Source organism: Urocitellus parryii, chromosome 6, assembly GCF_045843805.1.
Source record: "Urocitellus parryii isolate mUroPar1 chromosome 6, mUroPar1.hap1, whole genome shotgun sequence".
Lineage (NCBI taxonomy): Eukaryota > Metazoa > Chordata > Mammalia > Rodentia > Sciuridae > Urocitellus > Urocitellus parryii.
Window position 1 is genome coordinate 133493345 of NC_135536.1, and position 120067 is coordinate 133613411.

A 120067-nucleotide genomic window follows, 5' to 3' on the forward strand; every position below is an offset into this window, starting at 1 on the left:
CAACTCAGTGAGACCCTGTCTCTAAATAAAATACAAAATAGGGCTGGGGATGTGGCTCAGTGGTCGAGTGCCCCTGAGTTCAATCCCTGGTACCAAAAAAATAAAATAAAAATAATAATGTTGGAAGAGAGGATATGGAGGAAAAGGAACACTTTTACACTGTTGATGGGACTGTAAATTAGTACAACTGCTATGGAAACCAGTATGGAGTTTCCCCAAATGATGGAACCACCATATGACCTAGCTATACCACTCCTTGGTATTTATCCTAAAGAATTAATACTAATATTAATCATCATACTATACTGATACATGCATAACTACATTTATAGCAGCACAGTTCACAACAGCCAAACTATGGAACCAGCCTAGGTGGCCATCAACAGACGAATGGATAAAGAAAATGTGAAATTTTATTCAGCTATAAAGAAAAACGCAATTATGTCATTTGCAGGAAAATTGATGAAACTAGAGACCATTATGTTGAGCAAAATAAGCCAAACTCAGAAGGTCAAATGTTGTATATTGTGTTTTCTCTCATATATGGAAGCTAGCGATGAAAAAGGAAAAGAAGTGGGGTGGTGCCTTGGGGATCTCATGAAAATCAAAGGGACCAAGTGGAGGAAGGAAGGGAGGAGTGGGGGAAGTGCCGGGAGTGATATTAACCAAATTATATTGTTATATTGGGCACAGGTACAAACATGTAATGGCAAATCCCATCATTATGTACAACTATAATGCACCAATAAAAATGTGGAAAATTAATAAGAGTTTTGCAAAAAAATGAAAAAAAGAAAAGAAAGAAAGAAAGAAAAGATTAATGTTTAAAAAAAATCACTGATGTATTTTCTGTATCAGTGAGTGTATTTCTGCAACAAGATTTTTAAGTCATGATTGGTACTCCACAGTACAATGGCAATGGTTTACTTAACAAAAGGCATATACTGAAATTCCTTAGTTTTCCATATAGGTTCATCCTTATATGTATATTTCAAAGTCATTTTTATTTATTTTTAGGAAATTTTCTTCTTTAACAAAAGTTTCCAAACTCATTAAAAAAAGAAAGAAAGACAAAGAAAAAAGTTGGGAAGTGCATTGTCAGCTTTCCATTGCTTAAAAAATTATTTTTTTAATTTTTTTTTTTTTTAGTTTTAGGTGGACACAATATATTTTACACTATGTGGTGCTGAGGATTGAACCCAGTGCCTCGTGCATGCTAGGTGAGCACTCTACCACTGAGCCATAACTCCAGCCCCTGAAAAAATATTTTTAAACTGCTTATTAACAATACATGAATACAGTCTCCTTGTGAAAAATGTAAACCTAACAGATAAAAGTCTCTCTTTCCAATCCCCAGCATCAATATGCTATTGTTTAAAGATGTGAGGAGGGGGTGATCTTTGTTGGAAGGGGCTCCCCTGGGAGCTCTGGAGTGGGGGGCTTGGCTAGGGCTAATGGGAAGGAGGTACAGATAGGAGAGCCAAATGACAAAGTTTTGGCCAACAAGGGGGAGTGCATATAAGTCCCTGAAGGTTACATCACCAGTGTGAGCTTCATCCCTTTCCCAGGGTTCTCTAGCCTGTCCAGGGACACCTCTCACAAAAGATCCACAGGCACACACTGCTGGCTCTTCTTCCCCTAGGTCCTGCCCACACATTACAGTTCAATCGTACAAATCTTCACTCTGCATTTTATGGGATTTAATGTCAGGTACCTTTGTTCTGGGGACAGAGGACCTGCAGCTGGCTGAGGGCCTAAGCTACCCCACCAACTTTGTGTGGAATCCCAGGCCAGGAACCCAGCCCTGTGTGCACTTCCCCCTGCCAGGCAGACCACTCTCCTGGCACCTCACGGTGCTGTAGTGAGCAGTATGTGAGAGAAGGGGTAGGGAAAGAGTAGGCTTGAGACCCAGGCTTCCTGCCTGGATATAGCTCCATCCATGCTTTTCTGGAGGAACTGGTGTGGGAGGGAGAGGAGAATCAAACAGGCTGGAAACTGATCCAATTTGGCAGCTGAGGTGGCCCTGCAATTCCTCATGCAGCAGTTGGCAGGGCACAGAGCCCAGGGCAGCCCCCCACCTAGAGTTTCAGTTGGCTTGGGTTCTGACCTTTTCTACATTAACTGCACCCAGAGCAGTAGGTCAGGGGGGTGCTAAACTCTGCTTGGCCCCTACCCTCTTGAACCTGTCTCGCTTCTTCTCATTCTTTTCCTCTGGGCTCCCTCTCTGTACACAAATGCATGTTTTTCTTGGTGGATAGATGAAATGAGTAAATAGATTCAGAGAGGGCCAGTGGCCTATTTGGGGGTCACAGTCCAACATTCCTGCACCAATCCAAGCTGCACCCATTTTTTTTTTTTGTGCTGAGGATTTAACCCAGGGGTGCTTTACCACTGAGCCACATCCCCAGCCCTTATTACTTTAAGACAGGGTATTGCTAAGTTGCTTAGAGCCTCCCTACATTGCTAAGGCTGGCCTCAAACATGTGATTTTCCTGCCTGCACCTCCAGACTTGCTGGGATTACAGGTGTGCGCCACTGTGCCCAGCTGCACTCACCTCCGAAGCCAGCCCCAGCATTCCCCCGGTCATCTACACAGTTACCAGTGTCCTGATGCCTTTATTCTCTGGTAGGGCCAAGCCTCTGTTATGGCCCTAGCTCCAGAAAAAAGTCCTGACTAGTAGAGGAAGGTCTGTCCTGTGCAGGTTCAAAGCTCCCAGGCGGCTGGGCAGCGCCATCTGCTGGCTTTGTCTGGGAATGCAAGAACCTTGGAAAGTCTAGGGTCAACCTTTGGGCTGTTTTCCTCCAAGAAATACAGGAGTCTCTGCTCCATTTTACAGTTAGAGAAACTGAGGTGTGAGTGATAAAGGTTTCCCCACTTTACATGTCTGCATCTTTGTTTTGGGTTACTTCAGTCCTTAATCCCTTTATGCCTCAGTTTCTCCACTTTTCACTCTAAGGCTCAGATCACTCCCACTTACCTAGAGGAAGTGTAGAAACTCACATGTGGTGCTCTATTGAGAGAGGTGCTACCTATTTACTGGGCATTATCAGAGCCCCCAAACCCACAGGGCTTCTGGCACTTCCTCTTGAGCCTTTCAGGGAATCTGCCAAATCTCTCCTCCCTTCCCACCTCCTCCCTCCTATCACCCCTCTGATGCCTGTGACTGCCACATCCACTGCTGAGCATCCAACTGCTCCATGGCCAGATAATCAGATTATCATGGATCCAGAATAATCTATTCCATATGGCTTGCCAGCTCAGTGGCTCCAAGAGCTAAAGGTGTGAGGAGGGGGGTGATCTTTGTTGGAAGGGACTCCCCTGGGAGCACTGGGGTGGAGGGCTTGGCTAGGGCTAATGGGAAGGAGGTACAGGCAGGAGAGAAGAAGGTGGGCCTCTGTCGCTGGGCCTTAGGACCATTCTGGGTTCTGTTTTATCTATCCATGACGAGGGCTTAGGATCTGTTAGGGGCTGCTGGGTACTCCCTAGTGCCATTTCTGCTATTCTTCCATAATTCTGGGGAGATTTTATTTTTATTTTATTTTTTATTTTTTCAAAGAGAGAGAATTTTTTAATATTTATTTTTTAGTTTTCGGTGGATACAACATCTTTATTTTATTTTATTTTTATGTGGTGCTGAGGATCGAACCCAGCGCCCCGCACATGCCAGGCGAGATCGCTACCGCTTGAGCCACATCCCCAGCCTGAGAATTTATTTTTTATACCCAGATGGTTAAGCTTTATCTTCCAGGGGTTCTGGATCATCAAGTCCAGGCTGAGCCTGGAAAATTTTCTTCTTATATCCCACGGGCCTCTGTGCTCTTGGGGGCTTGAAGGTTCCAGGGCCCCTTCAACCTCACAGCATCCCTCCAGGATGAAAGGAGCCACTTATGTCCTCCAAAGGAGATGGGGAGGACATGGGCTTCTGCCAAATGGACCCCAGCTCTTCCCCTCTACTATGTGACATGGGACATACTCTCTGAGCATCTATCTCTTTTATTTATTCATTCATTCTAATTTGTTATACCTGGCAGCAGAATATATTTTGATTCATAGTACACAAATGGAGCACAATTTTTCATTTCTCTGGTTGTATACAAAGCAGAGTCACACCATTCGTGTCTTCATACATGAGCATCTATATCTTTAACTGCCAAGTAAGACAACAACACCTACATCACAGCATGTTGTGAGTGTGAGCAGTGACCTGGCCAAGCCCCAGCAGAGTGCTAGGCTCAGAGGACAAGAGTGTACATGCATATTCTGTTCAGTATGATTTGACCCTCACCCCAGGGCACAGAAGATAGGGACTCTAACCCACATTGGCCTCCACTGCTCATGGGTGGAGACTTGGTAAATGACAACCTTCTCTGAAAAGAGTGGTGTGGAGTGATGACAGGAAGATCTCTGGCTATTTAGGACACCCAAATTAGGGGCTTCCTCTGGTGCTAAGCAGGCTGGCAGTAGGAGTAGTGCTGCTTCCTTCTCCTGGGGTCTCTGGCTCCAGTGGGGTCTGGGATTAGGTCTGCAAGGGGAGTATTTACATAGCACCTTTGATTAGCACTCCAATGTCAGAAGGGCTGGCTGGGAAATGAGGGCATGGAGGTTGGGCGCAGGTTGGGATGCAGTGTCCAGGACCTAGGCTGGGTGTGAAAGAGCAGGCTGGCTGCAACCTGAGCTAAGAGGGGGCCAACCTGTCCTGCCTGCCCCACCCCCCAAGGCTTGAACTCTCACCTCTTCTCCAGTGGCACTGCCCAGGGGCCTCATTTCCCAGCCTTACACGTTGGCAGGCAAGGGTAGGCTGGGTCCAGGGGAGCAGGAGCTCGGCACTTGTCAAAACACAGCCTCCAGAAGTGTGAAGGCCCCATCCCAGTGGGAGGGCGTGTGGGCCTTGCTGCCTGGAGAACTCATTAACTGGGGCAGCTCCCAAATGAACCAACCGGAGAGGCTGGCCAAGATAAGGAGATCAAAGGGGAGAGGGACAGGCGTGGGGACAGTGAAGAGTGAAGAGGGAGGGCGGCTGATGGCTACACTGTTGGGGTCCCTGTCCCCCCCACGTGGCTCCAGCAGGCCTGGAGACCACAGCCTACACCAGCTGGGCCCCTGTGGGGGCTTCCCAGAGACCAGGGGAAACAGGTAAGGGAGGGGCTCCACGTGGCATTTCCAATTTGTCAGCCTCAAGGCTGAAGATCCGGGGATGGGGTTGGGGCTGGAGCCCTCCCATCTGCCTGCCTTTCCCAACCTGCTGTCCCACCGCCTCTCCAGCCATCTTGGTAGGTTGTTTCCTTCATCCTTGTCCCTTGTCTTTTTAATCCTCCTCAGCCTTGACACCAGAGGTCTTCTCATGTTCCACTCATGGTGTCCTCTCCTGCTTTAAATCTCTCCATGGCTCCATGTCCAGGATTAATGTTAACTATTAGGTTTCAGATGAGGAATCTTAAGTATTATGTTTTCAACATAAAAAAATGCACCTCCCACACATATGGTCTCTTTTCCAAATATGTACAATTGATTTTGTGCTTAATAAAATACAAATTCATGTAAAAGCATTGCTGACAAAAAGCTAGTTAAGACAGTTTCCTCTGGGGCAGGCCATTGGAAGCTGCAAAGGCAGTCTAGTAAAGAGACTTGTTATGCCCTCTGTACCTAGTGATATGACTATGTACACTTATTATATTCTCACATAAACAAAGATAAGACAATAAAACATGAGTGCTAGGCCACTCTGAATTTTCTCAATTATTGGCCATAATAATTGAGGGGGGTACATTCAGAAGATTGGCAGTCCTTGAATAACAGGGTGCTCAGAGCCTAAGGAGATCTCACCTCTCAAGCCCACGTGGTCTTTTCTCTGCACCCCTTCCCACCCCGGCATACCACACACTGCCAATTCCCAGCTGCCTATTCCCTCTGCCTAGTGTCATCCAAGAGGCCCAATCTCTGGGTTCCAGAGCCAGGTTTTGATCAGAGCCCCAGGAAGACATCCATCTGCCAGGATCCATAAAGGGTAGACCCTGCTGACAGCTGCAAGCTGAAGAGGGGCCTCCTGGACCAGGCACTCCCAGGAAGTGGATGGGCCTCAGAACTGTGCAGAGGGAGTGGACTCTTGCCCTCTTCCTCCCCAAAGGAGGTTGATACTATTTCTCCTCCATGTGGTTGTGGGCCTGAGTATTCTGTGGCTGCTGTGACAGACTGCCGGGGAGGGATGTAGAAGATACCAAGGGTAACAGGAGACAGAGAGACAAGGGGAGGGGATGGTGTCCACAGAGATGCCCAGGAAATAGACATCAAGCCACTTGACCTTCATTGCTACAGTCTAGTTTGCCCATCTGTCTCATGGAACTGGAAGCCATAGAGGATCCAAAGCATCAGACCCTAGATACCATTCCTCTTAAAGGAACAGGCAAAGACATATTGTCAGACACCAGGTACTAGGTGGAGAGTAGATAGCCATGCATGAAGTACTGTAGGACAAGTGTGCAAACTCAACCCATGGGGACAGATGGGCAAGGTAGATCCTTGGAGAATTTTATGTGGACAATCATTCTTACTATATGTAAATACGGACGTTTTATTTTTTCCTCTCCAATCTAAATTTATTTTTCTTTCCTTCTAGACTCTCCATTCCACCAAAACAATGTTGAAGTGGTGTTGTAAGAGCAGACACTGTTCCCCATATTAGGGAGAAAGCTTCAATCTTTCACTATTTAGTACAGTGCTATGTGTAGGTTCTTTGTAGATGCCTTTTTTTAAAACATGTTTTTTTTTTTTTTAGTTGTTGACAGACCTTTATTTATTTATATGTGGTACTGAGACTCAAACCCAGTGCCTCACACATGCCAGGCAAGTGCACTGCTGAGAAGCCACAGCTCTAGCCCCTTGTAGATGCCTTTTATCAGGCTGCGGAAGTTCCTCTCCATCCCTAGTTTGCTGGAATGTTTTATTACAAAGGTGTAGTGAATTTTGTCAAATGCTTTTTCTGCACCATTTCCATTCGTGTTTCATTGGCACACCTATCATACCTCCTCCAAAGTGTCAGAACATCAGCAATAGGACAGCGGTGGCGCTGTGGCAATGGCCAAGCTCCTGATCCTGCCAGGCTGGGGTGTCCTGGGGGAAGGGGCAGCAGGCCCACCCCTTCTCTACTCAAATGGTCCTGCCACCTCCCCTGATTCTGCCAGCTTGCTGGGTTTGCTTGCAGTTGTTTCTTCAAAGTGCCCCTGTGAAGGGACAGCCACCTAGGGACAGCCACCACCAAGGGACAGTCACCCAGGTCCAGCCTGTCTCTGAGGAGGAAGAGAGTACAGTTATCCCCACCTCCGGAGGAAATCAGGGCCCCACTTCTCTTGGTCCCTACTTTATTCCACAGTCCGCTGGTGCATCCTGAGGGATCCCATTATACAAACTGGAATCAAAAATGCAAGAAAATTAAGAATTTGCACAAGGTCCCCAATAGATGAAGGTGGGCCTCAAACCTAGGAACTGGACTTTCAGTTCTCTGATTCTTCCCCATCTCCTTTCCTTTAATCCACAGAGAAGGGTTATAGAAGACAACAAGGGCAGCAGGCATAGAGAGACAAGGGGAGGGGATGGTGTCTGCGGAGATGCCCAGGGAGTGGGCATCAAGCCTATTCAACGCCTCCACCAGCCACGGGGCATGTCACAGGCAGGAGGCCCAAGTCAGAGCCCAGGTGGGGTGAACGAGGCACAGTTAAGGGGCAAGCACCTTGGCCCCACTCTCTGCTGGTTCAAAGAGCCGGCCCCGCCCCCTCCAGACCCCAAGCCAGCTTTGATGTGCAGATGCGCTGGAAGGGGCCGCTTCACACCTCAGGCTTGGGATAAAGCTGCCGCCAGCCTCAGACGCGCCTCCGCCGTCATGGCCCATTCCCTGTGCCCGTCCCTCTCGCTCTCCGAAACCTGGTTACGGTCCACAGACTGCGCCCCTGCCCGGCCGCTGCCGCCTTCTGACAGGGGCAGCGGCTGTTCCCCTGCCTCGTCCCCGGACTCGTGGGGCAGCGCCCGGGCGGGCAGTCCCGTGCCAAGCCCAGCCCGCCCGTGCGTCCGCTCGGCCCCGCGCGCCCCGACGGCCGGTAGGCGCCTGGGCAGCTGGCAGAGGCGGAGCGCCAGCGAGCGCGAGAAGCTGCGCATGCGCACCCTCGCCCGCGCCCTGCACGAGCTGCGCCGCTTTCTGCCGCCGTCCATGGCGCCGGCGGGTCAGACCCTGACCAAGATCGAGACCCTGCGCCTGGCTATTCGCTACATCGACCACCTGTCTGCCATCCTGGGCCTCAGCGAGGACAGCTTGCAGTGCCGGCTCCAGCGGTGCGTGGGCGCGGCGTCTCCTCGGGGCTGTGTGCTCTGTCCGGACGGCAGCTCCATGCAGGCGCAGACGCGGGATCCTGGACCTCACCCGGACCCTGCCTCCAGCAAGGGACCGTGCTGGGGGTCCCCGCCTGCGTGCCCAGCACCCGGGGCCGCTCCGGAACCGCGCTCCCCGCCAGTTATGTGCGTCGAGGCGACCAGCCGGCCAGGGCAGACAGTGGAGCCGAACCCATCTTCTCCGGTTAGTATCACTTTTCTCGCGAACCCCACCCGACCCGACTGTCCGTGCCACCTGCTCACGCCACCACAGGGACCAGCCACCCTGTCGCACCCTCGAGACAGCCAGGCCCCATCTGCTCGTTCTCAAGAGCAACATCGCGTGTCCTGCGTGTCCAGGCGGCAAGGGGAGGGAGAGGCCAGGCAGGGGACAGGGATCTGTTCCTCGCCAGAAGTTCCCTGACAGTGGACCCCTGAGCGTGGACGCTGTGTCCCACGGCAGGTAATGAGGGCTACATTGTTCTCTCTCTCTCCCTGCAGCTCTTTCCCAGCGAAGTGCTGACCCTGCTGGAGAACTGGATGCCCCTCTCAATCCTGGAGTGGCCGCCGGCCTGAGCCTGAGGAGTACGATGACAACGGCCTTCTGAGCACCCAGTCTTTTTTTGGCCTCAGGACCTTTAAAGAGGACTGTCTCTCCTGGAAGAGGGACCAGCAAATCTGGCATGGCATTCTTGGGGTGAGAGCCTGTCTTCATCTAGGATGAGCCTTCCCAACCCCTCCCTCGAAGGAAGGACTCATAGGGTAGATGATCTAAAGCAAGCAGGAGCTCTGCCTAGCATGTATTTATTTATTTGTGAATAAACTGTGTTGGTGTCATTTGGCAGTTCTTCTTATGGGTGGACACAAGACTCCCTCCCTGCCCTCCAAAGAATGATAGGGGAGAGTTGTGAAGTTTTCTTGTTATCTTCTGCCCCTCAAATACACAGGCCCAGACCCCTTCCTCCTTGTGGCCACGCTGGCGCACATCTACTCTGCATGGATCAGCCTGGAAGGGGTGGAGTGGGGAGCTTCCTACAAGAAAGTGGAAGGAAGTTGGGAACTAGATAAAACCAAAATGCCTCTGGAAAAATACAACTCCAGTCTTATGTATGATGCACCAGTTACTTTACACACATATGCCTCAACTGTAATTTTGTAGAAGAATCAATACTCCAACCGAGATAGGACTTGGGAGTTGGAGCTGTCACCCTGGTCGGATTTTGCCAGCTCCATTCATTGCTGCTCTGAGGAGTTATTTCATTGTGCCTGAGTCTTTGTGCTGGAGCTTCCTGGTGTGGGATCTAGGATTTTCCCTTTTCCCTTTCATGTGGCTTGGGGAAGCAAAATCAATGGGCCAACCCCAAATTTATATAACCATGGTTCCTGGAAGCCTAGCTAGGATGAGAGGAGAGGCCCACAGGGTTGCTGATCAGCCACCAGACTCAGTGGGATTCAGATTAGGGAAGCACTGTGGGGGAGAGGAGACCCTGTGGGTGGGTCCAGAGAGCAATCAAGCTTGGGGGGTTTCAATGCAATGTAGCCTTTGCCACTATGAACACCCAGTCTCCCCTCCTCCCCTTCAAGAGTCTGAAATGCAAACCTTAATGTTTCTTTATGGGCACATTATTGAGATATAATTCACATCCACAAAATTCACCATTAAAGTACAAGATTATAGTTATGGTATATCCATAGAGCTGTGCAACTATCACCACTAATTTTAGAATATTTTCATCACTTCCAAAAAGAAACTACCCATTAGCCCCATTCCCCATTCATTATCAATCTACACCACCACCACCCCCTCCCGGCCACCACCAGTCATCCCCTTTCTGTGTGGATTTGCCTATTCTGAACATTTCATATGAAAAAGGTTATAGAATGCTGCCTTTTGTGTCAGGCTTATTTTTGAGCATGGTTTATCCATGTTGTCACTGTACCAGAACTTCATTCCTAGCTGATGCCCTGGGTTTGATCCCCAGTTGCCCCAAAACAAAACAAAACAATACTAAAAAACAAACAAACAAACAAAAAACAAAACAAAGCACTGTTGATTGCCTAATAATATCCATTGTACAGCATGTAATATCCATTGTGCATTCAATCATTGTTGGGTTTGCTTTTAAACCAGCTCAGAAACCATTCCTAGCTCTCCAGACTAGGCCAGGAGGGCCAGAAATGCATCTGCTCTGTAGTTCAGGGGTCCCGGCCTAGGTGGGGCTTACTTTGGCTGTAGAGAGTGGGATCCAAAGCTGAACCCTACGGAGGTAGGGGGACCTCACACCTCTACTGGTCACCCCCTTTCCTACATCTCCACCCCCCTATCCTGTACTCCTCTCCCAGCACCCTAACTAGGGTAGAGTGGGAAATCTTCCTTTCCCCAGGAGTCCACCCAGTTTAGAAAATCTATTTGCATGGCAAAGGCCCAGCGGTTTAGGATAGGGAATTAAAGTTATTAGCAAGTCTTTTCACAGATAAGTGGAGCTCATTGGCCAGCCCCCTTCCCTGCAGAGGGCCTCTCGCCTGACTCTGAGCCTGGGAGCAGCCCACTGTTTATTAGCGCCTGGGTGCTAATTTTCATTAACACATCCCTGTTAATAGTGGCCTAGACGGAGGATTGGAGATAAGAAGGGGTCACTTCCCACTGCTCTGGTGGCCTCATTCCCCCCTTCCTGGCCCAGCCCTATCTGCACCTGGAGGAAACCTGTTAAGTGAGGACAAGAGTGGCCCGCACCCAGGAAGGTGAGATACCCCAGTTCCAGGGCCATTTTAAGGCTGAGCAACTTAAGAAAGACCTACCTGGCCCCTATAGATACCAAGTAGCATCCCTGGGATTGGGACCCAGGTGTGACTACACCGCCCCTGTGTGCTCAACCCCTGCATGCACTGCCTCTGCTGAGTGCCAACTTGTCTCTAGGTAGTGGTTTACCATGAGGGGTATTCCCGGGAAACTGAGGCAGCACAAGGCTCCTCCTTCACCTTAGGTTCTTGCAAACAGTTCAGAAAAATTTCAGACACGTCCTTCAGAGTTATAGGCATAAGTTTATTGGAAGAGATGGAAAAGAAGAAAGGGGACACTCTGGAGAGAATGGGTCCTCTCTAGTTTTATGGGGATCCCAGGGAAGTTTCCAGAGAGTCCTGCCCAGGTCCACCTCTTGATTTTTGACTGACAGCAGGATGACCTCAGACTTTCAAATCCCTACTGCCATGACAACTTGAAGTCACTTTGGCCTATGCTGACTGGTTCTAATTGGAACTTGTTCCTACAGATATTATGGTTGGGAGGAATTATCCTTATCTCCTTGAGTTGTGGGATCTGGTCTGTGTAAGGGTCACAAAAGTCACCCACTTCAGGGTAACTTGTGTTCCTCTTATCAGCATGATTCCAGGGCCTGCATTTCTCCTTCAGATAATAGGTACTTTCCTGAGGAACTTAATAAATTCAATAAACGTAAACCAGTAGGGCTGCAGATAAATTACTTTTTAAAGGTGAAAGCATGGGCTGGGGTTGTGGCTCAGCGGTAGAGCACTTGCCTCACACGTGCTGGGTTTGATCCTCAGCACCACATAGAAATGAATAAGTGAAATAAAGGTATTGTATCCAACTACAACTAAAAATTAAATATTAAAAAAAAAAGTGGGAAAGCATGTGGAGGGTCAGCACAGTGGGCCTATTTTATAGAATTATCCCCTTCACCTCATGTTCCCACCACTCATGTCTGCCTGTCTCCTATCAGTGAGTGGCATCCCAACTCATCGGAATCCCTGGCATCGGGCCCCAATCTGGAACTGTTTGGGTGTAGGCCCATTGGGAGGCAGGCAGGCAAATGAGAGCATGGCCATGAGGGTGCCTGGCAGGGGCCAGTGGCTCTCTTCTCACTGCTGACTGACGCCACCTCCTTCCTCCAGAGAGAACTGCTTACACAATCAGAAACAGCAGAAAAACATACAGAGCAACTGTGGGAGCCAGGCTGTGCATGTAATCCAGCCCCGATTTCAAGTCACTTCAGCTACTGAACCTCCGGTGAAGATGGTAATGTGTGCTTATCCCAGTCGTGCAGATCAGGAAACAGAAGTACACAAAGTTAGTATTTGGCCATTGGGGTGGGGGACCAACCTAGTCTTTGGAATGGCCCGGAAGGCAACTATGTGCCTCAGGACAGGTGGATGGTACACCCAGAAGGTGGCCAAGCTCACATCCTGTTGCCCTTGGAACAGACCTTGGATCTCTGGTCACATGAAGTCCATGCTAGGGGGCTCTGGAATGGGCTGGAATTCTGAAATGCTCTCACCTGGAGAACTAGAGAGGCACAGGGCTGCAGAAGGAAGGTAGCCCAATGTAACTGCAAAGTCCCAGGGCCAGGCCAGAGACCACTTTGTCCACCCTTCTCAGATTCTGACCCTGCATTTGCATAGTGCCAAGAGTGAGTGTCTCCTTAAATTTTGCTCCTGGGCACTTGTCTCACGCTAGCCTGGCTCCCCTGAGTTGTTTGGGTTTGTTTTGTTGTGTTTTGTTTGGTACTGAGGAGTAAACTCAGGGGCACTTAACCACTGAGCCACATCCCCAGCCCTTTTTTCATATTTTATCTAGAGACAGGGTCTCACTGAGTTACTTAGTGCCTAGCTAAGTTGCTGAGGCTGTCCTTGAATTTTCGATCCTCCTGCCTCAGCCTCCTGAGCCGCTGGGATTACAGGTGTGCACCACCATACCCGGCATAGGTTTTTGACATTTCTGAGGGGATTTATCACCCAGGAGGCTAGGCTGTCCTTTGGGATCACCGGCATGGCCTACTTAATCTGATGGTGCTCTGCCCTGAGAATGGCTAGAGCCCCAGCAGCCCAGTCTCCCAGTTGGGGATCCCCAGCAGAGAGTAGGCTTGGTCAGACCCTGGTTCTTTCTCCCTCATCCCTCTGTGGGATCTGGTACATAAGGTTTCTTGTGAATGCCTCAGTTCTCCCTTCTTCTTCTCTCCCACACACACTAGGGAAAGAAGAGGTGGCTTGGTGTCACAGCAGGTGACCCCAGAGAGGGTAGAGCTGAATTCCCCCAGTCTGACTCTGCTGGGGCAGGGCACCTCTGCCATCTTTGCTCAGTATCCCTCTGGCCTTCTTCCCTCACACTCTGTCATTTCCCTTTTATCAGACAGCTGTCCCCTATGTCAGTCCTTAATTGGGGTGGGGGTGGGGAACCTCACTCTCCAGGGATGAACATAGGTCATGGTTCAGGAATGTGACCACAGTGGGGAGCAGGCTCAGGACTTTGCTGGAACCATGGAGAAAGGAACATGCACTATGGGTGCCATGGGTGCTCACCCAGGCAGAAGGCCCAGCTTGCAAGGGGATTAGAGCCAAGAGAAAGAGGGAGATTCTTAATGCCCAGATCCAGGATATGGAGAGTGATGACAAATGTCTCAGGTCAGAGAGTAGAAAGAGGGCATGACTCTCCTGCCCTCTTGTTTCACTGGGAGTCCCAGGGAAGTTTTCAGTGTGGTCTGTTGTCTGTGTTCAGAATTGGAGGAAATGCTAAATTGTGATTAGAGGCAGTAAAAATTAAAATGTAATAATTTATTATGCAAGGTCTTGATCCCTTACATTTTATTCAATAGACCTCGAGTTAAAAGCTCGTGATCTTGGAGTTGGAGATGTAGCTTAGTGGTGGAGTGTCTGCCACAGTGTTGGAAGGCAAGGGTCAGGGTCTTCGGGGTAGTTGAGGCTGCCAGCAGTCCTTTCTCACTGGTTTTTGTGATCACACCAGAAAGATTTCTGACACATTCCTCAGAGTGGCAAGCATGAGTTTACTAGAAGGGATAAGAAAAGGGAAAAGGGGACACTCAAGAAAGCGGGGTGGCCCTGTCAGAGAAGAGAAAGATGGCATGCCTCTCCTGCCCCTAGTTTCATTGGGAACCCCAGGGAAGTTTCCAGAGAGTCATGCCCACCTCTTGACTTTTGACTGACAGCAGGATGGACCTCAGACTTTCAAGTCCCCACTGTCGGGGCAACTCTAGGTCACTTTGGCCCATGCTGACTGGTTCCAATTGGAACCTGTTCCTACAGATTTTATGGTTAGGGAGAAATTATCCTTATCTCCCTGAGTTGTGGGATCTGGTTTGTGTGAGGGTCACAAAAATCTCCACTTTCAAAGTAACCTGTGTTCTCCTTGTCTGCTTTCAGACCTGTGATTCTCTTGTAGATAACAGGTAGTTTGTTAAGGAATATAACAGATCCTGTTAAATTAACCCAGGCAGGGCTGCAGGTAAATCGCTTTTTAAAAATGAAAGCATGTGGGGGGTGCTGGGGTTGTGGCTCAGAGGTAGAGCGTTTGCCTGGCATGTGCGAATCCCTGGACTCGATCCTCAGCACCACATAAAAATAAATAAAACAAAGGTATTGTCTCCAACTACATCTAAAAAATAAACATTAAAAAAAGTGAAAACATGTGGGGATCAGCACGATAAATCCAGTTTATAGGATTATCCCCTTAACCTCCTGTTCTCACCTCTCATGTCTGTGTGTTCCCTATCACCCAACACTGAAAAAAAAATAATAAAAACAAAACACCTGAATCCAAAAAAATTACTCTTAACATTTAAGTTATTTTAGCCAACAAACTCCTTTTTGTTGAAGGTGATTTGAGTTGAGTTTCTGGACTTCCTGTTGGAAAAAATCCATCAGGACTTGTTTCAGGCTGATCCCAGTCATGCAACCTGAGTCTCCATTTCCCTCTCTGTAAAATGGGGATTATGGTAATATCCACATTTTTCAAGGTTACTTAAGGTTTATGTGTAAACTCACACACACCAAGTAAGTGTCAGTTCCTCATCACCTTTGGGTGCTGGGTAAGGCCAAGAACATCCTCTTAAATTCTGCTCCTTCATTCTAAAGAGCTTCCGCAGCACCTGATGTGAGGAGGAAAGAATTATTGGAAAGAGCTGCTTCTGCCTTTGTGTTTTCATTCCCTTAGTGGGAAGGCGAGAGAGGGCAGATTGTCCCAGGTGGGGACCCCTTCACACAGGGGACATTAAACCAATCAATGTTGGCGCCATAAGAGATGTTGTGCCAGTGAGGGGCATGAAGCGTGATCCAGGGGAGGAGCGAATGGGAGCACAAAGGAAGAGGTTGTCACAAACCCTGCAGGCAGCCAACTTCCAGGGCAGTTTATCAACCACAGCGAGGCTGGGTGAGCCTCTAGGGCCGGCTGAAACAACCTCTGCAGTGCTCTAAGGAATCACATGGTGTCCTCAGAGAGGTAGACATTTCCTTACCACAGGGCCAGAACTCAGCCCTTCAAAGGTTCTGAAAAGGTTAGGAGTCCACAGGACAGAGAAGGGGTGGAAAGGGCCACATAGTAGCTGCTTGGCGTTTTGATCATTTGAGAAAATTGGCTCTCCAGGCCAGGGAGGGCCACCAGCTGGGCCCTGCTGGAGTCTAGTCGGGGTAGAAATGATGGGACACACACTACAGCAACTTAGAGGCTGGAAACACTATCACTGTTTATTTGGGTGACACATCTGCCCACTGGAGGGCACTGACAAGGGGCTTAGTGTTCAAAGGTTCCAGAATATACCTTTCCCCTGGCCAGCTCTGGAGAGGTCCCAGACCCCAAGTCCAGAACCCTCGAGTTGTGTCTTTTTGTCACTGTGTCCTTTTATTTCAGGGCATGCTGGAGAGACCCTGCCTATTTGAAGCCTCTTCAGAGAGTCCCTGGAGTGAATTTCTTGGGGTTCTCTTTCTGGAGAATCAAGGAGTACTTCCGAAGTCGGGCCCAGTGATCATGTCCTTTCATCTGGTTCTTCTTCAGTGTCTGGAAGCTGAGGACCACACAACCAGAGATGAGAGGCCTCCCAAGGCTCCCAGCTTCCCAGCCCCAGGGCAGGGCCTGGTCACACTGGGCTCAACAGAGAGGCCCTGGGGGCTGGTACACTGCTTCATTACAGTGGCCCCAGGAACCAGAAAGCCTTTACCCAGGAGACCAATGACAGGTCTGGTGCTCTAGGCCATTTGTGGCCAGGGGAGGTGGTACACACCTGTAATCCCAGTGGCTCCTGCAGCTGAGGTAGAAGGGATGCAAGTTCAAAGCCAGCCTCAGCAACTTAGCAAGTGTCTAAGCAACTTGGTGAGATCCTCTCTCAAAATAAAAAATAAAAAAGACTGGGGATGTGCTCTGTGGTTAGGCACCCCTAGGTTCAATCCCTGTACCAAAACACAAACACACTAACCAGAAAGTCCACTTGAAAATGAAACAGGGTCGACATGCACAATGGAGTATTATTCAATCTTAAAAGGAAAGGAAATTCCGACACATGCTACATATTTTAATGAACCTGTAGGACATTATACTGAGTGAGTCACAAAGGACAAACACTGTATGGCTCACTAATCTGAAGACATTGGGTTTAGTTTTTTTAAAGAATAAAAGTTTAAAAATCAAATCAACGCATGGTCACCACAGCACAAACTCCTCATTGTGTGTGAGGGGTGGACCTTTTCACCCAGTGCAGGGGCTATATGTACACCTGTGGCGGGTGACAGACTCTGGCCAGGTTTCTGTCCCGGGTGCTGGGATGAAGTTAGGCAAATAGGAAGAGGGATACTTTTGAGAGGAAAGACAATGACTGTGTCTTTGGAGTTGTTTTAGGTTCCACATGGGAAACATCTACATGGAGATAAGCTAGTTCTAACTTTAAAAAGTAATCCATAATTACGTCTTCTTTGTACATTGCTTCCTCTTTTTTTAATTTTTTTTTTTTTTAGTTTTAGGTGGACACAATGTCTTTATTTTATTTTTATGTGGTGTTGAGAATCGAACCCAGTGCCTCACACACGCTAGGCAAGCACACTATCACTTGAGCCACATCCCCAGCTCCACATTGCTTCTTTTAAAGAAATAAAAATCATCCATATGTGGTGGCACACAACTGTAATCCCAGCAAGTTTGGAGGCTGAGGTCAGAAGATTGTAAGTTCAAGGCCAGCCTCAGAAACTTAGCAAGGCTTTAAGCAACTGGCAAGACCCTGTCTCAAAATAAAAAGGCTGGGGATGTGACTCAGTGGTAGAGCACCCCTGGCCTCAATCCTCAGTACCAGAAAAGAAGTAAAATAAAAAAACGTAAGTGGAAGTGTGTAACCCAAGGTTATGCACCTGCTTTTTACACTTCAGATCTTATCCCAGAAGTCATTTCTGGGTGGCAGATCACAGATCTGCCTTATTTCTTTTCTCTATTTGTGACACATAGGACAGTCACTCTTCTACTAGGACCATCAGAGCTACAATGCACATACTGGTACTGAAGCATCTTTGCCCATGTGTGGGAGAAAATGGGCCAAATAGAAACTCAGGTTTTGGACTCAAATGGCTTGGATTCAAACCCCATTCCTTTCCTTACAAGCTGGTGGCCTTGAACAGGTGAGTTGACCTCTAAAAGCCTCAGCTTTCTCTCTGTAAGTGGGGATAATGATGACGACATCAATGATGATGAATAAGTTATACCCATAAAGCACTTAGCCTGGGACCTGGCATAGAGTAAATGCTCAATAAAAGTTAATTATAATAATACATATGCTGCAGATAATAAATAGGTGGAACTGAATTTGCTGGTTTGAAGAAATCAGAAAAACAAAGCATTGATGAGTGACATGCAGGAGACATGAACAAATGGAACTGGAACCAGGATTTTGTTTGTTTTTCCAGTGCTGGGGGTTAAACCCAAGTCCTCATGCATGCTAAGGCAAGTATTTACCACTGAGCTATATCCTCAGCCCTTTTAAATTTTGAGACAGAGTCTTGCCAAGGTTCAGAGGCTGGCATTGAACTCGTGAACTTCCTGTCTCAGGCTTCTAAGTTGAAGAGATTCAAGGCATGCACTGCCTCACCCCACTTTAGAACAAGTTTTAAAAGGCGGATCAGCAGGGCCAGTTGGACAGTGGCACATGCTTGTAATCCTGGAGACTCAGGAGCCTGAGGCAGGAGGATCATAAGTTCAAGGCTAGGCTCAGTAACTTAGTGAGACCTTCAGCAACTTAGGGAGAACTCATCTCCAAAATGAAAAATAAAAAGGACTGGGGATATAGATCAGTGGTAAAGCATCCCTGGATTTAATTTCCAGTACCAAATAAATAAGTAAATAATAAGGAAGACCAAAATAAAAACCATTAATGTGAACATGGGTGATTTTTAAAATATAATGATGGTGTGTGGAAGGGATTTCTCTATGGATCTAGCAATAAATAGTGGCTAATCTTTACTGAGTACTGGAAATATACTGAGACACAGGACACTGTTTTCATCAAAGGTAAACAAGATTTGCCCTGGTCACACCGCTAGAGGGCACCAGAGTCAGGACTCCATCCTCACACCTCCCCTCTCCTCCCAACAGCCCAGAGCTTGCCCTGGGATTCTGATGCTCTAGACCACCAACCTCCACCAAACCTAAGGGAGATGACAGACAGTTCACATTTACAACTTCTGTTTGGCTAAACAAGCAATAAAATAACTTCACTCCAAAGACAAACTAGGATAAATTTCTTTTTTTTTTTTTTTAAAGAAAGAGTGAGAGAGGGAGAGAGAGAGAAAAAGAGAGAGAGAATTTTAATATTTATTTTATAGTTCTCGGCGGACACAACATCTTTCTTTGTATGTGGTGCTGAGGATGGAACCCGGGCCACACGCATACCAGGCCAGCGCGCTACCGCTTGAGCCACATCTCCAGCCCCATAGGATAAATTTCTTGCAGCATCAACAATGAAATCTTGGGCTGGGGATGTGGCTCAAGTGGTAGTGCGCTCCTCTGGCATGCGTGTGGCCCAGGTTCCATCCTCAGCACCACATACAAACAAAGATGTTGTGTCTGCCGAAAACTAAAAAATAAATATTAAAAAAATTCTCTCTCTTTAAAAAAAATTAAAAAAAACAATGAAATCTTAAAATTCAAAGAAAATGAACACATCTATAGAAAAGAGACAGAGGGCAAATTGCAGAGAAGAAAGAGAAATTTACAATACTGGACATGTAACTGAAAGGCTAAATTTTAACTCTTACTTTCCAAATTAAAATAATACAAAGCTATTGATTTTCTGCTTCCATAGCCAGTGTGGGAAGTGTTGAGAGACACGAGGGCGAGTTAGGAAACCATCATCATTCCAGCGTGCCTACTCAACCTCAAAGTCACCTCTGAGAATTTGCCCTACAGGAATTAGGGAAATCTCACCAACATGGTGAAGTGGTGTGAGGGCTGCTTCCCAGCAGCCCCTGGGGCTCTGGCTCTAGACCTAGGAAAGTGCTTGTTTGTTTGCTGACATGGGAACTTGGTGACATTAGCCCATGATTAGGAAAAGCTGGTGGAGGGGAGGAGACTGCCAACCAGATGGAAGAGAGCATGGCGGAGGAAGCAAGATCTGGGTGTCATGGGGAACTGGGTGGCTGGGACTCCAAATACTGGGGTATGAGCAGCGTGCCTCTGTCTCTGAGTCAGGAGGCAGGTGAAGTATAGGGGGACAGGAGGACAAGAAGGAGAGGGCAGCCAAGGGACCAAAGCCAAGGCAGAGATGGGGGCAGAAGGCTGCTGGGAGAGTGAGCAGAGACGCAGGGCTGAGCCCTGGGTGGTACCAACTCGTATCCACAGTGGGATTTCCTCTGCTCAGCAGTGAGGAAGGAGAGGGAGGCAGCCTGGTTCATCTGATGCTGAGCATTAACTGACCAAGGGGGTATGGAAGCCCCCTGAAAAAGGCCTTTAGGGAGGCATGACACCCTCTCTCCATCATCAGATCAAAGTGAGTACTTTCTATTGTTTCAGGAAACATACTGACAAGGGGTGTGTGTGTGTGTGTGTGTGTGTGTGTATGTGTGTGTTTATTCCACAAAGACCAGTTGCCTATTTGAAAAGTGGGAGAGAAGCTGGAACAACTTCAAGTCCCTGCACAAAGCTTTTGAACTCAACAGCCTGGTCTGAGCTCTCTGACTGTACAAATAACTCTGGAAGAGGTTCAGCCCTTTCTCAAGAAAGGCAAAGGACTGCCAGGTGAAATCCTAGCAACTCAGGGGCCTGAGGCAGGAGGATCACCAGTTCAGAGCCAGCCTCAGCAACTTAGTGACCCCCTCAGTCTCAAAATAAAAGATAAAAAGGGCTGGTGATGGAGCTCAGTGGAAAAGTGCTCTGGGTTAAATCCCCAGTACCAGAAAAAAAGAAAAAGAAAAAAAGGATTGTTAGGGGAGGTCCATAATGTTGGCCTTCAAGGATAAAGGGAGCCATTCCTCACCTTCCTCCTCCCACCTTGATGACCATGTCACCTGGCCTCACCCAGCACTTGCTGCCTCCACCCCCTCCCCCCAGTGAGAGAGCTGTGTGCTGTGTGAATTAGGGACTGTTAGGTCATTCAGGAGCCCAGTTTATGGCAGAAAGCTAGTGTGAGAGTCTGGACCTTGCAGGGCCTTGTATACTGAAGAATATGAGGTGACACTAATTTTGTCTGTCCCCTGGTGTCCTCAAAGTTCTGTCCTCTTGTGAACAGCCAGAGATGGTAGACACTAAAACAGAGTATCCAGGCTGATGGAAAGGGTGCCCAGGAGGACCTGAGTTGGAAGGAGCAGAGGTCTATAGGGCAGGTGGCACATTTGGTGCCAACTGGCCTCCTTTCAAAGCCCTAAGGCAGGCTCTGTTTCACACTGGTTGTTAAGTCCCAGTGCGATTTTGTGAAGACCAGTTGGACAGACTAGAGCAAGTTTGAAACTTTGAGTCTATTGCCACACGAATCCTTGCAGTTTCACCTAGTTTTAAGGCCAAGGGAAACTAGAAACAAGGAGTAAACAGCAGAGAGAGAGAGAGAATATGCAAGCCAGCACATGCCTGTAATCTCAGTGACTTGGGAAACTGAGGCAGGAGGCCTACAAGTTCCAGGTCAGCCTGGGCAACTTAGAAAGACCTTGTCTCAAAATATATAAAAACAAAAAGAGCTGGAAACGTATCGAAGTGGTAAAGTGATCCTGGGTTCAATTCCCAGTACCAAAAAAAAAAAAAAAGAGGGCATGGTCCCAAACCTTGGGGCCTGTATGGGATAAAGTGAGGCGAGTGGAGCATTAGTGACGGCATCTGGATGGTGTGTGTGGAAATGTATCTCAAAGCTCCTGCAGGTTTGAGAAATCACACAATGAAATTCTAGGCTGTGCTCCTTGGGAAAGCCCTGGACATCAGGCCTCAGAGCAGGTAGAATGGGGAGAAACTTCTTGAAGTCAAGTGTTTCTCAATTAATCTGTGGGCCCAAACTAGAAGATGAGTTGCCTGGAGGCATGTGGTTCACCAAGCAAATGCCTCAAGTCTGATTCCTGAGGCAACCAGGAACTAGGCCTGCCACCTGCTGCTATGTCCCCTCCAGCTTCCCCTCGGCTCACACTACTGCCAATCCCAATCCCTGCCCCTGACCACCCCATTGGTCAGCTCTTCCCTATAGAAGGTTCCAGAGGATCCAGTCCTCTGCATCCTACCCAGCTGTTGTGGGCCTTCCTGGGGAGGAGCTGGGACTGGGACCCAGTAGCTAGTGTGGACAGAGAGAGAGGCAGTTGTGAGGAGGGAAGTGGAAGAGTCCCTCCCATTCCTTGTTGGGGGACCAGGATGAGCTTCAATATTCCAGTGATGGGGAAAGTCGAGATAGAAAGGATATTTTTCTCCTAATCCAAGTAGTCCAACTATACAGCATTGAAGTAAATTAATAGACAGCCTTCCCATGGAATATTATACAGTAATGAAAAAATATATTTACAAATGCTATAGTTTGGATTTTGAATTTTCCCCAAAGGCCCAAGTATTTTAACTTGGACCCATGTGTTTTAACTTGGTCCATGTGTTTAAGGTGCTATTAGGAGGTGGTGGCCTAGTGGGAAGTCCTTAGGTCACTGGGGATGTGCCCTCTGAGGGAGTTGAGGAACCCCAGACCCTTCTTCATTCTTTTTGCTTCCAGGTCAGAAAGGGAGTGGTCTTCATCTGCTATATCTCCCACCCCATGACTGGGCTGCCTTGCCACATACAAAGCAACAGGGCCCATCAATTATGGATTGAAATTGCCCAAATCATGAGCCAAAAATAACCTTTTCTATTTATAAGTTATTTATTTTCTACTTATAAGGGTATTTTATTACAGAGACAGGAAACTGACTAGAGATGCTTTTCTCAAAATTAAAAATATATTGTTATATTCTGGAGTGACAAAGTCAGATAAAAAGTGAACATGTGACACGATCTCAACTTGGTGACAATGCCAAGGTAAAAGACCTGGAAGGAAATATTAATAGTGGTGCTGCTGATATTTGGTGGTAAAATCATGAATTATTTAAACTTCCCTTCTTGGTTTTTATTTCCCTGTTCTCCAAATTTCTACAAGTATGAGTTTATTTATTTATATTTATGACTTTTACCAGAAATAGTGAATGTATCTATTTTTTTCCCAATAGGAACTTAATTTTTTCAGAGTAGTAGATTTACACTTGAAGCAACTTCCATGGGCTGATGTAGGGTTCAGCAGGTGTCACCTCAGGAGAGGTTGAGAAATGTTAGCCTAGGGCCAGGTGGGAGGGGAGCTGCCTGGAGCTGGAGTTGCAGCCTTTGTGTAAAGAAGGAAGGCTCACCTTTTTCAGGCCAGTAAAAGGAGGGGGTCAGGCTCAGTGGCACGTGCAGTGGTGGCGCACACATATAATCCCAGGTACTTGGGAGGCTGAGGCAGGAGGATTCAAATTTGAGACCAGACTCAGTAACTTAGCAAGACCCTCAGCAACTTAGAGAGACCCTGTCTCCAAATAAAAAATAAAGAGGACTCGGGTTGTAGCTCAGTAATAAAGGTTCAATCATGAAGACCCTCCCACCACACAAAGGAGAACAGAACAAAATAAAAACAAGAACTTTAAACCAGGAATTCTCTGAGCTTCCAGAGAGAAAGCCAGAAAGTCCCAGGCCATGACTCCCCTCCCCAAGAGAGCGTCTCTTCACAGCCTGGGTAACCTCAGGCTCCTGGCTTATTTCTCCACCATTATTTTAAACCTATTTGCTAAAACAATGCATACATATTTTTGTAAGAAGTTGCAAATAAACAAAAAGGAAACGATCACACATATTTCCACCACCCAGATATAACAAAGTTTGTATTGCTAAACACATTTCCCATCTTCTTTCCTACTCAAGGTCAGGATTATATGTAAACATTTTATAACCTCTCCTAACCTTTTTATTTTGAAATTTTTCAACCCTGTAGAGAAGTTGCAAAGAACTTTCCCCTAGATTCACCGCTGTTAATGATTTACCTCTCTCCCCGCCCCAATAAATATTTTTCTAGATTTCACCATCTGTTAAAAATTTCACTTTCTTTCTGTCTCTCTCTGTAAATATTTTGCTGCGACATTTGAAAGTAGTAGACATCATGATACTTCCTCCTAAACTCTTGGTGGGATTGCTTACATGCCCTAGTCATCAAGGGTCACGATAAGAGACCTCCATACAAGGAAGAGCTGAGCATTACTGTCCATCTTTAATTGGGGCAGAGTCAACAGTCCCCTTGTTCATTGTCCCTTTCCCTCCCTCTTAATGAATGGGCATGCTTTCCTCCATGAGATACTGAGAGTCACTAGAGCAACCCAGCACAACACAGCAAGAACAATACATGTAGCAGGTAGAGGACTCAGGGCTCTGGGTTTGATCCCCCACACCACAAGGAAGGAAGGGAAAGAAGGAAAAAAAGATGGCAGGTAAGGGATGAAAGCAGAGTGGTGCTGCCACCTAGTGGTGACATTTGGAATTCCCCCAGGCATTTTGCATTAACAGGAACCAGACACATGCTCATCGTGCCCACCATTTACAGAGGAATCACCGTGTGTCTTCCACTTTACATGTACTGTCTCACTTAATACTACAAACCCTAAAAATTAGGCATAATCAAAATATCCAGGACACAGCCTGTCACCATACATGTGTTTGAATGAATAAGAAAACTGAGACTCTCAGAGGTTAACTGACCCAAGGCCTTATAGTTAGTGAGTGGTAGAGTCAGAATTCAAACCCAGGTCCGTTTGGCTCCAAACATGGAGTCTAAAAAGAGAGGAGAAATGATCCTGAAGAGATCCCCAAAGCTCAAAGGTGTTACGTAAGGTCATGGAGGCTCCGGAAGGGAACTGACCTGCCAGTCCAGTCACCCAGCTCTGAAGCGCCAGGCCTGGGATGAGGATCCATAGCCACTGATGACCCCATTCCACCAAAATTGAGCGGTTGGATACTGGTGGGAACCACCAATGACTTGAAAATCCCCAGAAATTTATTGAGATGGATTAGAAGAGAGTTCTGTTTTTCCAGGGTGGACTGAGTACAGTTCATTGTGTTTTCAGAGCAAAAAGGAAAGCAAACCAAGAACTGGGAAGAGTGGGAAGTGGAAGAGGAAGAGGAGAAATTCATACATTAACTTTTATCTAGATAATGGAAGTGGCTGGCAAACACTGAATAGTTTAAGGCTTTTGGTGGGTGCATGTTTCCACCATAACTATTCAGCTCTGCGGTTGTAGCACACAGCAGCCATAGATACCTTGTGAACAAATGGACATGACTGTGTCCAAATACAACTGTTTTTAGAAGGGGCTGGGACTGTGTCTCCATGTTAGAGATTTGCCTAGCATGCATAAGCTTTAATCCCCAGCACTGCAAACACCAACAAAACCCTTTATTATTTTTTTTTTTGAGAGAGAGAGAGAGAATTTTTTAATATTTATTTTTTAGTTTTTGGCGGATACAACATCTTTATTTGTATGTGGTGCTGAGGATCGAACCCAGGCCGCATGCATGCCAGGTGAGCACACTACCGCTTGAGCCACATCCCCAGCCCAATCCTTTATTTTTAAAACCAACAGTGGGCTGGATCTGGCCCATGGGGTCATAGTTCATCAACCCAACTTAATGATGTGCCTTTTTTAAAAAATATATTTATTTTTTAGTATTAGGTGGATACAATATCTTTATGTTTTTGTGGTGCTGAGGATCGAACCCAGTGCCTCATGCATGTGAGGCAAGCACTCTATCACTTGAGCCACAACCCCAGCCCTGCAAATGTGCTTTAAAAAAAAAAAAGGAATTTAGGGCTGTGGATATAGTTTGGAGGCAGAGTGGTTGCTTGGTAAGTATGAGGCCCTGGGTTCAATCCGCAGCCCCTCAATAAATTAATTGAGAAAATAAAAAGATGGTCATGACAGAAAGAAAACATCCAACAGAAGTCTTCCTCTTCTACCAAACTGAATTAATTACTTCTTTCCTACTAAAATGAATGGGGAGTATGGCCTATGTGGTAGCAACCTTCATTCAGGGAAGAAATATTTTATTCTTTATTTTAATTTTGATACTGGGGATTGAATGGGGTGGGGTTCCACCACAAGCTCCATCCCCAGCCCTTTTTATTTTATTTGGAGAGGGCCTCACTAAGAGGATGGCTTTGAACTTTCAATCCTCCTGCCTCAGCCTCCCAAGTTGCTGGAATTACAGCATGCACTCATTTAAAAGCTGAAAGGATCTTCTACAAAACAAACTCTACTGTCTCTTGACCCAGAGACAACCCAGATGCCGGGAGGGATAAGATGCAGAAATCTTTACCTCTTCTGGAGGAAATGCTGGCATCTTTCCTCCAATGGCAGCACTCGGGAGAACACCTTGTCATCTACCAAGTCTTTCAGAGGAATGGTGCAGTTTTTGGAGATGTTTTCCAGGAGTGGATAGGTCTCAAAATTGAAATAGAATACAGAATTCCAAGGGTCACTGGAGTTATCTGTGGTGGCTTCAGTTTCAGCTGGACAGCCCCCTGCCATGAAACAGGAACACCATGGCATCAAGGACACCATGCTTTCTCCATGGCACTGAGGCCCAGTGTGGGTGGGTGGGTGTTGCCCTCTGCTCATAAAGGGCAGGGTCATCTGGATTGAGCTGAGAGGAGCTGGTTGAGCTGGTAGAACAGCAGTCCAGAGCAAAGACCATGCAGCATTTGATCAGAGAACTCTGTGCAGACCAGGCTGCAGGGTCCTTTGGCCCAAGGTGGAGTGGGAGGCAGCGGGGAGGATTGGGGGGTCAGTGAGGGCCTAGATCTGGGCAGCAGATTCCCCTTCCATACCATGGAGCAGGAAACATGGATGGTGTGAAGACACAACAAATAACGGCTCCCAGGGCACCTCCAGATGGTAGGATCTGGGGGGAGCAAAGGCACAGATGACTTCAGCCTTGGTCACATCCATGAGGTTCACAGAGCCATTCTTGGAAAAGATCAGCACCTGGGAAGCAAAGAGACGGTGAGGGGATTCTTACTGGACTCGGTCCCCCACAAAGCAGAGTCTGAAGTGAGACAATACAATGTGGAGTACTCTATGAGCTCTTGAGCACCCAGCCTCTGGGTCCACCCCAGGCTGCAAGGGGAAGTGCAGGTGTGAGCAGCTGCCCCCTCAGGGCTAAGCTTGGCAAACCACCCTCCACACACTGTCGGATCCAGGGCGCTGCTCCTTCTCTGCTGGCTTGGCTCCTCCTTCTATCCGGCCAGCATCTTTCTGAAGAGCTCCCCCTCCTCAACCAAGCCCCTCTGGTGCTCTCCTCCCACCCCTGGGGACCTGCTCAAGCCAGCCACACTCCTGGCCTGAGATCTGAGATAGTCCCTCCTGCCTGGGCTCTTTCTCCCCGGAGTAGACAACTCACCCAGGTCTTCCAAAGCCCCTCTTGAGCCCACATCCCCTCCTACAGCCATGCATTTCCCTCCCACAGCAGTGGAGGGCCTCTTGCCCTCTGTACTCCACCTTCTGCTGTCTGTCCCTCCCTCAGACATGTTCCCATGAGGAGGTGTTTGGCTCTCTTCAGCACAGGCAGCTGTGCCCTCATTTCCTTCATACTCCTCCCCAAGTTTGCAGGTCACCCCCACAAACTGGAGGGATCCCTCTCAGTCACAACGTGAGCTCATTTTCCTTGTCCCATAAGGGATAGCAGTTCCCCTGGGAAATGACTCTCCCTATTTACCTCCTCTGTAACTTGGGAACCTGCTGGTACCTGGCTCCAACCGCCACTGACTCACTAGTTGGCTGGTGACCACAGAATGAACAGTTTTATTTTATTTTATTTTATTTGCTGTTCTGGGGATGGAATCCAGGGCCTCACATATGCTCAGCAAGTGCTCTACCACTGAGCTACACCCTCAGGCCCCAGAATGGATATTTTTTGCCCTGAGCTCTCTCAGAGCCTCTCCTGGAAATCCTGTAGGCCCTCACCCTCTGAAGGGCCACACTGGGAGTCACAGCTTCTCTCTCCTGGCCTGTGTCCCCTCAGATGGGCCTGTGGGAATTAGGAATTGGCTCTCTGCTCAGGATAAGCCAAACACCTCTCTGTCCTCAGCCTCGGTCAGAGGCAACCCACCATGAGAGCTCCATCTCTTCACATCTCTCCAACTCACCAGCCCTCTCAGAACATGCTGCTCCCTGCTCTACCTCTCCATGCTTCAAGCCCCGTCCCCTAGAAGGGCACATCTGTACCTTCTGCCTGGAGCACGGGGCACTCCATGGGCTGGTGCCTCCACCCTGGACCCTGCCCCAGCCTGCTCCCTCCTCACACCCCACAGAGCTCTGATGTTGTAGTCCCCTCAACTTCCTGCAGGCCGAGGACCTGCCAGCGCTCTCCTGTCTCCATGGTGCTGCCTCAGCCCCAGCCCAACTCAGTCTTCACCTCCCCTCCCTGCTCCCAAACTCTGCAGATCAAGTAGGTGAATCCTGCTCTATTCCATGTGTTCATTACAAAATCATCACAGTTTTTCCTTGTGTTCTAGGGAAGCTGCTAGGTGATTTGTCTGACCTTCTGAATTAAACGTGAGCTCCATGAAGTGAGAGACTTTCTCTTATTTGTTAGTCTTAGTCTTTTTTTGGGGGGGTGCTGGGCCTTCATCTCACAATGGCCCATACTAAGCATATGTTCCCACTGAGCTACGCCCTCAGTCTGGAATTATCTTTTTTTTTTTTTGTCTGCATATCCAAAAGCTAGTCCAGGTGCCTAGCACATAGTAGGCCATCAACAGATAGGTTTTGAAGGAGGAATGAACACATTCATAGAAGAGAAATGAAAGGCACAAGGAACCTACCATGCCAGGTAAGGTTGGGACTGGGGCCACTGCACAGATGGCTTTATCTATATGCTTTGTGGGCCTGTAAGGGGGAAAAAAGAGACATTCTCCGACTTTAAAAGTTTCAAAATTTGACTTTCCTTTCCTGGGCACATATCCTGGGGAACCTCTTGACATGTACACCAGGAAATATGTGAGGAAGTTGTTCATGGTGGCAAAAAAAAAAAAAAATACAAAACCTAGGAACAATTTCAAATTCTGTTAGCAGGAGGAGGCTGAAGTAATTGTGGTATATATACAATGAAAATAAAAGAACTGAAGCCAACATGTGTAACTCTCAGGAACAATGTTGTAAAGCGAGTTAGAATAAAGACCATTGAAAAACAAGTTGGAGAGTACCTACAATATGGTTCCATCTATAAGTTTCCTAAACATGCACAGTTAAACACTAAGTTGTTTAGACACACAATCATACATACCTGGTTAATTCTTAAAGGAAATCAAAGGAATGATGAATTTAGAAAAACAATATGATGGATTGAAAAAAAAAAAACAATTGGCCATCAAAAGGCAGAGTCTATTTTTCTACTGCTTGAACACAGGAGTGGCCTGGAGATGTGCTATGACAAATGGGACAAGTAACATAAGCAGAGGCTTGAAAAACATTTGTGCATGAGGCTGCTCTCTTGCTGCTGGGCAGCCTTGGGCTAGCATGTGAGGAAGCCTGACTATCCAGCAGGAGAGACCATGAGGAAGAGAACTGGGGTGTCCTGGCCGTCAGCCCACCAACCACCAGGTATGTGAGTGAGGCCACCCCAGAAATCCCAGCCTCAGGCTGAGCTGCCATCCACCTGCAAGCACCTGTGAGACTCCAGGCAAGACCAGTGGAAGACCTGCCTGACTGAGTCCAGCCCAAATTGCTGACCTACAGAGGCCAACAATGACTGTTTTCTTCAGCCATCAAATTTGGGGGTGGTTGGATAAAGTACCAATTGGTAATTGGCACTGCTTCACTAAACCCTGATTAAGTACCAATTGGTAATTAATCATCTTTGGTGGGGAGTAGCAAGGATATGACCAGGGAGAAGCACAGAGGGAGTCTTAATGGAACTGGAGATGATTCCTTTTCAGTGGGCAAAGAATGTTTTTTTTGTAATACACACACACACACACACACACACACACACACACACACACATATCATATAGATTCATTTGCATGCATAAAATACTTTTTAAAATTAAAAAAGAGATCCCTGGGGAAACTGATGAAAGGTTATTTTGGCAGAACTAAGCTTTTTCTTGGTCATATGGGATATGAAAGATGCCCTATATGCTATCAAAAAAATTCATTAGACAAATTTGTCACATGCACATGACACTTTTGATCTGAGCAGTCACCAGTAGAGTGATGACCATACAGAGTGGACTTTAGTCGGGGAGGCTGTCAATCTTCACTATGAAATTGTGTCACATGTCTGGTCCCAGAGCCACCAACCTCTCAACAAGCATACTGATGGTAGGTTCTTGGGTCCCACTGGCCTCCACCAGATAGAGGGAAGCATCTGTGCAGAGCACCACACATTTCATCTGGGATTTCACTGGTCCCTCGGGAAACATTTTCCGTCCTTTGTGGATCAAGAAGTATTTTAGGAAGTGAAGACTTTGGCAGGTACATCCTTCAGGAAGAGCAACGACCCCAAGGGGGAATCCTAGAGAAAGTAACCACACAAGTCGGTCAGCAAAGGGCCCAGGAGGGCCACAGGCACTGGTCAGGTGACCAGCAAGTGTAGGAGAGATTTGTGGAAGGTGAAGCAAAGTCAAGCCATGCACGTTCTCTATCAGTGAACCCAGGAAACCCAGCGCCCAACAGGCAAGAACAGCCCCTCCAGGGAGCCCTTCCCTTTATGGAAAGGAGCTGGGGAAGAGGAGAACCAATCCCATGGAGTCAGCAGAAAATGAAGGGAGGCTACAACCCAGCCAGGGGCTGAACTGCACTGAACACAGGATGTGAAGGTGGATGGGCCGGGTGTGGTTTCAGAAAGAGAGCAGGTGTGCATGTGTGTAGCCAAACAAGACTTTATCAATATCTAGAAAAAAATGAGAAGCTGTTGGTCAAGGGCTTATGAAATGGCAAACCACTGCTTCACTAATCCCTGTTAAGTCTGGTTATAGGGAGCCCCTCCCCTTGAGGCTGATCCATCTAGGGGAAATGGACAGCACTGATTTCTGCACTTTTGGAGCTGGACCCCAAACCCTGGGACTCCACCAAGGTGCCCCCTATTCAGAAGAGCTGCTGGTCTTGCTTTGACTCTTTACAAGTCTCTTTATCCAATATCAGAGTTCCTGGTGCTTGGAGCATAGGTGGAATAGCACAGAGAGAAGACTCAAGACTCACTATTTTGAGAACCTGGGAGATGGGAGGAGGAGGGCTGAGGCTGCAGGACTCCCACTGTGCTGGGGTGGCCTCAGCAAGAGAGCAGTAATAACAAAGTATAATAACAAAGGCAAAGCTCACACTCCCAGGGCTTGGTACAATTTCAGGCACAGAGCATGCACCCAGTAAATACATGAGCAATGGGAAGTGCTGGCACATATAATGTTCAGTAAGTGTTTGCGGAATGAATGAGGAGAAAGCAGGACCAGCTGCCCAAGGTAACTATGAACTTACAGATAACAGAAGGTCCGGAGGCTCAGAAACAAGGTGGCAAAGCAAGTTAGAATAAAGACCATTGGAAAACAAGTTGGAGAATAATCAGAATGTGGTTCCATCTAAAGTTTTCTAAATATTCATAGCTAAACACTCCACATGTTTAGAGATACAGTCATACGGTCCAGAGCTCCTGGAGTCTCACTGACCAGAGATCCACCAGGTGGTCTGTAAAGAGGTGGGGGATGGTAGGGGCTCACCTTCAGCCAGGTCCCACAGGGTGAGCACACCGTCCTCGCAGGCCAGCACCAGGTAGGAGGAGCAGCTGCTGAGCTGAGAGATGACAATGGGCGCAGCACAGGGCCACACACCCTCAGGGTCTAGAGGGAGGACCATTCATCAGGCTACCCCCAGACCCGGCCCTGCCTATCTCCCCTCCTTGACAACCTGAGACCCAGACTAATGCCTGTGCCCCAGGAGCACCTGCCTGGACTCCACCTCACTCCTCTCTAGAGAGTATCACTCTTCCCTAGGAACAAGATACTGAGTCACAGCTAAAGTTTAATGAAGGCTTCCTAGGTGCTAAAATTTGTATAAGGCACCCCACAGGAATTGTTTCATTTAATTTTCAAGAGGGTTCTATGAAGTAGGTCCTATTAGCATCCCCAGTTTACAGATGAGAAGACTGAGGCAGAGGAGTAAGTCATCTGCCCAAGGTCACACAGCCAGTCAGGAGAGAAGCACAGATTAGAAGCCAGGCTGCCTGGGAGAGTGACAGAAGGAAAGAAACTCCTTCTTTGTGGGTTTTTAATGTGTGTGGGTTTTTTTTTTTTTTGACAATGTGAAAGTATAACATAAGTGTACAGCTCAAGCACTTACCAAAGCAAACTTGCTCACTTAACTGTCCTCGTGGATTTGCCTAACAGCAATCGTCACCCATATTTCCTTAGTGCTTTTCAATTTCAAAGACTTTCACATACAGAGATTCTGGAATTTGTTCTACACAACACACACATGTAGTAGATTGTGATGGTGTAATGAATTAGCTCTGTATTTCAGGTGAGAAAACTGATTTGGGGTATGAAGTGACTGGCTCAGGACTACACAGTTTTCAGACAGCTGGGCAGAGATGATCTGAGCCCACCTTCCTTCTGTAACAGGGGTCCCTTTCATGTAACAAGGATCCATTTCATGCTTTAAATACAAGCCTTGCTGCTGCTTGACCCCTGGTTGCTTATTTCTAAATTGACTTTTTTTCCCTTTCCTTTTCTCCCCTGTCCCCTCCCTAACAGTGGGGGAAGTAAAATTAGCATTCTTCCTATCCTAAGTCAAGTTATCTGACCTTCCACCCCTGACCATAAGAATAAAGAAACTCTGGATCTGTAAACAGAAACAACAGCTCTCTCAAGGATGCATCTTCCAACAATGCTACTTGGTATACACGCCACCTTTTTTTCCTATGGTGGTGAGGATTGAACCCAGGGGGTGCTCTACCACTGATTTACATCCACAGTCCTTTTTATTTTCATTTTAAGACAGGGTCTTTCTAAGTTGCCAGGGCTGGCCTTGGTCATCCTCCTGCCTCAATCTCTTGAGTTGCTGGGATTACGGGTATGTACCTCTGTGCCCAGTTGTTGTTCCCCCTTTTAAAGCCCTCTGTTCCCTGTGACATTTAGAATCAAAGCCTGAGACCTGAGTCTACTATGTTTCTCAATTGCTAGCAAATCAGTAAAACCTCTTTTTCCTTTTTCTCAAAACCCTGTCCTCATTATTGGATTGGAATCAGGGAAAAGACTTAGATTTCAGTATCACTTTCTCTATGGACCTGCCTCTGGGCTTTGTCCCTCTTGTCCTGTCATCTTGAAGAAACATGACAGTTTAGGGACAGACCCCTGAGGTCACACCATAGCTCTGGCTCCCTAAAGCAACAATGATGTATGGACCTCACACCCAGCTAAGCTGGAGAAGGAGGTGTCCTCAGGGCCCTGAGCTTAGGCCACTCCTGTCACACGGTAAAGTACCAGCTTTATCCTTCAGAGTTCGGTTGAGTGAATAGAGGAAGAAGTTGTGATGTCTGGTCCAGTGTATGCCAAGGATGCAGGCTACTCCTGGGAACGAAGAGAAGAAAGAGGTATCACATAAGAAGCCTGGTGGCCTTCTGCTCACATGGAAGGTGTCTGCTCAAGAGGAAGCTGGTTGGAAGTCTGAAGTGGTTTTTTTCTATTGGGCAGCAAATGTCAGAGGGGTGAGTTTCCTGAGTCAGAAGGGCTGAGCACCAGGGGGGCTGTTTCTAGGGTCCACTCGCCTTCCTGGGCAAGAAGGACATTTTAAATGCCCCTGAGCTGTTTGCACATCTTCTATAAAACTGATGTCCGCTTGCTTCTAGGTGAATTCACAACTGAAACAGTCCAGCAAACATGTGCCCACATCCTCAGCTCTGGCAGTCACTCCCTGAAGGCTGTACTGGCCTCCTGATCAGAGAATCTGGGCTGAGGAGCTACAGATCCAAACAGGAACTGTTAGGCTCCAGTTGTCAAGCCAATTTCCGCCTTCATTCCCTCTTACCATAAAAGGTTGGCGTGTGGAACACCCCTAGTGCTTATTGAGGGATTTCCCTGCAGTGACTCCTTGCCAGGGCAACCACCTGCTCACCTACCTGAGGGGCTCCTGACTTCTGCTGGCATTGCAGTGAGGCAGCTGGGAAGAAGGAAGTGGAATGTGGCCGAACTGGGAAAGAGAGACCGAGTCAGAGACACGCAGGCTCCTCGGCAAGGAGGATGGCAGAGTCCTGACATGACCAGACATGCACACATGAACCTCCCCAAGGGCACAAGCCAATCATGGACTAGATGCTGGTCCTGGGAGGATGTGTAGACCTTGGAGGAGGGTGAGAACAGGTAGAACCGTGGATCACCCCCAGACCAGTATGGTGTTGGGCAGCTCCCACTAGAGCAGGCTCTCCTTTGGTGAGCCCTCTGTTGTCCAGAAAGATCCTTTAAAGATCAGTCTTGGGTGATCTGCACAAATGCTCTCTTATCCTGGGTGCAAAACAGCCACAGGTGTTCTGATAAACTGAGTCTTTTTAAAAAAGGGCCTGATTTATAAGGTTTGCAGATTTTCATGGTATAGACATTCCCATCAAGTTACAGCATTTTAACAGCTGTCTGCAAAACCCCTAAATGTCTCCCTAGGCAGTAGGAGTGGCTGCAGCGCACCGATGAACCTGGCCAGGGTTCCGTGTCTGTCACAGAGAGCAGCCAGGTAGCTGCCATTAGGGTGTGGTCCTCAGACTTTATGTCCTGAAGTGAGGAAATCTGAGTCTACTTGGCAGCAAGATGAGACTCACAGCAGCTGTGAAGAGGGCTTGTCCCTAAAACCAGCCCCACTATAGCTACTTCAGATACCTTGGCTCAGTTTTTACCCATACAACATGGAGTTAATGAGGTCAAACTGCTGACAGGTGTACCCATTACATGTATTGTGATAATTAAACAACTATATACCTAAACTACATTACATTTAGAAAGGCAGGAAAGATATGAAAAAAAAATGTTAACAGTGGTGACTTTTATTTCCATCTTTAGAATCTTCAGTGTTTTTCTTTAGAAAATCAGGAAAAAAAATTTAAAGAGGAGTCATACATAGAACTTAAAACTTATTTCTCATCTCTGTAGGTATATATTCTTTTTTTTCCTTCCCCTGCCCCCCCACTGGTAGTGCTAGGGATGGAATCTAGGGCCTCTCGCACATTCTAGTAGGAAAAGGCTCTACCACTGAGCTATGCTCCTTGCTATTGCTCCTTTTAAATCCATGCTATCTGCCTTTGTTCTCATTAAGTTAAAGCAATCTCCATTCAACATTTCAAAAAAAATCTGCTGAAGTTCCCTACATTTCTCCAAACCAAAAAGAGCTTATTTGGGTTTAGTTGGGTCCTTGGATTGGTCCCTGTGAACAGCTGAAGCTCCAGGGGCTAACTGGGGAGCAGGCGGCTCCTCGGGGCTTACCTGAGTGGCTCCTCCTCCCATTCCCCATCCAGGAACTTCCTGTAGGAGGTGTAGAAGATCTCTGCTTGGTGTTCCCACTGACTCTCCTTGATGAAGTGATTCTGCCCAGAGCCCAGCCCATAGCAGTCTTCTACCTTTGCAAAGACTTCCAGAGGACTTTTAAATGTTGTGCCTTGGGTTGAAAAAATTCCAGAATTAGTCAAATCACCTGACTTCCTCTTCCTAATCTCCCCCAACTTTTTCTATGCTTCCCGCTTTCCTGAAGAAGCCCCATCCTTGGAAATCTTGCTCTGCAGCGGGTCTGTGAGCCCAGGAGTTCAGTCTCTGTGAGCCTCGCCCCTGCTCCACCTGTCACAGAGCCCAGGCAGAAAGCAGTGCTCTCCCTCCTGTGTCTCCTATGACCATGTTTCTCACCACTTCTGGATTATAGAGTGTCTCCCGAGAAGCCAGGGAAATGTTCACAGTGCTGCTAGATCACTTTAGATCACTGTCACCATCTCCCCAGCTAAGCTGGGCCTAAACCTGCCAGTGACCATGGCTTTCCAGTCGATGCTGAAGACCCACATCATTCATTTGACTCGGCTTCTTCCTATGCTGATGTTTATCCAATTACCTTCATTGAAAAAGTCTCCTTTCTCTGTCAATCATTTTTTTCCACCATTTCATTTCCCAATAACCTTTAATTTCCTTCTTTTTCAATGGTTCCTATTTCACAGTAACACTGGGTGATTTATTCTGTGGGTCTAAACCTTGAGTTTCAGCATTCAGTTCTCTTTGGAAATTGCCTGGGTCCCTTGAGTTGCCCCAGGAGTTTCACAGTGCCCCAGGCTGCTTCCCCAGAGACAATTATCTTCAGTTTCTTCCATAACTTTCTGAGGTTTTATAAACACCCAGTATCATATTATACTGGAGTAGTTCTCAAAGGGTGATATCAGACCCCCCAGGGTCAGAGTCACCTGGGACAGGAATAGAAATGCTGATACTATTGGAAGAGAAACTCTGACAAGACCCGCAATCTGGGTTTACTGGGTCTTCCAATTGAGTCTGATAGAGCCAAAGTTTGGAAATTGTTGTTATGCCCAAACCTTCTGTATTTTCACTTAACACAGAAACTTGGAGACCAGTTCACATTAGTAGTATAGATTCTTCTCACTGTTGCTTATTTTTATTCATTAAGCCTTTTTCTTTTTTAAAAAATATTTATTTATTTATCTTTAGTTTTAGGTGGATACATTAGTTTGTTTTTATGTGGTGCCGAGGATCGAACCCAGTGCCTCATGCATGCCAGGTGTGCACTCTACCACTGAGCCACCACTCCAGCCCCAAGCCTTTTTCTTATTGTGAAATGTAACACACAATCAGCAAAGAGCATGACAATACACATCCTAGTAAATTATTCTAAAGCAAACACCCGGAACTTCCTACTCAGGTTAAGAAAAAGAATATCACCAGAAGCCTAGAAGCTTCACAGGGCCCTTTTCCAATCACAATCCCCAGGAAAAGTGGCAAGCGCTCTCCTGACTTTTAAGTAGCCACTTCATTGCACTTATTTATACTTTACCTATCTAAACACACATCCTAAATGCTATATCTTTGTTTTGCCTGATTTTGAACTGTACATAAGGAGAGCCATATTGTATTAACACTATCTGCTCTCTTTTTCTCTCTATCGTTTGTGAAATGTATTCACGTTTGTGTAACAGCATTTGCATTGCTGTATTGTATTATGTTGAATGAACATGGTACAGTTTTTCTGATAGACAGTTGGTCATTTCTTATTTGGCACTGAGAAGGGAATTTAGGGATACAGAGAGAAGACTGAATCTTAAAAGAGAAATGTCCATAAACCATTGGTATGCACAACAAACCACTCAGCCCATGTCCTTGTGCTACCATCTTGCCTGAGACTCACCTTGATGAAATGCAACTAAATTACAAGGTAACACAGGCATCTGGAGGGGCCACTCCTTTAGGGAGAGTGACTGAGAAATGACCCTAGCCTCATTATAATAGTAAAAACACAACTCTGGGTGGAGATTTAAGATGCTAATGAGACATGCAATATATGAAGAAGCATGATCAGAACATTCGAGGGCAATGTACAAGTGCAAGGAAAGCTGGAGAGAAGTTGTAAGACCCTGTCCCTACTCTACCTCCAGTCCATTACTATTCCTAGATACTGTCTTTTGCCAGAGTAAGGCAAGGTGACTCATTCTGAGATCTGTCCACACTCCCTCTTTCTTGAGTGTATACATTTTGCTTTCCAATAAAGCTCTTCCTTTCTTTCTCTACCATCTGACTCATCCTTACATTCTTTTCTGTGATGGAGTCAAGGACTTGGAAGATTTCTTCTGCCTCTAGAGAGACAAGTTTTTATCTCCATATGGACAACTGGAACAGGGGGCGGTGACATTGTTTATTGAAATGACCACTCTTTCTCCACATCTCAGTAGTGTGTCCACCTAGCCTCAAGTGTTCATTTATGCAAGGTTCCATTCATTTATGTTCTGGTCTGATGAGATGCAATCTTGTTGCATTTCATCAAGATGCCTTTCAGGCAAGGTGGTGAGCACAGGAACACAGGCTGGGTTGTTTGCTGTGCATACCAATGATTCATGGGCATTTCTCTTTTGAGATCCAGTCTTCACTCTGAATCCCTAAATTCCCCTTATGTTTACGTTTATCGTCCCTGTTTTGTTCATCCATTTTTGTGTTCACTATTTCTTTTTCTTTCTTTTTCACTTTTTGCCAGTGTCAGGGATTGAACCCAGGGCTTCCTACTTGCTAGGCAAGTGCTCTACCACTGAGCTACACCCCAGCTTCTATGTCTATCATCTTTACCTATCACTAGTTTTATATTTCATTTATATTTTTATTATTCACTTACCTTTTCTTAATAAAAGTGAATTGGCTATTCTTGGCCCTTTGCACTTCTATCTTTGTTTCTTATTCCTTGTAAAATGTTCCTTTTTATGAATGTGCCAGATTTTATCTAACCAATCTGCTGCTCTCCAAATAATGCTGTAGTAAATTTGGATGTGGAGAGGTGCTAGGGAGGGGATCCAGGATTTCATGCATGCTAGGCAAGTGCTCTATCACTGAGCCACACCCCCCCCACACCTCCAGTGATCATGCTTGTGAGATCCTGAGAAGATAACACTCTGTATTCTCTGCCTAAGATGCTTATCCCCTCTGCTCCTCTTGACCAATGCCCACTTAATCCTCAAAACCTTGCTCAAATGCCCCTTTGTTTACTCTCTAGGCAGAGTTAGCCTCTCCTTCCTCTGTGTTTTCATGGGCCTACATGTTCCTAATTGCTGTACTTCTCCCTTGGTGGACAATCAGCCTCTAGAGTGCAGGAGATGTGACCTCCTCATGTTCATGCCTGATGCACTATGGGCACTCAGTAAATACTGATCAATGCATTAATACAGGGATGCAGGAATAACGAACTCCAACCAACAATTAAATCAACTAAATGAATTAATACAGGCATGTAGGAACTGACAAATTCCACCTAGCAACTAGAAACAATGTCTCGCCTCACCTTCCAATTCTGTTACTATATCTTTGTAACATATATAGATGGACTGATAGTTTGTTTGTTTTTAGGCCCCAGAGCATAAGTTCATAAGAGTTTTTAAATGTCCTCTTTAGAACTATGCATTTAATTAGACTGCTAATAAATAGGGAAAAAAAAAGGAAATGTGGAGACAGACCAAGGAGTGGGAAAATGGAGAAATCAATAGCAAAAGGAAAGAAAGAAAGTATTAACTGAACTGTAATTACCTGTTATAGGTTTAGGTGGTTTGATCTTCATTATGGGAACTGGAAAACTCAACTTAATATCACCTCTAAAATAAATGTTCATATCCTAAAACAAGGAAAAGGATCCGTCAGTAAGCCAACAAAGGAGACAATATGAAATCATTAAAAACTCTCATTCTTAAGAAGGCAGAAAGAAATGGAAAAGAAAGAACAGATGGAACAAATAGAAAGTAAATAGCAAAATAGTAGATTTAAACTCCAACATATCAATAATTATATTCAATGCACATGGTCTAAATATCCGAAATGAAAAGGCAGAGATTACCAGATTGTATTAAAAAATACAAACCAACTCTATGCTATCAAAAAGAAATTCAGTTGAAATGTAAAAAAGTAAATGTGGCCAGGTACTGTAGCACATGCCTATAATCCCAGCAGCTAGGGAAGCTGAGGTAGCAGGATTGCAAGTTCAAAGTCAGTCTCAGCAGCTTAGTGAGGCCCTAAGCAACTTAGCAAGACCCTGTCTCAAAATGAATATAAAAAGGACTGGGGGCAATTATCAAGAATATAAATAACAATAAATGTTGGCAAGGATATGGGGGAAAAAGCACATTCATACGTTGCTGGTGGGACTGCAAATTGATGCATCTCCTCTGGAAAGCAGTATGGAGATTTCTCAGAAACCTTGAAATGGAACTACCATTTCACCCAGTTATCCCACTCCTGGGCATATACCCAAAAGATTTAAAATCAGCATACTATAATGATGCGACCACATCAATGTTTATAGCAGCTCAGTTCACAATAACTAAACTATGGAACCAATCTAGGTGCCTTTAAACAGATGAATGGATAAAGAAAATATGGTATATAAACACAATGGAATATTACTCAGCCATAAAGAAGAATGAAATTATGGCATTTGCTGGTAAATGGATGGAACTGTAGTGTATTATGCTAAGTGGAATACACCAACCCCAAAACTAAAAGCCAAATGTTCTCTCTGATAAGAGGATGCTAACATGATAAGGGGGGCAGGGAGAATAGAAGTTCATTGGATTAGACAAAGGGGAATGAAGGGAAGGGAGGCGGGGATAGAAATAGGACAGACAGTAGAATGAATCAGATGTAATTTTCCTGTGTTCATAGATGAATACACAACAACCATAAGATCAAATTTAAAAAATTAAAAGACTGGGGATGTGGCTCACTGGTTAAGCACCTCTGGGTTCAATCCCCAGTACCAAAAAAAAAAAAGAGCAAGTAAGTAGGCAGGCACAGTGGCACACAGCCATAATCCTAGCGGTTCTGGAGGCTGAATCAGGAGGATCTGAAGTTCAAAGCCAACCTCACCAAAAGTGAGGTGCTAGGCAACTCAGTGAGATCCTGTCTTTAAATACAAAATAGGGATGAGGATGTGCTCAGTGGTTGAATGCCCCTGAGTTCAATCCCAAGTACCCACCACCAAAATAAAGGAAGTAGTAAATGTGTTACAAGTATTTAAAAAAATTTTTTTTAGTTGTAGATAGACACAATACCTTTATTTTGTTTATTTATTTTTATGTGGTGCTGAGGATGGAACCCAGTGCCTCATACATGTGAGGCAAGTACTCTACCACTGAGGTACAACCTTAGCCCCAAAAGTATTTTCAAAAGGTATATCTTACTAAAACTAATCAAAAGAAGGCTGGAGGCTATATTAGTATCTGACTTAGAAGATTTCATTCAGAACAAAGAATATTACCAGGAACCAAAGGGTCAGTGAGTAATGATAAAATGGTCCATTCATTGGAAAATATAACATTCCATAAGATTATACATCTAATAATAGCTTCAAAATACATGAAATAAAACTCATAAGAGTGAAAGAAGAAGGGCTGGGGTTGTGGCTCAGTGGCAGAGCGCTTCCCTAGAGCAGGTGAGGCACTGGGTTCGATCCTCAGCACCACATAAAAATAAATAAAAATAAAGGCATTGTGTCCACCTACAACTAAAAAATAATAATATTTTTTTAAAGAAGAGTAAAAGAAGAAATAAACATACAATCTTAGAGATTCCCCTTTTAATAACTGAGAGAATAAGTAGAAAGTCAGTAAGAATACAAAAAAGACATAGAAGACTTGAATAACTTGACCAATAACAGCAGAAAACACATTCTTTTCAAGTACACTTACCAAGATAAATCATATACTAGACATAAAACAAGTCTCATTAAACTTGGGGTTGGGGTTGTGGCTCAGCGATAGAGCACTCACCTAGCATCTGTGAGGTGCTGGGTTTGATCCTCAGCACCACATAAAAATAAATAAATAAAAATAAAGGTATAGGGGCTGGGGATGTGGCTCAGTGGTAGTGCACTTGCCTAGCAAGTGTGACGCACTGGGTTCGATTCTCAGCACCACATACAAATAAATAAAATAAAGGTTCATCAACAACTAAAAAATATTTTAAAAATAAATAAATAAAGGTATTGTGTCCAAATGCTATATATATATATATATATATATATATATATATATATATATATATAAAGAATTTAAATTACACAAAATATGTTCTCTGATCACAATGGAATAAATTAGAAACCAATAAAAGAAAGATATCTATAATATAGCTAATAAATATACACTAAGTAATGCATTGGTTAAAGGTGAAAAAAGCAAATTAGAAAGTATTTTGAATTAAATGAAAATTAAAACATATCAATATTTAAAGAATGCAGCTAAAGCAGTTCAGTCATCCCTTTTCTAAAAATATTTATTTTTAAGTTGTAGTTGGACACAATATCTTTATTTCATTTATTTATTTGTACATGGTGCTGAGGATTGAACCCAGGGCCTCGCATGTGCTAGGCGAGCACTCTACCATTGAGCCACAACCCCAGCCCTCAGTCATCCCATGGTATCCATGAAGGATTGGCTCCAGAACCCTTGGATATCAAAATCTGTGATTAGCTTAAGTCCTAAATGTAAAATGGCATTGAATTTGCATATAATCTGTGTATATCCCTTGGTGTACTTTAAATTGTCTCTACATAATACCTAATAATAAATACTATTATATTTATATGCCTAATATAATATAAATACTATATAAGTAGCTGTTATACTATACTGTTCAGGGAATATGACAAGAAAAAAATCCAGTACAGACTCAACATTTTTAAAACATGTTTGATCTGACATTGGTTGAATCTTCAGATGTGAAAGCTGGCTGTACATATATAGGTTTATAGCAGCAAATGCAAGAAAAGAAGAAACATCTCAAATCAATGATCTAGGTTTCTTTCTGAAGAAGCTAGAAAACAAGCTAAAAAAAAAACCTAAACAGAATGAAGAAAATAATAAAAATAAAATTGGAAATCAGTGAGATAGAACACAGAAGAACAATAGAGAAAAGTTTATGAAACCAAATTTTGCTCTTTGAAAAGATTAATAGAATTGGCAAACTTCTTGCCAAGCTGACTAAGAAAGAAAGATAAGACACCAATTCCCAGTATCTGGAATGAGTATCTGATACCACAACAGGTTTTAAAAACAGTGAAAGAGTAATGAACCACGTTATGCCAATAAATTTGACAACTTAAATTAAAAGTGAACAAATTCCTTGATATACACAAAATATAAGAGCTTCAAAAAGCTTTAATTATCTCAATAGAAATTATTAAAAAGCTTCTCATGTCTTAGACACGTAATAAATTTCCTGTGTTCTTTTTCCTGTTACAGGAAAAAAAGAAGTAGGTAACTAGAAGAGCCTTTATCTATTAAATAAATTGAATGTGTAGTTCCACAAACAACAACGCAGGACCAGAGGGCTTCTTTAGTAAATTCTATCAAACATTTTAGGGGGGCTGGAGTTGTGGCTCAGTGGTAGAGCACTTGCCTAGCATGTGTGAGGCACTGGGTTCGATCCTCAGTACTGCATATAAATAAATAAACAAAATAAAAAAGATACATTTACAGCTAAAAATATTTTTAAAAATTTTTAGGAGGAAATAATGTCAATTCTACATTAATTCTTCAGGAAATAAAAGATGCAGAGCATTCCTGAGCTTATTACATCAGGCCAGCATAACCCTGATGACCACAGCCAAAGATGTTACAGGAAAACAAAACTACAGATTGTCTCTCATGAAGACAGGTGCAAAATTTATCAAATTTTAGCAAATTGAAATCAGCAAACCATTAGAATTTACAACAAAGTTCAGTAAAGAGACCTGCCGCGCTGGGCCTAAGGTTAGTGTGGGTGCTGCTGGGGCAGTCACAAAAGCAACAAAATGTAAAAAATTGGAAAGGAGGTGGCAAAATGATTTAGCAGACCCAAAAAAGCTAGGCTGGTGCAGTGAGGCTACTTGGGAGGCTAAGGCAGGCGGAACACTTGAGTTCAAAGACCACCCTGGGTAAAAAACGAGACCCCATCTCAAAAAACAAAGAGCCTCGTTCAGTCTACTAATCACCTGATTTATACTGAAAAATTCCTAATATACAAGAAAATAGCAACCCCAGTTATCTCTGGAAGTTTCTAGGCATAGAGGTGCACATATGTAATCCCAGTGACTCGGGAGGCTGAGGCAGGAGTATCACAAATTCAAAGCAAGATTTAGCAATTTAGCAAGAACTAAGCAACTTAGCGAGAACCTGTCTCAAAATAAAATATTTTTTAAAAGGGTTGGGGATGTTGCCCAGTGGTTAAGCACTCCAGGTTCAATCCCTGATACCAAAACAAACAAACAAACAACCACCAAAACAACCTCCCATATGAAGCATAAATGTCAAAAGCAAAACTCTAAAAGTATTAGAAGAAAACCCAAGATAACTTATTTCTAACAGGAAAAGCTTTCTTAAGTGCAAAAGCCATGAAGAATAAATTTAATGTTTCAACTATGTTAAATTTAAAACTTCTTTATAACAAAGAGCATACAAATAAAGTAAAAAGGGAAGTTACAGATTAGAAAAAATGTAATTGAGCAAAGGACACATACAAGCAATTCACAAAAGAGAAAACCTCTATGTCCGATAAAAATATGAAGGAATTAATGAAAATTAAAATGAGAGGCCATTTCATCCCACTAGTTTACAGTAAAACAAATTAATTGATAATATCAAGTTCACCGAAGCTGTGGGAAAATATTGATTAAAAGTAAATTGTCAGGCCATTTTTGTATGACTATTTCTTAATATCTATATAAAAACTAAAAATACACATACCTTTGAGAGGCCCTCACTCAGGTATATAAAGAAGAATATATAAAGATTTGCATGGCTTTGTTTAAGAGCCTTAAATTGGGGACAACCTCAATATCATCAATAGACTAGTAGCCATATAAGCTACAGTACATCTGTAATAAAGTTTATTGACATGCAAAACTATACTAATAAATCAATGACAAAAAATACAAGTTTGTAAGAAAAAACTTATGTAATTCAATGGCCCTTATTTAGAAAAAAATCGCATAAGACATAACTATACTTTTTCGAAATAAACAAGTATAAAAATATAAATACACACTAAAGATCTAGAAAACACACACCAAGCTGTAACAGGGGTCCGCTTCACACTTTGAACATAACCCTCGCTGCTCTGCCACTCTGGATTATTTTAAAATGGACATTTTCCCCTTTCTCTTCTCCTCACCCGCTTCCTATCCTTAGGGGAAGCAAGATTAACTTCTTCCCATCCCAGGTTGTTACCTGTCCTTCCATTCACAGGCCACAGGAATGAAGAGCCCCGACTTAGGAGCTGGCACCCGTGGACCTAAGAAAGGCTACCTGTGAATAACGACAGGGCGCAGCTGGAGTGTGGCCGTGGAATCCTTAAAAGTCCACCCCCTAGGAGTTAGAATCACAGCTTCTGGGACAGGAGTCCCCTGTGTTTCTCCCTTGGTAGTAAAGCAGTAAACTTCTTTTTCTTTTTTCTCAAAACTTTGTCATTTTGGGATTGGCAGTGGGGACAAGGACCGAGTTTTCAGTAACAGATCTAATATGGCAGTTACCTCTGGAGAGGTTCATTTATTTGAATGACTTGACTTTTCCAAGAGTGACGTAGTCATATATTATTTGTATAGTTTGAAATATAATGTAACTTAAAAAGGAAACAAAACAAGGGCGCTGACTGAAGACTTTCACTTCAGGAGTTGCCACTACTCTACTGAGATCCCTAGTTGTCAAGGGCTAAGAAGATGGCATGGTCCATCAGATGGAGAGTGGGGTGCTTCAGGGAAGCTGCACCATCCTCCAGGGTATTCTAAAACAAAGGTGAAACTCCCGAGTTATTTGTCTTGGTGGATTAGGCTGTTGTTTTTGTGAGGGGCAAATCCAGGTTTTATGGGTCCTCTTTAAGAAAAAGAAAACAAAATGTCCAAGGCGACACTCAAAGCACCCAAGATGGGGGACTGTAGCAGAGGGAAGTTAGAGTGAAAAGCTAACAATGATCTTAAGTGATTGTAGTTAAAATATGTTATTTTTGCCAATTTTACAAAAATACAAGACCATGTGAATACATTGCTAGGGCCCCTTCCAGCCTCTTGGAAGAAGTCAATGTGAGGGGCCCTGAAATTTAAACTCCCTTTACTCAAGGACAGGAGGTCATCTTCAATGGATATGAGACACAAGATGAAGTCACAGAGAATCTGTAAACAGTGTCCTGGTGGGACATTTACCAGTAATTTGATATTTAAAGTATGTTTCAAGTAAAAATAAGAATCTTTAAAATATAATTTAAATCTCTTTGGAGATTTTCTTTAAAGTTTCTTACCATTTCTAAGTTATCTATAGGAGTGGGATCGACAGAGTTCTGAGGAGAAAATGAAAAATTAATTCAAAATGCATTTGATATATTTTCCCCTTCCCCTGTAATCTCCTGAGATGCCCACTCCCCCTACACCATTTCCTTTCGTGAGAACTGAATTCATGCTATAGACATGGAGGACCAATGTATGGGTGATCCTCTGACCTGCAGGATTTTAAAACATGATCCCTCTTCTGTAGGATCTCAGAATGTAATTGGGAACAGGCATGGTGGCATGTGCCTGGAATCCCAGAGACTTGACAGCCAAGGCAGGAGGATTGCAAGTTGGAGGTCAGTCTTAGGAACTTAGTGAGACTCAAAATAAAATTTTAAAAAGTTAAAAAAACTTAGTTGTGGAATGCTTGTCTAACATGCCTAGTTCAAAGCCAGCCTCAGGCATTAAGCAAGTCAGTGAGATCCTGTCTCTAAATAAAATACAAAATAGGGCTGGGGATGTGGCTCAGGGGTCAAGTGCCCCCTGAGTTCAATCCCTGGTACAAAAAAAGAAAAGGAAAAAGAAAAAAAAAAGATGCAGGACAGGTGCTGGGGATGTGGCTCAAGTGGTAGCGTGCTCGCCTAGCATGCGTGAGGCACTGGGTTCGATTCTCAGCACCACATAAAAACAAAATAAGGATATTTTGTCCACCTAAAACTAAAAAATAAATAAATATTTTTAAAAAGATGAAGGACAAGTCTCAGGCATCATATAATTAAACTGAAATGGTAGCGTTCCTAATTTGGAAGAGAATATACATATTTCTATTTATTGAGAACACCCCAATTATACGTAGTCTGAGAAATTTACTGGAATTTCAAGGCATGAAAGGATTATTTCAGCCCAGGAAGGAAAAAGATTACCAGTGGGGCAGAAAACAGAACAAAAGATCCTCCTTCCAGAGAAATATCTGGGTGGAGTCTCAGTGCATGAGAGATACTGAGCTCCCACTACTAAATCCATCTCTACCTTTTAATATTTTATTTCATCCAAAACAAATACATTGGGGAGACATGGACACTCTTCCTGTTGTATTTTATAGCCGTCAGAGGCCTTGTTCATCTTGAAATTCTAAGGCTAGACGTGAGTCCAGGCTGGGAAGAGACATACTGGTTGAAAACAAAGATGTTCCCTACCAGTTGCGTCTGTCTGGCTTTTTTCTTTGCATTTGAAGTGACTTGAGGATGCTCCACTTCCTTGAGCCAAGACTCCTTGGGCAACTTATACACATCCAGCCAAACATCTCCAACTCCTGCTTGGGAAACCAAACAGCCATTGAGTAACTGCAAGCAGGCCAAGAGTTTTGTCTGAGGAATGACCTATCTTCTCAGAATTGCTGGCACTTCTGCAGTAGGCACCCATGAAACAGCAACTTTGATAGATTGAAGGCAATGTAGTTTTGCAATGATTATTGCAAGTCCTCGCAAGCCAAGTAACTTTCCCATAGAGTTGGATGGTCAAGTTACTGCCATCTAAGGGAAACGGGCTTCTCACACAGGACTGATGCAAGACAGTTTTTTACCAAATTGTGTGCTCCAGTTCACATGCTTCATATTTCACCACAGAAAATTCTACTGACATTTTGCCCTATAGTTAAAGCCATCTGGGGAAAAAGTGGTGTATCTGGAAGCACTGGAGAGGCCCTGGGCAAACAAAGGGTTAGAATTGGGAAAGATGCCCCCAAAGAGTTCTTCTAATAGTTGAGGAGATGACAACCTATGGGATGGTTGTGGGACTACTATCATGTTCTAGAAACAGGTTCGGTTTCTGTACAGAATACCAACCAAGTTGGGAAAGGTTGCTCTCCCAGAATATAGGATCCTGCCTAAATGTTTCCTTTAAAAAGTAATTATCAGTGGGCACAGTGGTGCATGACTGTAATCCTAGCTACTCAGGAGGCTGAGTCAGGAAGATCACAAGGTTGGCTAGCCTGGGCAATTTAGTGAAACCCTGTCTCAAAATAAAAATAAAAATAAATAAATAAATAGATACATAAAAGGGTTCTGGATATAGCTCTGTGGCAGAGCACTCCTGGGTTAAATTTTTTTTTAATTATCTGGAAACCTTAATTTCAGACTCCAGAACTCAGAAAATGTCTTTGTTTTAAGTCACCAATGAATTTGTTATGACAGCTAAAGGAAATGAATATAGATAAAACAAAAATTTCTTTTGATACAAAAGCATTATAAAATATATCTTCCCCAAGCATCTAACATTTGAGGGCCCTTGGGAAACAGTATAAATAGAGTTCCATATACTATATGTAAAAATAATTGAAATTTGAAAATCAAGATGACAAACATTTACATAAAATATGTCCATTAACAGTGCTAATTGCAGCAGGCAAGATCAGATGATGAGTACGAGGATTGAAAGGAGAAATAGGATATTCACATCACGTCAAAGTATCTCCCCCAAAATGTTAATTATTATAATGGATTTAATGTATGTCCCAAAATTCTTCAATTCTCCTTTCTCCAAAAGGTGCCTAAATCATCTTCTCCTGAGTGTGGTCTTGACTTTGTGACTTCCTCCTTACAAAGAAAAGACAGGGAGAAACAAAGCTGTGCAGGTGCATGCCTACAGTCCCATTACTTGAGAAGCTGAGGCAGGAGGACCACCTGAACCCAGGAGTTTGGGGCCAGTCTGTGCAACACGGTAAGACCCCATGAGTGAATGAATGAATGAATGAGAGAAAGAGAAAGAAAGAAAGAAAGAAAGAAAGAAAGAAAGAAAGAAAGAAAGAAAGAAAGAAAGAAAGAAAGAAAGAAAGAAAGAAAGAAGGTGGAGGGAAGAGGAAGAGGGAAAGAAGGAAGTAAATAAAGAAGGAAAGAAATAAAGGAAAAGAAAAGGAAAAAAACAGCAGGTAGTACTATAATGGAAGAACCTGGCAAACACCATGATACCACTTTAGTATGTGATTGAGGTTCATATCAGCCAAATGAGTCACACTGCTGTCACATACCCCTAGATATGATGCAATGACAATGCTTTGCCTCAGCACATCTTCCCCAAATCCTTAGCCCCAGTTGAATCATAAGAAAAATAATGTACAACCTAAAATTGGGGGACATTCCACAAAATATCTTGACTGGTACCTTTTCCAAGTGTAAAGGCCATGAAAACAAGGACCTATCAAGGAACAATCACTGATATGAGAAGACTAAGGTGAGGGCTGGGAATGTGGCTCAAGCGGTAGCACGCTCGCCTGGCATGCACGGGGCGCTGGGTTCCATCCTCGGCACCACATAAAAATGAAATAAAGATGTTGTGTCCACCAAAAACTAAAAAATAAATATTAAAAAAAAATTTTAAAAAAGACTAAGGTGATATATAACTAAATGCAATATGGTAACCTGGATTGACCCTTGGGGTAAAGAAATTATGTTAATGAAAAAACTTATGAAATTGTGAGAAATAAAATTAATAGTTATTAATAGTATTATATAGTATATGTTGATGCAATACTATTAACTATCAACCACAGATTATTTGCCTTCTATACACAAATATATCACCACCATGTTAATGTTGGTATTAGGGGAGCTGGGTGAAGGGCATAAGGGCAACTCTGTACTATGTTTGCAACTCTTCTGTAAACCTAAATTATCTCTAAATAAAAGATTTGGGGGGGGGGAATAATCCTATGGAAGAGCTGCAAATCTGAGTCTTCTTCACACTTTGGATAACCTTGCCTTGTAGGAGGAAGGCTGCAAAGTCCCCACCCTGAGAGATGGCCATCTTTACACAGGTGTTATGCTTGCTGGTATCCTCCTGAAAAGAAAGAGATACTGATAGAGTAAGCACAGTCTGGTAAAAAAGAAGAACATATTTCAGGACCTTCTGTGGTTCACAGCCAGAATAGAGATCCTGTGAAAGCTTAGAAAGTGAAAAGATGCTTCCCACTGCTTCACACACTTCATCTTAGTACAGGAATCAGATAAGATTGAAATGTAAGGAAGTGGAACTAACTTTTCTGTTTAAAGGGTTTTAGACTTATTTCCCGGGAATTTGTGGCATACATCAGATCTCCCAGTCAGGTTTGCAAACCCTCAGGTCTATGCTGGCACTCAGTTATTCAAATGAATTGCAATAAGTTCTTTTTGACACTGAAAACTCTGCTAGCTGCTGAATGAAAGGCTCTATCTACACTGTAGCCCAGCCTGGATATAACCCTAGTATAAGACTTATTCAAATTTTGGAAAGTTGAGATGCTCAGTATGTATGGTTATGTTATCCATTTAAGGAGCTTGAAAACTACTAGCAAAATAAGGTGGCTAGACTAGTTTGGTTGGTAAGCTCACTAATTTACTTAAGGAAAAGTTTTTAGATGCACATAGTTTAATATCAATTTGTTAGGAAAATTTTCAAACATACAAAAAGAGAGAGAATAGCATAATGAACCCCCCCATCCTTTTCTCATGATATGACAACTCTTGTTTTATCATCCCCTAAACTCAATAAATTACTATTTTTATTTAAGCCTAAATAATTTCTAAATATCACCTAATATCTAAATAATTTCTAAATACCATCTAGTGTCTTAATCAGTTTTTCAATTTCCTCAATTGTTTCACAAACTTAATTTATTTTTTGCAGTTGCTCAAGCCAGGATCCAAATGAAGTTCACAGGTTGCATTTAATTAACTTAATCTCTTAAGTCTCTTTTAATTTATAATACCTTCCCACTTATTTTTGTTTTTTGTTTGTCATTTACTTGTTAAAGAAACCAGGCCTTTTCTCCCCCACATTCTGAATTGGACTAATTGCATCCCCATAGTGCTGTTTAATAAGGTGGGAGTGGAGTGGGCAGACCAGTGTTCCCTGTAAACTGATAACTGGATCTAGAGGCTGATTTTATTTAAGTTCAATTGTTTTGGCAGGAACAGAATCCTTCCTGCTGCAGAATATCAGGAGGCTCATAATAGCTGCTTGTTTCTCTTCTAGTGATGGTAAGATTGATAATTGAGAACAGGTGACATCCTGGCTCATCAACCAGGAAGCTCCCCATCAGCCATTTGTGTCATTACCTAGACAATTTCTCTGCAAAATGGCTTATAAAATTAAGATAGTTGGATTCTATTATTTCTTCTGCATTTGTTAGAATTCTTCCACAAAGATCTATCACCCACTATTTGGTTACCTTGAAATACAGCTTATATGGGGGAAGTCACTCCTTTATTAGTTTTCAGAATACTAAGTTTATACCTTAGAAACTTCAGAAGGTGACAATGAAGTTTAAAAAATCTTCTGAATTCGTGTTTTTAACATTTTTAGTATTTTTTAGTCCACCAACAGTACTTTTTTTGGTAAAGTCCATGTCTAGTTTAGGTATCATAATTATGCTGATTTCATAAAATGAGTATTCACTATATATTTTTCTTTAGAGAGCTCTTTTTAAATTTAAGGACAGTTAAAGGCACAGGTGTTATTTGCATAACTTGATAAATTTTTAACAAATGCACACATCCATGTAATTGACAGCCTGTTCAAGGCATAGAACATTACCATTACCCCAGAAAATTCCCACCTGCCTATTTTGTTCAGTTACATCCTTATATGCAATCTATGTTATGATCTCCTTCACTAATAGATTAGTTTTGCCCGTTCTTAAATTTTGTATAAACAGAATCATGCAGAAAGCTCTGTTTTGTGTCTGGCTTCTTTCACTCAATGTGATGTTTTTGAGTGTCATTTACTGCATTATGATCACCAGTGGTTCACTGTTTTGTCATTAAATACTGTGTATTCCATTGGATTATTATGCAGTATCACAACTTTTTATTTGTTCTGTGTGTTCAGTTTTTTAATTATTAAGAATAAAGCTTCTGTGAATGTCTTATACAAATCCTTTTATGGATATGTATTTTCATTTGTCTTGGGTAAGTATCTAAGAATGGGATTGACAGGTCATTACTTAACTGGAAATTACTCACCTGGTTTTCAGTTTTCCACTATCAATATATGAAAGTTCCTATTGTTCTACATCCTCCCTAGTAGTTGGTATGGTCCATCCCTTTCATTTTAAGCATTAAAACAGAACTGTAATGCTATCTCATGGTAATTCAATTTGCATTTCTCTGCTAACTAATGGTATTAAGTACTTTAAAAAATTGGTTACTTATGTCTTCTTTGTAAAATGTCAATTCATGTCTTTTGCCTATCTGTTGGTTTCTCTCTCTCTCTCTCTCTCTCTCTCTCTCTCTCTCTCTCTATATATATATATATATATATATATATATATAGTGTGTTTGTGTGTGATAGTTGGACATGATACCTTTATTTTATTTATTTACTTTTATATGGTGCTGAGGATCCAACCCAGAGTCTCACAGGTGCTGGGCAAGCACTCTACCACTGAGCCACAACCCAGCCCTGTTGATTTGTCTTTTTATTATTGATTCTGAGCTCTTTATGTGTTTTTTTTTTTTTAAGAGAGAGTGAGGGAGAGAGAGGGGGGGGCACAGAGAGAGAGAGAATTTTTTAACATTTATTTGTTTTTTCTTAGTTCTTGGCGGACACAACATCTTCGTTTGTATGTGGTGCTGAGGATCGAACCCGGGCCGTACGCACTCTAGGCGAGTGCACTACCGCTTGAGCCACATCCCCAGCCCTCTTTATGTGTTTTAAAGATAGACGTTATGTACGTATATTTGCATATATCCAGACAGATATGTACTCCAAGTCTGTGGCTTGTTTTTTCATATTAATATCTTTATTATTACTAAGACTTTTAAAGTTTGAAAGTTGCTAATTTGCTGGGGGTGGCAGATTATAAGTTAAAAATGAGGGAGCTGGAGATGTAGCTCTGTGGTAGAGAGTGTTCTTAGTGTGAGGCCCTTAGTTCAATCCCCACCACCAAAAAGGGAAAAAAATATATAGGGGAAAAAGGCAAAAAATGAAGTTCTTGCAGTCTCTTGTGGTAAGCATTTAAGTAAACACCATATAATTTTTCAACTTTTCTGCAGTTTTGAAAATTTTCATGATAAAATGTTGGTGGAAGAGACCACTATGTTGTTTAGCTAGATCCCTCAGCAAATCAAAGGCTTACCACACATGTCCTCCAACCAAAGTTCTTAAAAATTTCAACTTGGCCAGATATAAAATTGTTTTAAAACCTATAAATGGCATACCTAGGAAAACCGGACTTTTTTACAAAACACATTTGTCATTACCAAAGAAAAAATACAGAACAGATGCTACATAGATATATAATTCTAATTATCGGGTCAACAGGCAAAAAGCAAGCACTTAGGCTCTTGGGCTTCAATCCTTTGTTCATCTTTCACTGCTGGAAATTCATCTCTTGTTGGAGATCATGCCAGTGAGGGGAGAGGTGGCGTGCCTGCACTCAGCCCTGCCCTGGCAGCCTGGGGAGTGGACCAGTGTTCAGCTGGTGGATCGGCAGCTTCTGTCTCTTTGCCACCTTGGTCTCTTTGCCACTTTGTGGTTTAGGGCTTTCTGGGCATCTCAATCTATAAATTGGAGTTGTGCTGCAGACCTCAGGTCTCATCTCCTTGACTTCCCTTCTCTTCACTGCTGACCTCACAGCATGAAGTACAGCATGGCGTGCAAGGAGCACTCCACGACAGTCATGGTCTAGAACCCTGATGCATGTTCTGTCACTGGTCTACCTAATTCTCTTGCACTCTGGTTGTCAGCCCCCTCATTACTTCTCCCTGTGCACAGGAACTATCATCCCAAGGTGTCCATAAGATCCCCATTTATAGTAAGCTGGGAACCACTGCTTGAGTCTGGCTTTGGAGACACTATCCAACTCTCAGTCCTTTCCACTCTCAGTCTTCTGATAATTCTCTGGTAAGTGCATGGAAGACTAGCCCTATGGCAAGGACAGCATTCATAATGTTAGAGCATTTATAACAGTTGCAGTTTGTGGAATATCTACTGTTGCGCTTGACCACCACCAGGCCCTGTAACATTCCCTGCCATTGCACCCTTTTCTTCAACATCTTGTGGCTCAATGGTAGAGCTCTTGCCAGGCATGTATGAGGCTCTGGGTTTGATCCTCAGCACTTCATATAAATAATTTAAAGAAAAAAAAAGATCCATTGACAACTAAAAAAAAAAAAAATTTTAAATGAGATCAACTCTCCAGTTCATACTCTGCAGGGGCACTTCCTGAAGTTATTCTTCCAAATATCTCGAGTAAAGGGAAAGAACAGGAACTTACCACTTCATTGATGGCTTTGATTAGGAAAAGTCTATCCTTATAAAAGTAAAATAGTCTAATGATACCTGAAACAGAAAAACAAGTGAGCATGTAAGACAAGTGAGCCAAAAAAGGTTGGGATTTGTATCTGACCTCTGAACTTGTCACGCACTCTTAGCCTCCTCCCTGGCCCCCACTCTGCCTGTGCTGCCCTTAATCTCTCCACCTTCCTCATCCTTCCACTTGAAATGTTGAGGTTGTTATCTCTCCTGGGCCACCTCTACTTACCTGACTTTACCCACAGAAGTCTCCTGTAGGACCCTTAGTCACACTAATACAGCCCTTGACCAAGCCACCCTTTGATGTGTTTTGTCACATCATCCCCTACTGTTTCACACCATTGTCCATGTGACTTCTGTGAAAAATTCTTTTTGCCAGGTCATAGATTCTTCGAGGGAACACATCACATCTTACCCTTCCATATGCCTCAGCCCCAACAAGCTTCTCATGTGGTTATTTCATTGAATTGATAAGTAATTCTGTCATTCTAATTCCCAATTAGCCCAAGGGCTCCAGTGTATGATTATCACCCCCCATGACCTCCTACCTCTTTGTTTAGGTACCTCCCAGAACTCATAACTTGCCTTTGTACTCATGATATAGACCTCATAAAGTATCTGACCAGGTGAAAGTCTAATTCAACCCAATAAACACTCATGAGCTATCTGCTCCAAGCCAATGCTGGGGATACCAAGGTGGTTTGCCTTCAAATTTATCATATTGAGGCTTACACAGAAATGAAGCACAAAATAATAAATCTAAACCTTTCTTTGAACCAAACTTCTTCTGAGAATCATTCCCACCAACATCCTCCAGGTGCCTCAAATTGTGCATGTTCAAATGGAATTTTTCAACTCAGACCCCTAAAATCTTATTCTATAATTGTTCTCAAGGAATTACAATCATCATCCTGCCAGTTAGCTAAGATAGAGTCATTTTTCTTTACTGCCCCCTCAAACCTCCCCATCCCCCACCTCATACACATACTACCTCACTCCTGTTTCAACAATATATTTCCATTGCTTAAACTTTTTATTTTCAGCTAATTTTAGACCCATAGAAAAGTTTCAAAAATAATACAAAGAACTAAAACCAGCATACTATAGTGATACACGCATATCAAGCTTTATAGCACTGCAATTCACAACAACTGAGTTATGGAACCAGCCCAAGTGCCTGTCAACAGATGAATGGAAAAAGAAATGTGAGATATAACACAATGGAGTTTTTATTCAGCTGTAAAGAAGAATTAAGTTTATGTCATTTGTCAGTAAATTCAGAGAACTGGAGAACATCATACTAAGTGAAATAAGCCAGACTCAGAAAGTCAAGGGTCAGAGTTTTCTCTTATATGAGAGACACAGAGAGAGAGAGAGAGAGAGAGAGAGAGAGAGAGAGAGAGAGAGAGAGAGAGAGAGAGAGAGGAGAAAGAATCTCATGAAAATAGAAGACAGAGAGAGGAGAGAGTTGGGTGGGGCATAGGGAAGTACTAAGGAATGAAATCCACCAAATTATGCTATGTTCATGTATGATTTATACCACAGTTAATCCCACTTACAATATACTAGTACCATTTTTCTTTCTATTTTTAACAGCCCCTGCCTTGGCTCAGACCTTCCTCATTTCTCTCCTCAATGAATACAATAGTATTTCCTGATCTCTCTGCCTTTTATTTTCAAACTCCTCCTGCCACAGTACCCCTCGTACTGTGCCAGTCTGGTCAAGCCAATTTCCTGCAGATAATTCTTTAGTGCACCTGTGAGGGTTGAACAGAGCCTGTCGTTTAGAGAGATGCATGATTGCATAGATGACTCAAAGCAAGCAGGAACATTCTGCCCTGTTTGCCCCAATATCAGAAAGCCACTTCCTGATTTCCTGGCCAATGCTTACACTTGCCTTATCCTGTTTTGCAAAGTAGAGAAGCTCCCTAATCCCCGGCAGTGGTGTGGGTTGCCCAAACATTAAGGACAGGCTAGCGGGAGCCCAGCCTTTTGGAGGCAAACAATAGCAACAACTCACTGATGCAGGACACTGTCTAGAGTGTTCTATACCATACTCCCCAGAAAGGCCTGGTCCATCCTAGGACTAACAGAAAAAAGCAAGCTCTGGTTTACATGGGTGGCAGAACTGCTGAGTACTGAAATTGGGTGGACTCTGGGGCTATACCGCCTGGTTTGAAGCCTGCCTGTGCCATTTACTTTGCACATTAACTCAAGTATCCCTCTTCTAAACAGGGATAATATATTGTACTTCCTTCCTAGGACTGCTGTAAGGATTAAATGGGATAATGTATGTAAAATATTAAAATAGTGCCTGACACACCATACTTGAAGGTATTAGCTACTACTGTATGACCAGGGGTGAAAAATCCATGCTTGGCCCCACTCATGCCTGGAAAGGAGCTCAAATTAAACTGCAGATACCTATATATTAAGCTAAAAAGAAAGATGAAGAACAAATAATACCCATTTCATCCAGGAGAGCAATCAGTATTTCATTTCCTAAATCTGTGGCCCAGATGGAGGTGACATCAACCTTAAGTTTCTCCCAAGTACATATTCGTTTAGTATTGTACAGATTATAGATGAAGAATCCTTTGCCTACTCCAATAAATACATAGTCTTGGGAAATAGCCATACAATTGGGCATTTTGTTTAGCTGGGGGAAAAAACAAACAAACAAAGAAAACAGAATTATTTTCATTCTCACTGTCTATCTTCAAGAAACACAAGGTACTTTTCAAAGGTTGAAGAGCTTTTCCTCCAAAGATCATCCCCAGACACAGTGCTCATCTAAAACTCTTACCCATATATTAAGAAATTCATAGCATTTCACTTTCAGGGGAAAGAGGCCAGAGAAAACAAAGAATAAATACACATTTGCAACACTAAACATGACCACGCCCGCACTTTTTCTAGTGCACTATGGGAAGAACAACAAAAGAGGCACTGGCCAGTTGCAACTGTCAAGCCAGAGAGCAGATTTCTCAGTATCAATAACAGTTACCTGAACTATTTTAATCAACATCAGCATGCATACAGCCTTTCAAAATTGCACCTGTCTTATTAAATGAAGGTTTCTAGTAGGAAGCCCTTCCCTGGATCAGGTGTTTTCACATATTAACATTCAACAGAGGGGCTGGGGTTGTGGCTCAGCGGTAGAGCGCTTGCCTAGCGTGTGCAATGCCCTGGATTTGATCCTCAGCACCACATTAAAGTAAATAAATAAAACAAAGGTATTGTGTCCAACTACAACTAAGAAAAATGTAAAAAAAAAAAAAAGTTCAACGGAGAAACAGAGACTTCTGGCCAGCCGCCGGTTCCCTACCTGGACTTCTGTCAGTGGAGGGTAGTTAGTGAGCTGGATGCAATCAATCTCAGATTCCTTCAAGGTATCCCTCTCTTCAATAAGTTCCCATGCCAAGTCAAACACAAGATTCACCAGCTTATTGATCATTCGATAAGGCTGAGGTAGGGAATTCACCCCCTCATCTAGGTCCTTGATGACATAATCCTCTATGTTATCCTTAGACCAGTCCTTCTCTGTTGGGGATGGCACCTCCAGTGGTACCTTTTGAGTAAATGTAGGCAGCCTCATCTTCTGGGTCTGACTTCTCTTGGTAGACATCATAGAAGGTGGTACAGGAAACTTCTGTGAAACTCTGAAAGCTGAGAAGGGAAATAAGCAAAGGAAATTTGAGAAAAATAGGGAAGCAAGAAGTCAGCACATCACACTTCTCTAGCACAGTGGCCTCTGGGGATTATTTATTCCAGATACTGGCACTTTCCTTATTTAATCACAGGACTGCTACTACATTCCAAAGATGTGGTCTTCATATTAGAAGGATATCATAAGATACAGCTAACTTCTGACCAACCCAGGAAGATATTTGATATGATGGAAGGAGGGGAGTTTGGCACCCTGTTGCCTTTTGTCACCTGATAGGACAGTAGCTGTCATTTGTCCCCAATGGAATTCACCATCTCTCCTAGAACAAAGCCTTCTTCTGCTTCTCTGTATTGATAAATGACTGTGCTCAAGTCAGCCTGGTGAGAAGCCATGACTATACTCTTTCTTTCTCTTCCCTCAACCCCAATGAGATTCAGCTCAACAACATCAGTCCTCACTGTCCAATCTGTTGCCTTCTCACTTTCCCATTGCTGCCACACAGGAGATCTGCAGGCACAGTGCCCAGGACCCAGGAGATTCTTCAAGGGTTTATAAAAATGTCTGCTAGGCTGGAGATGTATAGTGAGTGGTACAGCTCTTGTCTAGCATGCAAGAGGCCATGGGTTCAATCCCCAGCACCACAAAAGCAAAACAAAAATCTGTACAAAAAGAAATGTCCGAGACCTGAAAAAAATTACTGTCTAAAACGCTCCTACAAAATCAAAATAGTCATTTTTTACAAAAATGTTTATAACTTATCAACTCTGGTCTGTATGTGTATATAAAAATTCAAAGAGAAAACAAGTAATCTGTACTTCAGAAAACTCAAAATTGTGTTTAAAAAGGACTCCCAATGCTACAGTTGAAAAAAAAAAAGCATTTAATGGGGAGCTTGGGACACCTGTAACATGTAGTGGAGTAGAGTTGCACCATGAGAGTGTCTGAGGACCAGGGGAGGCATATAAAGGCCCTGATGCTATCATCATCTTTTCTTCCACACTGGAGTCCACTTGTGATGCTTCCCTCCAGTTGAAAGAACCACCTGAAGTAATCAGTGAATAGTAACCTGTTCATGCCACCAGCCAGGAAGGAAATCTCATAATTGCCAGCTGGCTTTTGGCGTGGGGGAGGCGGGGGGGATTGATGTGGCCACTGAGCCACATCCCCAGCTCTTTTTTTTTTTTTTAAGACAGAGTCTTGCTAAGTTGCTGAGGTTGACCTTGAACTTGCAATCCTCCTGCCTCAGCCTCCAGAGTCACTGGGATTACAGGCATTTGCCCTCCAAGCTCAGCTGTATCCAAAGTATTTTAAAAACTCTCAAAATAAGAAAATAAATACTTCAGTTTTTAAAAAATGAGCAAAAGACAGACACTTAACGAAAGAAGGTATGCAGATAGCAAATGGCAAATAGAACATTCAAAGATATTCAGTGTCTTAGGTATTAGTGAGATTCAAATTAAAATCATAAGATGCAATTACATATTATTGGAATGCCTAAAAATTTAAAAAATAGACTGTACCAAATATTGCAAAGGATATGAAGGAACTGGAATGCTCATATACTGATGCTGAGAAAGTAGTACAAACAGTTTGGAAGAGTTTGGGGGTTTCTTAAAAAGTTAAATACATAGTTACCAGGGCTGGTGTTGTAGCACAGTGAAGGAGCACTTGCCTCACATATGTATACATATATATACATACATACCATAATATCTAGTTAGTCCACTCCTAGGGGTGATAGAAGGGAACTGAAAAATGTATGTCTAAGACTTGCCCATGTCATTACAGCTTTGTTTGCAGGCACATCACAGTGGAAACAATTCAAATATTTACCAGTAGACAAACAGATAAACTCTTGCACATTGTTAGTGGCCATAAAAATAGTACAACTATTTCAGAAAATTTTAGCAGTCAGTTAAATGTATCATATAATTCAGCAATCATATTTCTATGTATTTATGCAAGAAAAAATAAAATTTATATTTCATATATAAATCTGTACTTAAATATTTATAACAGCTTTATTTGTGATTGCCCCAAACTGGAGACAACATGAATGTATTTCACTTGGGTATATGGATAATGAGCTATGGCACATTCACATTATGGAATCTTTCTCAGCAATAAAAATTACAAACTATTGATATGAACAACATGAATGAAATTCAAATGCATCATGCTAAATGAAAGAAATCAAGATAGAAAAAGCCACATGCATAGAAAACAAAAGATAAAAATCTGTTTAAAAGGGCTGGGGTTGTGACCCGGCAGTAGAGCGCTCGCCTAGCATGTGCAAAGCACTGGGATCCTCAGCACCACATAAAAATAAATTTAAAAAATAAAAGTATTGTGTCCAACTACAACTAAAAAATATATACTTTAAAAATCTGTTAAATGCACCTTTGGGGGGGTTGGGGTTGTGTCTCAGTGGTACAGCGCTTGCCTAGCATGTATGAGGCCCTGGGTGAGCACCACATAAAGATAAAACAAACAAAGACATTGTATCCATCTACAACTAAAATATATATATATTTTTTTAAAAAGCACATTTTCCTCATCTCATCATCAAATACATTAATGTATGTACTTATCAATTTACAGTGTAACTGACTAACCTGTTGCCCTAGGCCTAGACTTAGCACAGCAGTTGGTACCATGTGGCCAGAAGTCAACAAATTCTTATAGTTTTCAGCACTGCTAGTCCTGTGCTATGCAGGGAGAATACATGTGGCTTTCTTTTTCTTTTATTTTTTTTTAGTCATTAGGATTGAACACAGAGGTGCTTTACCATTGAGCTTTATCTCCAGCTCTGTTTTCATTTTGAGACAGGCTCTTACTAAATTGTTGAGGCTGGCCTTTAACTTATGATCCTCCTCCATCAGCCTCCCTACTCACTGGGAATACAGACCTACACCACCACACCTGGCTACTTTTATCCTTCTTAAAGGCATGTCCCTCCGCAAACCATGAGTAATCCATGGGGCTGAGAGAATATACTTACCCAAAGTCTAGTTTCCCTCTTCTAATTAAGACCAGGTTCAGGATACCCACACCTCTAAAATTATGGCCCAAAAGATGCCAGGACCTGAATGAGTCTTTCTGATTTCTTCCTGGAGGTATTCTCCATTGTTAAGCACCCCTAGACCTGAAAGGTGCCCATAGCTGCATAGGGCATGCGCAGAATGTGGATGTGTCTTGGAGTATCCACACCCTATATGCACCCTTTTAGTGATGTATGTGGGAGCAAAAGACCAGAAGAGAAAGGGGGGTGGGAAAAGTCAGGGGTCTAGTTGTGGCTACATTACCACATTCCAATTGTGTTTCCAGGTTTTCAAGGAGTCTAAGAAATCTAAAAGTGAACCTGGCCTTATACATATAAATGTACATTTGCCAAAGCAGGAGAACAAAAGATTTTATCTAATAATTTGTTACTCGATTTATACTTTTTAAATATTTAACCATATGATATGGCTTTCCATTTGTAAGCTTACCCCAGACCTGAAAATATTAGAGGAAGAGGATTACAAAAACAGAGGGCCTTGGGCTGGATGTGGCTCAGCGGTAGAGAGCTCACCTAGCAAGGTTGCGACCTGTGTTCGATTCTCAGCACCACATAAAAATAAAGGCATTGTGTTGTGTTCATCTACAAAAAAAGATTCTCTCTCTCTCTCTTTAAAAAAACAAAACAAAAAACAGAGAGCCTTACTTTGTGGCTGTAAGGGATGCATCTTACAAAATTAAGGCCCATCGAATGAAGATTCAGTGGTGTAACTTCATTGTAATCTACTTTGCCTCTACTTTGTGCATGTCGACCCTTTTAAGGCTTCCTCAGATAATCATCTTTCAGTGTTCAATAATCCTAAGAGAAAAATCTCTCACATAATTTACCCTGCTCTCAAGTTAGAAATACACTCCAAGTATTGGCTCAGCTCTAACCATTATTTGACCTCGAGCGGGGAAGGTCGGGGGTGGGGGGATGGGTGGGTGGGGGAGGCACTGCGCTGAGAAATGATGCCCTCCCCAAGCAAAGGCCCAGGGGAGTTCTCTGGCTGGAGAGACTCCTTGAGATTCTCCCTGGGATTCCTGAGCGCCTGAGATCTGCCGGGAAGTGCAGAGCCCTTGGAACGCCTGAGAACGGGGAGACGGGCCCCTCACGGTTCGGTTTAGAGACCCAGCTGGCAATCCGAAGACCTTGAACACCAAGAGAGCCGCCACACCCGATCTTCGGATCCGAGGTTGAGCTCACCCGGCTGGGCGTCCCGGTATCGCCTTGGTAACCGCTACTTCCGGTTTCCACCGGAAACCCGCTAGCAGCTCTTGGGAGGCGGGTCGGCCTCACGTGGGCCGAGAGACTCAGCCCCTCCCACCCCGCAGTTGCCCGGACCCGGACTCCCCCCAGGGGCCAGCTGAGCCCCAGAGGACCCACGACCGACCCCGTGTTGCCTCGGGCCGGTGCCATGGACGCCTTCATCCGCTTCACCAACCAGACCCAAGGTCGGGACCGACTCTTCAGGTCAGTGCCGGCGGCCTCCATCCCTTCCTCTCTGGGTTCTCAGCACCCGAGAAGGAGGAATGAGCTAATAACCCGGGAAATCGAAGCAAGCAGGATGCTCCAGCTCCCGCTCAGGAAGTTTGGTACTAGAGCCCCTCTTCACCTTCAATTCCGAGGGGCTGTGCACCCCAGCCGCCTAGAGGCCGCTGGCTGTGTGACACCCCTCCACCAACCCTCCTCGCTCCGAACTTTCTTCTCCGGGTAAAGGAAAACCTGGTAAAGGAAAACCGAGTTCTCCCCACCCAACATTCTTCCAAGGGATTTCTTTTAACTCATTATGTCCAAAAGCCCTATATACAAAACCTGTTTTTAAAACTTAGAATTGTAACTTTGAAATGGGCATTTATAGTCCCTTTGAAATAAATATTATATTTTAATTGTTCTTTTGAGAAAAGTAATAGGTGAATGAATAGAGTGTTTGAATATATATGAAAATATCTATAAAGGATAGATGATCTTTTCCAGCGTATTTTAATAAGCCCATGTCGATTTAAAAAATATATATATTTGCAGAATTGAAACTTTGGGACTTAGTGGGTTAAAGAGAAATTTTGGGTTGGCATTTGTGACTAGGGAAGCAAACCACTTGTTTCAAATAGCCCCTCAAGGGGATATTTCAAAATGCTAATGGAGAAACAGAAGTTTTATTTATTTTCTTTATCTTACACTATTGCCCAATCTGTGTGATTCACATCTGTGTGAAATAATTGTATAAACTCTAAAAACATAGTGGAGAGAGCCCTTAGAACTAACTGCATCTACAAGGCACATGCTGTGCCCTGAAAATTCAGTTTGTTTTGATTATTAATCCTTGCTCATGATGTTTCTTTTAGTATTTTAGTTCATTCCTGCAGAATAGTCACAATAGTTACTGTTGCAGTTTTACTTAACAGTATTCAAGTGCTAACACAAAAACACACCAGTAAGTATAGCCCCAAGAGACTTTGGTAAGCAAACTGTATCAAGTTTGTTCTCAATGCTTTGCCCATATTAACTTATTTAACCCTCATGACAACTCTGTGAAGTAGATACTTTCACAGATGGGAAACTGAGACAGAAGGAGGTTAATGGGTACTAAGCAGCAGAGTTGAGAGATACAAATCCACAAAGATTCCAGGGCCCACCTCTTAAGTGCTAAATCTTTCTAATTAATTTGATAGCTTTTCAAAATAGTTGCAATATATACAACCTTTATTAAAATAGAAAACTATAATTCCAGTATACCCAGAATATATCCTGCAATTTTATCAAGAAGGGTGTTAATTAAATAATCACTTAGGATATATTTATTCAGCAAGATCAGATCTCTAGTGTTCATTTCCCAGCCCTCTTAATGATCTATATAACCTCCATGAACAAGCTGGTATTCATCAAATATTGCCATTTTCAGACCTACTCCTATTGTCAGATCAAATCTGACATGAGTAGCTTGAGCCCTCTGATCAGAAAGCACACTTTAAAAAAGGCAGAGTGCCTGGTTCAGTGACACACCTGTAAGCCCAGCGACTCAGGCTGAGGCAGGAAGATCCCAGGTTCAAGGCCAGCCTGGGCACCTTGGCAAGATCTTGTCTCAATAAGAAGGGCTGGGGATGCAGCTCAGTGATAGAGCATGCCGGGGTTCAATCCCCAATATAAAAAAAAAAAAAGAGGAGAGAAGACAGATCTCTGTCTGTCTTGTTCTCCCCCTATTTCCCCCTCCTTCTTCTCCTTCTATTTTTTATGGTACTAGACTCAAACCCAGGGTGTTGTGCATGCTAAGGGAGTACTCGGCCACTGAACCACACCCCCAACCATTTCTTTTCTTTTACTTAATTACTAAAATTTTGGAAAATGTGCCACTTTTTTGAGATTAATATTTATATCATAAAAAGGACTCAAATGCAGTTATAGGACAGTAGGAACTGGCACTTACTTTTATTGACTAGACTGCCAGATGCATTTGGATGTTTCTGTGATATCCAATTTCTCATTTGTTATATTTATCAGTAAGTCATTGTTAAAGTAGGCACTCTCTTTATTGAGTATATAGTATTATTAAACAGGATTCTGTCTGTATTTTATATATAATACTTATAAGTTTTGAAAGGCAAATATAAAATATGTCTATACTAATTTGTGTACTGGTGTGTATTTTGTCCTTAATTTTTAAAAGATTAAACAATATTCAGGCTGAAGATTTTCATTTGGATCTTGAATTTTGAATTTTGTGTCCTCTCACGTAAATAGTAGGTTAACTATGTGGTAGAATGGTTAATTTAAGAAATCTGAATGTGGGCTCGGGATGTGGCTCAGGTGGTAGCACGCTCCCCTGGCATGTGTGAGGCACTGGGTTCGATCCTCAGCACCACATAAAAAAATAAAATAAAATAAAGATATTGTGTCCTCCTAAAACTAAAAAATAAATATTAAAAAAAAGAAATCTGAATGTATAGAATGATTTTTTTCTACACTGGAGAAAATAACATGTATGGATCTTTGCAGACTTCACAGGGAGACTTTGGGGCAATTTCCACTTCGACTACACTCATTTTTCTGTGCCAGTAAGGAGCCTTCTGGGGAGCTGTTCACTGCATTATTGCAGAGTCCTTTTTCATAATAACCTTTGGTTTGCATTTCCATTACATGTTCTACCCTTTGGCCTTCTGCAGAATGACTGTTGCAGAATTTTGCTCTTGGAAGAGCTGCTGAGGATAAATCCTCTTAGAAACTTTGTCTTCAGAGAGATGTTTCTTTTTCCTTTACTTCATGAATTAAGTTTTATTTGGCTGGTCAATCATTTTCCTCATTTTTTTTTCCATTTCAGAGCCACTCAATACACATGCATGTTGCTTAGATATTTGTTAGAGCCTAAAGCTGGCAAAGAGAAGGTGGTAATGAAGCTCAAGAAATTGGAGTCCAGTGTGAGCACTGGGCGTAAATGTAAGTACTCTGTCTCTTGAGGAACAGTGGCTCCTGGTTTAGAATCCTCAGCTTCAGACACTGTAATTCACAGTGTGCTTTCAAGGTTTTAATTTCAAGTCAACCAAGGTTATTGATGAAGTTGACCAGTAAGGCTGCCTCATGGAACTCCAGGCCCCAAAATTTGAATGTTTGCCTGCAGACCATTCACATACATCATCCTATGTTCACGCTTGGTGCTATGCCAGATCCTTCTGCTTGATCATAACAAGTGGGACATAAAATGTGTTAGCTCATCTTTTGTTCTTACAACCACAAAACATCTTGGCAATCCCTGGCATGAGCTTCTGGTTCCTGTGAACCTTTGTTTTATAGAACAGAATAGCAATGACCTAGGCCACCTTCTTCTCTTGAGGATTGCTAGAGGATTGGAGGAATACATTTTCTTAGACAATTTACAAGGTAGTTTCATTTTAAAGGCAAAAAATGAAGCAGTGTTTTGCATTCATTTAACTTACTTTCATAATAAATCATCCTAGGAAATCCCATATTTCATATAGCAATGATATGTCTTGCTCCTCACTGTTGACAAGAACCAGATGTTGTCACAGCAGGCCAGCAGAAGCATTAGAATGGGATGTAGACCATCACATATTGATCAGTTGTTTTTGAGCACCTACTTCATAAAGAGACAGTTCTTAACTTTGTAGGAAAAATAAGATCATACTATAAACATTAAGACAAGTGCTGGATATGGTGACCAGGGTAAAGAAAGATGTTTTAGAGAAGGTAGAAAAATTGAGGTGTGGTTGGAGAGGCAGTTTCCTCCAGCAAAGGCTCAGAACTGTTAAAAGCAAATCATGTGTTGGAGGATCAGTGTCAAACTAAGAAACTGGTTTGACAGAGAAGACTTAAGCTGTCAAGCAGAGCATGGGAAGGGTGAGGTGAGCTTTTCTAGATTTGGCTTGAAGCCACAATTAGAAATTCTGTTTTAGATTCTTTAGATTGGTGGAGCTCAGAGGTCCTTTAGAGGTCCAGAAGGGGTTTCTTCAAGGTCATTCAGCCAGTTAGTGCAAGACCAGAATCAGAACCCAAATCTGTATACTAAAACAGTCATGACATGCCCTGTTTTGTGTTATTTTTGGTAAAATAATACCAAGCACTCTTGAGATTCTTAGTGTTCTGAGAGTAGCCATATCTGAGCCCTTACTGAGTAGTTCTGTTGTATCTTTCATAATATTTAGGACCGGAACTCATTCTATGGGTACTCCATAAATACTTGTTGACTCATTAATTGAAGTGCATGCTTTCATACAGACATGTAGTTGCAGAGGTTAGTTAATTCATCCAGAGCCCACAATACAATCTTACCATTTCCACTTTGTCTTCTTGACCATAGGCAGTAAAGAGGGTTTGGACCAGAGAAATAGCAAAATGATAATGGTGTTTTTTCAAAAGGCAGTATTTTTGTCTGGAAATTAAATAAAGTGTAAGACATTAGACTCCAGGAGAATGTTGTACATGGATTCATATCATGATTGCCCTTCCTTCAGAAGAAGTGGAGGTAGTAATGTTCCATTGTAACAACCCATGCTCATGATTAACCAGCCATGCCTGGAGTGGACTAAAGTCAATGTTAACATTGATACTCACTGGAATGGAGGAGATAAATTTTTAAAAGTCACTGTCTTTTGTGCCTTCCAGCATCATTTTAGGTGTCCTCAACATACTATAAAGTCCTCCTTTCCTAAACTAAGACTGAATTTCAAACAATCATCAATTATTAAAATACCATGCTGGATCCTCATGCTGACACAGAGATTCTGCAGCCCAATACCTAGAAATGAGTAACTGTTAACTGTGTGGGTTCTTTTTGCAGGGTTCCGATTAGGCAACGTGGTACATGCTGTCCAGTCGACTGAGCAGAGCATTCATGCCACCGACCCAGTGCCCCGCTTATGCTTAACATTAGCCAACTTGAACCGTGTGGTTTATTTCATCTGTGACACCATTCTCTGGGTGAGGAGTGTGGGTCTCACCATGAGCATCAACAAAGAGAAATGGCAAACATGGGCCACCCGCCACTACTACTATTTTCTCCTGCTGAGCCTGGTCAGGGATCTGTATGAAATCTCCCTGCAGATGGGACGGCTTGCACATGACAGGGCAACGAGAGAGAAGTCATCCCAGAATCCTTTTGGATACAGCTTGGCCGATGAAGAAACAGAATGGCTTCAGTCCTTCCTTCTTCTTTTATTCCGATCTCTGAAGCAGCATCCTCCCTTGCTTCTGGACACAGTGAAGAACTTATGTGACATCCTGATCCCCTTGGACCAGATGGGGATCTATAGGTCCAACCCAGGCATCATTGGGCTTGGAGGTCTTGTATCCTCTGTGGCAGGTATCATCACTGTGGCCTATCCTCAGATGAAGCTGAAGATCCTCTAGGGTGTTGGTAGGCTCAGGACCAGTGACTGTTTAAAGAAGACATCTTCATGAAACAAACATTTACATCGGTCACAAATCATGTCATATCATGCTTATGTTTTTTGTTCACATGAGCATTTATGACCTGTAATGTGAGCTGAGGTGGGGCCAAAAATGGAGCATGAAGATTTATGGTGTTTTTAGAGTGCTGGAATGACTTCTGAATTTCTGAATATTTTCCATTCACCCAACATTTACTGAGCATCTCTTATGTGCATAGTAGGCGCTTAGCATTTGCCACATGAATAAAAATTGAAAGGAAAAAAATTGAAAAAGACCCGATAAAACTAATAAGTGAACACTAATATACATATAGATTAGGTTATATGGATTATTGGTTTCACATGATTTTCATAGATCTGATGCACAGCACCTTCAGATTTGATAGCTAACCGCTTCTATCAGCTATACCTGCCTCCAAGATTGTCAGTAGCAGGATGGAGGGGAGCTGGGCTGAAGGCCTCCTCACTTGTTGGCCTTGGCCATTATTGTACTTTTTTTTTTTTAATATTTTTAGTCGTAGATGGACACAATAACCTTTATTTTATTTTTTTCATGTGGTGCTGAGGATCAAACCCAGTGCCTCACATGTGGTAGGCAAGTGCTCTACCACAGAGCTACAGCCCCAAACAACCCCATCACTGTATTTTTGTCCTTTTGTTCATAAGTAGAATCAGAAACATATCAGGTACCTTCATTGTGTAAATATGTCTGTGGGTAGAACCCTTTAATAATGCAGTGAGTAAGCAGAAATCAGAAGTAAACAAAAGAGAAAAATAGGTGGAAGGTCACATCCTGCCTATTATGTAGATTGTGACAGATAAGAAAATTGATCCTGAAAAAAAATAAAACCTGGGTCAGGACATTCCTTTGACCTTCTAGTGTGAGTTCTGTGACAACTCACTGCCTTCATGATTGAGTACAAGTATGAGACTCCAGAATCCTGTGCTTTTGACCTCTACCCTTCTCAAATTTGGAACTTTTGATGATGGTTTATATTTTGTCCTACAAAACTAAAGCTACCTAGACCTGTCATCCAGATTATTTTATTTAAAACCATGTAACAGTTTGGGCAATTCCACATTAATTTTCATCAAAATGTATGCAGTCTAAAATTTCATGACTATTCTTGTGAATGTAGGAAAACCATAATTTTCTTAGATCTTAGGATCATTGAGGGAGCAGTAAGGGGCCAATAAAGAGGACACAGAAGCATTTACTTGTGTTCCTACTTATTTATAAATAATAAGTTAACTTATTTGTAAATCCAGGTCCTTTAGTTTGAGGGAAGAGAAGTGGAGAGATAGGGTGCCAGTAGGTAGGAGGCCAACACTAAAGTAAAGCCATGTCATTTATCTGAATGGAAATCAGAAAAATATGCACTGAGTAAGGTTCCCATAAATGTGATCGAGTTTTTTGAAAAGTAGACCCTGGTCCTTGGCTCTCTGTTATTCGTGTGTGTGTGTGTGTGTGTGTGTAGTAGGGCAGGGGTGCTAGGGATTGATCCATCCTAGGGTCTTGCACATCTTGGGCAAGCACTCTACCAGTGAGTCACATCCCCAGCCCTTTTTAAAATTTTGAGCAGCGTCTTACTGACTTGCCCAGGCTAGCCTCAAACTTTTGATTCTCCTTCCTCAGCCTCCCAAATAGAGATTACAAGTGTGTACCAGTGCACCCAGTGACTGGCTGTTTTTAATCTGATCAGTCAAGATAAGAGATTTGAGCTGGGTATGGTGGTACCCACCTGTAATCCCAGCAGCTCAGGAGACTGAGGCAGGAGAATCACAAGTTCAAGGCCAACCTAGGCAATTTAGTGAGGCCCTAAGCAACTTAGAATCTGCCTCAAAATGTGGCTCAGTGATTAAGTGCCCCTGGGTTCAGCCCTCCGTGCCAATAAATAAATAAATAAAGGAGGTTTGACAAAGAATATTTTGGAGTTTTAAGAGAAATGAAAGCTGCTGAAGCAGGGCAAATAAAAAAGTTTAAATAACTGTTTTTTAATCTTGTCCAGATTCCCTGCTGTAAGAGATTAATTATGCCAAATAAATTTCTAGACAAAACTGATTCATGTATCTGTGAATGTGTTCTGGGATTAGAAAAGAGTTAACAGGAACACAGACAGTCCCTGAGCTCTGGGCAGGGAGATGAAAGCTGAGAAGGTGGACTGCAGGGAGGTTTAGATGTGGAGGTCCTGGGTTGAGAGGTTCCGTCTAAGAAGCTCTAACCACATTGCTATCCTGGAGCGGTGCTTGAAGCAGCCTGGTGCTATGGCCTCTGCCTGAAGCACACTGCCTTGAGCTCATGGGGGCATGTTTCATTGATTTCAATCTTGGTGACTTTGTCCTCTGCAAGGAGAGTGGGGAGTGGGGAGTTGGAAAAATGTCATGTCTTCTAGAATTTGCATGGACCGTGGTGTCCTGGTGTCCTCCCTGTGCATCTTTCTCCTTCCAAGCTAGCCCTCCCACCCTAAGCCTCCACATTCATGAGGGTTTCCAAATACCCACAATTTCCCTAATAGACATACAGGCCACCACTTTCACAACTGACATTGTTGCCTGAAAATTTACTTATTCAGCAACAAATATTTGAGTCCATGCTTGCCTTGGAGTTGGGGGATTCACCTGTGAACAAGATTACCAAGGTTCCAGCTCTTTTGGTGGTGGAGAAGGAAGCTAGAGCTCCATGTCTTGACAACTGCTACTGGAGGCTGGCTCTTCTTCCTTTGGGATTTTCCTCAGCCCTTTCACCACTCTTTACCTCTCACCCACATTCTAGAATCCCAGCTGAAGTGGCTAAAAGCCCAGCTTTGTCAGCAGAGCTTTCAGGCACAGAGCCCTCTACTCCCTCTGGCCCAAAGCCACTACTGAATACTGCCCTTTGGCCCAGGTTGTCACCCAGACACAAAGCCCCAGATAATTTGTCCTGAACCTTGAAGTGAGGACAGAGTGCACCTCTTTAAAACGCTTCTTGTCCTCTCCATTACTATCTTATATCAGAGATGTTCAGATTGGTTCAAGAAGTATTAATTGTATCACAAAGTTATTACTCCTTTCAGAGGCTCTCTGCTTGATTATCTTTTCCTTTTTATAACTTCTCATTCCTACTTTATTATAGAAACACCCTTTAGTACCAAAGATCCATCATAAAGTACTGTTTCACTCCACGCCTGCCCCTTTCTCCTGTTTCCATATCATACAACTTAGCAGAGTCAATACATGTATTTCTGCCAACAACAGGGAAAATAAGTGCTGTCCTTCTATTATCCTATTATTGTTATTAGGTCTTTCTAAGTTGCCCATGTTGGGCTTGAACTTGCAATCCTCCTTTTAACGTTTGAGTTGAGATTACAGGCATGGGTCACCTCTTTGGGCCCTATTATCTATTTTTATTTAAGGAGCCCTTCTTAGACAATCTGAAGTCACTGGCTTGCACCCTGTCCTCCATCATCTTGGAAGCCAGGAACTAGAACTTGAGTTCTTGCTGAGGAAATTATGACCCAGTGATAGTTCTTGGTTGTCCTAGTGCTGTTGGTTGGTGATAGAATCTTGTCAATACTGTCACTCTCTAGACTCAGAAGAACAAAACCTCTCTCCCACTGCCTATTTTGGTGGCATCTTAGGCCAGGTAAAGTTCAACACATTTCCTTGGACTCTAGGAATTTACAGAGGTTGAAATTTCTCCCTCAAAGTCCATATTCTCAAGGACTTGACCCCAGCTCCATCTCATTTTTACTGAGAGCATTTATCTCCAATAATCAAAGACTAGCACATTCAGTCCCAAGAGGCCTTTGCGTCTCAGTGCAGGTTTAAGTCATACTTTTCAATATTCACTTTTTTTTTCCTAGAGAGAGAGGAGAGAGGAGAGAGAGAGAGAGAGAGAGAGAGAGAGAGAGAGAGAGAGAATTTTTTAATATTTATTTTCCAGTTTTCGGCAGACATAACATCTTTATTTTTATTTTATGTGGTGCTGAGGATCGAACCCAGTGCCCCACGCATGCCAGGCAAGCGAGTTACCGCTTGAGCCACATCCCCAGCCCCATCAATATTCACTTTTGAAATAAATAAGAAAGCATCAGACAAACTGAAAATTGTCCAACAGGACCCTCGTGGGGAAAAGGATCAAAGATTACAGAATAATTGGAACTTTAGAGCTTATGGATTTAATGACATATGTGTTAATACCTTGTTTATGAAAAGCAAAAGTTTGTCAACTGAGGACTGATGTTATAGAATTATTCCTCATGACTCTGGAATAATGAATTCTCTGAGCCTGGGGTGTCCTCCAGCTCTGCAATCTACCTTCTCATTGGCTAACTATCCTTATAGAAGTTAGGATGAGCCCAGGGGACCCTGGGTCAGATAGCCATGGCAACAGGCTGCTCCAACTTTCTCTTCTTCTCTGCCCTCCTCTAGCTGAGAGGCCTGGTAGCATTGCCCAAGACTCCCTGGAGTGGCTGGAAGTGTTCCTGCCGAGGAGGCACTCCACAGTGTGGGCTCTGTGAGGCTGAGGTGGTGGTCAGTTGCAGTGAGTGTGAGGATCCTGGGGGATTCTCCTTACCTGGCTTGTTTATGAGTATTAAAGGGAAGGAGTTGAGGGTAAAGGCCTCTTGGGACTTTTACTGGGGATGAAGAGACCTGCAGGGAAACTATTGAGGGAAAGATTCAAGGTGAATTACCAGGACTCTAGAGTAGCTGTTTGGTGGTCAATAGTTTTTTCCAGAACACAGCTGAAATAGCTAGTTTTATGAGTGACTGGTTACTTGCCTAGCTGAGTTATAGAGGGACACGATGCTTTCTTAGAGGAATTAAACCACAGGTTTTTTTTTGTTTGTTTTGTTTTTTATAAAGGAGTAAACCTAAAACTTATTCTTTTAGTTTCTTTTGGATCTTCATTTGAAGAGCCCAGTACTTCATCTAAAACCTTTTATCTCTCATGGCCACCTGCATTTTTTCATTTCTTATCGTAAACCTTTATAAGAAACATGGTGTTGACCAGTAGGTGAGAAGCAACTTGGTGCTCTGGAACTCTAAGAAATGACATTCTGTGCCCCCAGACAGCCTGGGTCCAGTGGGTGGCCATGGGAGGTAAGAAACTGTGGATTGCAAGCCTGCGGGCCTCTGACGGACCTGGGACTTTCTGCTTTGCAGTGTGAAGAACTAGGATGGCAGTCAACAAGGGCCCAACCTTGCTGGATGGAGACCTTCCTGTGAGTAACTTGGGCTCTTGCGGGGTAGGGAATGGACACCTGATGGGAGGAAGGAGCCAGGAGGGAGATTCAGGGGAGCTGGAGCAAGATATGTCTAAACTATAAACTAGGTCATTGACCATGTTTCAGTTATTCCTGCTCTCACTACCTTTTGCAGAGGGTTATGGAAGGCTCTGGAGGGGGAAAAATGTCAATTAAAAACTAAGCCCTTGGGCTGGGGTTGTAGCTCAGCACTAGCACACTTGCCTGGCATGTGTTAGGCACTGGGTTCGATCCTCAGCACCACATACAAATAAATAAAGATATTGTGTGTCCATCTACAACTTAAAAAAAATTAAAAAAAAAAAACCCTAAGCCCTTGGGGGGAAAAAAGGACACAAATCCTGGCTGGGGGTGGGGAAGAATAGAAAGGAAGGGAACTACCATATTCTAAACCCTGCTGCGTACGTCCCTGTTTTGTTCACCACCAGCCAGCTGAATGTATTCATGCAGAGCCACTGCAGTTTGTGACTCCAGCATCATTTATACTGTGAATGGTTCATCTAGTTCACAGCTGTTGCGATTTTCACTGTGATTTGGAGTGATTTTGATCCTTTTAGGTGTGCCTGATGCCTCTTGGCAAAACCTCTATTATTTGGGCACAGTTTAAATGGTTAGTGAAACTTTAAAATTATAAACCCATCTCATCACCAATTAGGCTTCAATTAACCTCTGCACAAGGGTTCACATGCGAAGTTTTATACTGAAGCCCACAACACAGAGAGGCGTAAAATGGTCATATGCAGTAATATCTTAACAGTTTTCCTCCTTTCCCAGCATCTGCTTCTCCCTTTGGTTTTGTCTCAAATAACCCTTTAAGACTCTGTCCAAAATGTTAAAGAAAATACTTTTTTGTGACTTATCCAAGTCTTTTTCTAGTTCCAGTTTACAACTCACCATCAGGATGAAAAGCTAAAATACTGTGGCCTGCTCTGTCCAGTGTGTCCTTGATGGCCCTGCTAACTTAGCATTAGGTCCTCGCTGCTAGGACAGAAAGAATCCTGCCATAGTGGCACATTCGAAGCTATGCAGAGTTTGAGCATGAGTCACATCTGGGGTGTTTTTAATCTGGAGAATTCTTATGATCATAAGACTAGGTAGAAGAATATAGTAAGGCCCTATGCACCCTTCACTAGCATGAATCCACAGCCAAACTACTTCATCCTCACCCGTATCAATTCACCTTACATTATTTTAAAGCAAATTCCAGATATGCCATTTCAAGTCTGACTTGGAATCCTGGCTCTGTCAATTTCTAGCTGTGTGATTTTAGGTAAGTCATTCACATCTCTGAGTATGTCTCCCTGTCAGCAAAGTGATGGTGATAATGCTGAATCACAGAGTCACTGGCAAAAAGGACAGTGCTAAGCTGTAGCATATCCAGAGAAGGAGGTCACCAGACCATGGTGTGGAGCAAGTTAGGAACTGGAGCTATTTTATTTAGTACAGAGAAGTAACTTTCAAAGGGAGACAAATTTGACTTCAGATGTGAGAACACCAATCCATGAATGATGAAATAGAATAGTTCAGAGTTGTTTCAGAATGAAGAGAATAGGATGGGGAGGGGGTGAAAATGGATTGCAGTTACAATTGCAAATGCAAGACTAGCAAAGAAATTCTGGAAAGGCTTCTTGCCACAGAGCCTCCTGGAGGCCAAGCTTCCCATTCTGGGCGCACTGAAAACTTAGGCATTCTACAAAGTGCACCTCTGTGATCCATTTCTTTGGCTAGGACTGAGAACACAGAGTGCACAGTCTACTGGGAGAGAGAGTAACAAGTACCCAGGGAATCACAGCACAGTGACATCAATACAGAGACAGCCCAGGGAAGAACTCAGAGGCTTCTGATGTGAGGGAGGAGAGTTAGGAAGTTTCAGAGAAGACATGAAAGGCAGAAATAGATGGGAGGGAAGGAGAGTGTATTTAGCACTGGACCAGCTTCCATGAGCAGGGAGGCAGGACCTCAGAAAGACCTGGATGGAATAGGCCTAGATGAAGCCACCACTCAGAGGTGGACTAAAACTCTGGACAGGCACTTTGACAACACTTGCTCTCTACCAGTAAGTCTAGGAGGGGTGCTGCAATTCAGCTTGGCTCCTGGGAACAGATTGCCTCAGCAGCCCCCCAGAGCACGGGTTATGGCCAGAAAGCCACGGCAGGCTGGCTCTTGTTTTCCCTGTGGGCTCCCTCAGGCTCCCAGGACCAAGGCATCCAAGACATTTTTGGCTTTGGTTCCTCCCAGGTCTCTGGGACTCAGAATAGCTTTGCCAATGGCTGCCCAGCCCTGGAGTCACCTTCCCGGGAGGCTAGAAAGGAGATGGTTAACTTGTACACGTTTCTTCCCTGCCAGGAGCAGGAGAATGTGCTGCAGCGCGTTATGCAGCTGCCTGTGGTGAGCGGCACCTGTGAGTGCTTCCAGAAGACATACACCAGCACCAAGGAAGCCCACCCCCTGGTGGCCTCCGTGTGCAATGCCTACGAGAAGGGCGTGCAGGGCGCCAGCAACTTGGCCGCCTGGAGCATGGAGCCCGTGGTGCGCAGGCTGTCCACCCAGTGTGAGTCCTCCTGGCATTTGGCCACTGCCCACCTATCCACTGACACTCACTACCACGTGTCAGCCTGTCTAATCATCTGGTAACTTGCCCATCTGTCTGCCTGACTGTTCCCCATCTGCCTCACCCCAACTCCAGGTCTTCTCATCTACCAATAGAAAGATATAGATACAAGCCAGGCACAGCGGTGCACATCTGTAATCCCAGCAACTCAGGAGGCTGAGGCAAGAGGATCTTAAGTTTAAAGCCAACCTGGGCAACTTAGCAAGAGCCTGCCTCAAAATTTTAAAATAAATAAATAAATAAATAAATGGGGCTGAGGATGTAGCTCAGTGATAGGCTGTCCCTAGATTCAACCCCTAGTACTGAAAAAAAAAAAATACAGTTCTTTTTCCAGCTATACATGCCTCAACTACAGCCGAGCTGGCATCTTCCTAAGATGGCAATGATGGGCCAAAGAATTTTCAGGGAAAGGGATGGGCAGAGCTATGCCAGTTGTGGTGAAGGTGAGGCTGGTGACAGACCAGACCCACCCTAGATCCAACTCCAGTAGCAGCAAGAACTGACAGAGTCTGGAACAGAGACAGGGATAGCAGACACTAGGGCTGACCTGGAGAGGGAAGTCCACCCACCCGCCCACCCACCGCTGATGGTTCTGGCTGATAACAGGTGGGGACAGCAGAGAGCTACCCACCAGAGACCTAAAGGTGGAAAACAACCGTTGATGTGAGTCTTAATGGACTTGCCCCATGCAAATTTCTGCCCCATCTAAAAATATGATCTCTAAGGCACAGCTTTTGATTGAGCAGAGAGAAATCCCAACAGTGCTAAGAAATCTAGCACCTTCCACTGTACTAAGTAGAGAACTGTGGGTATCGGAGGATTCCACACAACAAGCAGGACAGTTGTAAAGATGACCCAGGCCCTGGGTTAGCCTCCCCTCCTGTAAACTCCTTAAATACATTCCCTGAATCTCATTCTGTCCAATGAGAAGACAGCCAAGCTGGGCACACTGGTACATACCTGTAATTGCAATGACTCAGGAGGCTGCAGCAGGAGGATAGCAAATTCAAGCAAATTCAGGCCTATGCCCTTTCCTTCCAGTCAGAGCTGCCAATGAGCTGGCCTGCCTCACAACTCGATAAGACTATCTCAAAACAGAAAAATAACAAAAGGGTTGGGGTTGTAGCTCAGTGACAGAGTGACTCTGAGTTAAATCCCCAATACCTAGCCAGGCATGGTGGTGCATGTCTGTAATCCCAGCAAATGGGGAGACTAAGGTAGAAGGATCATAAGTTCAAAGCCAGCCTCAGCAATTTAGTGAGGCTCTAAACAACTTAATGAGGCCCTGTCTCTAAATAAAATATTAAAAGAGCTGGGGATGTGGTTCAGTAGTTAAGTGCCCCTGAGTTTGATCCCCAATACCAGAAAAAAAAAATACCACCAGTAAAAGGAGGAGGAGAAAAGAGCCAAGTCATTTGGGCTGTCTGCTGCTTGAGAATTTTGCAAAATTAATTAATTAATTGATTAATTAATAATACATTGGGATAAAGAATAAATGAAAGAGCATGTATGAATACCCTTGAAAACTGGTATCTAGAACTTATGTCCTTGACAGCCCCTGAGCAATATTCTCTGAAATGTTAGCATCCTCTGGTATTTGCTCCACTCTCTGGGGGAATTCCTTTCTCTTCCCTGTGATTCTCTTCACACTGTCCACCATCTTGACACCTAGTGGTTAAAAGCAAGGCTCTTTGGGCAATCTGGAGCCTGCACCAGCTGTGACTGGGAGTTTTTCGCCTCTAGAGCTAAGCAGGCCTATGCCCGGCTCCACCAAGGCCAATGCCAAGGCCCCAGAGTTCTGCCCACCTGGCATCTCTGTTCTCCCTCTTCTTCATGCTCACCCAGAGCCTCCGAGCAGGAGAGGAAGGTGAAGAGGGGAGGGTAGTATTAGTTTCCTTCCCTTGATCCACCCTGCGATGTAGGCACCACATTTTACAAATGAAGAAGGGCTGGAGATGTGGCTCAGCGGTAGCGCGCTCGCCTGGCATGCGTGCGGCCCGGGTTCGATCCTCAGCACCACATACCAACAAAGATGTTGTGTCCGCCGAGAACTAAAAAATAAATATTAAAATTCTCTCTCTCTCTCTCTCTCTCTCTCTCTCTCTCTCTCTCTCTCTCTCTCTCTCTCTCCTCTCTCCTCTCTCACTCTCTCTTTAAAAAAAAAAAAAAAAAAAAAAACAAATGAAGAAGCTGAGGCTCCAACAGGTGTGTCTTGCCTGGAGCCATGTAATACAGGAGCTAAGCTTTGAGTGCATGTCTGAGCAACCCTGAAACTGGCCCTGGTCTCAAGGAGACACAAGCTAAAGATGGCAAAGGGCCTTGGGTTCGCGGGTGCCTAGGAGGCGGCAGAACTGGGGATGAGAGCTGGGGATCTGAGGGCTTTCTTTGGCACTGAAGCCACTGCTAGATTTCACAGTGGGGGGCAGGGCTCACCCCAACACGGCCCTTTCCTTCCAGTCATAGCTGCCAATGAGCTGGCCTGCCGAGGCCTGGACCATCTGGAGGAAAAGATCCCGGCCCTCCAGTACCCTCCTGAAAAGGTGAGCCCCTTCCTCTTCCCCAGTGATGCCTATACTGCTGTCACTGCCTCTCAGAAAGGAGAGCTGGGAGTCTGAGTATCCATGGCAAGCAGTCTCCAAGGCTGGTGGTGGCCCCCTGTACCTAAGGCAGCACAACAGGTTCTTCCTCTTCCTATGGAGCCAAATGGGAGAGGGGTCACGGCACAAATCCTGGGAAAACTCAAATAGGAGCTTGATTGGGTCCCACAACTTCCTGATATCTGGTTCTGGGACTTGGGGTTCCATGGGTCTGCCTTGCACCACTTGGTGACTATAGTTACCTAAGATCATGGGTCACACTCATCAGGATCCCAAGATTGCAGCCCCATGTCCTAGAGATCCAGCTCTTTATGGGCCATGATACTGAAAAAAATCACTTCACCTGGCCACATGTTTATTGGCTGGTTGCGTTAGGCACTTTGGGGGAATAAGCTTCAATGGCCTCATCCATTTAATTGATCAACCACCTACCATCCCATAAATATTCACTGAGCCCTGCCCTATTCAGGGACCATGACATGATTCACAGAGCTCTCTCACTTTATCTGCTTGTCAGTCCTCTGGGATGAGACTTGTTACCCACATTGTACAGATAAGAAAACCAGTGACACTGCCCAGCCACACAGCCTAAGCAGAGATCACAGGAGGACAGGCCAGTGCTCTTTACTCTCATTTTCCTCATAAAGGGCAAAAAATGGATAACCCCTACTAAGGTGTCGCGACCCCTTGCCCGCAAGGAAGACGCAACTCAGGAATCTTCTTTCAGCAGTTTATTCAGGCCTTTGTTTTGACATGTCTTTTAGCTTGTTTCTCTCTCTACTACTACTACTACTACTCTTATTACTACTCCTACTGCCACTACTCCTACTGCCACTACTCCTACTGCCACTACTACTACTGCCATTATTCCTACTGCCACTACTACTACTGCCACTACTACTACTCCCGTGTGCCCCAGCCTTAATAAAGCAGATAAAGCCCCAATGCACAACTGCCACGTGGACTTTTCTCATAGGGTGCCAAGTCACAGCGTGCCAACTCATTCTGATAAGAAGTTGTTTTTCACAGACTACAGCGGAAACCAGCGCCATCTTGTAATGGCGGCCACAGTTCACAGAAATGGCTCACCACACTAAGGTCCCCTCTTGTCCTTGCAAGAGTTCTGTTTCTATTCTCCACACTTGAATAAATCCTACTCCTTTCACTCTTCCAAAAATAAAGGCATCAGTGTCTTTTCACAGAGGAGCTCCCAGGCTATTTAGGAGGAAGGTAAATTTTTTCAGTGAAGAACTTAGAAGAAGTTAACTATATCTATAAACCAATATAAATGCAGATGGAACCAGCCTTCTGAGGGAGGGACAGAAGAGTCAGGACAGAATTTTGCCTTATTTGCACAAGGGTATCAGAATAGATGCCACCTGCAGGGAGCCTTTGAGGCTGACCTCAAAGGATGAGCAGGACCCTGACAGGCAGCATAGTGGTGTAAGGGAGACTGGAGGTCAAAGTGACTGGCACAGCTTAATCTGGGTGCCCACACAAAGATGCCAGTCCCCTGGACTTTAAATGATGCCTTCCAGGGAGCTGGCCTCAGGGCCTGAGGCTCTGAGAGGGCAGTTCTCACAGGGGCTAGGAGGAGACTCATGTGTTTGACCCTCTCTCCACCTTTTCCCAGATCGCCTCTGAGCTGAAGGACACCATCTCCACCCGGCTTCGAAGTGCCAGAAATAGCATCAGTGTGCCCATCACAAACACTTCGGACAAGGTCCTGGGGGCCACTCTGGCTGGCTATGAGCTTGCGAGGGGGATGGCCAAAGAGACTGTGGAGTATGCTGCTAACACCAGAGCTGGCCGACTGGCCTCTGGAGGGGCCGACCTGGCCTTGGGCAGCATTGAGAAGGTGGTAGAGTACCTCCTCCCTCCAGCCAAGGAAGAGTCAGGTATCTGCCATAAGGCCACCCATGTTTCCTGGGGAGCCATGTATTTGGGAAAGAGTGGGAGACCAGAGCTCATCCAGCCACTGCTCAAGAACAGGAAGGTCCAGAGGGAGTTTCAGAGTGCTCCATAATTATCGGTCTACTCTCCCCATCTGTAAAAAGGGAAAGTGAAATACCAGGGTCTCAGGAGGCTGAGGCAAGAGGATTGCAAGTTCAAGGCCAGTCTCAGTAAATTAATGAGACCCTGTCTCAATTTTAAAAAGGGGGGTGGCTGGGAATGTGGCTCAGTAGAGCACCTCTAGGCTCAATGGCAAGACCACAAAAAAAAAAAAAAAAAGTGAGTTTGTGTTAGAATTAGGGCAACTGCTTTTTGGTCCAAAACACAACCTAGCTTCCCCCAGCTCCTTTCTCATCTTTTTTCCCTTCTTTCTCCCAAATTTATACCCAGCCTCTGTTCCTGGACACCAGGGGGCCCAGAAGCCTCCCAAAGCCAAGCCAAGCCTTGTGAGCAGGGTGGGGACCCTGGCCAACACCCTCTCTCGAAACACCATGCAGACCACAGCCTGGGCACTGAAGCAGGGCTACTCCCTGGCCATGTGGATCCCAGGCGTAGCACCCTTGGTGAGTGTCTGCCCTGAGCACTGCCTGAATCCTGCCTGGGAGCACTGAGGGCCCCCTGGTCCCTTCTGTCTTGGGAATGTTCTCCCTTCCAACTTGGGCTGGGACTTTAGGTCTAAGAACAAGGGGTTTTAAGAGGAGAGGAGAGCTAATTGTCCAAGCCATGGGGGAGAGAAAGGGCAGGATGTGGGAAGAGGACAGGCCCTTTTTCTGGAGTGGTCCTGCCCCACCACCCACATCTGTCTCCCTCTGAGTTCCCCAACTTCATCCCCTCATGGGTGTCTTGCTGTGAGGCCTCCCACCTGCAAGGGAGCAGACTCCATCTGCTATCCAGGTAGTAGGAAGTATCATCCTTATAGCACAAAACCCTTCTGTGAGGGAGGCAGTCCAACTGGCCCTGGTCTATGACTGTCCCCTGGCTTCTGATTTTCCTTCTAGAGGCTTCTAATTTCTACTCCCACTGTATCCAAGGCAAATCTAGCTTCCCCCAGCTTTTTGGTCCAAGACACAACCTAGCTTCCCCCCAGCCCCTTTCTGGGGGCCTGGGGGAAGCTAGGTTGTGGCTCACATGGGTTAGCTCCTGAAGCTCCCACCCCACCTCTATGTGTATTTTATCTCAGATGGCTGGATTTTTTTCCCCCATTGGGAACTTTAGTAAGAAACTAAGGCCAAGATTGGAAATAAAACAACATTAAAGCATGAGGGTCAGCAAGAAGATGACCACTTTCGGCCATCATGAGAGTGGTACTTTTAAAAGTATTCTTAGGCCTGGATTGTTCATTAAGCACATGTATGCCAGGAACCTGCTGTGCACCAGGTGGTTTGGCTCCACTGGGATACAGGAGTAGTGGTTCCCCTCTGTCCCCTGCATTAAGTGTCATTTACCAATGAGACCTGAGACTGATCCACATAGCTGGTCCAGCTTTTGGAGTGAGTAGAAGCTCAGGTGCCCTCATTCATGGCATCCCCCAAATCTATACAATATGGACTCCCTTGGGGAATGACCACTTTTGTCTCCCAAAAGACAATGTCAAAAATGTTCCTATCAGCTTTATCCTTAACCAAGAACTTGAAACTATAGAAAGGTCCATTCATACCAGAATGGGCAAATGGTGGTGAATTTACATAAGGGAATATTATACAAGGATGAAAAAAGGGAAGCACTTGTATACGCAGCAAGGATGGCTATCACAGCATTATGTGGAACTAAAGAAGCTATTCACGAACAAATACACATTATGTGAAGCTGAAAAATAGGTATGGAGCTGGGTGTGGTGGTACACACCTATAATCCTAGAGACTCAGGAGGTTCAGGCAGGAGGATTGAAAATTCAAAGCCAGCATCAGCAACTGAGCAACTCAGTCAGACCCTGTTTCTAAATAAAATATAAAAAAGGGTGGGTGTGGCTCAGTGGTTAAGTACCCCTGGGTTTACTCCCTGGTCCCCCCTCCCAAAAGGCATGAAAGTCAGAGGGGCAGCTCAATGATATAGCATGAGCTTGCCATGGTGAGGCCCTGGATTCAATCCCAGCACCAAAAAGAAAAAAAAAAATCGAGAAACAAATGCATAGTGATAGAGATCAGAATAGTGCTCACTCTTAAAGGACTTGGTAGACTAAGTCTGGGCCCTGGGTGATCCTCTGAGGTGTTGAAAATGGTCTCTATCAATCTATGGTAGTTACACAGATGTGTACTTACAACAGTTTATAGAAATGTATGCTAAAGATGTGTGCTCTTCAATGGTATAAGTTACCCTCAATAAAAAGTGCTGAGAAATGTCTGCTGGGACCAAGTGGCTTACCACTCTGCCCCTGGCCCTGGGGAGAGGGACTCTGGCTGTTGGGGCTCCCCCTGGCCTTAAGCAGGGCTGCTAGGCCAGCCATCTGCTACCATCTCTCCTTCAGAGTAGCCTGGCCCAATGGGGTGCATTGATGGCCACGCAGGTGGTATCCCGGAGGCAGAGTGAAGTACGAGTGCCCTGGCTGCACAACCTCGCTGCTGCTCAGGATGAGGATCACAATGACCAGACAGACACAGAGGGCGAGGAGACAGAGGAGGAGGAAGAATCGGAGGCTGAGGAGAACAAGCTCAGTGAGGTGAGGAGACGAGCAGGAACCTGAAGACCCCACAACCCACATGGGAGTGAACAGCAGAGACACAGGGTGAAGAAAAGGTCTCTGTCCCCATCCCAGGGACAGGGTACATGGGTGCAGGACTCTCCCTCACCCTCAAATGCACAAGTTTTTCCATGTCACTCAGTTGACTCTCACAAAAACCCCCTAAGAGAGGCAGGGTAGAGATTATGCTCTCATTTTGCAGATGAAGAAACTGGGGAGCTGGGTGTAATGGTGCACGCCTGTAATCCCAGTGACTTGGGAGGCTGAGACAAGAGGATTACAAGTTCAAGGCCCTGTCTCAAAATAAAGTAAAATAAAATAAAAGGGCTTAGGATGTAGCTCAGGGGTACAGTGTCCCTGGGTTCAATACCAGTACTTCAAAAAAAGAAACAAAAGAAAAGAGAAACTGGAGGGTGATTTGCCCAAGGCTACACAGCTAACAGCAGAGCCAGGCTTAAACATTCTTTGGTTTGGTGTCTACATTCTTCCCCTCTAGTTCTGGGACTGGTGGGAGGGGAAAGGTCAGGAGAGCCACTGTAGGAGGTGCTGACCCTGCTCTGGTCCTCAGGAAGCAACCCTGCCCAGCTCCAGAGGCCTCCTGGGCAGTGTGGCACACACCCTGCAGAAGACTCTCCAGGGCACCATCTCAGCTGTAACATGGGCACCTATGGCTGTGCTGGGCACAGCAGGGAGGATACTGCACCTCACACCAGCCCCTGCTGTCTCCTCCACCAAGGGGAGGGCCATGTCCTTATCAGACGCCTTGAAGGGTGTGACTGACAACGTGGTGGACACAGTGGTGCACTATGTGCCGGTGAGTCCCATCCAGGGCTAACCTGTCTCCCAGGGAGGTCTGGAGAGGACAGATAAAGGAGGGTTGATTGACATGCTGCAGTCTCCCACCTTTCCCCCATCCCTGGAGAACTGCTCCAATTCTCATTGCCCCAGAAACACTGTGACATACTGAGGCCTTTCCCAAACCCAAGAATATAGAGGCCTAGGGCCCTGACCGGAGGGCTCTCCCTGACATGCCCGCTTCTCTCACCAGTGGAGGACTTACACTATCAGTCTAGGGATTCCCAGTGGCTCAGCCCTCACCCCTTAGCTACCAACTGAAGGACCTGACAGAGGCTTCCCTGCTGGGAGGCTTCCAGGACACACTGAGGGGTGGGCCATGAATTCCAAAGAAGGCAGCTAGCCCAGTCCCAATTCTATCACCTATCCCAACAGGAAAAACCCAAGAGACACCAATGCCATCCCTTTGGGAGCCTCTAGGCCCCTTCCCAAAATAAGTTACAGATTGAGCAGGTGCAAGGAGGGCTGGGCAGGGCAGGACAGGAGGTATATGCTCTTCAAGCTGGCCAGGGGCTGGGTTACTCAGTCACTCCCACAAAGAGGCATTCAGTGGGGGTTGGCAGACAGCTTGTCCACCTTGGGCTCCAAACATGCCCAGGCAGGTACCCTGATTCTGGCTGGGTCAATGTGTGGGTTGCATTTAGCTTATAATCCAAGGGAGGGTTTCTAAAGACACTGACTTCCCCTTGAAAGTCCCCCTTAGAAAAGCCCAAGAGGTCTGGAAACATTGGAGACATGGCTTGCCTTGCCTGAGGAGTCTGGCTGATGGAGATCAGAGTTGTCAGAACCTCGCGGGTCACCCTAGTGACCCCCATCCTGCTGTCTCACATTCCAGCCTGTGGCCACTCCTGGGGGAATGAAGGCAAAGACCCCAGAAGGGGTGGTGGACCCAAGGCGTAGTGACGAGGGCCAAGTAGGGAATCTAACGTGGCTGCCGGATTCTCAGCTCCCCAGGCTGTCTCTGATGGAACCTGAGAGCGAATTCCGAGACATCGACAATCCCCCGGCTGAGACCGAGCGTCGGGAGGCGGAGCGCAAGGGCTCTGGCGCGCCGCCCACTAGCCCGGAGCCGGCCGCGCCGCGCCTGGCGCAGCACCGCAGCAGCCTTCGTACCGCGCGGGGCCCCGGCCTGGAGGACAAGATGGAGACGACCTCCGTACCGCGCTGCGGCTTCCTGGCCATGCCCCGCGAGAAGCCGAAGCGCAGGGTCAGCGACAGCTTCTTCCGGCCCAGCGTCATGGAGCCCATCCTGGGCCGCACGCAGTACAGCCAGCTACGCAAGAAGAGCTGAGCCCCGGACGCCCGCGCCCCGCCCTGCCCCAAACGGCTGCGCCACCCCCATGGGCTTGGGCGGGTTTCTCTAACAAATCCTCAGAACCTACACTTTCAAGCGAGCATTGACTCCTTCAGAGGAGTCCTCCTGGGAGCCCGAACCTCACCACAACCGTGCTGCCAAGGCACACATCATTTTAAAAGCATCCTTTTGGGGCTTGACCATCAGAGCAGATTTTTAAGGGGCACTAGAGCAACAGCATGCTCTGATTTTCTTTTCATTCATTCTTTCTTTTTTTTTTTTTTGTTTTAATTATAAAACTAATTGCTTAACTTGATATCTCACATTTTTAACGGAACTTGTAGCCAAATGACATTTGACTGTTTCCAAAATTCAGATCCCTCCTCTGTGGACAAATATTTTGCTTCCAAATGAGTAAAAATGTCACCACCCTGATGTGGTGTTCTTGACAGGAGTTCTTGACACATTTTTAGCCTTCAGCTCAGAGATCCTCTGATTATCTAGGCTCTCAGCAAACTACTTTGAAGGGAATAATAATCAAGTACAAAAGCTCTGTGTGTTTATTTAAAATATTGGCATCACTTTTTGAGGACATAGACCAAGTGCCTGGTCTGTCCTCTGTGATGCCATCTTCTTGCTCACAGCCACATTTCCATTTGCATCATTACTTTCTTCCACTTGCATAGTCACTTTTAAATGCTGGGGGACTACAATGTTAACGTTCCACCCCACGTAGTCTATATCATGTAGACCGTATATATGGACTCTATAGCCACTGTTCTTTCCAGATCCTGTTTTGGGAAATGTTAATACTTGGTAAACCTAGGAAATGCATAAGTATAATTTAAAAAATTTAAACATTGCAAAATGCTGTGTGTTTTCCTCTGTGAATTTCCTCTGTGTTTTCCTCTCCCAGTTCTGTCATGTATTCTTCCAGTTATGTGCTGTGCACCGCAAGAGCATGTGCACATACCCCCACATATATGTGCACATGTGGGATAGTATGCTCAGGTGCTTTTCTCTTTTCTCACTGAACATACATTTTGGAGATCTATTTATAGATATAAATAGATCATTTCTATTTATAGATATAAATAGATCATATACCCTGTTTGCTTTTTTTAATGGTAAGTACTTTATAACATGATTGTGCTACATTTGGTTTAACCAGCTCCCTAATGACAGACTTTTGGGTTGATTTCAATCTTTTTGAAATATCAGTAGTGCAATTGCAATAGCAATCAGTGCTCTAATAAATATCCTCATCAAAAATGCCTCATGTAGGCCTGGGGATGTAGCTCAGTGGTAGAATGAGTGCTTACCATGCTTGGGACCCTGTGTTTGATTTCCAGCATCACCCAAATAGTGTTCTATACATGTGTGGATATATCTATAGCATAAATTATATGGGTATGTGAAATTTAAATATTGATAGATAATGTCAAGTAGTCTTCCAAACAAAACCCTATTTTCCTAGTTATTTTAATCTGCAGCTACAGAAATATACACAGATAATTTTGTCTGTCATTCCTTTTAGACATCCATAGACATCAATCCCCTATAAATCCTCTTCCACTCATTTGAACCCTTTTCTGTTGCATACCTGAGAGCCCTGGGGCCTTGGCAGGTCTTTGGTATAATGAGTCACAGGCTTCCATGCATAGTTTTGGAGTCTTAGGATGCCAAGAATGGGGATAAGGGAGTGGTTGGTGGACATACACATGTGGACACGGCTGACCATCCCCCCACACATCGCACAAGCAGCAGCAATTCCCTGGGGGGCAGGGAGGTGTGGATCTGACAAGAGGGACCCTTCAAAGCTGATATGACAGGGCTGCGAAGGCAGAGTCCAGCCTAACTCTGGCAAGGCTCCAAGGGCATCTGCTGCAAAAGAGACATCAGGCCTGGAAGTGCAGAGAGAAGAGCCAACCATCCAGCCCCTCACTAATTCATGCTGCTTTTCTCTTGGGGTTCTGGAAACACACTTGAAATTATCCATTTCTCCATATTTCCGTGATCCTTCTTGCTAGGCATATTCCCAAAGGCAGAAAAGCCATCCTCTCGGTAACCCATGAGAGCTGGGGCCTGGGCAGGGCTGCAGTTGTTAATATGCCTGCTGTCCAGGCTCAAATCACTCACCCAGCCCTGGACCTTAGCTGGGATGTTAGGGGCCAGTATATAGAATAGGACAGCACAGGAAGTAGTATATGATATAAAAATCTCTTTTTTTTTTTTTTGGTGCCCTGATCCTGGCCAGAAACAAGAACAAAATACCTCCTAAGTACCTCCTCAAACTGCAGAAATTTGCTTCTTTGGATCTAAACCTGATGAGGGCCTTTTCTTTGTTCTGGGAGGCATCGCTGTGGTGATAAGCCTTCTTGGTCAAGTGGATGTGAAGTCACATTCACACTCAGTATCTTTGTTAACTCAGGACTCAGGAAAGACCTCCACTTCACCCTGGGATGCTCAGGTCCCTCTCCAGAGGAATACTCCATGCCCTGTATTCCAACTTACAAATGCACCTCCAATTCACCACACTCCTACTCATAACCTGTTGAGCAGAACTTAGTCACATGACCCCACCTAGTGGAAAAAGGAAGCTGGGAAATATAGTTTTCATTTGGAGTAGATATGGAGCTAGTTAAAAATCAGGGGTCCTAAAAGGAGGATTAGAGGACAACTTGAAATCTACCACAACACTCTCCTTTCAATAGACATTTGAATTGTTTATTTTTAGCTATTACATACCCTGTGGCAATACTATTATTTTAAGAGTTTCTTAGGGAATAGGCTAGGAGAGGAATTCAAGTATGTGCATCATCAACAATTGATAAATTGTCCTCCAGGGTGATGTTTTGACCTACATTCTCACCTTCAATGTCTTCACCCAAACTTGATATTGTCTATTTTATCTTTTTTAAATCTGATGAATGTAAAATCTCAATGTGGATTTAATTCCCTGATGAGCAATGATATGGAACATTGCATTATATTTCTTGAATATTCATATTTCCTCTCTGTATAATGTCTGTCAAAACTTTTGAGCATCTTTCTATTGGTAACTTTTCTTATTCTCATTGATTCTTAGAAGTTCTTTTATTTCCTGAATACTAATCCTTTATCAACTATATATGTATCTTCTTCCAGCTGTGATTATCTTTTCATGGTTTCTTTCAATGAACAGAAGTTCTTAATTTTAACCTGGTTAAATTATCATTACATTTTTCTTTCTACTTTGCAATTTTAAGCTCTGTTTAAAAAAAAACTATTCCATGACACGAAGTCATCATAATATTCCTTTGTATTTTCTTTTAATACTTTCAAGTTTTGCTTTTTACATGTAATTACTTTTTTTGTTATGATTTAAGTAGAGATCCAATTTTTTTACATCCATGTGGAGAACTGATTGTCCTTTACTCTTCCTTCTTGCTTCGAAGTTTTTGTTTCTCCTTAACTTAATACTGTAGGAAATTTAAGAGTGCTCTTAGAAGTCAGCTGGAAGCTAATGCCATATAATATATCTTTTTTTCCCCCAGCACTAAGGATTGAACCCAGGTGCACTCTACCACTGAGCTACATTCCCTGCTCTTTCAATTATTATTGTTTTTTAATGGGATCTAGCTAAGTTGCTCAGGCTAGCCTCAAACTTGTGATCCTCTTGCCTCAGCCTTCTGAGTAGCTAGAGTTATAGGCATGTACCACTGCTCTCAGCCTAAATAATGTTTTCTTGAATCTAATTGGAGACCACAGATTCTGACTGATATATTGCATAGTCCAGCTTTCTACTAATTAGCACTGAACCTTCTGTCATAAATCTAGCTTCCAAACATGGATTCATCTGTTTCTGTGGCATTAACACATTATCTGAATTACAGTAATTTCAAATACATTTTCTTATCTGCTTTAGCAACTCCCCCCACGCTGTCCACCTGCAGTTTTGCTAATTCTGATGCTTTGCTTTTCTATGTAAATAATAAAATCAGCTTACCCAACTCCACAAAAGGAATTTCTATAGATTCAACTTGTTTCAATTACCTATAATTATAATTTGCTTTTTAATGCCCATATTTACTTGTAGGAACTCCTTTTAGTTGGGGACTTTGTCCTTTCAGGAAATTATCACACATTTTAAAAGCACCTGAATTTTCTGACCCACACCCCAAAATATTCTAGTTTTTGACCTAGTAAGTGGAACCAATTATTTTTTATAGGGAATAGAGATAAAACCCCAAATTTGGACACTGGGGTATGCATACCAGATTTTTCCATGTGGGTATTGGTGTTAGACATAAAAGAATTCCATATTCATGGCTAAGAGTTAGGAAAAGTGTACTACTTTCTAAAGTCATAAATTCATATTGATAGGTCCAGCAATCTCTAGCACTACAAAATTCTCTAAAAATTTTATTGTAACATAAATGTTTTAATTTTATTTTCTCAACTACTTAATTACTATAATTGCAATGATAATTATAATTAAACTGCTCTGGAATGTGATTTTTCATCCATTATTAACACCTTTTGTAACATTTATGTGCATAAAAATTCAAGTTTTGTGTTTGGTTTCATTAAGTTCAGAGTCTTAAACAGTCCTTTTGGTCCTCATGGTGGCAGGCTGCTCTGTACCATTCCTGTTCAGGCCCCCAACTTATTTAGAATATTTGGGACCATGGTGTAACTCTGCAGCATGTCAGAGAACACTGGGGTTGCATCTTCTTTTCCAAATTGCTTGAATTGTTAGTTTCTCTTTAATTGAATTGTTCAATAGAAAATGTCACAGCTGAGCAGGTGCAAGCTCGATTCACCTATTACTAGTTTTAAGAGGGGGGATGGAGAATTTTTTAATATTTATTTTTTAGTTTTCGGTGGTCACAACATCTTTATTTTATTTTTATGTGGTGCTGAGGATCGAACCCAGTGCCCTGTGCATGCCAGGCAAGCGTGCTACAGCTTGAGCCACATCCCCAGCCCCTAGTACTAGTTCTTGATTGCTGCTGCCATCATTTGAGGATATCAGAATCTTGCTTCTTCACTCCTCTAAAGTGGACTCATATGCCAGTGATTGACCAGAGAGTTTCCAGAAGCTTCTGTTCAGACTAGGAGAGCACTGTTGATCTCTCTTGTTTCAGGGCCTTGGCCACTTGTGCAGGTACTGGTTCCTCCAGCTCTACAGCCTGCAGTCGGCCATTGGGGACTATCCAGCTCTGGTCAAGATTAAAGCAAGCATCACCCAGATTCCCAGTCTGTGGTTAGAAACTCTCTGGAGGCCAGAAGAGTCTCAAAATACCAAATCTGCTGCCTGCTGAGTCCCACATACTTGGTGGTACCTGGTGTGAGGCCACAAGGCCACAGAGTAGCACTTTCCCTGCTGTGGCAACAGGCTTGGAATTCTGCATACAAGGAGCCAGGTCCCCAGAGGCCTCCAATCCTGAGCTCAATATATCCTTGGCCCTAGTCGCTGCCCTTCTACATCTAGCAACAGGTTATCTTTTATGACAGCCACACCTTCCACAGCAACCTGCATTCCACACCCCAAGAACCTCTTATCTGGCATTGGTCATGGAATGATGACTTTCCCAGAGCACACAGCACCTTGCACCAGGACACAGAGCCTTCTGTACTGGACTAGGTGTCTGTGACCCAAAAGAAGCCTCAGGAAACCCCAGGAAAGTTGGGGGTCTCTAAGGTGCCCCACCATCGACCATTTGCTGGGGCTCCCTTGTGTTCCAGGTGCAAGGGTGAGGGAGGTCTAGAGGTCAAGACCTCTGGTGGTGGTGACCCTTGTAAGAGTCCTCTTCCCCCTTCCCCTGCCAGAGGCCAGGAGACCAGCCAAGGCTGATGGGAGTGGATCCGGGCCCTTCTGTGCAAGACTCTCTGAGGCTTCTTGAGTCTGCAACCTTTGGGACCCAGGAGCACGGAGATTTCCCCTACAACCATGTTCGGAGGAGTGATTTGGAAGGGATTACCTAGAAATAAAGTTTGTGTTTGCTAGTCCACCATGAAGGCTTCAGAGCTCTTGTGCATTTTTCTTCTGCTTTCTCAATAAAATTGTCCCAAAATGTGAAAATAAAAGAAAAAAAAAGAAAATGCCACAGCTTCTGCAACTTCTTAAGAGATACATATTTGGTACCCAAATGACAGTCCTTCATGATATGCCGATCAGGTGGCCAGGCTCTCCTATTTGAAAATTTTAGCATGTGGTTGTGGACAATTTGATGACTTCCCAATATCCATGTGATCTCATGGATACTTCGAGCCCATTACAGCAACGCCATCACCTTGCCAATGATTAGCTCAGGGGTGAATAGGTTCAAGCCAGGTGGCATATAAGATGTGAAAGAAAACCATTCATAGGAAAGGATCCTTTGATCAAAAAAGCAGGACATAATGCTCACTTTTTCCTCTGGATGATTTGTGTCTGAAGGAGATGGCAGAAAGAAGAGTTGAAGGACCCAGGTTTAGCCAGGCATAGTGGCACATGCTTATCATCCCAGCAACATGGGATGCTGAAGCAGGAGGATCGAAAGAAAATTCATGGCCAGCCTCAGCAACATAGTGAAACCCTGTTTCAAAATTTCAAAAAATAATAAATAAAAAGGATTAGGGATGTAGCTCAGTGGTAAAGCACCCTTGGGTTCAATCTCTAGGGGGGGGGGGTGGAGAGAGAGAGAGAGAGAGAGAGAGAGAGAGAGAGAGAGAGAGAGAAGGGAAAGAAAGGGCCAGGTCCTGGCAATGTTGCCCCTGACTCAACCTGCATGGGAGCCCTCTTCCCTCCACTTAGCTAACTGTGAGACAACAGATGGTCTTATTGTTCAAGTAATTTTAACTTGTGGCTTCTATTACTTGAGGTTGAAGTTTTCCTATTATAGTTCTATCTGAAGAGAGCTGACAATTTCTACACCCTTTAATTATGCTATCTATCTCTACAGGCAATATTTTATATAATAATAAATTAAATTTGATTACTACATTAGAGTTCAATTTCTCTAATGATATTTTAAGTGATAAACATGTTTCCAGAGCTTTTGTTTTTGCCGGGCTCGGGATGGAATCCAGGGTCTTCTGCATGCTAGACAAGTGCTCTACCACTGGGCTACACCCGGAGTCCTCCTTTCAGATTCTAATCGAAATTCAATGTGTGGTGCTCCCAACACAAACAATCCCTTGGAGATCAGAGGGATCTTTTGGCTATTTGAAGACATCATCTCCTTAAGGCTGCACGTGTGGACACCCTTTATGACCTCTCCTGGTGTCAAGTTTCCCTTGACAAGAGCCTAAGATGCAATTCAAATTCAAATGCTAAAATGGGAGAAAACAGTATTTTTTTAAATGTGGGAGATGGAAGTTTCTGTGACCCCCTCAGCACCCGGAAGAATGGTTTGGGAGCAGAAAACAGAGATGGGTGAAGAAGGGACCCTGAGCCTAGTAGAATATTGTCTGGTGTCCAGTTCCGAGGCTTGACTTCTAGGAGACAAGAGGAGGACCTGGGAGGCTGCTACTTTCTTCTCCGGACCCGCCCCTCGCGCAGCGGCCCGCCCCCTTCCCGCGGCTCGGTCCCGCCCCCTTCCGCGGCTCGGTCCCGCCCCCTTCCCGCGGCTCGGTCCCGCCCCGCCTGTCTGCGGCCGACTCGGCGGCGCCTCGGGCTCCCGCCTCCGCCCCCAGAACCCAGGCGGGCGGAGTTGCGGGTGAGAGGAGGGATGTTTTGGGGGGCGGGGGTCCCGATGACGGCATCTGAACGCGCCGCGCCGGGGCGTGGTCCCTGACTGCGCTGCCCCGACTGCCCCGGCACCCAAGCAGGTGGGTGTGGGCCCCCTCGGGGCTGGAAGGCGAGGGCAGAGTGACGGGGGCGGCGCGCTCGCTCCCCCCTGCGCAGGCCTGGGTGGGTGGCACTGGGACCCGTGCGGCTGGACAGTGCCCAGCCGGCTGCTGGAAGCCCTTCCCTGGGTGGGCCGGCATCCTCCTTCCCTAAGTATAGGGGCCGGGCTGGCATCTCGGGCCTGGCCAGGGGGAGCGGTCGCTGAGGCTGCGAGGGCCCGGGCCCCATTTTTATAACTTCTTCAAACTTTGCTGGAGCTGCAGCCCGGTGCCTGCAGACTCCGGAGCGGGTGGAATTGAAGGGGCTCCTTAGGGCGCGGAGCATTGTACAACTAGCAGGGATCCTGAGAAGCCCAGACCACCCCGGGCTCGAAAAACCCACGGAATAGGGGGAGGGCGCTGGGGACCCCACAGTATTGCGAGGCTGATTTACCACCGGGGTGCTGAGGGCTGGTCACCCAATGATTAAATGAAGGAATGGTTGGGTTACACGTGCGGCGAGAGTCTAAATAGTAATTAACCAAGTGTTCTGCTCAGGGCTGGGGGATTGAAAAAAGCAATAAGAAGAGGGAGAATGGGGATAGGTCCTTGGATGGGGATTAATCACTGTTTATTGGGCAGAACTGGACCTTGTGTTGGGTGCTGGTGATACAGCTCAAAGGGGACAAATAGGTGTCCTGCCTTCCAGCTCCTAGTCTGGACAGTGGAGGAGATACACGCCGGTAACTTGGCAATTGCAAGGTGTGGTCAGTGGCCGGTGGGGGCAGCACAAGGGACGATGTGTGCACTTATGAGGGCACAGAACAGATGAGTTTCCCTGACCTCTGAAGAAGGAGGGCTTAGCCAAAACCTGGAGAAATGAGATTTGATAATACTGAGTGGTTTTGAGGTTGGGGTCAGGGAGCTGAGTAGTTAGAGTAGTTAAAAGCCTGTTTTAAGGCTTACCTTTGATTTATTGTTTTCCTGTTAAGGTTGAATCCCAAGAGCAGTGGGAAGCCTTTTCTGGGGGGTCACATTTAAGCAGGTGAGTGACACGATTGACTGCCTTTGCATTTTGAGAAGGTGCCCCCTCCTGCTGCCATGTTGGAGGGAACAGGGAAACAGAAGGAAGAGGGAAGGCTGGTCAAAGTCTGCCCATGAAGACATTAGTGGCAAGACCTGGGCTTTGTCAAAAGGGTGGGAAGCAGCAGATGAACTCAAGAGCTATGTAAAAGATGAAATTGGCAGGATTTGGTGGTAAGAGCTTGGTCTTGAAAGATCTGTTGGCTTTTTAGAAGAAGGTGGGGGTTGATGATGTGACAAAGACAGAGACTATGGGAACCCAGGGGGTGTTAGGAGGAGGACTTCCTCGGTGCAGTATGGTGCTCTGAGTATGCTAGCAAGTGTGTATTCACACATGTACGTTGTTCTGTGATAAAAGCACAGAAGGATGCAGCTGGAACACAGAAACCCCTGGGTATCAAGTGGAGTATCCAGGCCTTGTTTTGCCAGTAATGGGAGCCATGAGATGTTACTGTGTGACTATATGATGGTTCTTGCAGTATTTGGGCATCAGGTTGGGCACAGAGGATGTTCTGAGTTGTGATTATCACCCTACCTACACACCATCCCTCCGAGGTCAGGAGCTGCCAATCTGGCCCCAGATCACCTGCAGTGTGAGTCTGGCTCCTGGAGCACAGACACGAATGGCAAGGGCTTTTTATTCTCTCCACAGGTCTTGGAGCAGCTCTCCATCAACATGGGACTGGAGTCCCCAAGGCTTCCAGGGGCTGAGGAGGCCCCTGTGAGGGTGGCCCTGAGAGTTCGTCCACTGCTACCCAAGGAACTGTTACATGGGCATCAGAGCTGCCTGCAGGTGGAGCCAGGGCATGGTCGAGTCACCCTGGGGCGTGATCGTCACTTTGGCTTCCACGTGGTGCTAGCAGAAGATGCTGGGCAAGAGGCTGTGTATCAAGCCTGTGTGCAGCCCCTCCTTGAGGCTTTCTTTGAGGGCTTCAATGCCACCGTCTTTGCCTATGGTCAGACAGGCTCTGGGAAGACCTATACTATGGGAGAGGCCAGTGTGGGTGAGTGACTATACTGATGACCCTATGCCCAATTTGAAGGGCATCCATGGCTGCCCCTGCTTTCCCTGTTGGAGGTGGAGATACTAGGGGAAGGTAATACAGATTTCCTTGACAGAGATCTGAAGTCCAAGGTGGGACTAGCCACATCAGTGGGTAGATAGGAAGGAAGGGTTTTTGGAGGCAAGTAGATTTCATAGGATGAAGTGAAATGTGGCCGTGCAGCCTGGCTCTGGGGACCTTAGCCGAGGCAGGGCATGGGAAGTTAACATGTCTCTGGAGGTTGTCAGGATGGCTGCTGAGGGTCAGGAATCTGCAATCAGTCCTGCAAGAGAAATGCTTTGGTTGCTGCAGAGAAGATTGCAGGCTGGTTCAGTGAGGCTCTGGAGCAGTTTTGAGAAAGTCCCTATGAGCCAGTTGAAGGAACTGTTTTCTTTTGAGTAACAGACCATTTTCTCTTAGGTTACTGTCTTAGTGCCTTTGGGCTGCTATAAAAGAATATCACAGACTGGGTGGCTTATAAACAGAATTTTATTTCTCACAGTTGTGATGGCTGGGAAGTCTCAAAATCAAAGTTCTGACAGAACTGAGGGGAAGTTTCTTCATAAACAGCTTCCTTCTCTCAAACTTTGCATGGTAAAAGAGAGAAGGGGTCTCTCTCAGTCTCTTTCATTAAAGGCACTGAATCCATTGACGAGGGCTGTGTTCCATGACCTAGTCACCTCACAAAAGCACCTTTCCCTAAGACTAAGACAATTAGGGTAAGGATGTCAACAGGAGAATTTCCGGGGGGACAAACATTTAGAATATAGCTGTTAACAAGAGCATACTTGTTTGCTCAGGAAAATGCAGAAATATATATGCACAAATTAACTTACTTGATAATTGATTTCAAAAATCATTCACCCTGTGAGCATGCCAATACTCTGAGAAAATTATTATACTTTTACTTTTTTAAAAAAATGATTATTTTATGCCCATTCTTTGGTATTTTGTTCCATTTCTTACTAATATATCATAGGACCAGAAGTGTAGCTCAGTGATAATGTATGTACTTAGTGTGCTCAAGGTCATGGTTTATTCCTGGTACTGTGTAAAACAACCAATCAAAACTAAATCTATGTCTATGTCTATATGGATACCTATATATCATGAATATTTCTCTGTATCATTAAATATTTTTATTTTTCAGTTCTAGAGACTGCCTCATACTAACAAGTGCTCTAGTCAGGAGTTACATCCCCAGTCCTTTCTGTTTTTTATTTTGAGACTTGGTCTTGTTAAATTGCTGAAGCTGGCCTCAAACTTGCAATCCTCCTGCCTCAGCCTCCTGAGTCATTGAGATTACAAATGCGTGTCACTGCACCTGACTTTTTAAAAAATGGCTGCCTGGTATTCCTTTATGAATATAGTATATTTAACCAGATGTCCTATTGAACCCTAGGATGAACACTCCAATTACTTCCTAGGGATAAATTTAGGAGTTCCTTTAATTAACTGAGCATGGACTATGGTAATGAATTCCCTGTCCTGGAATTAATCAAGACAAGGGTATCTGATTATCAGGGACATAATGAAGGGGAAGCTTACATTATAAAAGAGGTTGTTTAAACCATGAAAGGTTGCTTCCAATTTTTGAATTCTGTAATTCTTCCTGACCACCCTGGAACATGGCCTGCCTTAGGCTGACCCTCCCATCCTGGTCTCTAATGTTTTCTCCACGCTGGAGTCCTAACCTCCAGTTACTGGCAGGGACCTAGGGACCTTGGGCCATGTCAGCTGAAGGCATGGTGGTAGGAGGTCCTGTGGTGTCTCCCCAGCCTCCCTGCATGAGGATGAACAGGGCATCATCCCAAGGGCCATGGCTGAAGCCTTCAAGCTTATTGATGAGAACGACCTGCTGGACTGTCTGGTCCACGTGTCCTACCTGGAAGTGTATAAGGAGGAGTTCCGAGACCTGCTGGAGGTGGGCACTGCGAGCCGTGACATCCAGCTTCGGGAAGATGATCGGGGGAATGTTGGTGAGGTCCTCCACTGACTGGGAGTGGGGCTTATGGCATGGCTGTTCTGAGGGCATCGCTCACCTGCCTGGGAGGGGCACCCTCTTAAGGGACTCCCAAGCCCTAGATGGTTTTGCTTCAGTTTCCCCTGTCTCCAGAGGGGGTCAGATGTGAGAGGCATTAATATAGGCATGGGGGGAAGCTGGAGTCCCTCCAAACCCAGAACAGGTTGGGCAGGAGCCCTGGACATGGGGGTGGGGGCCTGGGTCAAGAAAATCAGGCTCTGCTTGCCTTCTTGGCTGGTCAGTCCTAGGCTGCTTCTGCACCTGGCTTACAGTCTTCTGTGCCTACAGTGCTGTGTGGGGTGAAGGAAGTGGACGTGGAGGGCCTGGATGAGGTGCTGAGCCTCCTGGAGATGGGCAACGCAGCGCGCCATACAGGGGCCACGCACCTCAATCGCCTTTCCAGCCGCTCACATACTGTTTTCACCGTGACCCTGGAGCAGCGGGGGCGTGCCCCCAGCCGCCTACCCCGACCTGCAGCAGGCCAACTGCTTGTTTCCAAGTTCCACTTCGTGGATCTGGCGGGCTCAGAGAGGGTCCTCAAGACAGGCAGCACGGGCGAGCGGCTCAAAGAGAGCATCCAGATCAACAGCAGCCTGCTGGCGCTGGGCAATGTCATCAGCGCCTTGGGGGACCCCCAGCGCCGAGGCAGCCATATCCCCTACCGCGACTCCAAGATCACCCGGTGAGCTGGCACACCAATCTACCCTGGGGATAGGGGTGTTGAACCCACCAGTAGGAATGGGCTTCCCTGACTTCTGGGGCGCACTGGCAAGCGCAGTGGGAGGTCTCTGCCCACCAGAGCCGCGTTCAGGAGCGGCTTCTAGGTCTGGCTTTCGGTCCTGGATCGCTAAGACCCTAACCCTCACCGTCGTGCCCTCAGGATCCTCAAAGACTCGCTGGGCGGGAACGCCAAAACAGTGATGATCGCCTGCGTCAGCCCCTCCTCCTCCGACTTCGACGAGACCCTTAACACCCTCAATTATGCCAGCCGCGCCCAGAACATTCGCAACCGCGCTATGGTCAACTGGCGGCCGGAGGCCGAGCGGGCACCTGAGGAGGCGGTGGCGGGTGTGCGGGGGCCACCACGCCACCGCTCCGAGACGCGCATCATCCACCGCGGCCGGCGAGCGCCGGGCCCCGCAGCCAGCTCCGCAGCGGCAGCCGCCCGCCTGGGCGCCGAGTGCGCACGCTACCGGGCGCGCACCAACGCCGCCTACAGCCTCTTGCGCGAGCTGCAGGCTGAGCCGGGTCTGCCTGGCGCCGCCGCCCGCAAGGTGCGCGACTGGCTGTGTGCGGTGGAGGGCGAGCGCAGCGCCCTGAGTTCCTCTTCTGGGCCGGACAGCGGCATCGAAAGCGCCTCAGCAGAGGACCAGGCGGCTCAGGGACCTGGAGGGCGAAAGGCGGCAGAGAGCCAGGTGTGATTGAGAAGGGGTTCGGGAGGAAGAGTGTCTTTAAACAGCCAGTTGTGCCACTTAATTTCGCTGAGCCTCTGGGTCTCTCCATCTGTAAAATGGGGATAAACTTGGTACCATGTCCTTGGTACTGTGTAAGAACTGAAGGTGTAATAAGTGTTTAGCATACTGTCCAAGCATAAGTTGTTCCTGGTAATACTAATATTAACCAAAATATAATTAATAATTACAGGAAATGGCCCAAAATGGCTTGCCATGTGGGATCTGGGGTGCCCTCTCCACCAGTGGGCCTAGATTCCCGATTGCACTGCAGGCAGAGCTCAGAACAGAATGGGAAGTCAGAGTAGGGAAGCAAGGCAGAGAAAGAGCCAGGTTGTGCCAGCTCCTTGCCCCTAAAACCTTCCCCCTTGCTCCACAGGAAGATGAGGGGGCACAGCAGCTACTGAACCTGCAGAGTCAGGTGGCACGGTTGGAGGAGGAGAACCGGGACTTTCTAGCTGCACTGGAGGATGCCATGGAACAGTACAAACTTCAGGTGGGACAATGCCCTTCTACTGTGCAGGGGTGGTTTCTTGGGAGAGGATGTAGAGGAAGTCTGACCTGAGTTTCTCAGGATGCTAAAGTAGGGAACTGGGGACCAGGAGTGGAGGGACAGTAGAGATGCGGGATCACAACATGAGCCAAAGTGTGGAGGTGAGGAACAGAAGTATGGGTAGGTGTTGAAAATGCCCAGCAGAGCACCTTTGCTGGGTCCCTGGAGGGTGGGACCTGAGGGGCAGCAGTGTGCACCTTAGAGCCAAACCTAACCAGGGCAGCATTGTGCCTGGCACCCTCTGGTGGCGGAGGGTTGGAGGTGGACTGGCTGGTGTGAATTTGAAGAGGGTGGGTCTAGAGCTCCAGTCTCTGGGAATGCAGTGGGTGGGTGGTATGGGAAAGGACTGAGAGGTAGTCAGGGGGATTTGGACTTATTCAGTCTTATTGGGGAGGGGGTCTGGTCTCAGACTTGTCCAGTTTCCTGCACTTATGCCTGTCCATGAGCATCTGTTCCCCTTGCATCCTGGACACCTGTCTTGCATCCTGGACACCTGGACATGTCTTGCAGAGTGACCGGCTGCGTGAGCAGCAGGAGGAGATGGTGGAGCTGCGCCTGCGGCTAGAGCTGGTACGGCCTGGATGGGGGACTCCAGGGCTCCTGCAGGGCCTGCCTCCTGGGTCCTTTGTTCCTCGGCCTCACACAGCACCTCTGGGGGGTGCCCACATACATGTGCTGGGCATGGTGCCTCCTGCCTGCCTTCCTGGAGATGAAGTTGGCTCTGAGCAGTGGAGTGAGGTGAGGAGGTGGCGAGGTAGGGTGACTGCTGGGCCTGGTTGGACTGGTCAGGCAGGGGAAGGACGATGCCAGCGCACATGTCCTTCACCCATGTTTCCATGGGACCAGCTGTGAGATATAAGGTGCCTCTTTCAGCTGTCCCTAGAGGAAGGACCAAGAGTTGTGTGACTGTGTAGGGCTTCTCAGAAGGGTCCAGTGCTACTGAATATTGTTTGGAGTGAGGAGGTTCTGGCTTCTGGCACCGTGTGGAAAGCTTGCACCCCTGGAGATGGAGAGGTCATCACTTTGAGGCCACCCCCTCTGTCTTTGGATGGTTCTCTTTGCAAGTTAACTCTAACATGAGCCCTAATATTTCTCCATGAGTCTTGGCCCCTTCTTCTAGTCCTGCCACTTGGGGCCTTTGGGACAAAGTCTACTCTAGTGTTGCCTTTAAGCTCTAGGACATCTCAGCTGTGAAGGTCTAAGAGGACTTGGGTTGGGTGGAAATCTTTATATGCATCAGTCTAGGATGCTTTTGTTAATGTGATAGAATTTGGGTGCCAATGATCTATCTGTGAGATAGAGCAGGTTGTCACCCGAGGAGAATCAGGGGCTATGGGAGCTGGTGATGAGGAGGGAAGGAGGAGGCAGGAGAGTGCTGGTACCCCAGCTTGAGGTTGGGAAGGCTTCCAAGTAGCATTCTTTGAACTAGATCTTTAAGGTGTTGTAGGGCACACTGCAAAAACAGACTTGGGGTGAGAAATGGCTCCTGAAGGATGCCCTGCAGGTACTCCTGTCCTGAAACCCTGACGCCTCCCCGCTAGCAGGTGACAAATGGCAAGGAGGCTAGAGCTGAGTTGCCAACTGAGGCAGACAGACTGGGCAGTGGCTCTTCAGCAGCATCAGAGGAGGAAGTGGAGGAAGAGGAGGAGCCGCCCACACAGACCTTGCACCTGCGCAGGTGAGTGGGACCTCTGCCCGATCTGACAAGGACTAGCTCAGGGCCAATGCAGGGCTGAGTGAGGATCCAGGGAGGCTTCTCAAGTCCCAGGCACTCTTGCCTACATGGCCCTTGCCATCCCTTGCGGGAGAGCAGGCCAAGGGCTGTGGGCTCTGGACTATAAGGTCTTACTGGGGTGGTGTGATGTGGGGGGTGGGCAGGCCTCTAGGTTCTCAGCCTCCAAGGGAGTATTTGGTTCCTGGGACTCCTGAGCTCTGTCCCTGGCCTCTGAATTCTTCCAGACTTACATCCTGGGGTCACATTGATTCTGGGGGCTGGAAGGCCCAGAGGCCTCTCCTCCTAAGAGAGGCTAAGCTGGGGCAGGGGCTTGAGGGAGAATAGGGACCCCTGCTTCTGCCCTCCAGAAATGGGATCAGCAATTGGAGCCAGAGGGCAGGGGTTCGCCCAGGGAGCCCACCAGACAGGAAGGGCCCAGAGCCTCACCTTGGAGAACTGGATGCTGCCATTCCAGGGCCCAGAGGTAAGCTGGGTGGGCTGTAGAGGAGGTCCCCTACCTTTATGCCTCCTCCCCAGTTCTGGGTGGGCCATCCTGGGACAGATCACACACCATCACTGGCAGCCCCCTCCCTCACTCTCAGTCTGGGTGATGACCTTGACAGTCTGCCTGTTACAGCAGTTGGTGGGAGCAAGGCCCCAATTCAGAGCCGCCAGGCCCTTGCCGCCATGGCCTCTGAATGGCGGCTGGCCCAGGCCCAGCAGAAGATCCGGGAGCTGGCCATCAATATCCGCATGAAGGAGGAGCTCATAGGCGAGCTGGTCCGCACAGGTGAGGGGGAGCATTACAGTGAGTCTCCCACCTGAAGGTGATTTCCTATCTATTACTTCTCCTGTACTGTTTTTGAGAAGGTTCAGAAATGAGATGGTTAGGAGCAGGGACCAGAAGGCCTACATGTGAAACTCAGCTTAGCCTCTACTAGCTGAGTGACCTTAAGCAAGTATCATAACCTCTCTGTGCCTCAGTTTTCTCATCTCTACCTACTTTGTAGGGTGGTTGTGAGAGTGAAATGAGTCAGTTCAGGTAAAGTGCTTAAAATAGCTCTCAGTAACCAGGCAGGGGTGGTATATACCTATAATTCCTGTAACTCAGGAGACTGAAACAGGAGGATCGAAAGTTCAAGGCCAGCCTCAGCAACTTAGCAAGACTCACCATGCCTGGCTATTGCTGGTATATTTTGAAGCAAATCCCAGACACAATGTCCTTTCATCTCTACACCTTCTAGTATATCTCTCTAAAAATTTGGACATTATTTACCTGACATAATGCCATTCCATTAGCAAAGTTAACAAAACTCAAGTCCTCTTCTTTCTTCCTTCAGTGTTTAGAATCAAAAGCAGAAGAGCCTCATGCATGCTAGGGAGGCATTCTGTCACTGAAAACTCGTGTCATCTTAATTTCCAGAGCATAAGCACATTCCCTCAATTATTCAACAATGTCTTCATAGCTGGTTTGCTTGAATTAGCCTCCAAATCGGGTCCAACACATATCATATTTGCTTTTTAGATTTCTGAAGTTTCCCTTTTTCTCCCTTCTTCACAGTCATCCTGTAGAATGTGCCAGACCCCAAATATCTTGGGTTAGACTGTTTGCTTCCTTATGGTGTCATTTTAACTTATTCCTCTGTCTTCCATATTTCTTGCAAGTGGAAGCTAATTCTAGAGGCTTAATTATATGCAGGTTCAAGATATGTATTTATTTTGGCACATATAGGTAAAAATATAATTAGGTAACTTGTATTTGTCTTGGGTCACTGCTGTGGATGAGGCTCATTTAAAAAGTGAGTTGATTTAAAGAAAAAAGTCACAGTACTGGTGGAACAAAGGCTTGGTACAGCCCATGGAGATGTTCGTGGCTAACAGGGCTTGGGAAGGGGCCGGTGGCCCTCTTTGGGGAGAGTGGTCACCTGGGCTGATGTGGCCCACTCTCTTCCAGGAAAGGCGGCCCAGGCCCTGAACCGCCAGCACAGCCAACGCATCCGGGAGCTGGAGCAGGAGGCAGAGCGAGTGCGGACTGAGCTGAGTGAAGGCCAGAGACAGCTGCGGGAGCTGGAGGGCAAGGAGCCCCAGGATGCTGGCGAGCGGTCCCGGCTCCAGGAGTTCCGCAAGAGGGTTGCAGCAGCCCAGAGCCAGGTGCAGGTCAGTGTTGGGGCCTTAGGGGCCAGAGGATGGGGGCATCAATGACCTCCCGGGATGGGGTCCCTCGGACCAGGATATGTGATTCCAGAGCCCTAGCCCATTGTGGAACCTGTGTATGCTCGGAACCTCATGCACCACCCCTGGGTGCTGGGGCTAACTCCCTCCAGGCTCCCCAGGGTGGGGCTAGTATTGTACAGAAGCTAAGGTTGACTTCGTATTCCACACAACAGAGGCAGAGAGTCAGGTCCTGCCTGAAGACCACGTAGGAGACCAAGAGAGGGTGAGGGTGGGCATCCAAAGAAAAACTACTATGCAGCCCTCTGTCCATCCAGCAACAGGTCGCCTCCCAGTGCCCCATTCACTCCCCTTCCATCCCATCCTCCCTTTCTGTCTACCTGTCAGTTCATGTTACTCTTCTTACCCATCATCTTTCTGGCCTTTCATCAGTTGATTGATCGACTGTCTATTTATCCACATATGAACCACCCTTCCATTCCCTTTTATCAATTCATGCATTATCTATCTGTATTTGTGTGCTAAAGTAGCAAAACATAGTATTTATAGTCTGGTTGGCTTAAACAACACAAGTTCAAATTTGTGTGTGTGTGTGTGTGTGTGTGTGTGTGTGTGTGTGAGGATTGAACCCAGGGGTGCTGTACCTTTGAGCTACCTCCCCAGCCCTTTTTATTTTATTTTGAAACAGAGACTTGCTAATTTGTCCAGGCTGGCCTCAAGCTTGTGATCTTGCCTCAGTCTCCTGAGGCACTAGGATTACAGGTGTGCACCGCCACACCTAGCTCAGAAGTTTAATTTCTCATAACTCAGAAGTTTACTTTCTTATAATTCTTACACTTCTTAAAGCTCTGGAGGCTAGAAATCTGAGATCAAGGTGTCCATGGGTCTGGCTCCTCCTGAGGCCTCTCTTCTTGGTTTGCAGATAGCTACCTTCTCACTGTGTCTTTCCCTGACTCTCCTCTGCATCCCTCGTATCTCTACCTCTTCTTAGAAAGACACCGATCATATTTGGTTAAGGCCCCACCCTTCTGACCTCATTTAAACTTAATGACCTCTTTTAAAATTCTGTTTCCAAATATAGTAACATTTTGAGCTTTAGAGGCTTGGGCTCCCACTTAGGAATTTTTTTAAATCTGATTTTTTATATATGACAATAGGATGTAGTACAATTCATATTACACATATAGAGCACAATTTTTCATATCTCTGGTTGTGTACAAAGTATATTCACACCATTCGTGTCTTCATACATGTACTTTGGATAATGATGTCCATCCCATTCCACCATCATTTCTAACCCCCTGCCCTCTCCCTTCCCCTCCCACCCCTTTACCCTATCTAGAGTTCATCTATTCCTCCCATGCTCCCCCTCCCTACCCCACTATGAATCAGCTTGATGCTAGTTATTTTAATGAATCATAATAATAGCCATTATTTATCAGGTGGTTAGTATGTGCCCAATACTGTTAAAACTGTTAAAACACTTCATGAACTAGATTTCTTTTTAAAATTATGTTTGTTGAGATATAATTTATATATGGTAAAATTTGTCCTATTTAGTTTTATAGTTATATGAATTTTGATAACAAATATAAAAAATGACAACATGTAAATATGGATATATAGTAGTACTACAGTGAAGATATAGAATATATTACCTTGTTTTCCTTCTTTTTTAAACAAATAGAGAAATTAGTTTTAAAATATTTTCATTTACCCAATGGATTACCAACATAATTTGCAAAGAAAATAATTGTTAGTAAAGATATTTCATGTTCATTTTCTTTGTTCTAGTAATTCTTTGGAATCTAATGTCTATTTAACAGATAGCACACCTCAATTCAGACTAGACACATTTCAAATGCTCAGTGGCCTCATGTAACCAGTGGCTGCCATATTGGCTCCTTTCTCCATCTTTCGCCTTTTGGTGAGACATATGCTATAGGCTACATGATGAATCCCTTGTTATGTGGTTTCTTGTTGAGTTCCACTAGAAAGGGACACCAAAGAGATGAACTTAGAATATACAAGAATAGAGCAAGGTGTTTTATTCCTCCCTATAAGACTCTAGACTGTGAGTTGGTTTCCACATGCTTTTGGTGGGAATAACTTCAGTTAGGTTACATTCTCGTACGAGTTTTTCATAATGGTTCTCTCTTCCTTCATCTCCTACCTCTCCAAGTTTATGGAAGGAAACGTGCTTCACAAAATTTGTTAGTTTCCCTCAAGCTTGCCCTTACCTTTATAAATACCTTATTAAACAATTTTTACTCTGATTGATCTTTTTCATCCTTGAATCTTGAATAATGGATTTTTAATTATAAGAGATTTTTAATTATAAACTTCATCTCATATTACAGGCAATGTATATACACATACCAGATTAATTATATATTAAAATATAACGTATAAGATGCTAAAACTTTAAAAAAATATATTTTATTTTATTTATTTATTTTTATGTAGTACTGAGGATCAAACCCAGTGCCTCACACATGCAAGGCAAGTGCTCTACCACTGAGCCACAACCCCAGCCCTGATGCTAAAACTTTTAAAGAAAATATTTGTGTAACTTTGTGAAGAGAGATGGAAAACAAAAAAATACAAAATAAACAAAAACCTGAAAAATTAAATGAATATTGTAGTTAAAATTTTTATGTGAAAAAATTTATCCAAAAGGGTTGAAAGAGACATGAATTGTATTACAGGCCATTTTTGTTTATTTTTTTGATATTTAGTTTGACTTGATTTCTCCTTTGGTTGGCTTTTCCTTTATTGTAATTCTTCCCTTTGCAGATTTTCATTGTTGTTTTTCATTCTCTCCTTATGGAATATTTTGCCAAGAATGTTCTGTATTGCAGGCTTTCTTGCTGTAAATTCTTTTAGCTTTTGTTTATCATAGAAGGTTTTTATTTCATTGTCAAACTTGAAGCTTAATTTTGCTGGATGTGATTCTTGGTTGGCATCCATTATCTTTTAGAGCTTGGTATATGTTGTTCCTGGATTTCCTGGCTTTGAGAGTCTGGATTGAAAAATCTGCTGAGATCTGAATTGGTCTTCCCTTATAGGTAATCTGATTTTTCTCTCTTGCAGCCTTTAAAATTCTAACCTTATTCTGTATGCGGGGCATTTTCATTATAATGTGTCTTGATGTAGATCTGTTGTAATTTTGTACATTTGGTGTCCTATAGGCCTCTTGTATTTGATTTTCTAGTTCATTCTTGTTGCTTGGAGATTTTCTGCTATTATTTCATTGAAGAGATTGTGCATTCCTTTGGTTTGAATCTCTGAAACTTCCTCTATCCCAATAAATCTTAAATTTGATCTTTTGATGGTATCCCATAATTCTTGGATATTCTGTTGATGGTTTCTTATTATCTTCACTGTGAAGTCAACTTTATTTTCAAGATTGTATATTTTGTCTTCATTGTCTGAGGTTCTGACTTCCAAGTGATCTAGTCTGTAGGTGATGCTATCTATTGATTTTTTTTTTTAAAGAAAGAGAGAGAGAGAGAGAGAGAGAGAGAGAGAACATCTTTATTTTATTTTTATGTGGTGCTGAGGATTGAACCCAGCGCCCCGCGCATGCCAGGCGAGTGTGCTACTGCTTGAGCCACATCCCCAGCCCCAATCTATTGAGTTTTTTAAATTGGCTTATTGTTTTTTTTTATTTCAAGGATTTCTGTTTGATTTTTTTCCCCTCAGTATCTCTATCTCTTTGTTGAAATAATCTCTTGCAACCTGTATTTGCTCTCTTATCTCTTTGTTGGAGTGATTGATTTTTGCCTGTATCTGCTCACTTAGTCATTCTTTAATTCCCAAATCATTTTAGTTATGTGTATTCTGAACTCCTTCTCTGACATTTCACCTACTGCACTATCTATGGATTTTATTGTTGTAGTATTTTGGTTTGTTTGGGGCACTTTCCTCCCTTGTTTTTTCATGATGTCTAAGAGTCTTCCTCTCTTGCAGTGTAGATCTGAGGTATGATAGCTTCTGCCCTATTGTCTTATAGTGTCACTATAGATTACTAATACCTCACTTTTAAGGGGGAGAATCAGTATTATAGCACTCATTGTACCCAATGTGCAGCCATATATTGGTTAGCTTCTATTTTTACATTTACAGTTTTGTCACTAAAATCAGAAATGATGAGTTCGGTTATCTTCTGCCTTTTAGTCAATAGGTTTGCATAATGGTTTACAGTTTCTAATAGTAGGAGGGGGCCTAGGGGGTTGGCTGAGATGTGTATGAGGTAGGATGTTAGAATATGGAAGTATTAGATTATATGACTAGTGAGAGGGTAATCATAAGAAGTTGGCTGTTAGTAGGAGAAACAAGAGATAGGCAACCCCATGCAAGACTCCCTGTTACCTCAGCAATAGGATAACTGTTAGCACCCCTAGAAGAGAAACCTCTGGTGCAGCCAGGCCCACAGGGACCTTGGTGATGTCTTACCAGGTCCTTATTATTATCCCTTGATAGAAGCAGCAATATCCCAGTTTTGTGACGGTGGCAGCCTCAAGCCTATATGTACCCTGATGTTGGGCTGTGGAGCCATGCTTTGGTGAATAAGGAACCCCAATGTATGTGTGGGGGGCTTACTGCATATCTCTGGGGTGGGCCTCTCCTCTGGAACTCTCCATATAGGAATTTTAGGGGACACAATTTTACCCCATAATACTATCCATCCTAATTTTTACCTTCACACGACCTGCTCACCTCTCCATCCACCCTTCCATCCATCCATCCCTCATTCATTTCTTCCTTTCTCAGTTTAGGGATCCAAGAGGAAATAAAATAGAGTGGTTGAGAATATGGGCTCTGGAACTGACTGCCTGGGGTTGAACCCCATTTCTGCTACTTACTAGCTGTGTATTCTTGGTCAAGTTCCCGAACTTCTCTGTGTCCCAGTTTCCTAATCTGTAAACTACGGTTAATAACTGTCATACATTTTCATAGGTTTGTTAGGATCATTTAATACATAGAGTACTGCCCACCCTTGGTGAGTGCCAGGTACTACACTGGGCATGCACTAGCCCCTGTGCCTGGCCCAGTGAAGTCTGTATGGGTCCCAGGCATTGAAGGAGAAGAAGCAGGCAACAGAGCGGCTGGTGTCGCTGTCAGCCCAGAGTGAGAAGCGGCTGCAGGAGCTGGAGAGAAATGTGCAACTCATGCGGCGGCAGCAGGGCCAGCTCCAGAGGCGACTTCGTGAGGAGACAGAGCAGAAGCGGCGCCTGGAGACAGAGATGCACAAGCGGCAACACCGTGTCAAGGTCAGCCTGGGCCCCAGACGGGCGCCCTGTTTGAGCAGGAAGCAGAGCCAGTCTCAGCCTAAGGCACCCAGACAGGCACTCACCTGCTCCCACCATCCCACCCAGGTGATCCTAGGAAGTAGCTCAGATATTTTTTTCTCTGAAAATGAGGAGCACGTAGGAAAGTGAGAGTTCAGGGAGGTGAAGCGTGGAGGTGCTGGCAGCTCCTGGGGACAAGTGTTCGTATCTGTTTGCTGGGGAACACTTGCAGGATGGTCTCAGGAGTGGGGCAGGCTCTCTTGGTGGTTTGGGGCATCACTCTGGGCAGCTCTGGAAGGATGCCCCCTCCCCACCGGGCGTCCTCCCCCAGGAGCTGGAGCTGAAGCATGAGCAGCAGCAAAAGATCCTGAAGATCAAGACAGAAGAGATTGCAGCCTTCCAGAGGAAGCGGCGCAGCGGCAGTAATGGCTCCGTGGTCAGCCTGGAGCAGCAGCAGGTGGGCTAAACTGAGCCTGCTTTGTCACCATGAGCTCTGCAGCCTGGCTGGGCAGCCCTGGCTTATTGCCCAGGGGTTGGCTGCTGGGTCTGCCATCTCCTCATTGGAACTCAAGGGGCCGCCCTCCAGCCAGAGTTGGGAACTAAGGTCCCGCTTTGCCTCCCCACTCTCCCTCAGAAGATAGAGGAGCAGAAGAAGTGGCTGGACCAGGAGATGGAGAAGGTGCTGCAGCAGCGACGGGCACTGGAGGAGCTGGGGGAGGAGCTCCATAAGCGGGAGGTCATCCTGGCTAAGAAGGAGGCCCTGATGCAGGAGAAGACGGGGCTGGAGAGCAAGCGCCTGCGGTCCAGCCAGGTGAGGTCCTAATAGGTGAGGTTTAGCCAAGTGAAGACCCTCCAGGTAATAACCCGCCAGGTGAGTTTCTGCCAGGTGATGTGCCCATTAGTGAGGTCTGGACAGGTGAATGTCTTCTAGTTGATGTCCCTGCCAGCTCAGATCTAGGTAGGTGGGGTTTTAGGTGATGTCTTCGCCAGATAAGATCTAGGCAGGTGAAGCTCTGTCCTATGGATCCTCAAGAATTCTAGGGCCTTAGGATATTAATGCACATGTACTGATATGTGGGACACGAGTATCCATCCTACAATCTATTCACCTCATTAACCATTTATTTGGATCCTGTACAAGCAGAATAGGAGGAGCAGGTGTAGGTAGTGGTACAACCAACTAGAAAGAGACTCCCTAAACTTTGGAGGCAAGCAGGCCTGGGCAGATAGACCTGGGTCCACTGGTATCATTTTTCCATCTTGAACTCAGATTCTGAGCTGGTTTCTTTTTGTCAAATGGGATCAGAATGTAGCCATAAGGATTAGAGGGAATATGTCAGATCCAAAGCCTGTTCCAGCACTGGTACTTAGGCCAGATTACAGAACGTTGGCACCTGCAGAGAGAGCAGGAACACCGCCCCAATTACCGTGGAGAGTTCTGAGATCCAACAGGTGTGAGGTGCTGCTGGATGATCTGTAACTTCTGTTGGCCATTAGTGCCCTTGCATTCTTCCATATCAGCCTCCTGGAAAGGCTTTTGGGATTTGGCCATTAATTTCTTGTAGCGCTTTCATACACAGTCCAGCCAAATCGTCTCAGTGACAGGCCACTGCCCCCCAGCTCTGCCTTTGCCCATGTTATCCCCTCTTGCTACCAGGGCCTCTTCCTTCTGCTTGTCTGTGTTCTCCAGGCCATTTCTGAGGGCCCCAGCACAGATGCTGTGGTCCCGAGGGCCCCCAGTTCCCAACCTTCTGTGAACTAAAAGTCAGGCCTCCTGCTCAGCAAACATCTGGACTTGGGGTTTTTTTTGAGGGAAGGACCTGCATCCCTCTTAGCATTCAGTGAGTAGGTTGGGCCTGTTCTGTCCCCACTGTGAGGATGGCACTTGTTCCTTCCCTAATCCATGGTGGTGCTGCCCCCAGGCCCTGAATGAAGACATTGTACGAGTGTCAAGCCGGCTGGAACATCTGGAGAAGGAGTTGTCCGAGAAAAGCGGGCAGCTGCGACAGGGTAGTGCCCAGAACCAGCAACAGATCCGAGGGGAGATTGACACCCTGCGCCAGGAGAAGGACTCTCTGCTGAAGCAGCGCCTGGAGATTGACAGCAAGCTGAGGCAGGGTAGCCTGCTGTCACCCGAGGTACATCCTGAGGGTGGCCACCCAACTCAGCTGCTCCACCTCAGCCCTCTGCTCCCAGCATCCATCTTCCTCAGCCCCCTCTCCTGGCTCTCTGTAGGTGCTGGCCCTGCTGTTGGGGACGCAGGCTCTCTGTGTGTGTTAGGCCCTGCACAGTGTGGGAGGGGCTGAGATGGCTGCTCCCTGCTTCAGCGCCCTTGACTGAGACACAGAGTCAGCTCCCAGTCTGTGCTACACTTGACCCGATACTCGCATGTCTTAACTCTGCGTGTAAAATCGTGTCAGGAGCATGCTTAACATGCCTCGTGGCCCACGTGGACTTGCTTCTCCAAGCAGAGAGAAAGCCTATGCTGCACGGACTCACCCAGGAGCCCCGCCTCCTGTTCAGTGTTGGGTGCTGGGAGCTCCTGAGTGTGGTGTGAGCTTGAGAAAGCCTCCTCCTAGCAGTTACTGCCCTCACTCTGGGTTGGGCTTTGACCCAGGTGTCCCTGTTGGTATCACAGTGAACAGGATTACATTTCTCTTGATGGGCTCAGGACAGTCTCATGTTGAGGGGACACTGAAGACCTCACTGTGGATATGTCTTGACCACTGCATGCCCGCTCAGGACTTTGATGTTCAGGAAGCCCAGTACTTGCCCTCCATGTGTGCCCCTCTCCCCCCAGGAGGAGCGGACACTCTTCCAATTGGATGAAGCCATAGAGGCCCTGGATGCTGCCATCGAGTACAAGAATGAGGCCATCACGTGTCGCCAGCGGGTGCTGCGGGCCTCAGCCTCCTTGCTGTCCCAGTGTGAGATGAATCTCATGGCCAAGCTCAGCTATCTGTCATCCTCAGAGACCAGAGCCCTGCTCTGCAAGTATTTTGACAAGGTGGGTTACCAGCCACAAGCCCTCTGCCTCCATCTTCTGCAACTTGGGTGGCAGAGATGTCTGCTTGGCAGTTCCAGTGAATACTCCCTTTCCTTCTGAATGGGACACGGGATCAAGACTACCTCCAGGCCAGTCCTCCAGTCCTCACCCTTTGGAAGCCTGCCTTGCTTAGTGCAGCTAAGACCCAGGCTCCTTCCCCATTTCTCGTCTGATTGCCAATTTCAGGGTGGCCCTTGCCCAGATCATGGGTCTCAAGAGAGGATGGTTTGTCCCCTCGGGACATGTTTGGAGATACTTTTGGTTGCCATGGGGGTAGAGGCCAGGGACGCTGCTAAACATCCTACAGCGCACGGGACAGGCCCTACCATCAAGAATCATCCAACCCAAACACTAATAATGCAGAGAAGTCCTGGCCTAGGTGATTTTTCACAGCTGAGACTGTGCCCCAAAAGCTAGAAACATGTGATGGGAAAGGATTTGAGACAGGATGACAAGGTCCATCTTGAGAATCAGCTCTGGTCACGTGGAACCACAGTCTGGAACTCAGTTGAGAAGGTGTCTGAAGCCACTTGGTTGGGCAGGTGTTTTAGTCAGCTTTTTTTTCTTGTTATCAAAAGACCCAATAAGAACAATGTAGAGGAGGAAAAGTTGATTTTGGCTCACAGTTTCAGAGATTCAGTCCACAGTTGGCTGACTCTTAGCTCTGGGCCCAAGATGGAGCAGAACATCATGGTGTATGGGTGTGGCTGAGGAAAGCAACCAGGAAGCAAGGACAAAATATAAACCCCAAAAGCATGGCCCCAGTGAACTACTTCCTCCAATCACACCCTACCTGCCTATAATTACCACCCGTTTACCCTATTAGTGGCTCTCATAATCTAATCGTTTTACCCCTGAAAATTCTTGCATTGTCTCATACGTGATCTTTTGGGAGACACCTCGTATCTAAACTATAGCAGCAGAAAAGACCCTGGTGATTTCTCAGTGCCTTGTGCCATGGGGCCAGGTTTGCCAGCACTTGGTACCCCTGGCTGAGGGTAACTTGCTACTCCTGATGGGGGATGGAGCCGGAAGGGGGACTGAGCCTGGCTGGTCTCGGGCAGGTGGTGACACTGCGAGAGGAGCAACACCAGCAGCAGATCGCCTTCTCAGAGCTGGAGATGCAGCTGGAGGAGCAGCAGAGGCTGGTGTACTGGCTGGAGGTGGCCCTGGAGCGGCAGCGCCTGGAGATGGACCGCCAGCTGACCCTGCAGCAGAAGGAGCATGAGCAGAACGTGCAGCTGCTCCTGCAGCAGGGGCGGGGTGAGCAGCCAGGGGCCCCAAGGCTCGGGACTCGGCTGCCTGCCTGCAGCCCCTCACCCCTGTCTCTTCTGCCTTTCCTCACTAGACCACCTCGGCGAAGGGTTAGCAGACAGCAAGAGGCAATACGAGGCCCGGATTCAAGCCCTGGAGAAGGAACTGAGCCGCCACATGTGGATAAACCAGGAGCTGAAACAGAAGCTCAGTGGGGGGAATGCTGCCGTCCAGAGCAGGGGTGACTGTCTCCCCCCCATGTTGGGTCTACCCTGCTGTGACATTCCTTTGTCTGGGGAGCACTAACAAACCATCCTTACTTGTGTTTTTATTGGCTCATTTCTCAAATTTCTTATTGTGCTGTGGTGTCGGGAGGCTAGACTCCAGCACAGTGTTGCCACCCATTTCTGACAAGGACATGCTGTTTTCTGTGACAGGTGGGGAGAGGAAGAGCCTCTGCCTGGACAACAGATCAGGGCCTGGAGGCGAAGACGGGCTCCACGCAGCAGTACCTGAGCTTCTCTGGCAGTCCTCCCTCCCGGAAGGGGTCCCCCGTGCCCGGGAGGAGCCTCGGGACTTGGTCCACGCCCCATTACCCCTAACATGGAAACGCTCCAGCCTGTGCAGCGAGGAGCAGGGCTCCCCCGAAGAGCCAAGGCCACGGGAGGCACCAGAGCCCCTGGTTGGGCGGGTGCTCTCTGTGGGTGAAGTGGGGCTGCCCTGGAACTTTGGACCTTTGTCCAAATCCCGAAGGGAGCCAAGAAGAGCCAGCCCAGGGATGATCGATGTTCGGAAAAACCCCCTGTAGGACCTTGGGACCTTGCCTCAGAGAGACATTCCCATCCCACTAAAGATGCAATTGCCTGCAGTTTGCTTCTGTGGAGGACAGCCCTTACCTCACTACCTGAATCCAGGTCCTCATGATTAATTGGAGTCAACAGATTTGGGCCACAGCCCAAAAGAACTGGTCTTTTAACCTTTTTTTCTGGGGTACTAGAGATCAAACCAAGGGCCTTGTGCATGCTAAGCATGCACTCTTCCACTCATTTTTTAATATTTTGTAAATTCTGCAGGGTGCGGTGGTACACACCTATAATTCTAGCAGTTCAAAAGGCTGATGCAAGAGACTTACAAGTTCAAAGCCAGCCTCAGCAACTTAGGGAGGCCCTAAGCAACTTAGTAAGGCCTTGTTGCTAAATAAAAATAAAATGGACTGGGGATGTGGCTCAGTGGTTAAGCACCCTTGGGTTCAATTCCTGGTATTAAAAAAAAAAAAAAAGAAAGTAAATTTCTATCCTCCCACTTCCTTTAAGCTGCAGAACCTGATTGTCTCCTGTTAACTTACTCAAGTTTCATGACAATTCTGGCTTCAGGCATAACCCTCTGCCCATAGTTCTTGGGTTCAACCAGGGTTGTCACAAAATTTTCAGTGGCAACAGGGTTGTAGTTTAAGTGGTCTTATGTAGATGGCAGAACTGGGAAACATAGCATGTTTTTAGAATTTTAAAAACATTTCATAAGGGATTCCACCTCTTGGGTCCCCTTCTTCCTCCGGGAGAAGTCTTTTCTGCTGTCCTTTAATAAACTTCTAATTCCTACTCTGAAAAAAAAAAACATTTCATAATAAACAGAAATAATCTCTTGTTATGATTTGGATCTTAAATGTCTCCCAAATGCTTTGTGTTAAAGGCTGGTCCCTAGCTTATGGCACAGTTGGGAGGTGGTGGAACCATTACGTGGGGCCTAGTGGATGGCAGTTAGGTCACTGAGGGACATACCCTTGAAGGGGACAATGGGGCCCTTTCCTCTCTTTCTCTCTGCTTTCTGGCTGCCGTAAGAGCAGCTTTGCTCCACCCCGTGCTCTGCACCTGGTGTTCTGCTCACCAGAGGCTCCAGAACAATGGAACCAATGGACCATGGACTGAAACCTTAGAAACTATGAGCCAAAATTAACCTTTTCCTCCTTTTAAGTTATTTATCTCAAGTATTTGTTCCAGTGACAGAAAGCTAACACAGAAAATTGGTACCTAGAAGTGGGGCTATTGTTACTGAATCTGCATATTTTTTCCCTCCTCAACACCATTCACAAATAACCAAACATTTCTAAGAGCAGAAAGAAAATTTTATTCAATGGCCAATGAATGGAGAAGGGGAACTTGTGCTCTAAAGTCACCTTCTTTCCAAGGAGGTCTGGGCTCTGGATTTTTACCAAAACTTGGTTATGAGGAGGTGTGGCATGTGTCCTGTTATGAGAGCTTGACATGGAAAGGGGAAGTTTCCAGGGACCAAGTGTATTAGGGTTTTCTATAGGAACAGAATCAGCAGGAAGTATCATTATAAAAGGGGGACTTATTTGTTAAAAAAACTGTCTTTTCTCCAAAGATGTTTTTGGCACTTTGTCAAGGATCATATGACTGTGTCTGAGTTGTGTGTTTTCTATTCTGTACCATTGGTCTATGTATCTGTTTTTATGCCAGTACCATGCAGTTTTGTTACTATGGCCCTATAATATAATTTGAAGTCAGTTATTGTGATACCTCCAGCATTGCTTTTTTGTTTTTGGCTTAAAATTGCTTTGGTTCTTCTGGGTCTTTTATTCTTCCAAATGGAGTTTAGCACTGTTTTTTCTAGTTCTATGAAAATGTCAGTGGTATTTTGATGAAGATTGCATTGAATCTGTGTTTTAGTCAGCTATTTTGCTGCTGTGACTAAAAGACCCAACCACGCCGGGTGCAGTGGCCTGTGATCCCAGCCACTCTGAGACAGGAGGATCTGGAGTTCAAAGCCAGCCTCAGCAATAGCGAGGCGCTAAGCAACTCTGTGAGACCCTGTCTCTAAATAAAATATAAAATAGGGCTGGGGATGTGGCTCAGTGGCCGAATGTGTCTGGGTTCAATCCCTGGTACCCACCCACCCTCAAAAAAGACCCAACCAGAACAATTGTAGAAGAGGAAAAGTTTATTTAGGGGCCCACAATTTCAGAGGTCCTAAGGTAGTCGGTTGTAGGGTTGGTATGAGGGAGTGGTGAGTCTTTCTCAGAAATGCTCTAGGGCAGGAAAGCGAGATTTTTCTTAAAATGGCAGCTGTCACTTAAGATGGCCAAGATGCTAAGCAAGGACCTTATAGAGGGTCAGGAAACTGAACAGGTGGGCATGGCTACATTCAAGGACTAAGCCTGGGAAGGACATATTTGTGGGCAGCAGAGCATGTGAGACATGTGGAGGGTTGACTCCCTTAGAATTCTTGGGAAGCTCCTGAGATCCAGATTAGCATCTACTGGACCCTAGGGGTATGTTGGTCTAATCTCTCCAGAGCAGATACCATCCAGCAAAGTCTCTAAGGTCTGATTAGTCTTAGATTTAATCCCCTCTTAGAATCCCCACCCTGGGAGTGCATTGATCTGGTGTGTCCTGACAAAACTTCAACCAATGGCACTATCGAGTCTGTCCTACCTTATACTGGTGAGAAGTAAAGTGAAAGGCTATTTCACCCAGCTTCAGTTTTAGGCCACTCCAGTTGGCAGCTTGGTGAGCACACAAAAAGAAAAGGGCTGGGGCTGCAGTAGAGGCTCAGTGGCAGAGCGCTTGCCTGGCATGTATGAGGCCCTGGGTTCAGTCCTCAGCACCACATATAAATAAATGAATAAAATAAAAGATCTATTGACAACTAAAAAATATTTTTAAAAAAGAGAAAGAAAAGGGTTAACAACGCCCAGCCCTTGTTCTCTTGTGCTTTCTCAGTACATCTTGAAAGAAGGACAGTTGGGCACAGGTGATGATGTTTTTGAGCACCTCAGTGGAGACAATTCTTTCATTTTTCATTAAGAATCTTTTTTTCCATCTCTGGGTGCTATGGCTCATGCCTGTAATCCTAGCCACCAGGAGGCTGATACAAGAGGAGCACAAGTTCCAGGCCAGCCTTAGTAACGTAGTAAGGCTCTGAATGTGAGATTGTTTCTCAAAATAAAAAGAGTTAGGAATCTGGCTAGTACTAAAGCACCTCTGGGTTCAATTCAATCCCTAGTACCAAAAACAAACAACAAAAAGGTTTTTTTTTTTTTTTTTTTTTAAGATGTTCTTGGTGTGATACACACCCACACATTTCTTTCTCATTTTTAGCTCTTTCTGTATGTGTGTGTGTGTGTGGTGCTGGGGATTGAATTTAGGGTCTCTTGTATGCTAGGCAAGCTGTCTACCATTGATCTGCTTCTCCAGCCCTTTATTTTTAAACAATTGTTATTATTCCTTGTCTTTTGGAGGGTTAGGGTTTTTAGTTTGATTTTTTTCCTCTTGTTTCTCTCCTTCTCCAACAGCCAAATTCTCTTGTTCTCTCTCTCTTTACTTCTTTTTTTCTCCTTCTTTATAGCCATCACTTGCTACATCTTTTGTTTTGCTTTATTTACATTTTGAACATTCTAAACTTTCTTTTACCTTCCTATCACATTTTCTTTTAATGAAATGCATTTTTACCATTTTTTAGAACTATTTAGTTTATAAATCATGCATGTTGTTTCTGTTATTAGGATGATTGATGTCATAGTTGACACCTGCTGTTTACTTTAATGCCAGATCTAATTCATGGCTATTTACTGTTTCTTCTGTTGGCAGTTGCTGACCTCACCTTTCCTGTTCCTGTGGTAACTAATGTTGTAGATGTCACAGTAGGCACTAGGTCTCTACTTTAATGCTGTATATTGTTTGCTTCAGTTGTTGCTATTCTTTGTTTCCCCCTTTTCTGTGAGGTGTAAAGACTGCTGCTGAACTAAACTGAGCCAGGCATATTTGGTCTACACACAAACTACCTACACTCAAACTTCAGCAATACTTTAATACAAAGAAGAGACAGCTTTTTCGCTGCTGTGACCAAAAGGCCCAGCAAGAACAAATTTAGAGGAAAAGTTTATTTGGGGGTTCACGGTTTCAGAGATCTCAGTCCATAGATGGCTGACTCCATCCCTTAGGGCTTGAGAGGAGGCAGAACATCATGGTAGAAGTGTGTGGCAGAGGAAAGCAGCTGTGGACATGGTACCAGGAAGCAGAGAAAGAGAGAGCTCGTCTTCCCATGACAAATATAAATCCCAAAGTCATGCCCCAATGACCCACCTCCTCCAGCCACACTCTACCTGCCTACAGCTACCAATTAAATCCCTTTCAGGGGAATAATTTACTGATTGGCTCAAAGCTCACATAACCCAATCATTTCACCCCTAAGAAAGTTTAGGGTTGATGTTATTATCTCACACATGAGCTTTTGGGGGACATCTCATATCTAAACCATAACAAATCCCAAACTAGTGACTAAGCCTAAAGTAGGAATGGCTAGGGGAGCTCTCAATCCCACTCTCAAGTCCCACTCATGGACACCCACTCTTAGAGAAAAAAATTTAATAGAAATGCTGTGGATACCATATCTATGAAGGATCTCAATCTACATCACTCTAAGACAGTTTAGCAAGAGACTGTGGCCTAAAAATGCCTACAAATGAGAGAAAGTGAAACCTATCCCAATAGATGCATACAACACAGGAATAAAAGAAATGGGGGTAAAGAACAAGGTAACACAATGCCTTCTAGAGTTCATAATTCACCTGCAATTGAGTCCAAAGATATTGAAGTGGATGAAATACTTGATAAAGAATTCAAAAGAATAGCCAGGCATGGTGGTGCATGCCTGTAATCCAGCAGCTTGGGAGGCTGAGCCAGGAAGACTGTAAACTCAAAGGCAGCCTCAGCAATGGCAAGATACTTAGCAACTCAGTAAGACCCTATCTCTAAAAAAATAAAAAGAATTATTGCAAGAGAACAACTTAATGAATTACGGTAGTCAGTACAGAATATGAATGAGATATTCAATAAGGAGATAGTTAATGAAAAACAACTGAACGAAAATCTTAAAAAATGAAAGACAATAAATAAAATAAAATGTTCAGTTGAAAGTCTAAAAGAATAGATTATGCTGAAGATAGAACCTCAGAGCTGGAAGACAAAGTGGCCAACATTGAACATTCAGACAGTATTAAAAGAAAATAAGTAACCATAAGTAGAATATTTAAGAACGCTGGAATGACATTAAGAGACCAAATTTAAGAATCACTGAAATTGAGGAGGGTTGTGAGATAAGATTAATGTTATTGGTAAACTTTTTAAGGAAATAATAACAGAAAATATTCCAAACCTTGAGAATTAAATGGACATCCAGATACAGGATGTATTCAGAACCCTAAATAGACAAGACCAAAAAAGAACCTCTCCAAGAGAGATAATTAAAATGGCTAACACACAGAGCAAGGATAGAATTTCAAAAGACTCAAGATAAAAACATCAGAGTCAAGCCAATCAGAATTACTTCTGATTTCTCAACACAAACTTTAAAATCCAGAAGGGCTTGGATCACATCACCATCAACAGTTATAATAACTGCAACAATATGGAGAGAGCAGGAGTTAAATAAACCAAATAGTTCTAAAAGATGGTAAAAATACATTTCATTGATTTCATCATACTCTAGTCAGAATGGCAATAATCAAGAATACAAGTGAACAATAAATGTTGGTAAGGATGTGAGGAAAAGGGTATACCCATATGTTGCTAGTGGGACTGCAAATTGGTCCAACCACTCTGGAAATTCCTTAAAAAACTAAGAAGGGAACTACCATTTGACCCAGTTATTCCACTCCTCGATATATATCCAAAGAAGTTAAAATCAGCCATACTACAGTGACGAAGCCACATCAATGTTTGTAGCAGCTCAATTCACAATAGATAAGCTATGGAACCAATCTAGGTGTCCTTCAACAGATGAATGGATAAAGAAAATGTTATACGTAATGCAAAATTACTCAGCCATAAAACAAATTGATTTTCTGACATTTGCTGGTAAATGGATGGATCTGGAGACTATCATGCTAAGTGAAATAAAAGCCAAGCCCAAAACAACCAAAGGTTGAATACTCTCTGATATGTGGATGCTAACATACAAGGGGATAGTAGAAGGGGAAGAATAGAAGTTAAGTGGATTAGACAAAGGGGTTTGAAAAGAAGGGAGTGGGGACAGGAATAGGAAAGACTGGAATGAATCTGACATAACTTTCCTATGTACAATATGAATATACTTCAGTGAATCTCACATAATGTACTGGGATCCTAATTAGAGTAAGATATAGTCCATGTTTGTATAAATGTCAAAATATATTCTGCCATGCATAACTAAAAAAAAAAAACCACAGATTTCATTAAGAGAAAGAAAATGTGGTAGGAAAGTAAGTTTAGAATGTCCAAAATGGAAACAGAAATACAACAGAAAATAATCCAAGAAAATAATTGTCAACAAAAATAGCTACATTCGGGGGGGGCTGGGGATGTGGCTCAAGCGGTAACGCGCTAGCCTGGAATGTGAGGGGCGCTGGGTTTGATCCTCAGCACCACATAAAAATAAAGATATTGTGTCCACCGAAAACTAAAAAAATAAATATTAAAAAAAATAGCTACATCCAGCAAAACTATCCTTCAGAACTAAAGAAATAAAATCTTCCAAGATAAGCAGAAACTAAAAGAATTCATAACTACTAACCCAGCACTACTAATACTATGCACAGAAGAAATAAAAACATGGGGGTGGGGGTGGGGGATAGATGTCATGAAGATCAGTAGAGGAAAGGGACCAGTGAAGTGAGGGAGGGAAAAGGGAAACACTAAGGAATAATATTGTCCAAAGTAGTTATATTATGTGTAACAAGTCTCATTATTATGTACAACTACAATGCACCAATAAAATATGGGAAAAAAGTTTTTAAAAGTAAAAACAGCTGGGAATATACTTCAGCGATAAAGCACTCCTGGTTCAATCCCCAGTACCAAAAATAAACAAACAAATGTGTGTGATGGACTAACTAATGTGATGAAGGGAATTTCAAGGCAACACA

At 44.9% G+C, this 120067-nt stretch overlaps 5 protein-coding genes across 10 annotated transcripts; 4 read left to right on the forward strand and 1 right to left on the reverse strand.

Moving 5' to 3' along the window:
• Window positions 1-7874: 7874 nt before the first annotated feature.
• Window positions 7875-9069, forward strand: Mesp1 (mesoderm posterior bHLH transcription factor 1). The gene is made up of 2 exons (XM_026388236.2): window positions 7875-8561; window positions 8858-9069. The coding sequence occupies exons 1-2, from the start codon at window positions 7875-7877 to the stop codon at window positions 8930-8932; spliced, it is 762 nt and encodes a 253-aa protein (XP_026244021.2). The 3' UTR covers window positions 8933-9069.
• A 6977-nt stretch (window positions 9070-16046) lies between these two features.
• Wdr93 (WD repeat domain 93) lies at window positions 16047-57508 on the reverse strand. The gene is made up of 16 exons (XM_026388109.2): window positions 57206-57508; window positions 56344-56536; window positions 53840-53904; window positions 49344-49422; window positions 46785-46900; window positions 45621-45659; window positions 38889-38973; window positions 35100-35271; window positions 33752-33822; window positions 33117-33203; window positions 31356-31475; window positions 29944-30073; window positions 28465-28528; window positions 26470-26626; window positions 25959-26163; window positions 16047-16164 (listed from the first exon to the last, which is right to left on the reverse strand). The coding sequence occupies exons 1-16, from the start codon at window positions 57506-57508 to the stop codon at window positions 16047-16049; spliced, it is 2004 nt and encodes a 667-aa protein (XP_026243894.2).
• A 4405-nt stretch (window positions 57509-61913) lies between these two features.
• Window positions 61914-69518, forward strand: Pex11a (peroxisomal biogenesis factor 11 alpha). Its single transcript, XM_026388190.2, has 3 exons — window positions 61914-62060; window positions 64903-65018; window positions 66877-69518. The coding sequence occupies exons 1-3, from the start codon at window positions 62005-62007 to the stop codon at window positions 67443-67445; spliced, it is 741 nt and encodes a 246-aa protein (XP_026243975.1). The 5' UTR covers window positions 61914-62004; the 3' UTR covers window positions 67446-69518.
• A 2338-nt stretch (window positions 69519-71856) lies between these two features.
• Plin1 (perilipin 1) lies at window positions 71857-85740 on the forward strand. Of its 6 annotated transcripts, none has more exons than XM_026388227.2 (9): window positions 71857-72008; window positions 72632-72690; window positions 75079-75283; window positions 77801-77883; window positions 79574-79838; window positions 80284-80456; window positions 82358-82549; window positions 83139-83384; window positions 84372-85740. In XM_026388227.2, the coding sequence occupies exons 2-9, from the start codon at window positions 72646-72648 to the stop codon at window positions 84714-84716; spliced, it is 1554 nt and encodes a 517-aa protein (XP_026244012.1). In that variant the 5' UTR covers window positions 71857-72008; window positions 72632-72645; the 3' UTR covers window positions 84717-85740. The 6 variants fall into 6 exon arrangements, with proteins under 6 accessions (XP_026244012.1, XP_026244017.1, XP_026244018.1 ...); XM_026388232.2 differs by having other exon boundaries at window positions 82397-82549; XM_026388228.2 differs by having other exon boundaries at window positions 71996-72079.
• A 6622-nt stretch (window positions 85741-92362) lies between these two features.
• Window positions 92363-113782, forward strand: Kif7 (kinesin family member 7). Its single transcript, XM_026388143.2, has 20 exons — window positions 92363-92516; window positions 93506-93558; window positions 94249-94600; window positions 96418-96618; window positions 96951-97344; window positions 97543-98077; window positions 98493-98609; window positions 99177-99404; window positions 100211-100344; window positions 100749-100864; window positions 101018-101170; window positions 102335-102537; window positions 107631-107828; window positions 108178-108303; window positions 108481-108657; window positions 109769-109984; window positions 110647-110853; window positions 111957-112155; window positions 112241-112387; window positions 112584-113782. The coding sequence occupies exons 3-20, from the start codon at window positions 94273-94275 to the stop codon at window positions 112952-112954; spliced, it is 4050 nt and encodes a 1349-aa protein (XP_026243928.2). The 5' UTR covers window positions 92363-92516; window positions 93506-93558; window positions 94249-94272; the 3' UTR covers window positions 112955-113782.
• Window positions 113783-120067: the final 6285 nt, after the last annotated feature.

Bases quoted from the DNA above. Each gene is read 5' to 3' on its own strand.
- Plin1 (XM_026388227.2), top strand. From the start codon at position 72,646: ATGGCAGTCAACAAGGGCCCAACCTTGCTGGATGGAGACCTTCCT. The intron at 77,884-79,573 runs GTGAGCCCCTTC...ACCTTTTCCCAG, and splicing joins TCCAGTACCCTCCTGAAAAG to ATCGCCTCTGAGCTGAAGGA. The intron at 79,839-80,283 runs GTATCTGCCATA...ATTTATACCCAG, and splicing joins TCCAGCCAAGGAAGAGTCAG to CCTCTGTTCCTGGACACCAG.
- Wdr93 (XM_026388109.2), bottom strand. From the start codon at position 57,508: ATGATGTCTACCAAGAGAAGTCAGACCCAGAAGATGAGGCTGCCTACA. The intron at 45,660-46,784 runs GTAGGGAACATC...TTTTCTCCTCAG, and splicing joins AAGCCAGACAGACGCAACTG to AACTCTGTCGATCCCACTCC. The intron at 33,204-33,751 runs GTAGGTGAGCAG...CTTCGTTCCCAG, and splicing joins AGAAGTCAGGAGCCCCTCAG to GAGTAGCCTGCATCCTTGGC.
- Mesp1 (XM_026388236.2), top strand. From the start codon at position 7,875: ATGGCCCATTCCCTGTGCCCGTCCCTCTCGCTCTCCGAAACCTGGTTA. The intron at 8,562-8,857 runs GTTAGTATCACT...CTCTCCCTGCAG, and splicing joins AGCCGAACCCATCTTCTCCG to CTCTTTCCCAGCGAAGTGCT.
- Kif7 (XM_026388143.2), top strand. From the start codon at position 94,273: ATGGGACTGGAGTCCCCAAGGCTTCCAGGGGCTGAGGAGGCCCCTGTG. The intron at 109,985-110,646 runs GTACATCCTGAG...CTCTCCCCCCAG, and splicing joins GTAGCCTGCTGTCACCCGAG to GAGGAGCGGACACTCTTCCA. The intron at 112,388-112,583 runs GTGACTGTCTCC...TTTCTGTGACAG, and splicing joins TGCTGCCGTCCAGAGCAGGG to GTGGGGAGAGGAAGAGCCTC.
- Pex11a (XM_026388190.2), top strand. From the start codon at position 62,005: ATGGACGCCTTCATCCGCTTCACCAACCAGACCCAAGGTCGGGACCGA. The intron at 62,061-64,902 runs GTCAGTGCCGGC...TTTCCATTTCAG, and splicing joins GGTCGGGACCGACTCTTCAG to AGCCACTCAATACACATGCA. The intron at 65,019-66,876 runs GTAAGTACTCTG...TTCTTTTTGCAG, and splicing joins TGTGAGCACTGGGCGTAAAT to GGTTCCGATTAGGCAACGTG.